Source organism: Nerophis ophidion, linkage group LG29 (genome assembly GCF_033978795.1).
Source record: "Nerophis ophidion isolate RoL-2023_Sa linkage group LG29, RoL_Noph_v1.0, whole genome shotgun sequence".
Lineage (NCBI taxonomy): Eukaryota > Metazoa > Chordata > Actinopteri > Syngnathiformes > Syngnathidae > Nerophis > Nerophis ophidion.
Window position 1 is genome coordinate 14,022,123 of NC_084639.1, and position 117,409 is coordinate 14,139,531.

The window sequence follows — 117,409 nt, forward strand, 5'->3', positions numbered from 1 at the left end:
CGACTTACTGCCAGCAATGCTATATACTGGACATTCTTTTGTAATTGCCACAAAATAACGTGTAGTATTTTGTTAATTTCTTGCCAAAAATATTTTGATTTTATATATATTTTCAAAGCAGAATATTGTCCTTAGGGCCCTCTGGCACCTCATGGGGGACCCGAAAAATCTGTGCCTCTTAAGACCTCACTGTTGGCTTTGTACGCTCATGTTATTTCTCAACTAGTCAAAGTTGATGCTAATCGACCTGATTCTTCTTTTTTTTACTGAATGTGAAAGCAAAAGTGAGTCCACAAATCGTAAAGCAGAATCGAAAATTAAATGTAAATTGGTCAAATCTTATCTATTTCCATCCCAGCATGTGTTTGTCTTCTTGTGTCGTGCAGACGTCTGTGAAAAATATCTTCCACCTGAGCGACAGGAGGGGTCAAGAGGCCACAGCACCTCTTTGTGAAAGAAGAGGAGCCACAGCCCCCACCCCCCCCCCCCCCCCACACTTTAAAGATGAAGAAAAACAGGGACAGTCCCCACACTTCATACAGGAAGACAAGAGACAACTCATCAGTGTGAAGATGATGAGGTCAAAAGTGAGAGTGAACAGAAGTGGAGCTTCAGGATGCGGACGGAGGATCCACAGCCCTCCCACATTAAGAAGGAAGACAAAAACCCACTGATTCCCCATTTTAAAAAAGAAGCAGAGCAACCACTGACACTCCATTTTAAAGAAGAAGCGGTGGATCTACTGAGCCCTCACATTAAGGACAAAGGGGAGGACCCACTGACGCCGCTCATTAAAGAGGAAGAGGAGGAACACAGCATCAGTCAGCAGGGAGAGCATCTTGAAGGACTGGAGGAGATTGATGTCATCAAGATGCCAGTGACTGGTGTCCCTGTGAAGAGTGAAGATGATGAGGTCAATGGTGAGAGTGGGGAGGGGCGGAGCCTCCAAGCAGCAGCTCAACACAACACATGACAACAGAAGCTGATGGAGACCACTGTGGAGGATCACAAGCAGACAAGCTCTTAGCTCCACTATCAGATAGTGAGGACACAACGTCACACTCTCCTGACACTGATGATGAAGACTCTAAAGATGATAAGACATGTCACACTGACAACACTCACTTCACATGTTCTCTCTGTGACATAACCTTTAAATACCATAGTTCTCTAAAAACACACACGAGAAGACACACTGGAGAAAAACCTTTTGTATGTTCAATATGTGGTAAAATTTTTGTAGAAAGTCAGCATTTAAAAGCACAAATGAGAACACACACTGGTGAAAAACATTTTATCTGTTCAATCTGTGGTAAAGATTTTGTTGTAAGTTTCAATTTGAAAGTACACGTTAGAGCACACACTGGTGAAAAACCTTTTTCCTGTTCAATCTGTGGTAAAGGTTTGGCACAAAGTCCATCCATCCATCCATTTTCTACCACTTATTCCCTTACGGGGTCGCGGGGGGCGCTGGCGCCTATCTCAGCTACAATCGGGCGGAAGGCAGGGTACACCCTGGACAAGTCGCCACCTCATCGCAGGGCCAACACAGATAGACAGACAACATTCACACTCACATTCACACACTAGGGGGCCCATTTAGTGTTGCCAATCAACCTATCCCCAGGTGCATGTCTTTGGAAGTGGGAGGAAGCCGGAGTACCCGGAGGGAACCCACGCATTCACGGGGAGAACATGCAAACTCCACACAGAAAGATCCCGAGCCTGGATTTGAACCCAGGACTGCAGGAACTTCGTATTGTGAGGCAGACGCACTAACCCCTCTGCCACCGTGAAGCCCGTTTTGCAAAAAGTCAACATTTGAAACGACACATGAGAACACACACTGGAGAAAAACCTTTCTCCTGTTCAACCTGTGGTAAAGGTTTTACAGAAAGTCAGAATTTGAGAAGACACATGAGAACACACACTGGTGAAAAATCACATTCCTGTTCAATCTGCAACAGAAGCTTTTGTCATCAATCAAACCTTGTAGCACACATGAGAACACACGCAGGAGAGAAAGTGTTGAGTTGCAGTGTGTGTGGTGAAAGATTCTCTTCTAAGTACCAGTGTAAGAAACACAAGTGTGCTGGTGAGAACAGCAGCAGCAAATGAAACTGCAGGATTTGAAATAAACTGTCAAGACTTTCATTTTGACTTTCTAACAACATCTGCACATATAACGTGTGTGACATTGTTGTTTGTGTAACAATCTTTTTAATATGCTACTACTTTTATGGATTAGATAGTTTGAAATATGAAAGTATTACATATTTGTATTTCTAATTGTTAATAATCCCATGGATTAGCACCTTTATATGATATACATATTTACTGGTTCACATCTGAAACATCTTCCGGACCACTTCAGGAAGCATATTATTATTTACTTTATACATCATTTGAACAGTTGTCTTTTATACAATTTTAAAATGTGTAATTTTATTAATCATTTGTTGGGTCTCTATAATCCATTTTATTAATATTTTTTATTACTCTCTTTTGTATTATGATGATTGTGTTGTGATTGTTTTATACTTTAACTTAATATGTATGTACTTATACCTTTATGCAATCAAAAGTGAGAGAAAATGCCTGAATTGTTTGTAGAAGGATGGTTTTGTTTATACAAACATACATTTGTGGATTAAAAGATATCCATCCATCCATTTTATACCGCTTTTCCCTTTGGGGTCACAAGGGGCGCTGGTGCCTATCTCAACTACAATTGAGCGGAAGGCGGGGTACACCCTGGACAAGTCGCCACCTCATCACAGGGCCAACACAGATAGACAACATTCACACTCACATTCACACAGTAGGGACCAGTTAGTTTTGCCAATCTACCTATTCCCAGGTGCATGTCTTTGGAGGTGGGAGGAAGCCGGAGTACCCAGAGGGAACCCACGCAGTCACGGGGAGAACATGCAAACTCCACACAGAAAGATCCCTTATTGTGTTTTAGACCTTTTTTATGTTTTTTTTTTTTCTTTTTTAACATCCCCACAATCAAAGTTTGGAATGTCAGGCAAAAGTCGATATTGTACATCATCTCACAGGGATTTACTTTGCATACATTCATAAAATAAACTGTTTATTTTTGTTTCCCTATCACAGAACAAAAAAGTGCTGTCTTGAATTGCAAAACATCTTAAAAATGATTATAAGTTGTCAATCCGGGGCTTTTTTCTTTAAATTAACTCCTTGCCTTTGGAAGAATGGAGAAATTACAGTAAAGAAGAAAAGTTAAAGAAGTAAAAAAAAAAAAAAAAAAGATTTACTGGAATTACAATATTTTGGACAAAAGTCTTTATAATTTTTTAAAATATTTTGTGTGTTTGCAGGTTGTACTTAATGAAATCTTCAAATAATAAAATACTTTAATCAGTCAATAAGTGCATCAGCGACCAAATGCCTTTTTCAAACCATTGCTGTACAAAGATGGATTTGTTTCACATTTTAATATAACAACAATTCCATAGTGGAGTATTGTGTGTGATGAAGTTGTGTTTGTAAATTAGTTTCCAGTACAACAACACTTGCTGGTAGGGATGGGCACCGTTCACTTTTAATTCCATGTTTTATGTGTTATATATGTAAATATATTGTGTTTGTATTTGGCCAACATGGTAGAATCACATGATAGGCAGGTTGTATCATGTTTTTCTGTCAGAAGAGCAACATTTTGTTTGGACAATCAATATGTAGCTGTATTTACATGTATGACAAGTTCCTGTAACCGTTGTAACAAAAGCAAAAGAGTGCATTGCCAAAGGCGTAACACATGGTATTCCTGGTCACTCTCCCATCAAAATACTAACCAGGCCTGACCGGGCTTAGATTCTCAGAGCTGACGAGATCCGGCATGCTCAGTGTAGTATGGCCGTAAACTGAGCAAATAACCTCAAAATCAGATTTTTAAATGTGACAAGCTGGTTGACAGGAACTTTCTGCAATTAGCAAGGTGCTTTTGATACAATAATCACTGCTCTTTTTCTCAGCCTTTCTAACTCTTTGGACGTTTACGCCACTGGTAGCACTGAAGTGTCTTGAGGCACGTGGGTCACTGTTGGTGATACTGCAAACCTTGCTATCAATCTCAAACCCAGTCAAAACTAAACAAAGATGTAAAAGTTGAAAGTGAGAGTAGTAAAGCTGAGCTCAGTGTGACGTGAGGGTGCATCCAACACACTTACAGCAGGAGATTAACCACAACTTTCATACAGATACACTGTCTAACCACTTAAGTTTAACGCTTTGCATCTTAACCTTCAGATGACCAGTTTAACGCTCTCCCACCTGAGCTAAAGTGGTTGTAAGGCGTCTGTTTGGCTGCTTTGGAAAACTACTCAAACTTTGCAGAAATGTAAAGAGGCTAGCGTCAGCTGCCTGAATTGGGACTTGAACCCTGGACCCTTAGATTAAAAGTGTGATACTCTGCTCTCTGAGCTACCCAGGACCTCTTTAAGCCTGATTTGCCCAACATCTAAGAGAACAGCCACATTGGCAACCTCAGATGAACGAGAATTAGTTAGCATGTTCAGTGACAAGCTGGGAACTGTCAAAGCTCAACTCACCAATTGCTTGAACACAAACCTCATTATTGACAATTAAGCCACTTTTACATCGTCATCAAGTAAATAGGTTTTGACCAAAAAAGAAGCTACTCTCCCAGAGTTGCCGACTCTGAGCTGGATTTAACTTGGATGCTCCCCACATGTTCCAGCCAAATAGCTTGGGGACACAAATTTAATGGTCAGTTGAGACAAATTTTGTTAAAGTCCAATCAACAGCAAAATGGCTGAACAAGGTAAAGAACATTGTATTCCAACAAGATGGTTTCAAAGGGTTTCAGGCAGGTTAAATTAAGTTTAATTGTATGCAATATTCCTAACATTCATTTTAGTAAAACATTCTTCAATGACATGGCCTCATTTTGGTTTATTTTTAAAATACATCTGCGGTCCCCTACAAGGTTTCTCATTGTCATCCCACCGGGCTGAGTTTTTTTCTTTCCCTGATATGGGATCTGGGGATGTCGTTGTGGCTTGTGCAACCCTTTGAGACACTTGTGATTTAGGGCTATATAAGTAAACTTTGATTGTTTGATTGGTTGATAATAAAGTGACTCAAAAATCAGTTAGTATCAGGTGGTACTAAACTTCAATAGCTCAGTTGGTAGAGCGGAGGACTGTAGTTGCTCATGCTGAAATCCTTAGGTTGTGTTTCTTTTGTTATTAAATCAACATAAACAACACAAGATACACATACAATTAGTGCACTAACCCCAAAACCGTCCCTCCCTCATTCTCACTCATTCATACATTACATTTTTGTGTGACGTCGTTCAAATAAGAATCAAAATAATGTCTTACATCCTGAGGATGTAAACTGCGTGTTGTTTTGGCGTAAGATATTTATGATATACAACCTGTCCTACAGTAAGATGTTTCTTCTTTGTTCTGATGCAATGGATTATGTGTCTCACTACGGACTAGAAAATTCTCGGTTCAACTTCTGGCCAGCGTGCTGTTGTTTGTTAAAGGGGAACATTATCACCAGACCTATGTAAGCATCAATTTATACCTTGATGTTGCAGAAAAAAGACCATATATTTTTTTAACCGATTTCCGAACTCGAAATGGGTGGATTTTGGCGAATTAAACGCCTTTCTGTTTAACCCTCTTGGAGCGATGACGTCAGTATGTGACGTTGCCTAGGTAAGAAAGCCGCCATTTTCATTTTCTCCAACACATTACAAACAACGGGTCTCAGCTCTGTTAGTTTCCGTTTTTTCGAATATTTTTTGAAACCTTGGTATGTTGTCGGAGAGTGTAACAACACTAACAGGGAGGGATTCAAGTTGCACCACTGGCCCGAAGATGCGAAAGTGGAAAGAAATCTTCCGCCAGACCCCCATTGAATGTGCCGGAGTGTCTGCACATTTTACCGGCGATGACAGACATGACACAGAGATGTATGGATAACCTGCAGATGCATTTGCAACAATAAAGTCAACAAAATCACAAAGGTGAGTTTTGTTGATGTTGTTGACTTATGTGCTAATCAGACATATTTGGTCGCGGTGTGACTGCCAGCTAATCGATGCTAACATGCTATTTAGGCTATAGCTGTATGCACATTTGAAACTATATTACGTTTCCTTCCACCCACATTTAATGTAAAAAAAACCACTTACCAATCGACGGATTTAAGTTGCTCCAGTGTCACAAGATGCGAAAGTCCTGATCGTTTGGTCCGCACATTTTACCGGCGATGGTAACGCAGCTATTCGGCCATGCTATGGCCGTATAGCTATTCGCTTAATAGCTTCAGTTTCTTCTTCAATACTTTCATACTCCAACCATCCGTTTCAATACATGCGTAATCTGTTGAATCGCTTAAGTCGCTGAAATCCGAGTCTGAATCCGAGCTAATGTCGCTATATCTTGCTGTGCCATTGTTTGTTTACATTGGCAGCACTGTAAGACGTCACAGGAAAATGGACAGTGTCTTCGAAGATAGCGAAAATAGGCACTTTAAAGCTTTTTTTCGGGATATTCCGGGACCGGTAAAATTTTGAAAAAAACTTCAAAAAATACAACAAGCCACTGGAAACTGATTTTTATTGTTTTTAACCCTTTTTGAACTTGTGATAATGTTCCCCTTTAACTGAACTGAAACAATATTCAGTGCAATTTTTTGGGGAGTTTATTTTCCTTCTTTTTTTTTTTAAATCTACAAACTGAAACATGTTTTTTTTCTCTTTATTATTGTGAGTATATATAACAGGTAATTGTATCTGTTCTTATACTCGAGGCATTCAATCAGAATAAATTGGGTGAGGAAGAAGGTGACCACAACAATGTAAATGTGACTATTTTGCATCTTAACAGTTGTTCTATAGACCACGGAGGAGTAAAACCTAAACATTTCCCCAGAACATTAAGTATTAGCACACTGATTGAGATTCTCTTCCGTGATGTCGTTCGAACAGAATGTGGCTTGAGCAGATTGTGAAATATTAAACATCCTAAAGAGCAAACACATTATCAATCAGGATGAGTAGCTACAGCCGTGATCGTATAGTGGTTAGTACTCTGTGTTATGGTCGCAGCAACCCCTGTTCAACTCCGAGTCATGGTACTTTACCGTGTAACCTGCTTTTTTTTAAGCATGGTTCATCAACACTTGAATACTTAATTATTAGCTTGCCAAGAACTTTAGAAAATTTCTGAAAAATCTGCCAAATGTTTGGAAATTCATAACTATTCTCGGTAGTAAAACATTCTTCAGAAGCATTTGGTACATTTTTTAGAGAGCCTGAAATGCTCAGTCATGGAGCGTAAGACATTCTTTTTGAGCTTCCGGGATTCAAGTACCTGTTCTGCTGACCAATACTAGGCTTTGAGACCCCTTGGAAAGGCCTCCTTCCACCCTTCAAAAGTCACCAATAGGGCAGACCTTGGTTACATTTGAATATGTAAATCTAAAAGTTATTTGAATAGCTGAAATAGCTCAGTTGGGAGGGCATCAGACTGAAGATCTGAAGGTCCCTGGTTCAATTACGGGTTTCAGCACAACTTGCTGAGTTTCTGAACCAAATCTTATTACTAATAAGCCTTCTGTGGCTTATTAGTAATAAGTGTTTTCTTACAATACTGACATGGTCTCCCTGACCTGCCAACCTTGTTGGTGGAATCCTAGTATCTGTTTTTACAAACCTTTTCTCCATTTTTAATTTGGACAACCGTTACGTGGTTTAACAGTGTGTCACTCCTTAAGCCAGGGGTGTCAAACTCAAATACAGAGTGGGCCAAAATTTAAAACCGAACAGAGCCGTAGGCCGAGGTTGAACAAATTAACCTTTTAATAGGGACCCAAACAAGTTTTGCATTGAATATTGAACAAGCAAGGCTTAAATAACTTTATAGTGACATGCAAAATCGAGTTATAAATAATCCATCCATCCATTTTCTACCGCTTATTCCCTTTTGGGGTCACGGGGGGCGCTGGCGCCTATCTCAGCTACAATCGGGCGGAAGGCGGGGTACACCCTGGACAAGTCGCCACCTCATCGCAGGGCCAACACAGATAGACAGACAACATTCACACTCACATTCACACACTAGGGCCAATTTAGTGTTGCCAATCAACCTATCCCCAGGTGCATGTCTTTGGAAGTGGGAGGAAGCCGGAGTACCCGGAGGGAACCCACGCATTCACGGGGAGAACATGCAAACTCCACACAGAAAGATCCCGAGCCTGGATTTGAACCCAGGACTGCAGGACCTTCATATTGTGAGGCAGACGCACTAACCCCTCTGCCACCGTGAAGCCCCAAATAATAATAATTAAAAAAATATCAATGGCATATCAAATAAAATTTAAATAAAAATTGAATGCCTCTTTTCGGTGGTGGGGTTGGGTTTGGTGATAGCGGGGGGGTGTATATTGTAGCGTCCCGGAAGAGTTAGTGCTGCAAGGCGTTCCGGGTATTTGTTCTGTTGTGTTTATGTTGTGTTACGGTGCGGATGTTCTCCCGAAATGTGTCATTCTTGTTTGGTCTGGGTTCACAGTGTGGCGCATATTTGTAACAGTGTTAATGTTATTTATACGGCCACCCTCAGTGTGACCAAGTATGCCTTGCATTCACTTGTGTGTGTGTGTGTGTGTGTGTGTGTGTGTGTAAGCCGCATATATTATGTGACTGGGCCGGTACGAGCGGACGTGGCGACAGGTTGTAAAGAACGCCAAAGGCAGTGCCTTTAAAGCCCACCCCAAATATTGTTGTCCGGGATGAAATTCAGGAGGGGCACTGAACTTCGGGAGTCTCCTGGGAAAATTGAGAGGGTTGGCAAGTAAGAGTGTTAGCGGTGAATGCGGTGTTACGGCGGCGGGCCAGCTCTGTTAGTTTGATATTGCCTCAAGGGCCAAGTGAAATTACACGGCGGGCCAGAGTTTGACACCCATGCCTTAAGCCAATGTTTGGTCTTTAACTGACCCTTCCATCAGGCTGTTTCAAACAGAAATTTGTTGCCTTAGGGGTATTTCTTGGACTGTATAACTTGAAACTGAGAGTAATAAATCTGGGCTCAGTGTGACGTGAGGGTGCATCTAACACACTTACAGCAAAAGATTAAGCACAACTTTTTCATACAGATACACTGTCTAACAATTATGTTTAAGGTTTTGCGGTTAAACCTTCAGATGTTCGTATTAACGCTCTCCCACCAGAGCTAAAGTGGATGTGAGGCATGTTTTTGGATTTCAGTTTTTCTAATGAAATAGAGAAAAGACAATCGCTGTTGAAAACTATTTAAATTAAATACAGGTAACAAGAACAGCTGCAGTGGGGCAAAGGGATGTCTTTTGAGAAGTGTAAGGAGGTTATTTTTAGCCACCTGAACAGGGAATTGAACTCTGGACCCTCAGATTAAAAGTCTGATACTCTGCCGACAGAGATACCCAGGCCCTTTTCGATGCTGATTTTCCCAACCTCTGAAATAACAGCCATATTGGCAAACTCAGGTGAAGGTGAATTAGTCAGCATGTTCAGTGACAAGCTGGGAACTGTCAAAGCTCAAGCTCACCAATTGCTTGAACCCAAAGCTCATTTTTACATCGTCAACAACAAAGAAGGTTTTGACCAAAAAAGAAGCTACTCTACCAAAGTTGCCAACTCTGAGCTGGATTTAACTTGGATGCTCCCCAGAATTCTGCCAGAAGCATTTTGCTTTAATTTTTAGTGGAGGTTAGCTGCAACAGGTAGAGCTGGTGAAGGCCCAGGCTGCAACAAATAGAAGGTCACTAGATTTTAAAGTCCAACATAAGCAGTCAGTAAATTCCTGTTTTGGTATTAAGCCAAATTGAAACATTGTGTTCATTTGGCGTAAGATATTTACGATATACAACATGTACTACTGTAAAACCCATCTTCACATAGGGCTAGTGGTGCTATGATAACACGTCTGACTACAGACCAGAAGATTCTAGGTTCAACTCCTGGCTAGCTTGTCTTTTTACGTTAATTAAACTGAAAAAAAATTCAGTGGCATTTCTTCGGGAGTTTTTTTGCATTTAAAATAAATATCTACTAACTGGAACATGCATTTTTTTTCTTTTTATTATTATGAATAGATGTTATATCCTTTTTTTATATTTGGGGCATTCAATCAGAATGAAGTGGGTAGGGAAAAAGGTGAAACAATACAAATCTTGCCTGAACATGCAATCCTCTTCTTTTTTTTTTATAAATGGTTGATTTATATAGGCTAGTAAGGTAAAGTGTTGTACCTGACAAGTTTCGGCTACCTTGCTTCTGCAGCCTTCATCAGAGGTGTGACGTGATGTTAGCGTGACGTTGTCTGTGACGTGTTATATGGATAGTACCATCCCACCTGAAGTGTGCGTTGGGGGTAGGGCGGGGCGCCCCCTGTCCTCTGGATGTCTACCAAACGGCCGGGGGCGGCCCTGCAGGACTGTGTCCCAGGTGTGGAATAGTTGGTATGCTCCTTCATTCCTGTTGACAGTCTTTGGGGCCCGCTTCCTGATTTCAACCGCCTCTTTGATCCACCGATGGAATTTGTTGCTTTCCATTCTAATGACCTTGGCTGCCTCCCAGTTCATTAGATGTGTTTCCCTCTTGCAGTGATCTGAAATGGCGGCGTTTAGATTTTAAGTAAATGTAGCGCGTTACTACCCACCTCTGCTTAGCAGTCTTGAAACCTGTGTTTAGTTTGAGTAGTTTTCAAAAGCAGCCAAAACACGCCTTACAACCACTTTAGCTCAGGTGGGAGAGCGTTAAACTGAAGGTTAAGACGAAAGCGTTAAGTTGTTAGACAGTGTATCTGTATGAAAGTTGTGGTTAATCTCTTGCTGTAAGTGTGTTGGATGCACCCTCACGTCACACTGAGCCCAGCTTTACTACTCTCACTTTCAAGTTATACATGTTTGTTTAGTTTTGACTGGGTTTGAGATTGATAGCAAGGTTTGCAGTATCACCAACAGTGACCCACGTGCCTCAAGGCACTTCAGTGCTACCAGTGGCGTAAACGTCCAAAGAGTTAGAACAGCTGAGAAAAAGAGCAGTGATTATTGTATCACACGCACTTTGCTAATTGCAGAAAGGTCCTGTCAACCAGATTGTCACATCTAAGAATCTGATTTTGAGGTTATTTGCTCAGTTTACGGCCATACTACATTGAGCGTGCCGGATCTGGTCAACTCTGAGAATCAGGCCTGGTTAGTATTTGGATGGGAGAGTGACCAGGAATACCATGTGCTTTACGCCTTTGGCAATGCACTTTTTGCTTTTGTTATAACGGTTACAGGAACTTGTCATACATTTCAATACAGCTACATATTGATTGTCCAAACAAATAGTTGCTCTTATGACAGAAAAATATGATACAACCTGCCTATCATGTGATTCTACCATGTTGGCATAATACAAAAACACACAATATATTTACATATATAACACATAAAACATGGAATTAAAAGTGAACAGTACCCATCCCTACCAGCAAATGTTGTTGTACTGGAAACAAATTTACAAACACAACTTCATCACACATAATACTCCACTACGGAATTGTTGTTATATTAAAATGAGAAAGAAATCCATCTTTGTACAGCAATGGTTTGAAAAAGGCATTTGGTCACTGATGCACTTATTGACGGATAAAAGTATTTTATTATTTGAAGATTTCATTAAGTACAACCTGCAAACAGACAAAATATTTTAAACAATTTGTTCAAAATATTATAATTCCAGTAAATCTTTTTTTTTTTAAATTCTTTACCATTTCTTCTTTACTGTATTTTCTCTGGAACACAAAAAAACTAACCAATAATTTGAAAGTTTCCTTTCCTCCAAACGCCAATGAGTTAATTTAAGAAAAAAAACCTTAAAATAATTTTTAAGATGTTGTTTTGCAATTCAAGACAGCACTTGTTCGTTCTGTGATAGGGAAACAAAATAAACTGTTTATTTTATGAATGAAATGAATGAATGAAATCCCTGTGAGATGATGTACAATATCGGCTTTTGCCTGACATTCCAAACTTTGATTGATATTGATATTGTTTTGGGGATATTAAAAAAGAAAAAAAAATACGTAAAAAAATGTCTAAAACACAATAAGTGATCTTTCTGTGTGGAGTTTGCATGTTCTCCCCGTGACTGCGTGGGTTCCCTCCAGGTACTCCGGCTTCCTCCCACCTCCAAAGACATGCACCTGGGGATAGGTTGATTGGCAACACTAAATGGTCCCTAGTGTGTGAATGTGAGTGTGAATGTTGTCTGTCTATCTGTGTTGGCCATTTGATGAGGCGGCGACTTGTCCAGGGTGTAAACCGCCTTACACCCGATTGTAGCTGAGATATGCACCAGCGCCCCCCCCCCCCCTCCCGTGACCCCAAAGGGAAAAGCGGTAGAAAAATGGATGGATGGATGGATATTTTTAATCCACAAATGTTTGTAAAATCAAAACCATCCTTCCACAAACAATTCAGACATTGTCCCTCACTTTTTATTGCATAAAGGTATAAGTACATACATATCAAGTTAAAGTATAAAACAATCACAAAACAATCAACATAATACAAAAGAGAGTAATAAAGATAATTAATAAAATGGATTACAGAGACCCAACAAATGATTCATAAAATCACACAATTTAAAATTGTATAAAAGACAACTGTTCAAATGATGTATAAAGTAAATAATAATATGCTTCCTGAAGTGGTCCAGAAGATGTTTCAGATGTGAACCAGTAAATATGTATATCATATAAAGGTGCTAATCCATGGGATTATTAACAATTTATAAATACTTTTATATTTCAAACTACCTAATCAATAAATGTAGAAGCATATTAAAAAGATTGTTACACAAACAACAATGTCACACATGTTATATGTGCTGATGTTGTTAGAAAGTCAAAATGAAAGTCTTGACCGTTTATTTCAAATCCTGCAGTTTCATTTGCTGCTGCTGTTCTCACCAGCACACTTGTGTTTCTTACACTGGTACTTAGAAGAGAATCTTTCACCACACACACTGCAACTCAACACTTTCTCTCCTGGGTGTCTTCTCACGTGTCTTACAAGGCTTGATCGTTCAGCAAAACTTTTGTTGCAGATTGAACAGGAATGTGATTTTTCACCAGTGTGTGTTCTCATGTGTCTTCTCAAATTCTGACTTTCTGTAAAACCTTTACCACAGGTTGAACAGGAGAAAGGTTTTTCTCCAGTGTGTGTTCTCATGTGTCTTTTCAAATGTTGACTTTGTGCAAAACCTTTACCACAGATTGAACAGATAAAAGGTTTTTCACCAGTGTGTGTTCTCATGTGTGCTTTAAAACAGCGACTTTCAACAGAACCTTTACCACAGATTGAACAGGTAAAAAGGTTTTCTCCAGTGTGAATTCTCATGTGTCTTTTCAGACTACGACGGTATTTAAAGGTTTTGTCACAGTGAGAACATGTGAAGTCAGTGTTGTCAGTGTGACATGTCTTATCATCTTTAGAGTCTTCATCATCAGTGTCAGGAGAGTGTGACGTTGTGTCCTCACTATCTGATAGTGGAGCTAAGAGCTTGTCTGCTTGTGATCCTCCACAGTGGTCTCCATCAGCTTCTGTTGTCATGTGTTGTGTTGAGCTGCTGCTTGGAGGCTCCGCCCCTCCCCTCTCCTCACTTTCACCTTTGACCTCATCACCTTCACTCTTCACAGGGACGCCAGTCACTGGGAACTCCTCCAACCATTTAGGCTGACTGATGCGGTGTTCCTCCTCTTCCTCTGTAAAGTGCGGCAGCTCTTTGTCCTCCTCTTCCTCTTTAAAGTAGGGGTTTAGTGGGTCCTCCTCTTCCTTTTTAATTTGCGGGGTCAGTGGGTCATGCTCTTCATTTTTGATGTGTAAGTTCAGTGGGTCTTCCGCTTGCCCTTTAATGTGAAGGGTCAGTTTAACACTATGGGTCTGCGGCGTCTCGTCTTCCTCTTTAATGTGGGGGGGCTGTGGCTCCTCTCCTCCCTCTTTGATGTGTTGGGAATGTGGAACCTCTTCTTCCTCATTCATGTAGGGGGATTGTGGTTCCTCCTCTTGCTCATGAGAAAGATGTTCTTCTTCGACATCTATGGGACAGGAGAAAACAAACATTCTTTAGAAAAGTCCAGCTTTGCTCAGTCACATGAGACATTTTCCTGCACTAACATATGATCTAACATTTCCCCTCACAGCAGTCAAGGTACTTCCAGATGACAAATAAAGAAGATTGTCAGGGGAATGCCTTCCCAGGCCAACGTCCAATCCACCTTATTCATATAAAATCCTCCTAAAAGTCATTCCTGCAATCCGTAATGGTAGACGCCATACGTGAAAGTGTGCTGTTCTCCTTCTGAATAAATCATACACACACACAAGAAACAATGTACCACATGCCAGCCTCCACACAATAGTACTAGTGATGAGCTCCCCCTGCTGGTGGACAATAATTAAAGTGATTTTAGATTCATCTTTAGAGACATGTCTGCTCTAAAAATAGCATGAGCATAGTCAACATCCATCCATCCATCCATTTTCTACGGCTTGTCCCATTCGGGGTCACCCATGATGGCCAAAAAAGATGCCATCTGTTTTGCTTTCATTTAGATAGTGTCGCCACAGTTACACTGGTAAGAAGTAAGGAGATTACTCACTACTCCTTCAAAAGATAGCTTGTTTACCCTATTAATAATAGTAATATGGAATTAATTTAGTGTGTTTCTAGACACTCAAATTGCGTTACAGTGAGAACAGAGGAGACATCATTCATGCAGTCCACACATTCAATGCGGTAAGCTAATTTAATTATTATAATAATATTAACTAGATGAAGCAACTCCTGAAATAATTGTGTTTGAATGCTCCAATGCTTAAGTTTAACTGAAAGGTTGACAGCATGTAGTATGAATGTATGAATAGTTTGAATTTTGGAATGGTTTGAATGTTGAAGAGTTTGAATTTCAGGAAAACCGGGATTTTTTTTTAATTCTTAAACCAACATGCTTTTTTTGTCCTGACTCCGAGGAATGTTTTGACAGTGGAACGGTTGAAATGGGTTGAACAATGTTAAAGGAGTCATAGCACTAAAGAAGGTTGGAAATAAGGTTAGAAAAAAACGGGAACTCCTGGAAATTTGTTGAATGTGGAAAAATGCTTGTTTGAATTTTCAGGATGAATTGAATGTGTTGACAGTGGAATTATTTGAAACATGTCGGAATTGTGGAAATTTGAAAGCATGCATAAGTATTTTGAATGGGGAAAATGTCCCTAAAAACTGGGAATTCCAGAAAATCCGGGAATTTCTTTTAATAAGTGTTGAAAGGGAGCACACAACTCCTGAACACACTGAATATTTTTAAGTTGGAATGGTTTGAATCAGATGAAAAATGTGGGAGTTGTGGGACTTTGATTTTTTCCCTTTCAATGGGAATTTCATGGACATTTTGGAGAATTTCGGGGAAAGCAGGAATTTTTTGGAAAATGCTAAAAAATGTGAATGTTCTGAATGAGTTGAAATGGTTGGTGTTAGAATTTTTCAAATCGGTTGAGAAATGATGAAGTCGAAACATTTTTAATGGAGAAATAGTTTTATGGAATTCCTTGTATTTCGGGAATTTTTTCAATTCAAAAAACAAATTTGTTTTCTGTCCTGATTAGGAAAGATTGTTTGACAGTGGAAGGGTTGAAGTGGGTTGAAAAAAGTTGTAATTTCAATTTCCAGAAATAGTGGAATATGTTGAAGGTTAAATGGTTTGAATCGGTTGAAAAATTTGGAAATGGTGGCATTTTGAAAAATGGCTAATTAATTTTGAATGTGGAAAAATGTCACGGAAAATGTGGAATTCGGGGACTTTTTGGAATTTGTCAAGGAAACCCCGTGATTACCGAATAGGCTGAACAGTTTGAAGTTGGAACGGTGTGAATCGGATGAAACATGTTAGAGTTGTGGAACTTTGAAAAATGTACCATTCATGAGAATTTCATGAAAATTTGTGAGTTTTGGGAAAAGCGGAATTATTTTAGAAAATGCTAAAATATGTCAATGTTCTGAATGACTGAATGGTTGGTGTTGGAATTTTTAAAATCGGTCGAGAAATGTTGAAGTAGTAACATTTTTTTGTTGAGAAAAAGTATTATGGAATTTCTGAAATTTTGGGAAAACCAGGAATATTTCCAGGGAAAAAAACAACTTTGTTTTTGTCTTCATTAAGAGGAATGATTTGCTGGTGGAACGGTTGAAGTGGGTTGAAAAGTGTGGTCGACACAAAAAAGGGTGAAAAAAGGGTTTGATAAAAGGGAATTTTGGGTATTCTTCAAAAAATGTTGAACTTGGAAAAATGATAGTTTGAATGTCCAGGATTAGTAGAATATGTTGAAGGTGGAATGATTTGAATTGTTTGAAAAAAGTGGAAATGGTGGAAGTTTGAAAAACGGCCAATTCATTTTGAATGGGAAAAATTACTAAGCACTTATTTCTTCTCATTTCAAGCTAGTTTAGCGGCTATCTTAGCTATTAGCTTGCCCGTCCTTTGTGTGTAACATGTTTAGCCTTGTTCTACTGTCCTTTAGTGATGATTATTTGCTGCAATGGAGGATGGTTGAACGAGTGATGTAAGAAGACACAGTTTGATGTTGTGACAACGAATTCCTCCGGTCGACCAACTGAACATCAAAAATACAAATTAGCGGTTAAAAATCTGGACGTTTGGGCTCTTTGTGGGTGGAATGTATGTAATTTCACAATTGTGCAATACAAATAAACTCCTATTTGTTAAACCTTTGTACAAGTTTAAAACGATCGCAGTGCTAATTTTGTTTGCTGTAAATGTGGTCGTCCATTGTATGTTAGCATTAAGCTAAAAAGCCAACCTGTATCCTGTATGGTTGTATTGTTTTCTTTTTTAAGTTTACAACAAACTGTATTGTAGATTGAACATGATTGTTAAATGTATGTTCAGGTCTTTTGCAGGCTCCTCAAACACACGGCAGAGAAAGCGTGGCTCAGATGTGTCGGAGGTACGTAGACACAGAAAACTCCCCCACCATGGTAATAAACCTCTTTGTCCTCTACATGTCACAACGACTATTACTATGAAACATGAAACAGTCCCGTCCTTGAGGCGGCCATTCGAAATAGCGCCTAAACTACAAAGCGAAAGCTGGCAAAGAAAATCCATAAACCCACAACACATCTCATCTGCTTGTGTTGTTGTGAACGGCATCATTCATATAGGATTAATGTATAAACAGGACATCAGTCATAACTTGAGAGGGTCTGTCGCTCTCTCCTTTTTTGCAAAACAGCCTCAGCAGCACACTTCCCCCTTCACAATAACAGGTCTGACTGCACTAACAAAAAAAAAAAGGTTTCAAACAAGCACTCCACACAAGCATAATGAACTTATTGATGCGTTTACACAATTATTATGCTTTGACCCAAAGTACGGGTCAAAATTGCCCAAAGATATATTGCACCAATAAATGTGAGAGATTCTGCATTTAGTTAACAAACATTGTATACATTTTTATTTGACCAAAAAAACACACACTTAAATGGTATTAAAAAAAATAAGTGTAAAGGGTAAACAAAATGGAACTAAAAACAATTAAAACATAAAACTAAATTTTATAGTTTTTTTTATATTGCCAATGTTATTCAAATTTATTTTTATCATTTTTTTATTTGTTGTGGTTTATTTGTTACTAAATCAGTTTTTTTAAACTATATTTAAAGTTGAGTTTTGGTAATAAAATAAATACTGGTGTTTTCAAATTAATGAATAATAGTGTAATTAATCGTGATTACAATATCAATCAAAATAATGGTGATTATTATTTTTGCCATGATGGTCCAGCCCTAACTGTACCCTTTTTAAACAACAGAGGGTGTAAAACACAATATATTCCACATGTTTCATTAACTCAAGTTTATCTTTAATGTATCTAAAGGATATACAGTAGATATAACTCTATGATGTGTCTTTTTCCATCCATCCATCCATTTTCTACCACTTGTCCCTTTTGAGGTCACTGGGGGGCAGAAGGCGGTGTACACCCTGGAAAATTCCATAAAAATATTTAAACTATTATATTATCCTAATTAAAAATATATCCTCCAGTTTGGGGCTACTATAAGACATATTTCCAGAGGATATGCATTTATACAGCATGTTTTAAAGAGATAGGATTTAAAAAATAACTTCTGGGTATATTATATTGATCTACTAATTCCTATTTAGGGGGCTTTGTGAGCAAAATAGAGGCATTGACTCCATTGTTGGAATTAAGATATAGTTAAGATTTTGCTAACATCTGTTTGCGACTTAGAATGCATAAAAAATAAAAACATATTATTGTCTTACATAAGGATTGTGAATGACAAAATAAATAAAAAAAATCAGAACCCCTTTAATAATATTTGTACATCCTGTGAACGGGCTGATGCTGTGGGGAAGGTAAGAAAAAAAAACATGACAGGAAAATGCAAAAATGGCTGTCAAACTGTTTAAAACCTGTTTAAAGATTGCTGGCATAAACCCAGAGAGGCATGTGTATTTTGTAAAATGATGTTAGAATTAGCTTCATTATTGGGGTTTAGGGGGCCCCGTCCCCAGCCCAGCTCTGACTTGTTCCACCACTGGTCATTGTGATTATATTCCATCCATTTCCTACCGCTTATTCCTTTTGGGGTTGTGGGGGGCGCTGGCGCCTATCTCAGCTACAATCGGGCGGAAGGCAGTGTACACCACAATACCCTTGAATCTGTGTGGGCAGAAATCAAATTCACTAACGCTAAGCCGGTACTAATAGGGACCATATACAGACCCCCTAATCAGAGTGATTTCTATGGTGCCCTCGAGGAGTGCTTAGCTGGTGTAGAAAACATGGAGATTATTATAACTGGAGATCTGAACACAGATATTCAACGCAGAGATGCGCCTGTCTTCAAATCTTACAGCAAATTCTGTAATCTGCATGCTCTTTCTCAGCTAATAACACTCCCCACACGGGTGTGTGTTTCCACCCAGTCAACCATAGATCTCATCCTCACATCGGACCGGCATAATATTAAAAATAGTGGGATCATGATCTGTGGTCTTAGCGACCACTATATAACCTTCTGCACGCGCAAAATAAGTAAACCTAAAGCCAATGGCCACATAACAGCTAAATCCAGATCCCTTAAAAAATACAATAGTGATAATTTCAACCTCAAATTAGATGAGTGGGACTGGTCCTCTGTGCTCACGAGCAACCTGGTTGAGGTTGCTTGGGATCGCTTCAAAACAGCGTTCCTAGCTATACTAAATGATATGGCTCCCATGAGAACAGTCAGGATCAAAGCCCACTCTGAACCATGGATCAATCCAGACCTATTAGCTGCCATAAAAGACAGGGACAGAAAATATTTCGAATACCAAAAGTGTAAAACCGAAGTAAATAAACAACCCAATAATAATAACATCAAATCACTCCTTTCAACGCTCAAAAAGCCATGCAATAAATTAAGAAATAAAACAAACAACCTGACTAAATCCTTAAAAAAAATGATATCAATGACAAAATAGAGGAAAACACAAATAAGCCACATGAGCTCTGGAAAATTCTCAACAACCAGCTTCCTGGATGCAGCCAGAAACTTAAAACCAGACTCACCAACATCAACATCAAGGAGGGTGACGCCCTCATTACAGACAAAATAGAGGTAGCGAGCAGACTTAACATCTTTTTCACCAACATAGCCACAACTCTCGTTAACAAGCTATCCCAACATTCTGGTCGCTTTGGTGTAGAACACATTAAAGCCTTCTACAGAAAGCTAGGAGTAGTCAACAACAATTTCAAATTAAAAATGGTCTCAGCTAACGAGGTGCTTAATAAATTGAGCGCGCTCCACCCAAACACCCTCCAGATTCCTCATGGACTCTGCCACCACCATTGCCCCAATAATCACTCATATAATAAACCTCACAATCAAACAAGGCCAAGTAACCAAGGATTTCAAGGTAGCAAGAGTAACCCCCCTTTACAAAAAAGGAAGCAAATTAGAACCTGGTAACTACCGACCTGTTTCTATTCTCAGTTCCATTTCGAAAGTAATGGAGAAAATAGTTTACGAACAGGTTGATAGATACCTTGATACTAATAAACTAATGTACAGATTCCAATCCGGCTTCAGAACTAACCACTCCACTGACACATGCCTTCTCTATCTGACCGACCACATCAAACATGAGGTGGACGCGGGCAAATACTGCGGCATGGTCATGCTGGACATTCAGAAGACCTTTGACACCGTTAACCACACTATACTGTTGGATAAGCTCCGAACAATCGGATTCGACGAAACCTCATCGAGCTGGATGCAATCTTATTTGGAGGGGAGGAAACAGGTTGTAGAGGTCAACGGCACCATGTCCCCTCCCCTCTCAGTAAGCTGTGGAGTCCCCCAAGGCAGTATACTAGGACCTTTACTGTTCCTAATATACGTAAATGACATGCCATCAGCATGCCACTGTGAATTGTTCCTGTTTGCGGATGACTCGGCCCTGCTGGTATCTGGCAAGGACAAGTCACACGTGGAACAAATCCTCAGAGCTGAACTCCTTAATATTTGCACCTGGCTCGCTGACAACAAGCTATCCATACACTTAGGTAAAACGGAATCCATCCTATTTGGGTCCCATATCAAACTTAAGAAAGTCAATGACTTCACTATAAAAGTGGGTGACATTGTTATCACCAGGAAAGATGAGATCACCTACCTAGGTTCCATTCTAGGGGCTAATCTTTCCTGTGATAAAATGGCAACCAAGGTGATCAAAAAGGTCAACCAAAGAACGAGATTCCTCTACAGAATTTCCTCTCTGGTCAACAAAAGCACCTTGAGGATTCTAGCGGGAACTCTCATTCAACCCTTCTTCGATTACGCTTGCACCTCCTGGTACCCCAGCACCTCCAAAACCCTCAAATCTAGACTCCAAACATCCCAGAATAAGCTAATCCGGTTACTTTTAGACCTCCACCCCAGATCACACCTCAATCCAACCCACTTCTCCAAAGTGGGCTGGCTCAGGGTGGAGGACAGAGTAAAACAACTTGCACTGAGCCAAGTCTATAAAATCCGCTACACCTCCTTGATACCGAAGTACATGTCAAATTACTTCCTTAACGTAAATGACCGCCATAACCACAACACCAGGGGGACCTCCACAAACCACGTTAAACCCAGATTTCGATCTAACAAAGGTCTTAACTCATTCTCTTTCTATGCCACATCAATGTGGAATGCACTCCCAACAGATATAAAAGTAAGTGCATCTCTATATTCCTTCAAAACCGCTCTAAAACAACACCTCCAAGCAACTTCAACACTTTACTAATACCCTCCTCCATTCACATCCCATCTCCCTGGATTATAAACAACTCAAATGTACTTCTAATGTATATACTTGTTCTTATGCTATCTGAACTCACTATGTTCTCTGCTGGCTGTACATATCCTACTAAATAAGACCTACACTGTTTCAATGTCCACATTTCTCTGTTGATGCAATTGTTGATGACTGAAGTTCTGATATCAACCAAAGCTCCTCATCCCACCTCCCGGATTGTAAATAATGAAAAATAATTCAATGTACATACTATGATGATTAACTTGTGTGATGACTGTATTATGCTGATAGTATATATTTGTACCATGAATTGATTAACGTGGACCCCGACTTAAACAAGTTGAAAAACTTATTCGGGTGTTACCATTTAGTGGTCAATTGTACGGAATATGTACTGAACTGTGCAATCTACTAATAAAAGTATCAATCAATCAATCAATCAAAACACCCTGGACAAGTCGCCACCTCATCGCAGTGTGATGATATTATATATTCCAAATGTCATTTTATTTTTATTAGTCAAATGTAATGTTAGTAAAGATATGAGTGTAAGAAGTCAACAAACCTGTTCTGTGTAACACCACTTGATGTTTCTTGAAAACAGCGTCCAGTAGTTGATTGTAATCCTCTTTTGTTCTAGAAAGTTCCGCCTGGTATTCTGCTATCGTTCTTTCTAACACTACAAATATTTCTTCAACGGCAGCAGTTAGTCGCTGATCCACCAACGCTCTCAACATTTGTAATGTAGACATTTTCACACAATCACAACACTTTACTCTCACACTTGATCTCTACTTAGCGATGTGTTGATAACTTCTGTGTCTTCTGTTAGCAGCTAACAAGCTAAGCTAACTAGCGAGCTAAGCTAACTAACAAGCAAAGATAGCACGAGAAGCGGCACGGTGCTTTTAGCGCATCGAGACGACTATGTCCTTAAATAAAGAATCAAAGATGTATTTTATACGACGTAAATATTTCAAACTGGAGAACAAATAATAAGACTGACTTATTGGCGTCCTGCGCGCTTCTTTCTCCGCTGAATTGCTTTCACGACAGTTAGCACACTTGACGTTACTTCTTCTTCTTCTTCTTCTTTTGTTTTTATGGCGGTTGGCAAGCAACCTTCTGGTGTGCATTACCGCCACCTACTGTAATGGAGTGTGGACCGAGGTGGATCCCTACTCTATATTCTTTTACTTAACCCAGTGTTTTTTAAATATGTGTATATTGCTTTGTATCCTATGTTTTCTGAATGCAATCCTAATATATCTCCCACTTCTAACCTAATATTTTCTTTTGCTAACTTATTTTCCAGTATTTCTCTTTCTCTATTATATTTCCTACATTGTATTAAGACATGGTCAACATTTTCTATCTGGTGGCAAAAATCACACAGCCCTGTAGTATGTTTGCCTATCAATTTCAGTGAACTATTTAGACATGTATGGCCTAATCTCATTCTAGTAATTATGTCTTCTTCTTTCCTATTTCTACCCCCTCCTCTCATTACACCTACTTTCCTCTGGACTTTGTAAAACTCTCTACCTTTTGTTTCCTTATTCCAATTATCCTGCCACTTTTTATTGTGTTCTATCTTAATTATGCTCTTCACTTCTTCTTTACTGTGCTTAATCTCCATGTTTACTTCTGTTTTAGTGGTTGCTTGTTTTGCGTATCTATCAGCTAACTCATTTCCCTCAACTCCTACATGAGCAGGAACCCAGAGAAATGTTACCACACCTCCCGCTTTATTTATTCTGTAGATTGCCTGAACTATTTCATAAACTATATCTAGTCTTGTTTCTGATGTTATGTTTTTTATGCTCGTCAATGCACTGCTGGAGTCCGAGCACACGACTACTTTCCTAGCTTTGTTTTCCTCTATCCAGTTAACTGCCATATAAATTGCTACCAATTCCCCCGTAAAAACAGATAGTTTATCACTAATTCTTTTATTCAACACTATGTTTCTCTGTGGGATAACTACAGCAGCTCCTACTTTACTATTTATAGTTTTTGATGCATCTGTGTATATCATAATATTATCAAAAAACATTTCCTCAATCCGTTGTTCTATTTGGTAACTATTTAAATGTCTATTCTTCAGTAACTGCATGTCTACCTTTGGGTTTTCATACATCCACGGTGGTATTGCAGGAATTGGTACTGTAGGGCTCACTTTAATATTGTCAATTTGTGTTTTTTACATATATCTCCTATTATCCACCCAAAACTATTCATTTTTTTCTTCCCTTTTTCTTGGCAATTTAGTAGCACTTGACAGGTTGGATGTCCTTGCTTGGATCCTTTTAAGTTTGCCCAATAAACTGCTGAGAGTTGATCTCTCCTTATGTCCAAAGGTTTTTCATTCATTTCTACTTGTAATGCTGCCACTGGAGTAGATTTAGTAGCTCCACAACATAATCTTAACGCCTGCGACTGGATCCGGTCTATTTTCTCAAGTAGAGTTTTTGAAGCAGTTCGATAAATAATGCATCCGTAGTCGATAACAGACCGAATTAAAGTGATATATATTGTTTTCAATGTCAACCTATCAGCCCCCCAATCTTTACCCCTCAAAGCCCTCATTATATTTAACATCTTTTTACTTTTCTCCACTATCTTGCTGATGTGGGTTGACCAGTTAATATTTTTATCAAACCATATTCCTAAATATTTGAATACTTGTACCTCTTCTATGTTTTCTCCATAGAGTTTTATTTGGAGCTTGTTTTGTACTTTCCTCTTCGTAAAATTTATAACTTTTGTCTTTCCAACAGAGAATCTTAAACCCCAAGCCGTCCCCCAGTCTTGAACATTATTTACCGCTTTTTGAATCTTCTTTTCTATATGATTTGTATTTCTACCTCTCTTCCACATCACTCCATCATCAGCAAACAATGCCACCTGCACTAACCCTTCCACTTCACTAAAAACTTCATTTATCATGATGGAAAATAGTACTGGACTTATTATACTCCCTTGTGGGGTCCCATTTTCCACTTCGTATTCTCTGCTATATTCATTCTCTATTTTTACTAATAATGTTCTACTTGTTAAAAAGTCTTTTATCCATCTGTACATTCTTCCTCTAATCCCAATCCTATTTAGTTTCATCAGCAACCCCTGTTTCCACAACATATCATACGCTTTCTCTATGTCAAAAAATACCGCAATTATACTTTCTTTATTTATTTGTCCCTTTCTAATTTCCTCTTCCAGCTGCACTGCTGGGTCATTTGTGCTTCTTGCTTTGCGAAAACCACTTTGGTAGTTTTTTATAATTTCTTTTGACTCTAAATAATATATTCATCTTTCATTAATCATTTTTTCCATTACTTTGCCCAAATTTGAGGTCAATGCTATCGGCCTATAATTTCCTGCCTCTTCCGGATCTTTCCCTGGCTTGCATATTGGAATTATTACAGCTGTTTTCCACTCATCTGGTAATTTTCCTTCTTCATATATCCTATTATATAATTTCAAGACCACTTCTTTGCCGATGCTACCTAAATTTTTGATCATTTGATAACTCACCAGGTCTTTCCCTGGCGTCGTATTTTTAACTTTTTTTTAAAATTCGAACCATTTCATCCAAAGAAAATGTCATATCCATAGTGTTGGTAAAACTATTATCATTGTCTTCCTTCATTTCCTCAATATTTAAACTAATTGTTTCTTCTCTCTTTTGTTTTTCTACATTTCTCAAATTATCATTACTGTGCACTTTAACAAAGGTTTTTGCTAAAAGTTCTGCTTTTTCTTTATTTCCTACCACACTCCGCATTCCATCTTTCATCACATGATTTTTATGTTCTTTTCTGACCCCTGACATTCTCTTGATCATTCCCCACACTTGGCTTAAAGGAGTAGTTCTATTTAGTGTTTCACAAAAAGTTCTCCAATGGTGTTTTCTTGTTTTTTTAATAACATACCTTACTCTAGCTTGATGTCTTTTATATTGGATCATGTCTTGGAAATTATGTGTTCTTCTCAATATTCTAAATGCTCTATTCCGTTCTTGTATTGCATCTGTACACTCTTGTGTCCACCACGGCACTATCTTCCTTCTTCTCCCTATACTATTCCTTGGTATGCTCTGTTCGGCTGCTTCTATTATGCACTTTGTAATATCTGTATTTAATTGTTCAATATCTTGATTTATATCTACTTCCTTTAAAGTTATGTCGGTAATTTCCCTAAATTTCTCCCAGTCACCATGATTATACTTCCATCTTCCTTCTATCCTAGTGCTTTCTGTCCTATGATTTATGTTTATGTGAATGAAGATTGGATAGTGATCACTTCCCATTGTGCTGTATTTATTTACTTCCCACTCCACCTTTCCTGCTAACCCTTGTGACACTAGTGTTAAGTCTATTGCTGTTTCTTTACCCGTGACGACATCTAACCTTGTTCCCGACCCATCATTCACACACACCAGTTCTTTTTCCTCCAAAAGTGCTTCCAATGTATCCCCATTCCAGTCATCCCTTTCACCCCACATTGTGCTATGTGCATTAAAGTCACCACACCAAATAATATTGCCACTCCAGTGCTCCATAATTGTTTCTAGTTGGTGAATTTCTAATTTCTTGCATGGATTATAGAAGTTTAGTACTTTGTATCTTTCTTTATTATTCCATACTTCTACTCCTACTATCTCTAGTTCTTGTTTTACTTTTAATATTGAATAATGCATATCTTCCTTAATAAATATGGCACATCCTCCTCCTTGCCCATCATTCCTATCTTTACGTATCGTTATATATCCTTTTATTATAAAGTTTAATTTTGGCTTCAGCCATGTTTCTTGAATACATATTATATGTGGTTTATTTTTCATATTATTAATATATCCCTTTAATTCCTGTCCGTTTGCTATCAAACTTCTGGCATTCCACTGAACAATTAACATGGCGTTGGATTGTGGTCACATGACTCGGTCTCGTCTACTCTCTGTAGCTCACCTTGCACCTGTTCCCAGGATAGTTCTTTTAAATTTAAAAACTTTGCTGCTGCTTTGACAATTATTTTGATTTTCTCAGTCTTGTTTCTAGCCTGTTCTGTACAATTTATTACATAAGCCAGGAATACAACTAGCTTGTCCATGGAAATTCCTGTATTTGCTGCCTCTTGTTTTTTATTTCTTGAACTATTTTCACTTCTGTCCTGTTCTGCACTTTCTTGATTTCTTATTTTAACTGCCTCTGCGTATGTAATATTTCTTTCAACTCTGATTTGCTGTACTTCTGTTGCCTGTTTTCTTATGATGTAGCCCCCATACGCTGCTGTGTGATTCCCGCCACAATTACAACACTTGACCTGTTCATTTTCTCCACATTGTCCATATTCATGCTCTCCTCCACACCTTCCACATCTCATCTTAGCATGACACACACTAGCTATGTGCCCATAGCGTTGGCACTTGAAACAACGTACTGGGGGTGGCACGTAAGCTCTAACATAGAAGCTTAAATACCCAATCATGATTCTCTCTGGTAGGACCTCCTCTGCAAATTGCACTAGCACGGATTCGCTCTCAGTCTTTTCACCGTTCCTAAATGCCATCATTCTTTTCATCATAGTGACAGTTCCTTTTATTTCTCTTTTCAGATCATCTAAATTTTCTCCTCTTGGGATTCCTGTCACGACTCCTCTTGCCCCCTTTCGTTCTCCCACTTCGATTTTTTCCTTTATTATTTTGTTGCACAGTTTTTGCAATCGCATTGCTTTGTTCTTTTGCTCTCCATTTTTGCATTTAATCAACAACCGTCCGTCCCTGAGCACCTTCGCTATCTCCACCTCTCCAATGTCCTTCTTTAATCCCTTAACCAGTGTCATCAAACTAATGTCATTCATATCTTGGTTTGATTTAAATGTATAAATTATCTTATATTCATCCACCATAACCCTTTTCCTCTTATCAACCTCTTCATCGTCTTCATGCACTCTTTTAGTACTCGACTTTCCTTCACTCCCTCCTCTCCCCTTCTTTCCTCTCTCCACTCTAGTCCTATCCATTTCCATACTATCCTCATACATCCCGTCACTATCCCCTTCCATCTCGATCCAGTCACAAAACAGCTTATGCTCAACCGCCAAAACAGATTTAGATACTCTTGCCGCCGCCAAATTCACTCCAAATGTTTGGTAGTTCCGCGTCTCTCCTTCCGGAAGCTTCTCCCGACACCGAGACCCCTCCACTTGACGTTACAAGGCAGTGGGATATATATGAGCAGTACTGCCTTGTAACGTCAACCGTGCTAACTGTCGTGAAAGCCTTTCAACGAAGAAAAAAAGCACAGGACACTGATAAGTAGGTCTTATTATTTGTTATCCAGTTTGCAATATTTGCGTCGTATTAAATACATCTTTGATTCTTTATTTAAGGACATAGTCGTCTCGATGCGCTAAAAGCACCGTGCCGCTTCTCGTGCTATCTTTGCTTGTTAGTTAGCTTAGCTCGCTAGTTAGCTTAGCTTGTTAGCTGCTAACAGAAGACACAGAAGTTATCAACACATCGCTAAGTAGAGATCAACTGTGGGAGTAAAGTGTTGTGATTGTGTGGAAATGTGCGAAAGAACAATAGCGAAGTACGAGGCAGAACTTTGTCCAACAAAAGAGGACGACGAGCGACAACATCAACTACTGGATGTTTATTATAAGAAACATCATCACATTGTGTTACACAGACCAGGTTTGTTTACTTCATACTCTCACATATTTACTAACTTAATATTTGATTATGAACACTTTTCTTCAATATATTGTGTATAAGACGTTGGGTTGTCTTGTGAGGATGATGCATTCCGTTGTCGGTGTTCTGGTGAATCTAATTACCAGTAAAGATGAGTTACATATCCCAGTCCATTTGTACAATCAATTGTTAAACTTCAATTCTAGTCTCATCACTTTAAACAGATAGTTAAAGGCCTACTGAAACCCACTACTACCGACCACGCAGTCTGATAGTTTATACATCAATGACGAAATATTAACATTGCAACACATGCCAATACGGCCTTTTTAGTTTACTAATATGCAATTTTAATTTTCCCGCGAAGTGCCCTGTTGAAAACGTCGCGGTATAATGACGTGTACGTGTGACGTCACGGACTGTTAGGAAATATGAGCGCTGCGCACACACAGAGCTTAAAGTCGCCTGCTTTATCCGCATAATTAAACAGTATTTTGGACATCTGTGTTGCTGAATATTTTGCAATTTATTCATGTAATAATGGAGACTATAAAGAAGAATGCTGTTGGTGGAAAGCGGTGGATTGCAGCTGCCGTTAGCACCAAGACGCAGCCGGTGTTTCTTTGTTTGTTGTGGAGCAGAGCGGTCAAGCGAACATGTTTTCTCTACGTCAACCAGCATGTTTTTGCATGGAGAAATTGTGATATATATCTTACCGAAGACATCCGTGGATTATTCGTCGTTCTGCAGCAGCTTTGAGCTTGGCTCCTCGGCTTCTCTCTGAGACACAGTGTGTTCACCGCAGCCATCCGACCTCGAGGTATGTCTTTACAATCTTTACTTTACAATCTTTAAAATCTCACTAAAACGCTATTAAAACAATATGCAGATAAGGGATCTTCCCGAATTATCCTAGTAAATGTGTCTAATTACATCTGAAACGCTCACACTGCCGCCGCCTGGAGCCGTCGCTTTTTTTTTTTCTTTTCTTTTTTTTTTTCTTTTCTTTTTTTTTTCTATTCCTTCACTATCAATATCCTAATTCACAAATCTTTCATCTTTGCTCAAATTAATGGGGAAATTGTCATTTTCTCGTTCCGAATAGCTCTTGCTGCCGGAAGCTCCCATTATAAACAATGTGAGGATGTGAAGAGCCCTGCAACTCGTAACGTCATCGTCGGCTACTTCCGGTACAGGCAATCCTTTTTTATCAGCACCAAAAGTTGCAAACTTTATCGTCGATGTTCTCTACTAAATCCTTTCAGCAAAAATATGGCAATATCGCAAAATGATCAAATATGACACATACAATGGACCTGCTAACCCCGTTTGAATAAGAAAATCTCATTTCAGTAGGCCTTTAATAGGACAAAGTAACCACATTCATGTCTTGTTACATGATATATGTTTGTTCTAGTTTGTAATGTTAAGGGGAAGTTCACTTTTTAAAGTGTCGTAATCATTCACTATCTCTATGTAAGACAAGCACACATGTGTTACCTATAAGACACTAGGTGAGTCATATAAAAATAAAATATTCCGTCTAAGACTGGGCCCAAGGGAGAAAAAAACCCTCATAAACATAGCACACATAAACATGTGTGTAAGAGGGAAACATCAAAGAACACAAAGGACATTAAACACATGAAAAGAGCAGAACTGATGCAACCAGATGCCCATCCAGTAGTGCCGTTTCTACATACAGCTACAAGAGTCAAACAACAACAAAAACAAAAAATAATTTATCAATAATATATTTCGCGCACACGATTCCAGTTGATTTAAGTAAAGTCCGAATGTCATTAAAACAGTTAGCGCCATCTTTTGACATTTCTTCAACTCCCGTCCTTGCACGCTACACTGCTACAACAAAGATGACGGGGAGAAGACGCTGTCGAAGGTGAGCCACGTAAATAAGACCGCCCAAAAAACGGCGCTTCCTAAAGCGATTTAGAAAAAACATAATAATATGACCCCTTTCATGCGCCTTATAATCCGGTGCACTTTTTGTATGAAAAAAACCTGACTAACTAGACTTGCTCATCGGCAGTGCGCCTTATAATCTGGTGTGCCCTATGGTCTGGAAGAGAAGGTACCTTGAAATAGATTTCTCTTCAACTTTCTCTCCTTAGTTTTGCCAAATCAAAGAAGAAAAGGAAACACACACACACACACACACACACACTGCCTTATTCACAATAGCAAAATAAAAACAAACCACTGGGGATTTGAGGGAAAATGCCACATTTGAGTCGTCCATACCAGAGAATAACTGCAACAAAGATCACAAAAAACAACATTTGGAAAATGATTTAGATCCAGATATAAATGTTTTCTCTCACATCAGTAATAATTGTTTTTGTTACACAGATGAACAATATAATAGCAACATTAAAGGGGAACATTATCACCATTTCAAAAGGGTTAAAAACTATAAGAATCAGTTCCCAGTGGTTTGTTTTATTTTTCGAAGTTTTTTCCAAAATTTTACACCTCCCTGAATATCCCTAAAAAAAGCTTTAAAGTTCTTGATTTTCGCAATTTGCGATGCGACTGTCCATTTCCCTGTGACGTCATACAGGGATGCCAATACAAACAACATGGCGGTTACCACAGCAAGATATAGCGACATTAGCTCGGATTCAGACTCGGATTTCAGCGGTTTAAGCGATTCAAAAGATTACGCATGTATTGAAACAGATGGTCGGAGTATGGAGGCAGATAGCGAAAACAAAATTGAGAAAGAAACTGAAGCTATTGACGCTATTCGGCCATAGCATGGGTGTACCTAATGAAGTGGCCCATAGCATGGCTGCCTTATTAGCATCGCCGGTAAAATGTGCAGACCAAACGATCAGGACTTTCGCATCTTGTGACACTGGAGCAACTTAAATATGTCGATTGGTAAGTGTTCGTTTCGCATTAAATGTGGGTATCTAGTTTCAAATGTACATACAGTTAGTGTAAATAGCATGTTAGCATCGATTAGCATAGCATGTTAGCATTGATTAGCTGGCAGTCATGCTGCGACCAAATATGTCTGATTAGCACATAAATCAACAACATCAAGAAAACTCACCTTTGTGATTTAGTTGACTTAATCGTTGCAAATGCATCTCCAGGTTAGCCATACACCTCTGTGCCATGTCTGTCTTAGCATCGCCGGTAAAATGTGCAGACACTCTGGTACATTCAATGGGGGTCTGGCGGCAGACACTTTCGCATCTTCGGGCCAGTGGTGCAACTTGAATCCCTCCCTGTTAGTGTTGTTACACCCTCCAACAACACACTGACGAGGCATGATGTCTCCAAGGTTCCAAAAAATAGTCGAAAAAAATGGAAAATAACAGAGCTGAGACCCGGTGTTTGTAATGTTTTGAAAATGAAAATGGCGGGTGTGTTACCTCGGTGACGTCACATTCTGACGTCATCGCTAAAAGACCGATAAACAGTAAGGCGTTTAATTCACCAAAATTCACCCATTTAGAGTTTGGAAATTGGTTAAAAAAATACATATTTTTTTTTCCTGCAACATCAAGGTATATATTGACGCTTGCATAGGTTTGGTGATAATCTTCCCCTTTAAGTGTGATAACAAATTGTTAATTATTCATTTTAATAGCTATGCAAATTACAACAACATGAAGCACTTTTTAGAACAATTCAACAATCCCTTCAAAGTGATCGCTGTCACAGAAACATGGATTGATACAGATACAAAGAGAAGATACAGAAAAGGAAGGAGAAGGAGCGCCAGGAAGCAGCTAAGGGTAGCAGACCTCTGAATGCATGGCTAAAACCAAGTACTAGCACCAGAATTCAAGAAAGACCTCAGACCTCAGAAAGTGTCACACCTGAGAGAGAGGCAGAGACCTTAGAAGCAACACCTGACAGAGAGGAGGAGGAGAGTGTAAAAGCAACACCTGAGAGAAAAGAGGCTTTAGATGCAACACTGCTACTGATTGTGCACTGATTTCACAGCATTTCATGGAAGCCCTGAGTTTACATTGAGGAGCGTATTTGGGTTTGGGTGGCCTCCATCCTACAGCCCTCTACTGGCCCCTGGTCCATATTTTTGGCCCTGTATTGCGTTTCAGTTGTTTAGTCCGAGCAATAAGTGAGAAAGACCATAAGTTACAACTTGATGGTGTTTTCATCAAGTTAAGGGAAGGACAGGTTTTCACTTTGAAGTTTTTTTCCATTTGGGTATTTATTTTTGTATTTTTTTTCAAAGTTCATGTTGCACTGTTCAATGTTCAATATTAAAGTGCTTAGGGGACGGCGTGGCGCAGTGGGAGAGTGGCCGTGCGCAACCCGAGTGTTCCTGGTTCAAATCCCACCTAGTACCAACCTCGTCACGTCCGTTGTGTCCTGAGCAAGACACTTCACCCTTGCTCCTGATGGGTGCTGGTTGGCGCCTTGCATGGCAGCTCCCTCCATCAGTGTGTGAATGTGTGTGTGAATGGGTAAATGTGGAAGTAGTGTCAAAGCGCTTTGAGTACCTTGAAGGTAGAAAAGCGCTATACAAGTACAACCCATTTATCATTTATCTTTAACAATCCATCCATCCATTTTCTACCGCTTATTCCCTTTTGGGGTCGTGGGGGGCGCTGGCACCTATCTCAGCTACAATCGGGCGGAAGGCAGGGTACACCCTGGACAAGTCGCCACCTCATCGCAGGGCCAACACAGATAGACAGACAACATTCACACTCACATTCAAACACTAGGGCCAATTTAGTGTTGCCAATCAACCTATCCCCTAAATAGCCCAATAATAAACCAGTGTTTTGTTGCTTTTCATATATTCCAAGCCTATGATAATGTGAATTAACTCATTATGACAATAATTTGTTGACACAAAAGAAATGGCAATCACTTTTACCTTCAAAGGACGCACAGCTAAGTAGTTAGCTTCCTATTAGCAAATAGCCCAATAATAAACCAGTGTTTTGTTGCTTTTCATGTCTTCCAAGCCTATGATAATGTGAATTAACTCATTATGACAATAATTTGTTGACACAAAAGAAATGGCAATCACTTTTACCTACAAAGGACGCACAGCTAAGTAGTTAGCTTCCTATTAGCAAATTTAATTTTACATTAATTTCCATATTGTGTAAAGGACCAAAAAAAAAATTCCCTGCCCTTTTCTGACTTTGAGGCCCTGCCCCTCTAGAATCGTGTGCACGTCCCTGCTCCTTTTGATTCCTTTTGTCGCTGGCACTGTAAACGGCGTTGACAATGACTGCGATTCTCTCCGCCTCTAATTGAGTAGTTAATTGGACTTGTTCACGTTGCCTCGTGCGCTGCAGCTGGCTACCTAACGTGATACGTTTGGAGTTGAAAAATCGTGGCCGACGTCAGTGTCGCCACCATATCACGTGACCCATAACATCGCGGGAGCAAGTTTTCAGGCGGCGTTCCTTGTCTATGGTTCCTTTGTAGTGTGAGACAGCGCGGTCTGCGACTGCAACCGGCTCGCCGACGCCCCTTCATAGCGGAATGGTTCCTATTGGTTATAAGTTCAGTGACGTGTGTTCCAGTCCGCACTCGACTATTTATATGATGTGAGGTCTTGTTAATAGGCCTACACCAATACAAACATAGAATGATAGTACAAATATAATAATAAAACAATGTCAACTTCCCAAAGTCATACCAAAGACTATAAAAATGGGACCCATTACCTCCCTGCTTGGCACTCAGCATTAAGGGTTGGAATTGGGGGTTAAATCACCATAAAGTATTCCCGAGCGTGGCACAGCTGCTGCCCACTGCTCCCCTCACCTCCCAGGGGGTGAGCAAGGGTGATGGGTCAAATGCAGAGAATAATTTCGCCACACCTAGTGTGTGTGTGACAATCATTGGTACTTTAACTCTAAAGTTGGGTTATGGATATTGTGTTAGTTTCCTATTTTATCCTAGTGATTTATCACTAGACCCTACTAGGCTTGTTAGCTAACACTAGTGTTAGTTTCCTATTTTACTCTACAGCAATAACAGAAGGTGTTTTGAAAATAAGATAAACAGGTCCAAAATGGACCCGGGCCGGATGAGCCAGGGTTTTTAAGAGTCCGTTGCTGGTCCGCGGCGGATGTACGTGCGGTATGTGCGGGCCCCAAGCGCACCCGCTGTGGAGGTAAGGTTTTGATCAAGGATGCGGAGCGGATCCAGCTCGGAGCCGTGGCGGATCCGTTCCTGAGGACAGGTGGACCCCCATACGGGTCCGTTTCGCGGGTCCGTTCCGGAAAGCGCGATACCTCTGCGGGGGATCCGCCGCGGAGTCTTTTTGCTGTGTGGGTTGTTTATTATATATATGTATTCTATTTTTATTATTTTGATTTTACCACCCCCTGGCGCTGTTTTGTACTGTTTTTATGATGTTTTGTAATGTTTTATATTGTTGTTGGACTTATTTTGATTATTGTTTCTAAACTGTTTGTCAATGCTGAAATTTATAAATAAACATTAAAAAAAAAGACAATGCAAAAAAAAAAACAGGCTATTGTCACATGAATGTATCTTCAAGACACTTTACAAATTTGGCTTCGGCAATTTTTTCTGCAAAACGACGATGACTTTGTACTGCAATGGTAATAGCTCGATAAAGCTCAAATCTGCGACATGGCATTCTATACAGCGGTATAGCTCGGCTGGTAGAGCAGGTGTGCCAGCAACTTGAGGGTTGCAGGTTTGATCCCTGCTTGCACCATCCTAGTCAGTGCCGTTTTACCCAGTTGCTCCCAGTGCCACCTTTTATGGCCTCAGTTTCACCTATATCATGGGTGTCAAACTCTGGCCCGCGGGACAAATCTGCCCCGCCGTGTAAGTGAATTTGGCCCTTGAGGCAATATCAATTTAGCATTAGAGCTGGCCCGCCGTTGTTATACAGCGTCGGTGCCGCTGTAACACCACATTCACCGCTAATACTCATACTTGCCAACACTCCTAATTTTTCCGGTAGACTCCCGAAGTTCAGTGGCCCACCCGAAAATCTCCCGGGGCAACCATTCTCCCGAATTTATACCGATTTCCACCTGGACAATTATATTGGGGGCGTGCATTTAAGGCACTGCCTTTAGCGTCCTCTACAACCTGTCATCACGTCCGCTTTTCCTCCATACTAACAGCGTGTCACATAATATTTGTGGCTTTTACACACACACACACACACACACACACACACACACACACACACACACACACACACACACACACACACACACACACACACACACGCACAAGTGAATGCAAAGCATACTTGGTCATTAGCCATACATGTCACACTGAGGGTGGCTGTATAAACAACTTTAGCACTGTTACAAATATGCGCCACACTGTGAACCCACACCAAACAAGAATGACAAACACATTTCGGGTGAACATCCGCACCGTAACACAACAGAACAAATACCCAGCCCCCCTTGCAGCACTAACTCTTCCGGGAAACTTCCAGCAAACTGACCAATAATTAACGTTTTATTCATGCATTTTCTCTTACCACTTCAAGGCTTGAATGTTTGGTTCATTCATTATTGTTATTTTATTTTCAAATTTATTATTAGCCTGTGGAAAAAAAATGATATTTACCTCAGAAGATTGCAAATATAAAAAAAGGCATAAAATGTTTATTTAAATCTTATTTGATATGCCATTGATATTTTTTTAATTATTAATATTATTTGAAACTGGATTTTGCATGTCACTAAAGTTATATAAGCCTTGCTTGTTCAATATTTAATGCAAAACTTGTTTGGGTCCTTATTAAAAGGTTAATTTGTTCAACCTAGTTAATTTGTTAATTTGTTAGGGACGGCGTGGCACAGTGGTAGAGTGGCCATGCGCAGCCCAAGCGTCCCTGGTTCAATCCCCACCTAGTACCAACCTCGTCACGTCCGTTGTGTCCCTAGCAAGACACTTCACCCTTGCTCCTGATGGGTGCTGGTTAGCGCCTTGCATGGCAGCTCCCTCCATCAGTGTGTGAATGTGTGTGTGAATGGGTAAATGTGGAAGTAGTGTCAAAGCGCTTTGAGTACCTTGAAAGTAGAAAAGCGCTATACAAGTACAACCCATTTATTTTATCATTTAACCTTGGCCCGCGGCTTTGTTCTGTTTAAAATGTTGGCCCACTCTGTATTTGAGTTTGACACCCCTGACCTATATGCTTAATTTAATAATAATCAGGCAACACGTATCAACTCAATGCCTCGGATCACTCCTGTTTTTATTAACAACTTCCAGAGTCAAACTCTCCCTCGCTCTCGTGACATCACACACTGAACACAGGCTACGGTGGCTTGGACATGACAAAACAGTACATGACACCACCCACACTGGTTTAAATTGAATAGATATTGGGTTTCACAATGTAAAGCGCTTTAAGTCACTTGAGAAAAGTGCTATACAAATATGATTCACTTCACTATATTGGGCAGCATAGCTCGGTTGGTAGAGCGGCCGTGCCAACAACTTGACGGTTGCGGGTTTGATCCCCGCTTCCGCCATCCTAGTCACTGCCGTTGTGTCCTTGGGCAAGACACTTTACCCACCTGCTCCCAGTGCCACCCACACTGGTTTAAATGTAACTTAGATATTGGGTTTCACTATGTAAAGCGCTTTGAGTCTCTAGAGAAAAAGCGCTATATAAATATAATTCACTTCACTTCACTATTTTAGTTACATTATTGAGTTCAAAAACCCCTGGCGCTAATTTGTACTGTTTGTGTACTTATTTTGATTATTAATATTTATCAATTGTTTTTAAATGTTGCAGTTTTGTAAATAAAGGTTTATTTAAAAAAAGGAAGGCGGCAGAACAGAGCAGTACTGCCTTGTAACGTCAAGTGTGCTAACTGTCGTGAAAACATATCGATGCAGAAAGCCGCGAGCAGGACGCTAATAAGTCAGTCGTATTATTTGCTCCCCAGTTTGAAATATTTACGTCGTATAAAATACATCTTCGATTCTTTAGTAAAGGATAAAGTCGTCTCGACTGTGCCGCTTCTCGTGCTACCTTTGCTTAAGTTAGCTTAGCTCGCTAGTTAGCTTAGCTTGTTAGCCGCGGACGTTATCAACACATCGCTAAGTAGAGATCGAGTGTAAGAGTATAGTGTTGTGATTGTGTGAAAATGTATACGTTACAAATGTTAAGAGCGTTGGTGGATCAGCGACTAACTGCTGCCGTTGAAGAAATATTTGTAGTGTTAGAAAGAACGATAGCAGAATACGAGGCGGAACTTTCCAGAACAAAGGAGGAAAACAATCGACTACTGGACGCTGTTAAGAAACATCAAGTTGTGTTACCCAGAACAGGTTTGTTGACTTCTTACTCTCACATGTTTACTAACTTTTGTATTTGATTAATAACAAGAACATGACATTGGGAATATATAATATAATCACAATGAACAGTGGTGGAACAAGTCAGAGCTACCATTTACACATTTTCCAACTGATTCAAACCATTCCACGTTCAACATATTCCACTAATCCTGGACATTCAATCTATTATTTTTACAAGTTCAAAAAAATTCCAGGAATTCCCATTTTTTCAAACCCTTTCTTAACCCTTTTTTCTGGAGATGACTCCTTCCACATTTTTCAACTGTTCCATCGTCAAACAGGAAAAAACATCATTGTTTTTCGAACTTGGAAAAATTCCCGGTTTTCATGAAATTCCAGGAATTTCATACCATTTCTCAATTAAAAATTTTACTACTTCAACATTTCTCCACCGATTTGAAAAAGTCCAACACTCACCGTTCAGAACATTCACAATTTTCCCCAAAAATCTCGCTTTTCTAGAAATTACCAAATTTCTATGAAATTCCCATTGAAATGAATGAAATCAAAGTTCAACAACACCCAAATTTTTCATCCGATTCAAACCGTTCTAACATCAAAATATTTAGCCTGTTCAGGAACTGCGTTCTCCCTTTCAACACTTGTTTAAAAATATTCCCGGATTTCCTAAAATTCCCAGTTTTTAGGGACATTTTCCCCATTCCAAAATTATAAATTTTTCTAACTTCCACAATTCCCACATTTTCCAACCCATTCAAACCATTCCACCTTCAGCACATTTCATTCATCTTGGAAATTCAAACAACCATTTTTCCACATTCAACACATTTCCAGGAATTCCTTTTATTTTACTAACTTTATTTCCAACCCTCTATACTGTGATGACTCCTTTCACATTGTTCAACCCATTTCAACTGTTCCACTGTCAAAACATTCCTCTTTGTCAGGACAAAAAAAACAAGTTGCTTTAAGAACTTGAAAAATTCCTGGTTTTCACAAAATTCAGTAATACCATTTTTCAATTAAAAAACTGTTACTACTTCAACATTTCGTGACGGATTTAAACAATTACAACACTAACCAATTCAACTTGTTCATGTTCGTCATAATCAAAAAAAAAAAATCCCGCTTTTCCCCAAATTCACAAATTTCCAGGAAGTTACCATTGATATGAACCTATTCAAACCATTCCAACATCAACATATTCCACTCATCCTGGACATTCAAACTAACATGTTCCCAAGTTTTAAACCAACTTACAGTTTTCCTGAAAATTCCAACTCATCAACATTCAAACCATTCCAACATTCAAACTATTCTTAAATTCATACTACATTCTGCCAGCATTTCAGTTCAAGTTCAGCATTGGAGCATTCACACACAATTCCTTCAGGAATTGCTTCATCTACTTATTATTATTATTATTATTATTATTAAATGTAGTTTACCACATTGAATGTGTGGACTGCATGAAGGATGCCTTCTCAGTTCTCTAACGCAATTTGAGTGTCTAGAAACGCATTAAATTAATCCAATCCATTATTACTATTATTAATAAGATAAACAAGTTATCTTTTGAAGGAGTAGTCAGTAATCTGATTACTTCATCCCGGTTTAATTGTGGTGACACTATCTAAATGAAAGCAAAACAGATGTCATCTTTTTTGGCCAAAATTTTGACTGTGCTCATGCTTATTTTAGTGTGACATGTCTCTAAAAATTAATGTGAAAATGACAGTAATTATAGTCCGCCAGCAGGGGGAGCTCATCACTAATACTACTGCGGAGGCTGGCATGTGGTACATTATTTCCTGTATGGCGTCTACCATTAAGGATTGCAGGAATTACTTTTAGGATGTTTTTATAAGAACAAAGTGGATTGGACGTTGGCCTGGGAAGGCATTCCCCTGAAGGTCTTCTTCATGTGTCAGCTGGAAGTACCCTGACGGCTGTGAGGGGAAACTGATGAGATTGTGAGATCATATGTTGGTGCAGGACAATGTCTCATGTGACTGAGCAAAGCTGGACTTTTTTAAAGAATGTTTGTTTTCTCCTGTATCGTTAGACGCCAAAGAAGAACCTCTACCTCATGAGCAGGAGGAGGAAACACAGTCCCCCCACATACACGAGGAAGAAGAAGTACTACATTCCCAACACATTAAAGAGGGAGGAGAGGAACCACAAACCCATAGTGATAAACTCACTCTTTACATTAAAGGGCAAGCAGCAGACCCACTGATCTTACACATCAAAAATGAAGAGGATGATCCACTGACGCCTCACTTTAAGGAGCAAGAGAACCCACTGACCCCTCACATTAAAAATGAAGAGGAGGACCCACTAAACCCCTACTTTAAAGAGGAAAAGGAGGACAAAGAGCCGCCGCACATTAAAGAGGAAGAGTTGGAACACCGCATCAGTCAGCCTAAATGGTTGGAGGAGTTCCCAGTGACTGGTGTCCCTGTGAAGAGTGAAGATGATGAGGTCAAAGGTGAAAGTGAGGAGTGGGGAGGGGCGGAGCCTCCAAGCAGCAGCTCAACACAACACATGACAACAGAAGCTGATGGAGACCACTGTGGAGGATCACAAGCAGACAAGCTCTTAGCTCCACTATCAGATAGTGAGGACACAACGTCACACTCTCCTGACACTGATGATGAAGACTCTAAAGATGATAAGATATGTCACACTGACAACACTCACTTCACATGTTTTCTCTGTGACAAAACCTTTAAAAACCATTGGCCTTTGAAAAGACACATGAGAACACACACTGGAGAAAAACCTTTTACCTGTTCGACCTGTGGTAAAGGTTTTACACAAAGTCAATATTTGAAAGTACACACGAGAACACACACTGGTGAAAAACCTTTTATCTGTTCAACCTGTGGTAAAGGTTTTGCACAAAGTCAGGATCTGACAAGACACAAGAGAACACACACTGGTGAAAAAATGTTTTCCTGTTCAACCTGTGGTAAAGGTTTTACACAAAGTCATAGTTTTAAAGCACACTTGAGAATACACACTGGTGAAAAACCTTTTACTTGTTCAACCTGTGGTAAAAGTTTTACAAGAAGCACAGATGTGAAAAAACACATGAGAACACACACTGGTGAAAAATCACATTCCTGTTCAATCTGCAACAAAAGCTTTTGTCAACGATCAAACCTTGTAGTACACATGAGAAGACACACTTGTGAGAAACCTTTCAAATGTTCAGTCTGCAACAAGAGCTTTTGTGACCAATCAAACCTTGTAGCACACATGAAAAGACACCCAGGAGAGAAAGTGTTTAATTGCAGTGTGTGTGGTGAAAGATTCCCTTCTAAGTACCTGTGTAAGAAACACAAGTGTGCTGGTGACAACAGCAGCAGCAAATGAAACTGCAGGATTTGAAATAAACTGTCCAGACTTTAATTTTTACTTTCTAACAACATCAGCACATATAACATTGTTGTTTGTGTAACAATCTGTTTAATATGTTTCTACATATATTATTGCTTTTTTCAGTCAAGTACGTGCATTAGTATGCCATCAAAGTTTGGAATGTCAGACAAAAGCCAATATTGTACATCATCCCAGCGCTTTTCTACCTTCAAGGTACTCAAAGCGCTTTGACACTACTTCCACATTCACACACTGATCGAGGGAGCTGCCATGCAAGGCGCTAACCAGCACCCATCAGGAGCAAGGGTGAAGTGTCTTACTCAGGACACAACGAACGTGACGAGGTTGGCACTAGGTGGGGATTGAACCAGGGACCCTCGGGTTGCGCATGGCCACTATACCACTGCACCACACCGTCCCTTTTTCAAACCATTGCTGTACAAAGATGGATTTCTCATTTTAATATAACAACAATTCCATAGTAAAGTATTGTGTGTGATGAAGTTCTGTTTGTAAATTAGTTTCCAGTACAACAACAATTGCTGCTAGGGATGGGTACTGTTCACTTTTCAACCGATATGGCACAGATTCCGGTACCCCAAAATCGATACCTGTTCTCAACGTTCCCACTATTTGGTACTTTTGTGTGTGGTGATAATATTGTTTGTGATAATAAATCTCAATTTTTATTTCAACATTTAAAATAATACTGTGATGATTACTGTTGTCCTTTTGTTACATCTTGTTTAATTATTATCATATCATTTACAAGAAAGTTTATTTACAGTTTCAAGTCCAATACACTAGATGACAGTTGTTAGAGCCATATACTCTTTCTGTCCGTCAAATTCATGACGTCACTAAAGGGGTTGGCTCAAGACCAAGTGCCAGTGTGACGTTTAGCTGGCATTGTGGCGTGGTTTACGTTCTCCCGTGGGTGCATTGAAGATGGACACAGCGTAAGGTAGAAACAATAATTTATTATACAATAAAACTAACTAAAAACATAGGCACTTGCACAAAGGCACTAGACAAAACAAAAAGAAAGCGCTAGTATGTAAACTAGGGACATAAACTAAACAGGAATAGCGTGGAAGCTAATGACGGAGATGGATGTCTTTTTATATCCTAGTCAGATTTTAAGAGAGCTAAGTGTTGAGCGTGGGTAGGGCTTGACAGTGAAATGTAGCGAGTCATAACATATTTGCTTATCTCAACTGTCATAGGAAGAGGAGGGGGGATGAGAAGAAGAGAGGAGGCTCAACTTCCATTTTAGAACTAGATCGATTTGGGGAATGCAATTGAACTGTTGTATTTAGATCGATCTCCCAAAGCCTTTTGGATTAAAGTATCAAAATGAGCAACCTCTGCCTCTGATTGATTTAAAACCAGCTTATGTGCCATCAAAAGAACCTGGAGGGGTTGACTGTCGGAAGAACTGGTCTAAACGCAACAATTGGGGGCTTCGTCCGGGATGACACGCTCAAAATTGGACTGCGCTTGCAAACTTACGGACAGACTCACTTGGCCAACATAAAAAGTAAGCAGAGCCTTTTTCGAAAATCTGCATTAGGAGTCTGTCCAAAAGTCTGTAAGTCAAACACTGTTATGTACCACAGAGGCAGAGTGCTGATTTTGATAGATTGATTGCAAGGGACATAGTAGCTATGTCTACCTGTCCAAGGACAGGTAGACAGGTGGGAGGAAAAGTCACTGGAGAAGGGGGCCAAGTCACAGGTAGTGGGGGTTCCAGAAAATAAAGATTTATACTGTGACTGAACGCAAATGTCTTTAAAAAGTCTAAGAGAGTCATTTACGTCCCCTGTGGACGACTGAGGGAGTGCATGTTCGATTTTTTTTTTTTTTTTAATCTCCACTCTGTTCTGGGGACGTCAGAGGACTGACGTCACGGGTGCAGTACCCGTGACTACCAGGCCAGCCGGGGGAGTCAATAGAAGAATAACAAAAAAGGATTACCAGACGTGTAGGGTGAGTCCCGGACGGGTTGAACGTGGCTGTGTCCAGGAAAGAGGGATGGCGGGGCTGCCGCGTCACTTTCGCAAGGTGAAGCCTTCATCCACGACTTCCGCTCTCGCTGACGCGAGCGAGCGGGGCAAGGCGGGACCTCATCGAGCCGAGAGGCGTTGAGTGAAGCCTGGAGACTTCCAGGCTCCAACATCCACTCTGGCATGTAGCGAAAAGTCCTCGTCTCCATCGCTTGGGCTATCTGCCCAGTAAGCACATGAAATGCCTCTAATTCAGCTGCCAGAGAACGTCTCTCTGCTCGGACTCTTCTGTGACGTTTAGCTGGCATCGTGGCGTGGTTTGCGTTCTCCCGTGGGTGCAGCGAAGATGGACACAGCGTAAGGTAGGAACAATAATTTATTATTGAATAAAAAAAAACTTAAAACAAAGGCACTTTCACAAAGGCACTAGACAAAACAAACAGAAAGCGCTAGTATGTAAACTAGGGACATAAACTAAACAGGAATAGCGTGGAAGCTAACAAGTAACAAAAGTATTTTTTACCACAATGCTGGAAGAGCGACGTCAACTGTTGCGTGGAACAAGCAAACAAGACTCCGAGGCCGAATGGCAAAAGAAGGCAGGCATATATAGGGAGATAAATAATCAAGGGCAGGTGCGCGTGATCAAACGAGAGACAGGTGACACCAAATGGGTATATATGACAACGGAACAAAACAGGAAGTGCCACCAGGAACTAAGGACGTCAAATACAAAACAGGCTGTGATAACAAAACAGAAACACAACCAGAATATGACATGGTCCAAGAAGTGGACCATGACAGCCAGTCTACTTAGGGAGACTGAATTGATTAACGTGGACCCCGACTTAACAAGTTGAAAAACTTATTCGGGTGTTACCATTCAGTGGTCAATTGTACGAAATTTGTACTGAACCGTGCAATCTACTAATAAAAGTTTCAATCAATCAATCAATCAAAAACCAACATTTGCTTCATCAGTCAATAAAATCAGCTGGAAACCACACATCAAGTACATACAACATAAAGTGGCGATAACTATTTCAATATTGAATAAGAAAAAAATAACTCCTAAGTCAAAAAGTCACTTCATCCTCTGTACTGCTCATTGGTGTTATTGTAACGACATGTTTATCATTTAGCCTTTGTCTTGTCTAAAAAATGACATAGTTGGCCATTTCTATGGTATTAATGAGATTGTAAAGGACTGTTTATGTGCTAAAATCTCTTTTTTGTTTAGAAGCTACATACAATATTAATATGCATTCTTTAAATCAATGTATTCTTCTGCTAGCCTTGACTTATTTGACTTTTGTCTTTAAATCAAGTTTATTCTGGGTTTTAAATGTACTGTAAACTTTACTATAGCACTATCAGTACTGTAAACATGTTAGACAATCAATCTAATGTCTTTTTTATTTGTTTTGTCTATGACTCCAAACTACGTGGTGCGTGCCAAAAAGCGATTCCAATGAATATTTTGATATTGACAAATCGTTTCTCTGCATTAATGACTGTACTTATTACCCTTCAGAGAGTTACACAGATGATAATAAAGTACATACTGTTTACTTTTTGAAGTACCCTTTCCATTTCTATTTTCAATTTGTGTTTTTATTTTATTCATTAAAGGTCAACTAATATTAAAATACATCATGAATGAAAAGGAGCAGAAATACATATAATCGTAGAAAAAAATGTCCCCCATTCACAAAATTACTTTTGTTGTTCAACTCTAAATACGATTAAAGAAATATTTATTTTTTATAACAACAAAACTTTTCATCATGATTTTATTTTTTCTAAATACAGCAATATATTCAATTTTTTTGGTTCCATTATCATTTTGTTCCATGAACTAACACCTCGGACTCAAGTGCTTCTTTCCTTTGTCACGGTTCTACATCTCAATTTATTAAAGATCTCAGTCCTTCTTAAATAATAATCACTCTCTATTTTTACTAATCTGTTTTGAATATTGATTGGTAGAATTTTTGTATTTGCTTTATACATTATTTCTATTTTAACCTTTGTATCACTTATATGTGATTTCCTTGACAAATGTTCATCAATCATAACACCCAAAAACTTGATCTCTTTTGTCCTTTGAAGCTTAACGACATATAATGAGGAGTTGACACTTTTCCTACTACTACAAAAAAAAAAAACATTCATTTAGTTTTACCAGTATTCCAGGATAATCTGTCAACATCATACCATCTATTTTGACAAATTAATTTTTAACCGCTTCTAACACACCTTCAATATTTTGTCCTGAATAAAATAGGTTTGTGTAGTACGCAAATAGAATACACTTAAACAGTTTGGAAACAGTGATATTGAGGTAAATTATACCGTATACAATTTTCTTATAAGAATGGGAAGTAGCATGTATTTGTATTTGGTCACAGAATCCTTTAGAGGATTATTCTACTACTCACAAGCGTTCCAGAGAGTGTTGACTTTCGCCCCCAGGACATTGGGGAACTTAAAAGGACAGCAGCAGTAGGATTTTAGGATAGATAATAAAGACATTAGCAACATCTGTTAGTAAGCCCCCACAGATAGGGGTAGAGGATAGGAGTCGTAGGTCACCCGACTCAAACAGGATCAGAGGAATAATGTCAAGGAAAGATTGACTGGCCAGACAGGCCGGCCCCACGGCTAGAACAACAAAGGATAATGGTCTTGGTGTAAAAGGTATTTAAGGACAGTGGTCCGAGAAGATAACCGAAGAGTAATCTGGCCCATACTCGTTCTTCTGGAGCTGCAGCTCCAATCAGTGGCTCGCTGAAACAAATAAAGCTTTTTGTTCGACGATTCCTTGTTGGCGTCTCCTTGGCTCATCACCCACCACACGGTCACTCTGTCCTGGGAGAGTGGCACGACCATCGAATGTACAACGATATCATGAGAAACAGTATTGGTCCAAAGTCCGATCCTTGTGGTACTCCACAATTTGTCAGAGTTAGTTGGTGACGAACCCCAAGATGCAGAGAAAGAGGGAGGCATTTTGCAGGAAAACATTATTTAATTTAAATACTAAGACAAAAACCAACAAAGGGTTCAAACAAAAAGTGCGCATGTGGGCGGATAACAAACAAAAAGCCTAGCGTAGAAGCTAACAGATATCAAGCAGGAAAAAAAAGTCGTACTTGTAAAATGAAAGAACAAACCGGAAGCAGGGAACAAAAAAGAGTAAGCTACAAACATCAAACGAAGATAGCTTACCGCTACGCTGCAAAGACATGACAAGGTACGACACGACAGGAGCGATAATATATGACAAGAGCGACAAGAAGCGACATCGACAAATCTATAATCTAGCACTGACTGGAAGACAAAGCAGGTACAAATAGGAGTGGGCTGATTGACACCAGGTGTGACCAGGTGCCAATCAGCCGCATTGAGGGAAAACAGCGCACGGGGAAAAAAACAGGAAACAGACAAAATAAGAGTGCTGACAGGAACTAAAAATAGGAAATACTAAACACACACAGAGGAAAAACTACAACACAACCAAACTGTCAGTGGCAAGCCTGGCACAATTGATATTATGCAAGGCAAATTTCCCATTGTTGATTTTCAGGTCACTTTTGAGCCACTCAAGATCCACTCCTCTTATTCCACATTTGTACAGTTTTTCAATAATATTTCATGGTCGAGCGCATCAAACAATTTTTGAAGATCTACAAAAAATACTAAGCATTGTTGTTTATATATTGCAGTTGAAATTTGTTCGGCAAAACCAATTATTGCTAATGCAGTTGATGGATTAGGACAGAACCCATTATTGACTATTACTTAAAATATTATATCCATTAAGCACTGTATTTAACCCAGCAGCAAGTAGTTTATCCTAGATCTTTGAGAACTGTGGAAGCAGTGATAATGCTCTGTAATTAGAGAACTCGTGTTTGTTTTCACCTTTGTAAAGTAGTATTACTTTAGCAATTTTTTTCATATGATCTGGGAACGCAAGGCCAACATATAAGGGGGAAAGGTGAGGACAATTCCCACAGCATGTTAGGGCCAACACATAGCCTCAAATAGCCCCTTTGACAATATGATTATGCATCCACTGAAATAACATTCAAAACTCAAAACCAGTGAAGTTGGCAAAATATTTAATGTTCGAACTGAGAAACATTTTTTTTTTTTGCAAATAATCATGAACTTTGAATTTAATGGCAGCAACACATTGCAAAAAAAGTTGGCACAGGAGCATTTTTACCACTGTGTTACATGGCCTTTCCTTTAGACAAAACTCAGTAAACATTTGGGAACTGAAGAGAATGGGAATTCTTTCCCATTCTTGCTTGATGTACAGCTTAAGTTGTTCAACTGCCCGGGGTCTCCGTTGTGATATTTTAGGCTTCATAATGCACCACACATTTTCAATGGGAGACAGGTCTGGACTACAGGCAGGCCAGTCTAGCACCCACACTCTTTTACTATGAAGCCACGCTGTTGTAACACGTGGCTTGGCATTGTCTTGCTGAAATAAGCAGGGGCGTCCATGATGACGTTGCTTGGACGGCAACATTTGTTGCTCCAAAACCTGGATGTACCTTTCATCAATAATGGTGCCTTCACAGATGTGTAAGTTACCCATGCCTTGGGCACTAACACCCCCCCATACCATCACAGATGCTGGCTTTTGAATTTTGTACCTATATCGATCTGGATGGTTCTTCTCCTCTTTGTTCCTGAAAACCCGACATCCACAGTTTTCAAAAACAATTTGAAATGTGTACTCGTCAGACCACAGGACACTTTTCCACTTTGCATCAGTCCATCCTAGATGAGCTTGTGCCCAGCGAAGCCAGCGGCATTTCTGGGTGTTGTTGATGACAGTTTTATAATAGTAGCGTTTTAACTTGCGGTAACACTTTAGTTTGGGGAACACATATTCACCATTAATTAGTTGCTTATTAACATGCAAAGTAGTAACATAATGGCTCTTAAAAAAGACCAATCAGTGGCAGGATTACTTTGTCTTGCTTTATCCCACATCTTTTGACGCTTAAGAAGAATCAGAATCAGGTTTATTTGGCCAACTATACTTGCAAATACATTGGAATTTGTTTTCGACAGTTGTTAACTCTCTAAACATACAACAAATCGAAGTATTCACTAAGCAAGCAAGTACTCTCGGAGCATACTTTACAGTAAAACATATACTAGCCCCCGATCAACATTATATACAAATAGGACCATGCAATATTTTGTGCAAAGTACAAATATATGCAGAAGAGAGCTAAATAGTGACAACAAATGTTGAGAAAGAATAGTGCAAAATGTCTGCCAGTTCAGGAGAAAAACAGAGATTTGTTTGCCCCTTTTCGTGTTTCTTCAAAAATGTTTGCATTAAAACTTATGTGAAAAACGAATCAATCCAATCGGGCGGAAGGCGGTGTACACCCTGGACAAGTCGCCCGATTGTAGCTGAGGTAGGCGCCAGCGCCCCCCGCGACCCCAAAAGGGAATAAGCGGTAGAAAATGGATGGATGGATGGAATCAATCCAATGAAGGTAGCTTTATCTGGATTTTTTTTTAGCTTAGTAACTAATGTGTTGCATTTTTTGTGTGCCTAGCTAGATGCCTGCATGTGTTTAATTTCTGGAAAAAATATACATAAATATAATATTCTGTATTTGAAACAATAAGGGCAGGAAGCAAGTTTGGATTTTAAGTTTTTAGTAAAACACCATTTACATCCAGAGGGTGGCGGTGATGAACTAACTCGGTTTGCACCACTGTGAATAAAAAAAAAGAAGAAGCACTGCAGCGCATGCGCGAACGGATCAAGTGACTCATACGTTAGCATTTAGCATTTAGCAGCGCTAAAAGCTCGTCGGTGTGCTCGCTACAAGACACCAAAATGTTGAAAGAGTTGGTAAAAGAGCGACTAATGGCGGCAGCTGATGAAATATTCGCGCTGTTTGAAAGCACGATAAAGTCGTACGAGGAGGAACTTTCTAGAACGAGAGAGGAGAAGGAGCGACATCGACAACAACTGGAAGCTGCTCGCAAAACTCAAATTGTGCTACACGTTGAAGGTATTTTTTACACTTTTATCATCCTCATGTAACTGCTGTGTAGCCGTCCCGCCAAGAACCCACACACAGGCTGGATTAGATGATGTGTCTTTTTACAGGTAATTGCAATGAGTGATCAGACGGACACACACACACAATATGTGGTTAGCACAAGGGTCACCAACCTTTTTTGAAACCAAGAGCTACTTTTTGGGTACTGATAAATGCGAAGGGCTACCAGTTTGATACACACTTAAATAAATTGCCAGAAATAGCCAATTTGCTCAATTTACCTTTAACTCTATGTTATTATTAATAATTAATTATGTTAATCTTTGTGGAAACACTGATCATTTTAATGATTTCTCACAAATATATATAGAAACAGACACATATCAATATGCAATACTTTATTTTTTTATATTTTCTCTAAGTGCACATTTTTCAAATTGAACATTTTCAAATGATCACTTCCAAGACAGTCTTGTGAAATCACAATATCCCATTTTAACTAGCTAGCCACTAACATTTCTTAACAAATCATGAATTACTTTGCACCATGTTTGTACAAATAATAACTCATGTAAAATAAAAAAGTCAACTCTCAAATTTTTTAAATAAATCATGTCACACGTTCAACTGGATGCCAAATCTGTTATCTGTTTCTTTGTCAGTTAGTGGGAAGCCTGGCATTGCATGCTGTTAAAGGGGAACATTATCACAATTTCAAAAGGGTTAAAAACAATAAAAATCAGTTCCCAGTGGCTTGTTGTATTTTTTGAAGTTTTTTTTCAAAATTGTACCGGTCTCGGAATATCCCTAAATAAAGCTTTAAAGTGCCTTATTTTCGCTCTCTGCGAAGACACTGGCCATTTCCCTGTGACGTCACACAGTGCTGCCAATGTAAACAAACAATGGGAATACCACAGCAAGATATAGCGACATTAGCTCGGATTCAAACTCGGATTTCAGCGACTTAAGCGATTCAACAGATTACGCATGTATTGAAACAGATGGTTGGAGTATGAAAGTATTGAAGAAGAAACTGAAGCTATTGAGCAAATTCATAGTCATAGCATGGCCGAATAGCTGCGTTAGCATCGCCGGTAAAATGTGCGGACCAAACGATCAGGAATTTTGCATCTGTTGACACGGGAGCAACTTAAATCCGTCGATTGATGAGTGTTTTTTTCGCATTAAATGTGGGTGGAAGGAAACCTAATATAGTTGCAAATGCATCTACAGGTTATCCATAAATCTCTGTACCATGTCTGCTTTAGCACCGCCGGTAAATATAATGTTAGCACTGATTAGCGTAGCATGTTAGCATCGATTAGCTGGCAGTCAACATCAACAAAATTCACCTTTGTGATTTCGTTGACTATCGTTGCAAATGCATTTGCAGGTTATCCATACATCTCTGTGCCATGTCTGCTTTAGCACCGCCGGTAAATAGCATGTTAGCATCGATTAGCGTAGCAAGTTAGCATTGATTAGCTGGCAGTCAACATCAACAAAACTCACCTTTGTGATTTCGTTGACTATCGTTGCAAATGCATCTGCAGGTCATCCATACATTTCTGTGCCATGTCTGTCATCGCCGGTCAAATGTGGAGACACTCCAGCACATTCAATGGGGGTCTGGCGGCAGACACTTTCGCATCTTCGGGCCAGTGGTGAAACTTGAATCCCTCCCCGTTAGTGTTGTTACACCCTCCGACAACACACCGTCGAGGCATGATGTCTCCAAGGTTCCAAAAAATAGTCAAAAAAACGGAAAATAACTGAGCTGAGACCCGGTGTTTGTAATGTGTTGAAAATGAAAATGGCGGGTGTGTTACCTCGGCGACGTCACATTCTGACGTCATCGCCTCCAGCGCGATAAACAGAAAGGCGTTTAATTCGCCAAAATGCACCCATTTAGAGTTCGGAAATCGGTTAAAAAAATAGACGGTCTTTTTTCTGCACCATCAAGGTATATATTGAGGCTTACATAGGTCTGGTGATAATGTTCTGGTGTGTAACTTGACACTGCAACTCTGAGTGAGTCTTGCAGATGTGTATCAGTGAGGCGTGTTCTGTGTTTGTTCTTGATGAAGTTCATGTCAGAAAAGGCTAATTCACAAAGATAAGTTGAACCAAACAGGCTTGCAACCTTCATAGCTGCCGCACATACACCACTGTACTTTTCTGTGTCAAAAAGGCACCAGAAGTTTTGTGCAGCCTGGTGGGCTTTAAATTTTAAATTGTCAGGAAAGAAGATGAAGGAATTTAAAAGGTAAAAGGTATATGTGTTTGAAAATCCTAAAATAATTTTTAAGGTTGTATTTTTTCTCAAAAAATTGTATTTCTGAAAGTTATTGGAAGCAAAGTAAAACAATAATGAATTGATTTAAACTAGTGAAGACCAAGTCTTTAAAATATTTTCTTGGATTTTGAAATTCTATTTCAGTTTTGTCTCTCTTAGAATTAAAAATGTCGAGCAAAGTGAGACCAGCTTGCTAGTAAATAAATAAAAATCAAAAAATAGAGGCAGCTCACTGGTAAGTGCTGCTATTAGAGCTATTTTTATAACAGGCCAGCGGGCGACTCATCTGGTCCTTACGGGCTACCTGGTGCCCGCGGGCACCGCGTTGGTGACCCCTGGTTTAGCACCTCCGCTGGTTTCGATGTCATTAGCAGAGTGCGGGAAGTCTGCTCAAGTACATAACATTTTCATATTTTTACAATTATGTGACTTAATACAATGGCTTTTAACAGTATACTTTTTAACGTGTGATCGTATGGTGGCTTTAACTTTCTTTTATATTTACTGGTATTACAATTAATTCAGTACAACATATTTTAACTTGTTTTTTAACCAACATCTTTTCTTTGTTATATATTTATGAAACAGAAAATAGAAAAATACAATACAAGACGTGACATGACACAAATAATTAAATGGACTTTTAGCACTCTCGAGTGGTGGGTGACTAGCAAATATAACGGACCACGTTGTTCCCATTAAAGGGGAACATTATCACAATTTCAAAAGGGTTAAAAACAATAAAAATCAGTTCCCAGTGGCTTGTTTTATTTTTCGAAGTTTTTTTCAAAATTTTACACCTTCCGGAATATCCCTAAAAAAAGCTTTAAAGTTCTTGATAGTCGCTTTTTGCGATGCGACTGTCCATTTCCCTGTGACGTCATACAGGGCTGCTAATACAAACAACATGGCGGTTAACACTGCAAGATATAGCGACATTAGCTCGGATTCAGACTCGTATTTCAGCGGCTTAAGCGATACAACAGATTACGCATATATTGAAACAGATGGTCGGCGTATGGAGGCAGATAGCGAAAACGAAATTGAAGAAGAAACTGAAGCTATTGAGCAAATAGCTATTGACGCTATTCGGCCGTAGCATGGGTGTACCTAATGAAGTGGCCCATAGCATGGCTGCCTTATTAGCATCGCCGGTAAAATGTGTGGACCAAACAATCAGGACTTTCGCATCTTGTGACGTTGGAGCAACTTAAATCTGTCGATTGGTAAGTGTTTGTTTCGCATTAAATGTGGGTATCTAGTTTCAAATGTACATACAGCTAGCGTAAATAGCAGGTTAGCATCGATCAGCGTAGCATGTTAGCATCGATTAGCTGGCAGTCATGTTGCGACCAAATATGTCTGATTAGCACATAAGTCAACAACATCAACAAAACTCACCTTTGTGATTTCGTTGACTTAATCGTTGCAAATGCATCTGCAGGTTATCCATACATCTCTGTGCCATGTCTGTCTTAGCATCGCCGGTCAAATGTGCAGACACTCAATGGGGGTCTGGCAGCAGATGTCTTGCCTGTGGTGCAACTTGAATCCCTCCCTGTTAGTGTTGTTACACCCTCCGACAACACACCGACAAGGCATGATGTCTCCAAGGTTCCAAAAAATAGTCGAAATAACGGAAAATAACAGAGCTGAGACCCGGTGTTTGTAATGTGAAAATGAAAATGGTGGCTTTATTACCTCGGTGACGTCACGTTCTGACGTAATCGCTAGAAGACCGAAAAAAAGAAAGGCGTTTAATTCGCCAAAATTCACCCAGTTAGAGTTCGGAAATCGGTAAAAAAAATACATGGTCTTTTTTCTGCAACATCAAGGTATATATTGACGCTTGCATAGGTTTGGTGATAATGTTCTCTTTAAAGGCCTACTGATATGAGATTTTCTTTTTTAACGGGGATAGCAGGTCCATTCTGTGTTTTACTTGATCATTTAAGGTTGATTTGCGACCCAAATAGCATGGATTCCGTTTTACCTAAGTGTATTGTCAGCGAGCCAGGTGCAAATTCTACAGAGTTTGGCACTAAGGATTTTTCCCACCTGTGATTTGTCCTTGCCAGATACCAGCAGGGCCGAGTCATCCGCAAACAGGAACAATTCAGAGTCGCATGCTGATGACATGTAGTTTACGTATATAAGGAACAGTAAAGGCCCTAGTATACTGCCTTGGGGGACTCCACAGCTTACTGAGAGAGGGGGAACAGGGTGCCATTCACCTCTACCACCTGTTTCCTCCCCTCCAAGTAAGATAGCATTCAGCTCGGTGAGTTTTTATCAAATCCGATTGCTCTAAGCTTATCCAACAGTATAGCGTGGTTTACGGTGTCAACGGCCTTTTGAAACTCCAGCATGACCATGCCGCAGTATTTGGCCCATGTCCTGCCCCTAATTTACAATCACCTTATATGTTGGTGTGACTGGTCTCCAGCCGTCATCATGTGGGTTGCAGGGACCATCGATGCAAGATGCATGGTAGCAGGTTTGACTCTCGTTTATTATTTCAATGAACAAGTTTTCATTCCAGTCGGTCGCGACAATTTCTAGCGCGACCTCTCTCCCTGCTCGTCTCGGCGCGCCTTTTGGTGGCCGGTGACTGCGTCTTCCGCGGGGGCTCATCTCTCTCCTGGTTGCTCTCGTCGTCTTCGTCGTCTGTGGTTTCTTCTCCTACTTCTGCCTCGATTGCTCGATGGTTTCCTGCTGGCTCCCCTTTGGACTGGACTCTCGCGGCTGTGTTGGATCCACTATGGATCGAACTTTCACAGTATCATGTTAGACCCGCTCGACATCCATTGCTTTCGTCCTCTCCAAGGTTCTCATAGTCATCATTGTCACGGACGTCCCACTGGGTGTGAGTTTTCCTTGCCCTTTTGTGGGCCTACCGAGGATGTCGTAGTGGTTTGTGTTGTGGTTTGTGCAGCCCTTTGAGACACTAGTGATTTAGGGTTATATAAGTAAACATTGATTGATTGATTAATTGATTGATAATATTGCTGATTATGCCATACAGCTTAAGAAAACTCAAAAATCCTATCTCAAAAAATTTGAATATTTCCTCAGTCCATGTAAAAAGATTTATAACAGCAAAACAAAATCAAACATTTGAAAATGTCAATTAATGGACTCAGTACTTGGTTGGGAATCCCTTTGCACGGATTACTGCATCAATGCGGGGTGGCATGTAGGCAATCAGACTGTGGCATTGCTGAGATGTTATGGATGCCCAGGATGCTTCAATAGCAGCCTTTAGCTCATTTGCATTATTGGGTCTGGTGTCTTTCAGCTTCTTCTTCACAATACCCCACACATTCTCTATGGCGTTAAGGTCAGGAGAGTTGGCAGGCCAATCGAGGACAGTAATGCCATGGTCAGTACACCAGTTACTGCTGGTTTTGGCACTGTGGGCAGGTGCCAAATCATGCTGGAAAATGAAATCATCATCTCCATAGCCCAATAGTTCTATATGTCTGGGAACGCGATCGACGTAAAATCCTTGATGTCACTCGACAAATCTTTTTTTGATAAAGTATAGGGATTTATTCCATTGCATAGTTCATTTTTTTGCTCATATTTGTTTTTTCCAGGAAGATTTAAACCTCTTTTGCAGTCAGTTTGCGCTTGGTCGACTACCACTGTTTTTTTACTTCCCAGAAGAATTCAAGTGTCGGAGCACCAACTATAGGACACGCTGGAGGGATTATATCTCACTTCTGTCCTGGGGACTCCTTTGTCTCCTCGGTGGGACTGGAAGAGGTGGCCGTGGACTGGAAAGTTTGGGCTTCTTGACTGAGGCTTCTGACTCACGATCTGGATAAGCAGAGGAAAATAAATGGCTAGAGTTCAATATTGTAGTTTTGACCACTGATGCATCAACAAATAGTAAAAAAAAAACATGTCTCACTGAAGTGTGTTTGTGTCCTACAGACGTCCAGCAGCTGACCTTACCTAACCTTAAAGAGGAAGAGGAGGAACATATGATCAGTCAGTCAGGAGAAGAGGGTTTTCTCGGGCCGCATGAGGCTGATCCCACCAAGTTGCCTCTGACTGGTGTCTCTGTGAAGACTGTAGACCATGAAGACAAACCACGAGTTGACCACCTCTTAGGTCCTCTATCAGATAGTGACGGCGTAATGTCACACTCCACTGAAGATGGAGACGAGGACTACACCCAAGAACCTTTGAGCGGCAATACAGACTTTGAGGGTGATATGAGGACTGACACAGACAGCAAACACCCTGAATGCGCTGAAAAAAAGAAAGATAAAAAACGTTTTACCTGCTCCGTTTGTGCGAAATGTTTTTGTAGGAACGCCAATCATGTTCGACACATGAGAACACACACAGGAGAAAAACCTTTCCGTTGCTCCGTTTGCAGCAACAGTTTTTCTCACAACACCACTCTGACTGCACACATGCGAACGCACACAGGAGAAAAATCATTCGATTGTTCAGTTTGCGGTGAACTGTTTTCTCACAAGAAATACCTGATACCTCACATGAGAACGCACACAGGAGAAAAACCTTACAGTTGCTCAGTTTGCGGCAAAAGTTTTTCGCAGAAATACGCGTTGACCGTTCACACGAGGACACACACAGGAGAAAAACCCTACACTTGCTCAGTTTGCTGCAAAACGTGTTCTCAGAAGGCTGCTTTGACCGCGCACATGAGAACACACACGGGAGAGAAACCTTTTATTTGTTCAGTCTGTGGTGACAAATTCTCTCGGCGATACATACTGAAATTACACATGAGAAGACACACGGGCGAAAAACCTTTCACTTGCTCAGTTTGTGGGGATATATTTTCTCGGAAGGACAGCCTGAAAATACACATGATAAAACACACAGGAGAAATACATTTTGTTTGTCCAGTTTGTCATACATTTTATCCTGATAAGCAAAGTTTGACTGCACACGTGACAACACATAACAGAGAATAAATGTTTTCCTGTCAAAATTGTGCTCTAAGATTGTCAAGTTGTTGAAGTTGTCTCTTGTGAAAAGTAGCCGTAGTAGTGAAGTGAATTATATTTATATAGCGCTTTTTTTTTTTTACTGATGACTTAAAGCGCTTTACTTAGTAAAACCCATTATCTAACTCAGTGGTTTTCAACCTTTTTTCAGTGATGTACCCCCTGTGAACATTATTTTAATTCAAGTACCCTCTAATAAGAGCAAAGCATTTTTGGTTGGAAATAAAGAGATAAAGAAGTAAAATACAGCACTATGTCATCAGTTTCTGATGTATTAAATTGTATAACAGTGCAAAATATTGCTCAATTGCAGTGGTCTTTCTTGAACTATTTGGAAAAAAAGATATACAAATAACTAAAAACTTGTTGAAAAATAAACAAGTGAATCAATTATAAATAAAGATTTCTACACATAGAAGTAATCATCAACTTAAAGTTCCCTCTTTGGAGATTGTAATAGAGATCCATCTGGATTCATGAACTTAATTCTAAACATTTCTTCAATAAAAAAGAAATCTTTAACATTAATATTTATGGAACATGTCTACAAAAAATCTAGCTGCCACTTACACATCTGTGAAGGCACCATCAATGCTGAATGGTCCATACAGGTTTTGGAGCAACATATGTTGTCATCCAAGCAACGTTATCATGGACGCCCCTGCTTATTTCACCAAAACAATGCCGAGCCACGTGTTACAACAACAGCGTGGCTTCATAGAAAAAGAGTGAGGGTACTTTCCTGGACCGCCTGCAGTCCAGACATGTCTCCCATGGAAAATGTGTGGCGCATAATGAGGCGTAAAATACGACAACAAGACCCCGGACTATTGAACAACTTAAGCTGTACATCAAGCAAGAATGGTAAAGAATTCCACTTTCAAAGCTTCAACAGTTAGTTTCCTTAGTTCCCAAACGTTTACTGAGTGTTGTTAAAAGAAAAGGTGATGTAACACAGTGGTGAACATGCCCTTTCCCAACTACTTTGGCACGTTTTGCAGCCATGAAATCCTAAGTCAATTATTATTTGCAAAAAAAAAAAGTTTAGGAGTTTGAACATCAAATATATTGTCTTTGTAGTGCATTCAATTGAATATGGGTTGAAAAGGATTTGCAAATCATTGTATTCCGTTTATCTGTACATCTAACACAATTTCCCAACTCATATGGAAACGGGGTTTGTACCTCCAGCTTTGTCCACAGCCTTCAACCAAGTTTTGATAAGTATTGTCTCACTTTTTTTATTGATTTCTTTGTTCCCTTTGAGAGAGTGATTTTCTTTTGCTAAAGCTTTTCGGTCAAGTCTTTTTGTATGAATATCATAGTGCCTCGTCTTCCTTTTTTCTTCCTTCTGCAACGCTTTTAGTTTGCAGGCTTCTCAACACTATCATACTTTCTGTTTATAGCTTCTTGACTCCTTTGCATGAGTGATTTACCTTTTTGTACATAATCATAGATTGTTGTTTTTTTGTTGTTATTAAACTCGTATAGAACTTTTGCTATTGCCTCTTTCCTCCTTATGGAGTGATTTTCTCTGTATTGCCTTATGCCCTATGATACATATCCTTTGTTTCCTCGAATATATCATAGATTTTGTAGCCACTTTGTTTGAATGACTCTGTCCAGAAGATAGCAAAGAAAACTATCTAAATAAAGTCTGAGTCAATTGTCACTCTTCTGCACCTGAGTCCTCATTTTCGCCAAGACCTGACAAGTTTTCTTGTCCAGTTTGTGCGATAGGATTGTCAAGTTGTGCAAGTGGAACGTCTCACGTGATAAATACTAGTAGTCACTTTGATATTGATAATCTGTTGTGTGTATGAGTCCAGATTCCCTCAATAGTTCCAGGTTTGTGTGCCACTAAGAACAGACGCTACATTATTTTAAATCAACTCTGAAACAAATGGGAAGTGTTGACTAAGAAGTTCAGGCAGTCTGGTTGGTTGATGACAACATGGATGGAGTTTTCCAACAAATCCAAAGTGTGTTTGGTATATTATCTGTCTTTGTGATTGCACCAACATTTGCTTCATCAGTTCAAAAAATGAGCTGGAAAATACACATCACGTACATACTACATAAAGGGGCAAAAAATATTTTAGTATTGAATAAGGCAAAATAACTGTTGGATCAAAAGACACTTTATACGTGTACATTGGTGTGTTTGAAAATATTTAATCCTGTATTGTGTCTAAAAAATGACAGTTTGCCATTTCTGTGGTACTAATGAGATTGTTAATAAATGCCATTGAGCCAATGTTTATGTGCTTAAACTCTTTCTAATTTAGAAGCTACATACAGTATTAACTGTTCTTTGTTTCTGCTCATCATAATTTATAAAGCGTTTGGATGTATTCATTAAATTAAATTATTATTCTGCTTCACTGCATTCATTTAGCTTTTATCTCTAAATCAATTTTATTTTTGGGGTTTAAACGCATGCTGTAAGTGTTAGATGAACTATAGAATTATATTGTTGCACTATAGGACATGTAAGTACTGTTAACATAAATCAAGGTTATGTCTATTTTATCAGTGCTGTCCTTGAAATGTTTGGACTAACTCAGCATGTAAAAAAGCCCAGTTCCCAAAGTGTTTCCTTTGATGTGTATTTCTGGTCTTGTTATCCTTGTCTGGATCTGAGGACGACAAAAAGCTGCTTTATTGCAAGCGAGTGTCGTTTTACAGGTCTGCAGTACCTGGAGGAGGTCTAGCCCAAAGATGTGTCATTCCCAACTTGGAGAAGCCAAATCGACCGTTTTATATTCCTCACCCTCTAGGTTTGCACTAGGCCAATAAAACCTGACGATGTAAGTAGATGTTTGTGTGTGTAAGTGCCCAAAAACAACCGCTATGTCTTAAATGTTGGGGTTGAATCAGACAACCATTCATATGCAAAACATGATGTGTTAATAGACACTTCACCTTTAACTTTTCTGGTAAACTCAAATCATTAGTTGAGTCTGCGGTGGCGCAGAGAAGACTAGAAGAAGTATTCTAATGTTATTGTTGTGTATTTGATGGTCGTGTGATGGGTGATGAGCCAAGGAGTCGCCAACGAGGAATCGTCGAACAGAAAGCTGTATTTGTTTCAGCAACTGCCGTAAATGTGATGATTTTTTGTTTGGAAAAGTCAAACAGGGCGTGGAGCTTTTTTGACCGTGTCAAATTTGACTAAAGACCCCCTAGCGTCTAAATGACGCGTTTTTGCTAACGTCATCTGTATTATCCATCCATTTTCTACCGCTTATTCTCCTCGGGGGGTGCGGGGGTTGCTGGAGCCCATCTCAGCCACGATCGGGCTGAAGGCGGAGTACACCCTGGACAAGTCGCCATCTCATGTTGTCCCACATACCATTAGACTGTACAACTCCTCTCTGGGGAGGGGGTGGGTGGGTACTAGGATGACATGGGGTACAAAACAATAGCAGTGCAATACTTGTTATGATCCGCTGCCCGGATCATATTATTATTTAGATTTTTGAGTCTTTTGGTGTTTTCTGCTTATTTGGACTCATTCGGTTCCAGTTTGTGCGCCTCTGTTTGTTTCCATGGTTGCTTGCTGTTTTCACCTGCCGCTTGCTCCTGACGCGCACCTGTGTTGTGATGACTGTCTTTATTTAAGCCTGCCTTCTCCGATCATTCTTTCTTGCTTCCTAGTTTGCTATACGCAACAAGTGACGACTTTGGTTCCCGGTTCTGTTTACGCTAGCTTCCATGCTAAAGCCCTATTTGTTTTCTAGCTCCCATGCTAGTCCTGTTAGTTTTGTCAAAGTTTGTTTTATTCCTTAATAAATACTTTTTTTCCTACCTGCATGCTGTGTCCAAAGCCCGACTGCATCCTTGGGAGAATGAAACCGGCATCACCATGCGCTCCAACGCGTCAAAATTCTTTTTCATAAGATGGTCACTACTATGTAGTTTCTCTTGTTATATTCTTATTTTACTGTTATATTTTATTCTCATTGTTGCTTTTTATTTTTATTCTTAATGTAATATTTTTCTATTTTGTTTCTATTTATACCCCCATTATTTACTTTTTAAATTGATCTCAACTCTGTACACTGCTGCTGGAATTTCAATTTTCCTGAAGGAACTCTCCTGAAGGAATCAATAAAGTACTATCTATCTATCTATCTATCTATCAATTGTTGCATTTGGACCAGATGTTCCTCCAAGGGAATTTAAGTTACTGGTCAATCCCAAGTTCTTTTGATGACACATAAACTAAGTTTAACTGAACAGAATAAGTATTTTGCAATTTATTCCAAAGCTTTGGAGGGACCAACCTATAAACAACACATTCGAATCGCGTCGCCAAGTTGATCTGAAAACATTACGGAGGTGCTGTGTTCTTCAGTATGCCAATAGCCCACACCCTCCAGAACGAATACACATGTCTATTGTTCTACTTTAGCCTGAGACAGGATGAAATAAGGAAAAGGAGTATCTCTCCTCCTCACATTCCTAAAACCAAGGTTAACTTTTAGTGTACCATTGACATGAGATTAAAAAATAGAAAGAGTACACATGGAAAACACTAGTTATTTCAAATATGACTATAGAAAGAAATAACTCTTAAATATGGATATATGTAGATATCTATCTAGGTCACTATTCATCTATCTATCTATCTGTCTATCTATATATCAATCAATCATTGCAGGGCCAGTCATCTGTGTTATTTTAGTTATTCCTGTTGGCGTTTGTCAGGAAGAAAAGTACAAATAAACCCTGTTATTTTTTATACTTTGGATCGGCGTCAGCCTGTTGTTAGCATCCCGATTTAATTTGTTAACATTATGTTATAATCCACACCAAAGGCAATTGTTTGTCTTTAGCCTCATCATTCACCAACCAAAATAAACTCAAAACAAAAGTGAAATGTGCCACCTTCACAGCCTCTTAAAGGTACAGTACACAACCCTTAACCTGGGGGTCAGCAACCCGCGGCTCTAGAGCCCTATGCGGCTCTTTAGTGCCGCCCTCGTGGCTCCCTGGACATCTTTCAGAGATGTGTAACAATGGAAAAAGATTTTTTTTAAAAAGTATATTTTTTGTTTTAATATATTTTATGTAGGAGAACAAACATGACTCAAACCTCCCTAATTGTTAAAAATCCCACTGTTCACCGATGAAGCTATTTGGCAAGCACAGTTTTGTCCTACTAATTTCAGCGATCCTTAAACTCATCGTAGTTTGTTTACATGTAAAACTTTCTCCGATGCTGCCACAGAAAGACGTGTTCTATGCCAATCTTTTTTTGTCTCATTTTGTCCACCAAATGTTTTCTACTGTGCGTGATTTCATCAAAGTGAGCTTTGTTGATGTTATTGAGTTGCTGGAGTGCTTATCAGGCATATTTGGTCAATCCATGACTGCAATCTAATCGATGCGAACATTGCGGCACATTCCGCATTTGCAGCAGTCTGCTCTCCACCACGCTTACGACACTTTAACGTAGCATCTTCAGCCCATTTACCATAATCTTAATGCTGTGGCTGTAATAGTTTATTTTAAACATGCATACAGTTACCGTGCATAGGTCTCATATTTACAATTTCACATTCCAACATGTCCAAAAAGGAGCATGAAGAAACCAAGCTTATATTAATGCATGCACTTAACTGAAACAATAACACAATACTATCTATAATGGTAGAAACATAATAACAAGATTGTGTTACACACACAATGATGTCACATGTGTTATAAGTGGGGATGTTGTTAGAAAGTCAAAGTTTACAAAGTTTTGACTGTTTATTTACACAGCTTACATTTGTGTTTCCTACACTGTTACCTATAAGCCAATATTTTATCACACACACTGCAACTCTACACTTTCTCAAATGTATGTTTTCTAATGTGTCTCAGAAGTGCTGATTGGTCGCCAAAGCATTTATTGCAGCTCGTACAGGAATATGGTTTTTCACCAGTGTGTGTTCTCATGTGTTTTTTCAAATCGCTATTTTTAATACAACCTTTACCACAGACTAAACATGAAAATGGTTTCTCACCAGTGTGTATTCGTGTGTGTACTGTCAAATGCTGCTTCAGAGAGAATCTTTTACTACAAACCAAGCACGCGAAGGGTTTGTCTCCAGTGTGAGTTCTCATGTGCACGCCAAGGTTGGTTCGGCCACAAAAGCTTTTGTTGCACTCTGAACAGATAAAAGGTTTTTCCCCAGTGTGTATTCGTGTGTGTTTTATCAAATGTTCCTTCCGGGAGAAACTTCTACTACAAACTGAGCACATGAATGGCTTTTCTCCAGTGTGTATTCTCATGTGTATTTTCAGATCACTGGGATATTTAAAGGTTTTGCCGCAGTTAGAACATTTAAAGTGTGTGTTGTCGGTGTGACATGTCTTATCAGCTTCAGAGTCTTCATCATCAGAGTCAGGTAAGTGTGACGCTGTGTCGTCACTATCTGATAGTGGAGCTAAGAGCTTATTTGCTTGTGATCCTCCACAGTGGTCTCCGTCAGCGTCTGTTGTCATGTGTTGAGTTGAGCTGCTGCTTGGAGGCTCCACCCCTCTCATTTCCTCGCTTCGACCTTTGACCTCATCATCTTCTCTCTTCTCAATCACAGCAGTCAATGGCACCTTGGTGACGTCAACATGCTCTCCCTCCTGACTGATGCTGTGTTCCTTCTCTTCTTCTTTAATGGAGTTGTGGCTCAATCGATTCTTTTTTAACTTAAGAGGCCGTGGTGCCTCATCTTCCTCATTAACGTGAGGAGACAGTGGCTCCTCCTCTTCCACTTTAATACGGGGGGCGTGGGGTTCATCCTGCTCCATACTGGCGTTCCACTCCTGCTGCTCGGGGGTGTCTGCAGGGCACAAGAGGACAAACATATTTTAGAAAGTCCATCTTTGCTCAGTCACGAGAGACATTATACTGCAGATCTCATCAGTCACCACGTTGGCATTCAAGATGTCATAACCATACCGAGCATCAGGTAATAACAGATGCAATACCGAAAGTCATGAAAAAACGCACAAAAAAACATAGCAATAAAACCTTACGTACATCCTGCTGTGTTAAAATGTGACACTGCTTGGACTATTTACTATTATTACCACTAATTGTTTCTAATGTCTGTACAGCCAACAGGGGTTGTTTTTGAATACATAAATAAATAAACTGTACTGAAACCCACTACTACCAACCACGCAGTTTGATAGTTTATATATCAATGATGAAATATTAACATTGCAACACATGCCAATACGGCCGGGTTAGCTTACTAAAGTGCAATTTTAAATTTTGGGCCGAAAAATCCTGCTGAAAACGTCTCTGTATGGATTTTAGAGGACATTTTGTGCCAGCATCGTGCCCATCTATTAAGTTGTCTGTTGTCATTGCAAAATTCCACAGTATTCTGGAAATCTGTGTTGGTTAATCTTTTGCAATGTCTTCAATGAACAATGGAGACATCAAAGAAGAAAGTTGTAGGTGGGAAGCGGTGTATTGCGGCCGGCTTTAGCAACACAAACACAGCCGGTGTTTCATTGTTTACATTCCTGAGAGATGACGGTGAAGCTTTACTATGGAACAGAGATGTCAAGCGAACACGGTTGAATTGGACCACACACACACAAAGTACATTCTGTATTCTGAAGGCGATCTATGTCGTGTGCTACTCCAGCATCAATATCAGCAGTGTCCTCCTGACTGTCACCGTCAGCGTTGGGTTCAAAGCCGTATGGCTCTATCCCTTATTGCGGTTGGGCCTGGCCAAGTGGTCCTGCCACCCCCACATTAAAAGATTACAGTTGGTACAAAATGCGGCTGCTAGACTTTCAAGAACAAGAAAGTTTGATCATATTACGCCTATACTGTATATACCTTTATATACATATATACCTACATATATACCTATACTGGCTCACCTGCACTGAATTCCTGTGCACTTTAGATGCGACTTCAAGGTTTTACTACTTACGTATAGAATACTACACGGTCTAGCTCCATCTTATCTTTCTGATTGTATTGTACCATATGTCCCAGTCACACATCTGAGTTAAAAAAAACTCCGACTTGTTAGTGATTCCCAGAGCCCCCAAAAAGTTTGCGGGCTATAGAGCGTTTTCTATTCGGGCTCCAGTACTCTGAAAGTTAGAGATGCTACCTCAGTAGAAGCATTTAAGTCCCATCTTAAAACTAATTTATGTACACTAGCCTTTAAATAGAGCCCCTTTTTAGAAAAGTTGATCTGCCGTCTTGTTTCTGATGATTTGCTACTGTAGCTGTTCAAAGTCAGGATCCGGGGTGGACCACTCATCTGCGCATCAGTTGGGGACGTCGCTGCGCCGCTGACTTGACTCTACTCAAAATGATCTCATGCTGGCCCCACTATGGACTGGACTCTCACACTATTATGTTAGATGCACTATGGACTGGACTCTCACACTATTATGATAGATCCACTATGGATTGGACTCGCACACTATGATGTTAGATCCACTATGGACTGGACCCTCACACTATTATGTTACATGCACTATGGACTAGACTCTCACAGTATTATGTTAGATCCACTATGGACTGGACTCTCACTATTATGTTAGATCCACTATGGACTTGACTCGCACACTATTATGTTAGATCCACTATGGACTGGACTATCACACTATTATGTTAGATCCACTATGGACTGGACTCGCACACTATTATTATAGATCCACTATGGACTGGACTCTCACACTATTATGTTAGATCCACCATGGACTGGACTCTCACACTATTAAGTTAGATCCACTATGGACTGGACTCTTGCACTGTTATGTTAGATCCATTATGGACTAGACCCTCAAACTATTATGTTAGATACACTATGGACTGGACTCTCACACTATTATGTCAGATCCACTATGGACAGGACTCTTGCACTGTTATGTTAGATCCACTATGGACTAGACTCTCAAACTATTATGTTAAATCCACTATAGACTGGACCCTCACACTACTATGTTAGATCCACTATGGACTGGACTCTCACACTACTATGTTAGATCCACTATGGACTGGACTCTCACACTACTATCTTAGATCCACTATGGACTGGACCCTCACACTACTATGTTAGATCCACTATGGACTGGACTCGCACACTATTATGTTAGATCCATTATGGACTGGACCGTCACACTATTATGTTAGATCCACTATGGACTGGACTCTCACACTATTATGTTAGGTCCACTATGGACTGGACTCTCACACTATTATGTTAGATCCACTATGGACTGGACTCTCACACTATTAACTAGATCCACTCGACGTCCATTGCACTGGTCACACTGTGGGTTGGGTCCCCACATCTGCGGTCCCGTCCAAGGTTTCTCGTTGTATCCCACTGGATTGAGTTTTTCCTTGCCCTGATGTGGGATCTGAGCCGAGGATGTCGCTGTGGCTTGAGCAGCCCTTTGAGACACTCGTGATTTAGGGCTATATAAGTAAAAATTGACTAGGAAGAGTATCATTATTAAAATGTGAAGTTAGTAAACATGTGAGAGTAAGGACACAAACCTGTTCGCAACACAACTTGATGATGTTTCCTGTAGTAGGCGTCCAGTAGTTGATGTTGTCGCTTGTTCTCCTGTTGTGTTGGAGAAAGTTCCTTCACGCACTCCGCCGTCGTTCTTTCACACATTTCCACGCAACCGCAACCCTTCCCACTCCCACTTGATCGCCGCGATGTGTTTATAAGTTAGCATCCCACTAGGATTACGCGCTAAACCAACGAGCAAGCTAAACTAGCATGAGAGCAGCAAAGTGCGCTTGTATTAGACTAATGTATCCGACACAAACACATTACCGAGGTTTACTCTATTTAAAAAAACATATACTTGTTAATGTACGCATTGTATAGGAACACAGAAGTATGATAAAACACGATAACGTATTCTTTGTTAAACGCCATCTTGTTTTCCGCCCGGTCTTGTTTTGCTTACGCGCAGATCTCGCGAGAGAATCTGACTATAATTGTTGCTGTATAAATGACGTCATAGGCGGGCGACTGTTGCGTGAGGCGAGTTTTTGTTTTGTTTGTTTTTTTTACGTGGTCTGGAGGACCCACTGGAGGGCAACCTTCACAATGACTTTTTCATGGTACTTGTTGTGGTTAAAGATTCATCTTCAGGTATTTTTTCTGATGTGTTTATGCCATATTGCTTTGTTTCTTCTGCCTGTCTCACTTTGCTAGATGCATCATATTCAGACAAATGTCTGGCCTTACTTAGAGTGTGTTTACTTTTTGTTACTCTTTCCGAGGTCTTAAGCAAGGCTCAAGTTGTCCGTTTTTCTCACACAGACATTTATTTTAGCCACGCCTTCTTCTCGTTAACAACGACGCCAAAATAACGCCGTCAGAACTAATAAATAAGAAAAACAGAACTTACAATGAGTCTGACATCAAATAAAAGAAAACACATTGATTTTACATACATTATCAGAAAGAATCATACCTCAGTGGCCTCACACACTCAGAGGGAATAAAGTTTATTTTCAAGCCGAGACTCAATCAACCTCTTACATTGAATGCTTGCTGTCTCATGCTGCTTACCTTATTCCGTCAAGTATTAATTGTCCCCTAAACAATGTGACCAAAACGGAACAAAAAATATGTTCCCCTCCAATTGACATGGGTTTTGTAATAAAAATCAAGTTAACATACACTTGCAGGAATTACCAAAGGAAATACATTTTTAATCACATTCTATTTAAATATGAACTTCTCTTTATACATTGTATTTATTTACTCTAACCAACTATGAAAGGATTTAACATATATACAATGTGCTTCTGTCAGCAGCTACGCTTTTCCTAACTAAGAGTTTCCCTCTTGTCTCCAACACTTTCCCCACGCATTCCTGAGCTAACATAAAAAGGTGTGTGCCTCACCAACACTCACCTGTGAACAGACGGCCTTTGTCTTTTGAAGCCTCCAGTAAATACTCAAAAAAAAATGTATTCTCTGAACAATTCTTTTGAAATAGATTATTACATTGTAGAACAACAGACACTTTACTTTTGCTTGTCCTTATGTCCATGCAAGATGATGTTACGTTTTAGACGCTTGGCTGCAATGGTTGTGTTCTCTCGGATGCAGAATTTCACACCTTTCCTGATTGTCAGCTCCCAGACCATGGTCGAGGAGCGCTGGGGAGACTTTTCCTTAAGGGGAAGATGTATTGTCGGGGGTAACGCCCTCCACTTTACCCAGAAGTGGTTCCCTACAGTTCCGCTGTTGGGTCGGAATGACGAGGCCGTCGATTCGTTGCAACTCTGTCACTTTATTTATGTTCTCCACAAAGCCAACCGGACATCAACTAAGCCTGTGTTTTTCAACCACTGTGCCTGTGTGCCGTGAGATACAGTCAGGTGTGCCGTGGGAGATTATCTAATTTCACCTATATGGGTTAAAAACATTTTTTGCAAACCAGTTATTATAGTCTGCAAATTGTGTTGTTGTTGAGTGTCGGTGCTGTCCAGAGCTCGGCAGAGTAACCGTGTAATTCTCTTCCATGTCAGTAGGTGGCAGCAGGTAGCTAATTGCTTTGTAGATGTCGGAAAACCTTTAAATAGACTCCCTTTTTGGACCAGTTGATCTGCCGTTTCTTTTCCTTTTCTCCTATGACCCACTCTCCTTTGTGGAGGGGGTCCGGTCCGATCCGGTGGCCAAGGATGACGTACTGGCTGTCCAGAATCGGGACCCAGGATGAACCGCTCGTCCAGAGTCGGGACCCAGGATGGGCAGCTTGCCTGTGTATCGGCTTGGGACATCCCTGCGCTGCTGATCCGCCTCCGCTTGGGATGGTTTCCTGCTGGCTCCGCTGTGAACGGGATTCTCGCTGCTGTGTTGGATCCGCTTTGGACTGGACTCTCGCGGCTGTGTTGGATCCATTATGGATTGAACTTTCACAGTATCATGTTGGACCCGCTCGACATCCATTGCTTTCGTCCTCTCCAAGGTTCTCATAGTCATCATTGTCACCGACGTCCCACTGGGTGTGAGTTTTCCTTGCCCATATGTGGGCCTACCGAGGATGTCGTAGTGGTTTGTGCAGCCCTTTGAGACACTAGTGATTTAGGGCTATATAAGTAAACATTGATTGATTGATTGAAACAGCGGGAGGCAGAGTACAGGTAAAAATATGTCTAATTCTTAAACCAAAAATAAACAAAAGGTGAGTGCCCCTAAGAAAAGGCAGTGAAACTTAGGGAAGGTTATGCAAAACCAAACTAAAACTGAACTGGCTACAAAGTGAACAAAAACAGGACGACAGCAAAGACTTACTGTGGCGCAAAGACGGTGTCCACTAAGTACATCAGATCATGGCATGACAATCAACAATGTCCCAGCAAAGAAGGATAAAAACAACTGAAATGTTCTTGATTGCTAAAACAAAGTATGTGTGGGAAATAGCGCTCGGAGGAAGACATGAAACTGCTGCAGGAAAATACCAACAAAATAGGAAAAGCCACCAAAATAGGAGCGCAAGACAAGAAATAAAACCCAACAGAAAGGACAACAGCAATAAACTCAAAGTAAGTCAGGGTGTGATGTGACAGGTGGTGACAGTACACCTACTTTGAGACAAGAGCTATATTGATGCATGCTTGGTTATGCTTTAAAGTCATATCCATCAATTGCGACAACGACTTTTTACTCTCAACTAAGTTTCGTTTTTTTAATGATTTCTGCTGGCGGTGTGCCTCTGCATTTTTTCAACGCAAAAAATGTGCCTCGGCTCAAAAAAGGTTAAACCACACTGCACTGCGTTACTAACGCTCCTGCACATTAACTGCTACCACTCCCTCACCTCACTTCCCCACTCACTTACTCAGTCACTCCCCTCACATACTGCCATTCTTAAAGGAGCGCACACACACGCATACGTTGCTCTCACAACACTAACCCCACTCTGGATGACAAAACACAATTACACTCCAGCATAGTAATAAACATTAACATTTCCATACAGTTTTGTATGCATCAATATAACTGAAAGGCTGCAGCATGACTAGTAGGAGTCAATATAAGGGGAATGCAATAATGTAGCTTGTAATGCAATTGCAAGAATTTATCAGTCCGTGTGTTTAGTGCACACATATAGTCGAGCTAAACAGCCATGAAAAATATTAGAATCTCCAACACTCAGGCTACAATTTATGAGGAGAAGCAATTAGCATTTTAAAGTATAATGGTAGCTGAGTGCCCTGTAATAACTCCAAACACTCACAGAAAAATACACCCAGTGCATTTTACGCCATTGTACATACAATCACCATTGTCAAGTTGTTGATTTTTTAAGCTTAGAACAGTGGTTCTTAACCTTGTTTGAGGTACCGAACCCCACCAGTTTCAAATGTGGATTCACCTAACCCTTTGGTGAAAAATAAAAGGTTTTTTTTTTTCAAATTCAAGACAACGTTCTATGTTTTTGGTAACACTTTAGTATGGGGAACATATTCTAAGTCAGTGGTTCTCAACCTTTTTTCGGTGATGTACCCCCTGTGAACATTTTTTTAATTCAAGGTACCCCTAATCAGAGCAAAGCATTTTTGGTTGAAAAAAAGAGATAAAGAAGTAAAATACAGCACTATGTCATCAGTTTATGATTTATTAAATTGTATAACAGTGCAAAATATTTCTCATTTGTAGTGGTCTTTCTTGAACTATTTGGAAAAAAAGATATAAAAATAACTAAAAACTTGTTGAAAAATGGTAAATGGGTCATACTTGTATAGCGCTTTTCTACCTTCAAGGTACTCAAAGCGCTTTGACACTACTTCCACATTCACCCATACACACACACATTCACACACTGATGGCGGGAGCTGCCATGCAAGGCCCTAACCACGAACCATCAGTCGCAAGGGTGAAGTGTCTTGCTCAAGGACACAACACGCGTGACGAGGTTGGTAGAAGGTTGGGATTGAACCAGGAACCCTCAGGTTGCTGCCATGGCCACTCTCCCAACTTCGCCACGCGAAAGTGATTCAATTATAAATAAAGATCTCTACACATAGAAGTAATCTTCAACTTAAAGTGCCCTATTTGGGGATTGTAATAGAGATCCATCTAGATTCATAAACTTAATTCTAAACATTTTTTCACAAAAAAATAAATCTTTAACATCAATATTTATGGAACATGTCCACAAAAAAATCTGGCTGTCATCACTGAATATTGCATTGTTGTATTTTTTTTCACAGTTTATGAACTTACATTCTAATTTTGTTGAAGTATTATTCAATAAATAGATTTATAAAGGATTTTTGAATTGTTGCTATTTTTAGAATATTTGAAAAAAATCTCACGTACCCCTTGGCATACCTTCAAGTACCCCCAGCGGTACGCGTACCCCCATTTGAGAACCACTGTTTTAAGTAACAAAGACTTGATTTAGAGTTAGTTGGACACTAGGGGAATATATTCTAAGTGATATAGACTTAATTTATAGATATGAGACGGTGTGGCGCGGTGGAGTAGTGGCCGTGCGCAACCCGAGGCTCCCTGGTTCAATCCCCACCTCGTACCAACCTCGTCACGTCTGTTGTGTCCTGAGCAAGACACTTCACCCTTGCTCCTGATGGATGCTGGTTAGCGCCTTGCATGGCAGCTCCCTCCATCAGTGTGTGAATGTGTGTGTGAATGGGTAAATGTGGAAGTAGTGTCAAAGCGCTTTGAGTACCTTGAAGGTAGAAAAGCGCTATACAAGTACAACCCATTTATCATTTATTTATCATTTATATGGTTAGGGTTAGGGTCACAGTTAGAGGATAAGGCCATGCCGGATAAGGCATTACTAAGAACTTAATGACTAGTTAAGAGCCAATATGTTACTAATTATCATGTTAATAAGCACCTATATTAATGGTGAATATGTTCCCCGTACTAAAGTGTTACCATGTTTTTTTTACTGGTGCACAAAATGAACCATGCATGAACATCACCTTATTCAAACAACAAAACCAACTCAGTGCATAAACTCACAACAAATTAGACACCTGCAAATCAGTCAACTGTTGCCGTATCCGTAATACGCGATAGGGAGAGGTTTGTATTTACACGATGAGTCGGGTGTGTTTTGACCTCCGCCCAACCCCTGAGGCCGACTCACCGAACCCCTAGGGTTCGATCGAACCCTGAATAAGAACCACTGGTATAGAACAATGCACTTAGTTTGAACAGATTACACACTACATTTGGTAAGTGCATTACAAACAGTACAAGTTAATTATTTTCATAAATACCTGATTTAAAGTCAAATACGGTTTATATATTTGAAATAGCATTTGTTGCCATGTTTTTGTTTGTGTGGGCACCATGAAAACATACATTTTGAACGGTTCGTTCATGACTTGCTCATCACGATGACTCTTTGGCCCCGCCCCTAAGTGACGCATGCGCGGAGGATATGCGCTTCGCAACCAAGTCCTCCTTTACTCCACACACGCTTCTAAGCCTTCGGCACATCCACTAACTACACTTTATTCACCCTCCGTGTCAGCATCAACTCCACTCGTCCCACTCAACTTTGGAGATTATGAGGCCCGCTTAGTTTGCTCGTTATATAAGTGCGCTAGTTAGTGTAAAATCAAATGTGAGTGTAATGTGTTGTGATTGTGTGAAAATGTGCGAAAGAACGATAGCAAAGTATGAGGAGGAACTTTGTCCAACAAAAGAGGAGAAGGAGCGACAACATCAACTACTTACTGGACGCTGTTTTCAAGAAACATCAAATTGTGTTACACAGAACAGGTTTGTTTACTTCTTACTCTCACATCTTCACTGACTTTATATTTGATTAATAACACTATATTATTTAATATATGTGTATAAGAAGTTGTGTTGTCTTGTAAAGATGGCCCGATCCAGGTTTTTGCACTTCCGATCCGTCACCGATATTGTTTTTGCACTTCCGATCCGATACCGATACTGGCCGATACTGGCCTATCCGAGCATGTATTAAAGTTTAAAGTTATTTAGCCTACTTGGTTGTCAGATTCATGTTGAAAAGGGTTTTAGAACTCTTGATAACAACTACCCAGAGTTTGAATAATACACCATCCATTTTCTACCGCTTATTCCCTTTCGGGGTCGCGGGGGGCGCTGGCGCCTATCTCAGCTACAATCGGGCGGAAGGCAGGGTACACCCTGGACAAGTCGCCACCTCATCGCAGGGCCAACACAGATAGACAGACAACATTCACACTCACATTCACTCACTAGGGCCAATTTAGTGTTGCCAATCAACCTATCCCCAGGTGCATGTATTTGGAGGTGGGAGGAAGCCGGAGTACCCGGAGGGAACCCACGCATTCACGAGGAGAACATGCAAACTCCACACAGAAAGATCCCGAGCCTGGATTTGAACCCAGGACTGCAGGAACTTCGTATTGTGAGGCAGACGCACTAACCCCTCTACCACCGTGAAGCCCTGAATAATACACAATGTATGGTATTCAAGGATAAACACAAAATAGAAAAAAATATACATGACAAACAGAAATGGCATCATTAAACAGTAAAAAAGTGAACTGTATAAAGTGCAAATAATGCTGTAAACATTATTTTAAAAAAAGCAAAACACACAAACAACCTGAGTGGGATAAAATGTCTATAACTCAGCACCAATACTTGCTCTCGAACAAGTGTAAACTTAAAAAAAAACAAAAAAAATCAATCTACACACTCCTTTCAATTATTTTCCCAAGTCAGGGGGGGCAAACAATTGAAGTCCAAGCATAATGGGGAGATTCTTTCTAACAAAGACGAGCACTTCAAGATGCTCAGGTGTCAGCCTGCTCCTGTGTTCATCAATGATGAGTGATAAAAAGCCTCTCACTCTCAAATCTCATTAAAATGTCTTACAACTTTACCAAGTTGTAACCTTCTGCACGCGCAAAATAAGTAAACCTAAAGCCAATGGCCACATAAAAGCTCAATCCAGATCCCTTAAAGGGGAACATTATCACGATTTCAAAAGGGTTAAAAACAATAAAAATCAGTTCCCAGTGGCTTGTTGTATTTTTTAAAGTTTTTTTCAAAATTTTACCGGTCCCAGAATATCCCTAAATAAAGCTTTAAAGTGCCTTATTTTCGCTATCTTCGAAACCACTATCCATTTCCCTGTGACGCCATACAGGGCTGCCAATACAAACAACATGGCGGTTACCACAGCAAGATATAGCGACATTAGCTCGGATTCAGACTCGGATTTCAGCGGCTTAAGCGATTCAACAGATTACGCATGTATTGAAACAGATGGTCGAAGTATGGAGGCAAATAGCGAAAACGAAATTGAAGAAGACATTGAAGCTATTGAGCGAATAGCTATTGACGCTATTCGGCCATAGCGTGGGTGTACCTAATGAAGTGGCCCATAGCATGGCTGCCTTATTAGCATCGCCGGTAAAATGTGCAGACCAAACGATCAGGACTTTCGCATCTTGTGACACTGGAGCAACTTAAATCCGTCGATTGGTAAGTGTTTGTTTCGCATTAAATGTGGGTATCTAGTTTCAAATGTACATACAGCTAGCGTAAATAGCATGTTAGCATCGATTAGCGTAGCATGTTAGCATCGATTAGCTGGCTGTCACGCCATGACCAAATATGTCTGATTAGCACATAAGTCAACAACATCAACAAAACTCACCTTTGTGATTTCATTGACTTAATCGTTGCAAATGCATTTGCAGGTTATCCATACATCTCTGTGTCATGTCTGTCTTAGCATCGCCGGTCAAATGTGAAGACACTTTGGTACATTCAATGGGGGTCTGGCGGCATATTTCTTGCCAGTGGTGCAACTTGAATCCCTCCCTGTTAGTGTTGTTACACCCTCCGACAACACACCGACGAGGCATGATGTCGCCAAGGTTCCAAAAAATAGTCGAAAAAACGGAAAATAACAGAGCTGAGACCCAGTGTTTGTAATGTGAAAATGAATATAGCGGGTGTGTTACCTCGGTGACGTCACGTTCTGACGTCATCGCTAAAAGACCGATAAACAGAAAGGCGTTTAATTTGCCAAAATTCACCCATTTAGAGTTCGGAAATCGGTTAAAAAAATACATGGTCTTTTTTCTGCAACATCAAGGTATATATTGACGCTTGCATAGGTTTGGTGATAACGTTCCCCTTTAAAAAATACTCCAGTGATAATTTCAACCTCAAATTAGATGAGTGGGACTGGTCCCCTGTGCTCACGAGCAACCTGGTTGAAGATGCTTGGGATCGCTTCAAAACAGCTTTCCTAGCGATACTAAATGATATGGCTCCCATGAGAACAGTCAGGATCAAAGCCCGCTCTGAACCATGGATCAATCCAGACCTATTAGTTGCCATAAAAGACAGGGACAGAAAAAATTTCGAATACCAAAAGTGTAAAACCGAAGTAAATAAACAACCCAATAATAATAATAACCTCAAATCATTCCTTTCAACGCTCAAAAAGCAATGCAATAAATTAAGAAATAAGACAAACAACCTGACTAAATCCTTAAAAAAAAATTATATCAATGACAAAATAGAGGAAAACACAAATAAGCCACGCGAGCTCTGGAAAATTCTCAACAACCAGCTTCCTGGATGCAGCCAGAAACTTAAAACCAGACACACCAACATCAACATCAAGGAGGGTGACGCCCTCATTACAGACAAAATGGAGGTAGCAAGCAGACTTAACACCTTTTTCACCAACATAGCCACAACTCTCGTTAACAAGCTATCCCAACATTCTGGTCGCTTTTGTGTAGAACACATGAAAGCCTTCTACAGAAAGCTAGGAGTAGTCAACAGTTTCAAATTAGAAATGGTCTCAGCTAACGAAGTGCTTAATAAATTGAGCGCGCTCCACCCAAACACCCTCCAGATTCCTCATGGACTCTGCCACCACCATTGCCCCAATAATCACTCATTTAATAAACCTCTCAATCAAACAAGGCCAAGTACCCAAGGATTTCAAGGTAGCAAGAGTAACCCCCCTTTACAAAAAAGTAAGCAAATTAGAACATGGTAACTACCGACCTGTTTCTATTCTCAGTTCCATTTCGAAAGTAATGGAGAAAATAGTTTATGAACAGGTTGATAGATACCTTGCTACTAATAAACTTATGTACAGATTCCAATCCGGCTTCAGAACTAACCACTCCACTGACACATGCCTTCTCTATCTGACCGACCACATCAAACATGAGGTGGACGCGGGCAAATACTGCGGCATGGTCATGCTGGACATTCAGAAGGCCTTTGACACCGTTAACCACACTATACTGTTGGATAAGCTCCGAGCAATCGGATTCGACGAAACCTCATCAAGCTGGATGCAATCTTACTAAAAGGGGAGGAAACATGTGGTAGAAGTGAACGGCACCATGTCCCCTCCCCTCTCAGTAAGCTGTGGAGTCCCCCAAGGCAGTATACTAGGACCTTTACTGTTCCTAATATACGTAAATGACATGCCATCAGCATGCCACTGTGAATTGTTCCTGTTTGCGGATGACTCGGCCCTGCTGGTATCTGGCAAGGACAAGTCACAGGTGGAACAAATCCTCAGTGCTGAACTCCTTAATATTTGCACCTGGCTCGCCGACAACAAGCTATCCATACACTTAGGTAAAACGGAATCCATCCTATTTGGGTCCCATAATAACCTTAAGAAAGTCAATGACTTCACTATAAAAGTGGGTGACATTGTTATCACCAGGAAAGATGAGATCACCTACCTAGGTTCCATTCTAGAGGCTAATCTTTCCTGTGATAAAATGGCAACCAAGGTGATCAAAAAGGTCAACCAAAGAACAAGATTCCTCTACAGAATCTCCTCTCTGGTCAACCAAAGCATCTTGAGGATTCTAGCGGGAACTCTCATTCAACCCTTTTTCGATTACGCTTGCACCTCCTGGTACCCCAGCACCTCCAAACCCCTCAAATCTAGACTCCAAACATCCCAGAATAAGCTAGTCCGGTTACTTTTAGACCTCCACCCCAGATCACACCTCAATCCAACCCACTTCTCCAAAGTGGGCTGGCTCAGGGTGGAGGACAGAGTAAAACAACTTGAACTGAGCCTAGTCTATAAAATCCGCTACATCTCCCTGATACCGAAGTACATGTCAAATTACTTCCTTAACGTAAATGACCGCCATAACCACAACACCAGGGGGAGCTCCACAAACCACGTTAAACCCAGATTCCGATCTAACAAAGGTCTTAACTCATTCTCTTTCTAAAATGGTAATTGGTAAATGGGTTGTACTTGTATAGCGCTTTTCTACCCACTTTTAAGGAGCCCAAAGCGCTTTGACAGTAGTTCCACATTCACCCATTCACACACATTCACACACTGAATGCGGGAGCTGCCATGCAAGGCGCTCACCAGGGCCCATCAGGAGCAAGGTTGAAGTGTCTTGCTCAAGGACACAACGGACATGACTAGGATGGTAGAAGGTGGGGTTTGAACCAGTAACCCTAAGATTGCTGGCACAGCCACTCTACCAACTTCACCACGCCGTTCCATGCCACATCAATGTGGAATGCACTCCCAACAGGTACAAAAGTAAGCGATTCTCTATATTCCTTCAAAACCGCTCTAAAACAACACCTCCAGGCAACTTCAACACTTTACTAATTCCCTCCTCCATTCACATCCCAGCTCCCCGGATTATAAACAACCTAATGTAAATAATCAAATGTACTTCTAATGTATTTACTTGTTTTTATGCTATCTGAACTCACTATGTTCTCTGCTGGCTGTACATATCCTACTAAATAAGACCTACACTGTGTCAATGTCCACATTTCTCTGTTGATGCAATTGTTGATGACTGAAGTACTGATATCAACCAAAACTCCTCATCCCACCCCCGGATTGTAAATAATGTAAATAATTCAATGTATATACTATAATGATTCATCTGTGTGATGACTGTATTATGCTGATAGTATATATTTGTACCATGAATTGATTAACGTGGACCCCGACTTAGACAAGTTGAAAAACTTATTCGGGTGTTACCATTTAGTGGCCAATTGTACGGAATATGTACTGAACTGTGCAATCTACTAATAAAAGTATCAATCAATCAATCAAAAACTCTATTACAATTCCCAAAAAGGAAAATTTAAGTTGATGATTACTTCTATGTGTAGAAATCTTAATTTATAATTGAATCACTTGTTTATTTTTCAACAAGTTTTTATTTATTTTTATATCATTTTTTCCAAATAGTTCAAGAAAGACCACTACAAATGAGCAATATTTTGCACTGTTATACAATGTAATAAATCAGAACCTGATGACAGTGCTGTATTTTACTTCTTTATCTCTTTTTTTCAACCAAAATTGCTTTGATCTGATTAGGGGGTACTTGAATTAAAAAAATGTTCACAGGGGGTACATCACTGAAAAAAAGTTGAGAACCACTGAACTACAGTTTGGTCCACACTCCGCAACAGAAGGTGGCAATAATGCGCCGTGAAGCTATATAGGCGCATGCGTGTTGCAAATACGGCACATGCGCAAACGGATCGGGCAGCTCCGTTGTACAGGCGGTGACAAGGACGTTAGCATTTAGCATTTAGCAGCGCTAAATAGTGCCAGTCTGCTCGCTACAAGACACCAAAATGTTGAAAGAGTTGGTAAAAGAGCGATTATTGGCGGCAGCTGATGAAATATTCGCGCTGTTTGAAAGAACGATAGTGTTGTACGAGGAGGAACTTTCTCGAACGAGAGAGGAGAAGGAGCGACATCGACAACAACTGGAAGCTGTTCGCAAAACTCAAATTGTGCTACACGTTGAAGGTATTTTTTTACACTTTTATCATCCTCATACTTCATCTTTAGCACGACGTTATGTCGCTAATTTACGAGAGAGGTGAAACAGCCTTTTTTTAATATCCCGATATTTTTAGGCCATATCGCGATACACGATATTTATGTCGATATTTTGCATTAGCCTTGAATTAACACTTCATACATATAATCACAGCAGTATGATGATTATATGTGTCTACTTTAAAACATTCTTGTTCATACTGCATTAATAAATGCTCATTTTAAACTTTCATGCAGAGAGAGAAATCACAACTAAGTCAATTGACCAAAACTGTATTTTATTAAAGGCCTACTGAAATGAGATTTTTTTATTTAAATGAGGATAGCAGGTCCATTCTATGTGTCATACTTAATCATTTCGCGATGTTGCCATATTTTTGCTGAAAGGATTTAGTGGAGAACATCGACGATAAAGTTCGCAACTTTTGGTGCTGATAAAAAAGCCTTGCCTGTACTGGAAGTATCAGACGATATGCGCATGATGTCACGGGTTGTGGAGCTCCTCACATCTGAACATTGTTTACAATCATGGCCACCAGCAGCGAGAGCGATTCGGACCGAGAAAGCAACGATTTCTCCATTAATTTGAGCGAAGATGAAAGATTTGTGGATGAGGAAAGTGAGAGTGAAGGACTAGAAAAATAAATTAAAAAGACTATACAGTGGGAGCGTTTCAGATGTTATTAGACAAATTTATTAGGATAATTCTGGAAAATCCCTTATCTGCCCTTTGTGTTACTAGTGTTTTAGTGAGATTATATGGTCGTACTTGTACAACCTGAAAGTCGGCCACGCACCTTTCTTCAGCACCAGTCGACGGGTGGTGGCAATGCCCATCTCTGCCGTCCGCAAGGGACCCTCTTCGAAACACGATCTTTCGAAATGATCGCTGCATAATACACTGTACTTTGTGTGTGTGGTCCAATACATTCCCGTCATCTTTCGGGAATGTAAACAATGAAACATCGGCTGTGTTTGTGTTGCTCAAGGCGGCCGTAATACACCGCTTCCCACCTACAGCTTTCTTCTTTGACGTCTCCATTATTCATTGAACAAATTGCAAAAGATTCAGCAACACAGTTGTCCATAATACTGTGGAATTATGCGATGAAAAGAGACGGCTTATAGCTGTGATCTGTGCTGGAACAAAATGTCCTCTACAATGCGTGACGTCACGCGCACGCGTCATAATACCGCAACGTTTTAGCATTACACTTCCGCGCCAAACTTAAAATTACAATTTAGTAAACTAAAAAGGCCGTATTGGCATGTGTTGCAATGTTAATATTTCATCATTGATATATAAACTATCAGACTGCGTGGTCGGTAGTAGTGGGTTTCAGTAGGCCTTTAAACAGTTATTAAGCAGTGGCACAAACATTCATGTCATTTCCAAACAGAAATTACAAGATTGTCAGAGACATTTCAAAACAAGCTATTAGTGCACTTTTGTGCACGATGTCACTAAGATGACATATCAAAACAACACTAAATTAAAGTGCACTTTTTGTACAGAACGCCACTACAATGGTTAAAAACAAATAAAGCGCGCTTCTGCATGATGTCACACAAGATATTTCAATAAGTGTCACATAAAAATGAGCTGCATATCAATTAGTGTATGTCCTACGGCAGGGGTGTCCAAAGTGCGGCCCGTTGGCCATTTGCGGCCCGCAGGTAGTTTTTTAACGGCCTTACGGCACATTTTAAAAATACGATTGAAAAACATTTTTTAACGTAAAAATTAGGAACAAACGGGTGAAATGTAACAAGAAAATGTTGCTATGTTTACTCTAATAACACAAAGCTGCCATGCAGGCTGTTTCTTTCTTTAAAAAATAATAATGAATCAAAATCAATGTCATTATGAATTATTGACCTATTCAAGGCTCCAATTACGTCATTTTGAATTTTCCACCTTGAGACATTTTTTGGGGGGAAATGTTGCATATTTTGTGTTTGCCGTATAAAAAACTCAGCTGTGTTTTTAAAGTGAGTGAATTTAAGTGAATTATATTTATATAGCGCTTTTCTCAAGTGACTCAAAGCGCTTTACATAGTGACACCCAATATCTAAGTTACATTTAAACCAGTGTGGGTGGCACTGGGAGCAGGTGGGTAAAGTGTCTTGCCCAAGGACACAACGGCAGTAACTAGGATGGCACAAGCGGGAATCGAACCTGCAACCCTCAAGTTGCTGGCACGGCCACTCTACCAACCGAGCTATGCCGCCCGGTAAAGAAGGGCCTAAAATGATTAAACAAAAAACATAAACAACAATAAAACTTATAATTGATGGATAGATCTGAAGTTGATCTCGAGATTATTGTGTTAAAAGTAAACTGTAAAAAAATGTATAGTTTATTTTTTAACACTTTAATAAGTAGGACCCTTTTGGATCCCCAATAATTTTAGTGTGATTTGTTTTTAAGTGTCATTGCTCAAAAAATAATAATGAATTAAAATCAATAGTGTTATGAATTATTGACCTTTTTAATGCTCCAATTATTATATAATCTCAAATATTCCACTTAAAAAATACGCTTCTGCTGTATAAATGTTCCAACATGTTCCCGCTTGAAGCCAAACCACCTCCAGACGATGGACCCCGTGCTGTTTTTCTTGGGAATTAATTCTTCCTCCCGTTGTTACCAGATTCACACCTTCTCTTTCTCATATTACCACTAGCAACACACCGTTAGCATCACAGCTAATGTTACCCATGCTCAGGGAGGGCGTGTGACGTTGCATGCGTGACGTATGTAAGAAGGTGCGCTTGTTTTAAGTCTCTGTGAGAAGGAGAGACAAGAAAGAGGAAGGAACGCTTGCAGTTTATTGCCAGCAGCTGAAAGCAACTGCGTGAAAACGTATACTCGAGTATCACGATATAGTCATTTTCTATATCGCACAGAGACAAACCTGCGATATATCGAGTGTGAGTGAATCGATATATCGCCCAGCCCTAGTTTGACATGTTGTCGATCTTGAGTCACAAAGAGCGTTATTTAGAGATGTGAGAGAATCATAAACAACTCAAACTTGCCAATTTAAATCGGCACTCGTTTAACTTGTTGACTTACTGACCCAGCTACTACTAGTTACGTTACAAATTGAACCAGCTACTATTCTACTAATTGTGCAACTGTTATGACCGCGTTTATATGCAAAAATTAACATCCGTTTCCGGTGTTAAGCCAACTTTCATTTGGCTGTCCTGTCTGAGCTTGAATCACAGTGGTTCGGCGAGGACTCATCCTGTGTTTAAAATTGAAAGACGCTTATCTTACCTGCACTTTTTGGGGTCACAACTCCCGCAGTCGTGCGAGTTCGTGACAGAATCTTCGAGCCGGAAAGTGACCTCGCTGCGACGCCTGTCGACGACCTTTTTGGACTGCACATTTCCTGGAGGACATGAAGGCCAGGTTTGTGCGGTTCCAACTAGGGCCGGGGGATATATCGATAGACTCGATGTATCGCATGTTTGTCTCTGTGCGATATAGAAAATGACTGTATAGTGGTATTGGAGTATAAGTTCTCACGCAGTTGCTTTTAGCTGCGGGCATTACACTACAGGCTCTTCCCACTCTTTCTTGTCTGTCATTCTCACAGACGTAAACCAAGCGCACCTTCTTACACACGTCACATGTGCAACGTCACATGCTCCCGTTAGCTTGCTAACGGTGTAATGCAGATGGTAATAAGAGAGAGAGAAAGTGCGAATCTGGTAACAAATGGAGGAAGAATTAATTTCCCAAGAAAAACAGCACAGGATCCATCGTCAGGCGGTGGTTTGGCTTCAAGCGGGAATATGTTCAACATTTATGCGGCAAAAGCGTTGCTACAAAAAGTAGCAGCACTGTTAATGTAGCATCATTTGAAAAGCCACCCACTAGAGAATAAAGAGTGCTTGAAACTCTGCATGTCAACATCACCAGCCAGTGCCACACCAACAAAATGCCGAAGCCACTATTTCCAAATCAACACCGTATGGAAAAAAAAAAGTCAACAACAGAGGGAGACAACGTCCGCAGTAACCTATTATGCACCTCATTTTTATTTGACAGTTATTGAAATATCCTGTGTGACATCATGCACAGAAGTGCACTTTATCAGTTTTTAACTATTGTAATGATGTTCTGTACAAAATCTGCACTTTAATTTAGTGTTGTTTTGATACGGTGACAAAAAAAAGTCAACAACAGAGGGAGACAACGTCCGCAGTAACCTATTATGCACCTCATTTTTATTTGACAGTTATTGAAATATCCTGTGTGACATCATGCACAGAAGTGCACTTTATCAGTTTTTAACTATTGTAATGATGTTCTGTACAAAATCTGCACTTTAATTTAGTGTTGTTTTGATACGGTGACATCATTCACAAAAGTGCACTTATAGCTTGTTTTAAAATGCCTCTGACAATCTTGCAATTTCTGTTTTGGAAATGACATGAATGTTTGTGCCACTGCTTAATAACTGTTTAATAAATACAGTTTTGTTCAATTGACTTAGATGTGTATTACCTCTGCATGAAAGTTTAAAATGAGCATATATTAATGCAGTATGAACAAGAATGTTTTCATGTAGACACATAGAATCATCATCCTGCTGTGATTATATGCATCAAGTGTTAATTCAAGGCTAAGGCCAAATATGGAGATATACAGTATATCGTGTATCGTGACATGGCCTAAAAATATTGAGATATTAATAAAACTCTGTATCGCCCAGCCCAAGGCAAGCCCGTCCCTTCTCTCTCAAGTCCGGCCGATACCAACTCCCAAGCTAGTGTCCGTTTCTCGGCTTCTTAAAGACCAAGCCTACTCCTACCCCGAGGCTTTCCAAAGCCCGGGCTTTGTTCGTGCGTGCTCCACGGCTGTCAAAGGCCCAAACGCCGACTACTCCTCCCTTTAAGATTTGCAGCGTCTTCCTGTGCTGGCGCCTCATCAGGTTGAAACGACACTTCTTGCTGCTCTGGAGCCCACAGCGCTGTCCATCCTATTGGGACTAAACACGGAATGTGTTGTTGTCAGTCCTCCTGGCCCTCTATCGCCCTTCCCTGGCTTGTAGGTTGGGGGACTCCACCGACCAACAGCTCCTTCCTTCGATAAAAAGAAAGCGCCTGGTATCCGCTTTTTGAGGAGGGGGCTACCACTAGCAGCTATGCGGGGGAGGATGCACAGCTACACTACATTGCCAAAAGTATTTGGCCACCCATCCAAATGATCAGAATTATGGTGTGGGCTACTTTTTCAGGAGCTGGGCTTGGGCCCTTAGTTCCAGTGAAAGGAACTTTGAATGCTCCAGGATACCAAAATATTTTGTTTTTGTTCTACTTATTTAATACTCGTACTTAACATGACATCTCATGGACAAAGATAAGACCTTCTGGAGGAAGGTTCTGTGGTCAGATGAAACAAAAATTGAGCTGTGTGGCCACAAAACCCAGCAATATCTTTGGAGGAGAAAAGGTGAGGCCTTTAATCCCGGGAACACTAAACCTACCGTCAAGCATGGTGGTGGCAGTATTATGCTCTAAGCCTGTTTTGCTGCCAATGAAACTGGTGTTGAAAAAACAAGGCCATGTCAGAAAACTGAACTGCACCAATTTTGTCAAGAGGAGATGTCAAAAATTCAGCCAGAAGCTTGTGAATGGCCACCAAAAATGCTTTATTGCAGTGAAACTTGCCAAGGGACATGTAACCAAATATTAACATTGCTGTATGTATACTTTTGACCCAGCAGATTTGCTCACTTTTTCAGTAATAAATTCATAAAAGAACCAAACTTCATGAATGTTTTATGTGACCAACAAGTATGTGCTCCAATCAATCTATCACAAAAAAATAAGAGTTGTAGTAATTATTGGAACCTCAAGACAGCCATGACATGATGGTCTTTCAGAGTGTATGTAAACTTTTGACCACGACTGCAGATATATTTCAGCCTAGCAACCATAACATAACTTAAAAGAACACAAACAAACTACAAACCCCGTTTCCATTTGAGTTGGGAAATTGGAATACAATGATTTGCAAATCCTTTTCAACCCATATTCAGTTGAATGCACTACAAAGACAAGATATTTGATGTTCAAACTCATAAACTTTATTTTTCTTTTGCAAGTAATAATTAACTTCAAATTGTATGGCTGCAACACGCGCCAAAGTGGTTGGGAAAGGGCATGTTCACCACTGTGTTACATCACCTTTTCTTTTAACAACACTCAATAAACGTTTGGGAACTGAGGAAACTAATTGTTGAAGCTTTGAAAGTGGAATTCTTTCCCATTCTTGTTTTATGTAGAGCTTCAGTCGTTAGATAGTCCGGAGTCTCCGCTGTCGTATTTTACGCTTCACAATGCGCCACACATTTTCGATCGGACACAGGTCTGGACTGCAAGCGGGCCAGGAAAGTACCCACACTATTTTTTTACGAATCCACGCTGTTGTAACACGTGCTGAGTGTGGCTTGGCATTGTCTTGCTGAAATAAGCAGGGGCATCCATGAAAAAGACGGCGCTTAGATGGCAGCATATGTTGTTCCAAAACCTGTATGTACTTTTCAGCATTATTGGTGCCTTCACAGATGTGTAAGTTACCCATGCTTTGGGCACTAATGCACCCCCATACCATCACAGATGCTGGCTTTTGAACTTTGGGTCGATAACAGTCTGGATGGTTATTTTCCCCTTTGGTCCGGATGACACAAAGTTAGAATATTTCCAAAAACAATTTGAAATGTAGACTTGTCAGACCACAGAACACATTTTCACTTTGCATCAGTCCATCTTAGATGATCTCAGGCCCAGAGAAGCCGGTGGCGTTTCTGGATGTTGTTTGTAAATGGCTTTCGCTTTGCATAGTAGAACTTTAACTTGCACTTACAGATGTAGTGACAAACTGTATTTAGTGACAGTGGTTTTCTGAAGTGTTCCTGAACCCATGTGGTGATATCCTTTAGAGATTGATGTCGGTTTTTGATAGAGTGCCGTCTGAGGGATCGAAGGTCACGGTCATTCAATGTTGGTTTCCAGCCATGCCGCTTACGTGGAGTGATTTCTTCAGATTCTCTGAACCTTTTGATTATATTACGGACCGTAGATGTTGAAATCCCTAAATTTCTTGCAATTGCACTTTGAGAAACGTTGTTCATAAACTGTTTGACTATTTGCTCACGCAGTTGTGGACAAAGGGGTGTACCTCGCCCCATCCTTTCTTGTGAAAGAGTGAGCGATTTTTGGGAAGCTGTTTCTATACCCAATCATGGCACCCACCTGTTCCCAGTTAGCCTGCACACCTGTGGGATGTTCCAAATAAGTGTTTGATGAGCATTCCTCAACTTTATCAGTATTTATTGCCACCTTTCCCAACTTCTTTGTCACGTTTTGCTGGCATCAAATTCTAAAGTTAATGATTATTTGCAACAACAAAAAAATGTTTATCAGTTTGAACATCAAATATGTTGTCTTTGTAGCATATTAAACTGTATGTGTTGAAAATGATTTGCAAATCATTGTATTCAGTTTATATTTACATCTAACACAATTTCCCAACTCATATTGAAACAGGGTTTGTAATGGGATCTATTGTCCTTAGTTCACGCTGAATTCTGCTCTCAAACACTATCAATATATGATGAATAAACCCGGCTGCATCACCCAATTTTTTCTTTAACAAATCAAATGTTCAAACATTTTACAAAATGATTGCTGCAGACACGAGCGTGGTTCCGACTGTACTCCACAAGATGAAAGCTACACGTGTGAGAACCATTCCTCTTGACACGCTTTCGTAGATTGCCTCATTTGTATTTCCTTAATGAACCCCTTATTTTTGCACTCCAGGAAAGCGTTTTCCTATCTCTCGATTTGATCGCTTGTAACACACAAGAAAAGCACAGCAAAGTGTAATTTTCAGCTGCAACTCTTCACATACCAACGCGTCTTCCACTTGATTTATCGCTATGTTCAAGCTTGTTTGCCCGCCATGTATATTACAAAACAGATAAAATGTCACATGCAACCCAGCAAAACTTAAGTTTTGACCAATGATGATTCAACGAACAGTCAAAAGAAAAGCAATTCCATGTTTCAGCTAAAGTTTGTTTGTGTCCTTAAGGCAGCCAGCAGCTGATTGGTCATCAAGAAGAGCGTCCTCCGAAACTACAGGATGGAATCTCCACTTTCGACCAGGATGATTTACGGCCCCCCGAAATTAAAAAGGAAGAGGAGGAACACGATATCAGTCAGTCAGGAGAAGAGTGTCTTCTTCGGCTTCATGAGGCTGATCTCACCAAGTTGCCTCTGACTGGTGTCTCTGTGAAGACTGAAGAACATAAAGACAAAACACAAGTTCACAACCTCTTTGCTCCGCTATCAGATAATGCCGACATAACATCACAATGTACAGTGGATGAAGACGAGAACAACACCCAAGAACCTTTTAGCAGCGATACAAACTGTGATGGTGATGTGTGGACTCACATTAACAAATACCCTGAATGCTCTGAAGAGAAGTCCGGTAAAAAAAGTTTTATCTGCTCATTTGGTGCCCAGAGCTTTTGTAATACCATGGATTCTGCTCCATACATGAAGACACAAACAGGACAAAAACCTTTTGGTTGCTCCGTTTGCCACAATAGTTTTTCTCAGAAGTCCACCTTGACTTTACACATGAGAACACACACAGGAGAAAAACCTTTCAGTTGCTCCGTTTGTTGCAATAGTTTTTCCCAGAAGTCCACTTTGACTGCACACATGAGAACGCACACGGGAGAAAAACCTTTCAATTGCTCAGTTTGCGGCGATACATTTTCCCAGAGGGGCTCTTTGACTGCGCACATGAGAATACACACAAGCGAGAAACCTTTTATTTGTGCAGTTTGCGGTGATAAATTTTCTCGAAGGTCCAGCCTCAAACTACACATAAGAACACACACAGGAGAAAAACCTTTCATTTGTTCAGTTTGCGGTAATACATTTTCTCGAAGGTCGAGCCTTAAATGTCACGTGAGTAAACACACAGGAGTAAAACCTTGTATCTGCTCCGTTTGCGGAAAAATATTCTCTGAGAAAAAAAATATGGTATCTCACATGAGAACACACACTGGAGAGAAACTTTTTATTTGCTCAGTTTGTGGTGATACATTTTCCCGGCAAGACAGATTGAAATTACACATGAGAAAACACACAGGAGAGAAATCTTATAGTTGTCCATTTTGTGATCAAGGTTTTTATGATGAGCAAAGTTTGACAGCACACATGTCGACACACAGTGGAGAATAAATGTTTTCCTGTCAAATTGTGTGCTATAAGATTGTCAAGTTGTGGAAGTGGAATGTCTCATGTGAAAATTAGTAGTAGTACAAGTAAAAATAATAGTTGTACATCACTTAGGTAGTGATGATCTGTTGTGTGTATGATACCAGATTCCCTCATGAGTTCCAGGCTAGTGTGCCACCAAGAACAGCAGCTACATTATTTTAAATCAACTCTGAAGCAAAGAAAAAAATGTTGATTAACAAGGTCAGACATTCTGGTTGGTTGAAGACAGAATAAATGGAGTTTTCCCTCACATCAAAAGTGTGTTTGGTAGATTACCTGTCTTTGTGATGGCTCCAAGATTTTCTTCATCAGTTAAAGGCTTACTGAAATGAGATTTTCTTATTCAAACGGGGATAGCAGGTCCATTCTATGTGTCATACTTGATCATTTCGCGATATTGACATATTTTTGCTGAAAGGATTTAGTAGAGAACCTCGACTATAAAGTTTGCAACTTTTGGTCGCTAATAAAAAAGCCTTGCATGTACCGGAAGTAGCAGACGATGTGCGCGTGACGTCACGGGTTGTGGAGTTCCTCACATTGTTTACAATCATGGCCGCAAGCAGCGAGAGCGATTCGGACCGAGAAAGTGACGATTTCCCCATTAATTTGAGCGAGGATGAACTAATCGTGGATGAGGATAGTGAGAGTGAAGGACTAGAAAAAAAAAAAAAGAGAGTGCAGTGGGAGCGATTCAATGTTATTAGACACATTTACTAGGATAATTCTGGAAAATCCCTTATCTGCTTATTGTGTTACTAGTGTTTTAGTGAAATTATATAGTCGTACCTGAAAGTCGGAGGGGTGCGACCACGGGTGTGGTAACCGCCAGTGTCTCTGAGGGAAGCCACGTTTCCAAAACGAGGCGAAGCGAAGGGGCCGGGCTGAGCTTTTTTTCCCCCTCCTCAATGGTGGAAGCATCCCACGTTCGGGGGCGGCCGGTCGGAGGGAGGCAGGAGAGTCGCAACTGCCTCTTTGACAGGTGCACGAGCAACGACGCAAGCTCCGCTTATGTCTACGATAAGAGCCGACTTATTACCACAATTTTTTCACCGAAACCTGCCGGTTGACGTGGCAGAGAACCATGTTCGCTTGACCGCTCTGTTCCATATTCAAGCTTCACTTTCGGGAATGTAAACAAGAAAACACCGGCTGTGTTTGTGTTGCTAAAGGCGGCCGCAATAGACCGCTTCCCACATACATCTTTCTTCTTTGACTCCTCCATTATTAATTGAACAAATTGCAAAAGATTCAGCAACACAGATGTCCAGAGTACTGTGTAATTATGCGATTAAAGCAGACTACTTATAGCTGGGATCGGGCTGGAACAAAATGTCCGATACAATCCGAGACGTCACACGCACGCGTCATCATACCGCGACGTTTTCTACAGGATACTTCACGCAAGTTTCAAATTGCAATTTAGTAAACTAAAAAGGCCGTATTGGCATGTGTTGCAATGTTAATATTTCATCATTGATATATAAACTATCAGACTGCGTGGTCTGTAGTAGTGGGTTTCAGTAGGCCTTTAATAAAAGGAGCTGTAAATTACACATCAAGTACATAAAACATAATATATTTCCCTATTGAATAAGGTAAAATAACTCCTAAATCAAAAAGTCACTTCATACTCTGAATTGCTCATTGGTGTTATTGTAACGACATGTGTTTCAAATTATTTAGGCCTTTATCGTGTACGTAAAAAGTCAGACATTTGTATGCCATTATTAAGATTGTTATTGATCCAATGTTGATGTTCCTCTTTCATGTTTAAAAGCCACATACAATATTAACTGTCCTTTGTTCATGCACATTAATGTTTATCAAGTGTGTTCATTAAATCAATATATTCTTCTGACACTGCATTTATTTTACTTTTATGTCGAAATCAAGCTAATTCCATGTGTATCAAATGCACCGTAAGTGTCAGATCAATTTAATCACAGCTCTTTAAGTACTGTTAACATGTTAAAAAGTAAATCTGTCTTTTTTTATTTGCTTTGTCTGTAACTCCAAACTATGTGGTGCCTGCCAAAAAGTGATTCAAATCAACATTTTGATACCGACAAATATTTTCTGTGCATCAATGACTATACTCTATTACCATTCAGAGAGTTACATGTTTGATTATAAAGTACATTCTCTACTGCAGGGGTCACCAACCTTTTTGAAACCAAGAGCTACTTCTTGGGTACTGATTAATGCAAAGGGCTACCAGTTTGATACACACTTAAATAAATTGCCAGAAATAACCAATTTGCTCAATTTACCTTTATTAAATAAATCTATATATATATATATATATATAAATGGGTATTTCTGTCCGTCATTCCGTCGTACATTTTTTTTTCCTTTTACGGAAGGTTTTTTGTAAAGAATAAATAATGAAAAAAACATTTAATTGAACGGTTTAAAAGAGGAGAAAACAGGAAAAAAATGAAAATTACATTTTGAAACATAGTTTATCTTCAATTTCGACTCTTTAAAATTCAACCGATAAAAAAGGGAAATAAACTAACAATTAGAATCTTTTTGAAAAAGTTAAAAAAATAATTTATAGGAGATCAACAGTAATTTTCCTGATTAAGATTAATTTTACAATTTTCATGACATGTTTTAAATAGGTTAAAATCCAATCTGCACTTTGCTAGAACAAATTGAAACCAAGCCAAATTTCTAACAAAGACAAATCATTCTAGATTTTTCAGAGCAAAAATTTTAAATGAAATTCAAGACATTGAAATAAGATTTACATTTTATTCTAAAGATTTTCTAGATTTGCCAGGATATTTATTTTGAATTTTAATCAAAATAAGTTTGAAAAAATATTTCACAAAATATTTCGTCGAAAAAACAGAAGCTAAAATGAAAATTTTAATTAAAATTTATTGATTATTCTCTACAACAAAAAAATAAATTTACTTGAACATTGATTTAAATTGTCAGGAAAGAAGAGGAGGGAAATTAAAAAGGTATATGTGTTTAAAAATCCTAAAATCATTTTTAAGGTTGTATTTTTTCTCTGAAATTGTCTTTCTGAAATAAATGAATGTATTTAAACAATTAAATGAATTTATTTAAACAAGTGAAGACCAAGTCTTTAAAATATTTTCTTGGATTTTCAAATTCTATTTGAGTTTTGTCCCTCTTAGAATTAAAAATGTCGAGCAAAGTGAGACCAGCTTGCTAGTAAATAAATAAAATTTTCAAAATAGAGGCATCTCACTGGTAAGTGCTGCTATTTGAGCTATTTTTAAAACAGGCCAGCGGGCGACTCATCTGGTCCTTACGGGCTACCTGGTGCCCTCGGGCGCCGCGTTGGTGACCCCTGCTCTACTGTTTACTTGTTCAAGTACCCTTTCAATTACTATTTTCCAGAAGGAAGTATGAACTTACAATATACTGTATGTCTCTTATTTACAGTTATTCAAATTATCTTTCAAATTTTCTTGTAATCAGACCATATGTTTCGGTATATTTGATGGAATCTTTACTAGACATGGTTTGACTGTCATCTGCAGTCTTCTTCAAAAGGGTCACCTGACCACTGTGACGTGTGGACTTTCAGCTGTTCTTATGCAGTAGGTGTGGCTAACCAGGCAAACCTGTCAAGTCTACCTGGTTGGCCACCCCGGGTTATTGGAGGAGAGAGTCCCAGGTATGCGAGAGCATGACTCCCGATTGAAGGTTTCCTTGGACATGAAAAATTCACCGCTAGGTGACTGCAGTCAAAACACTATACTGTTCATCGAAAACCGACACACGCCGACCAATGTCAACTCTGGACCGCCGAACATCCCACAGCACACATACTATCAGTCGTGAGAACACTCTATGAACGGGCCAACGTCGTAACAGAAGAACAAGATGGAAAAAAAGAAGAGAAACACATCAAAAATGCGCTCAAAAACTGCCAATATCCCATTTGGGCCATCAAAAAAGGAAAAGAACAAAGAAAACAACTCAAAGAAAAACCTGAAAAAAGCCAACCAGGTGGACTTGACAAGTTTGCCTTGTAGGCCACATCTATGAGAACAGCTGAAAGGCAACACGTCACAGATGTCAGGTGTCCCTTGTGAAGAAGACTGCAAATGACATTTGAAACATGTTAGGCATATTCCATCTAATATGCCCAAAAATATGATCTGATTACAAGAAAATTTGAGGATCAGTCATAGACAATTTAGAGTGAAAAGCTAATTTTATTTCCACTCGCATACAAAACATTCTAATTTGGATTGTTTCCCTGGCTTCGAGACTCTCCCAAAGGACAGTGTGGCGAAGACACAACAAACTCCATTCTTGTCTCTCATGGACACACACCTGTTATTTTTGACTTTGGACTTATCAGCTGCACGACATCAGGGCCGCGGAACAGAGACACACTGCAGACTTACACACACACACATGCATCCACAGAAAAATATGCGCCACACACACATACCCCACCCCAATCCAACACCCTCGACACAAATCCCATAGGGGTGATGAACGAATGGGCTATCCCATTGTCAGATATCTGGAGATGTATGTTGTCATATGTATATGTGCTTTGCTATGGAGTCTTTTTTACCACTCCAGACTGGGCCCCCTTACGAGCCCAGTCTAAATTGTATTTTTTTTTTTACTCATCCTTCCCCAGCGTTTACCTTTTCCCATCATTTACGGGGCGCCCTGTGGCAACCCATCAGCGTTCCTGTTCTGTAACACTGTTCACTGTTTGTTTGTCTAATCTTGAACGGGTTTGTGCTGAAAACAAAGTTTTGTTGTACTTGTGCAATGACAATGAAGACATATCCTATCCTATAGTAAGGCAATATTTATTTTTCATAACATACAACGGAACAAACAAACACGAAAATATATATTTACTTCATCATCATGATTTTGACTTTTTTTTAATACCGACATTTACATTGTTTCAGGGTGTACCCCGCCTTCCGCCCGATTGTAGCTGAGATAGGCGCCAGCGCCCCCCGCGACCCCAAAAGGGAATAAGCGGTAGAAAATGGATGGATGGATGGATTCCACGATCAAGTTTGTTCCATGAACTAACAGCTCTCATTGAAGTGTTTCTTTCCTTTGTGTCAGGTTCAAACAATGATGACATCTAATAATCAGACAAGAAGCAAAGAAACATGCAGAGACAAAGTTCAATTTAGCTCGTGAGGAGACACATGTTTTGAGCTGTACTCTACTTACAGATACAAACTACGTTCTAAAAGTCAAGCCCGCGCGCCTCCTCCATTTATTTTGAAAGCCCTGTTACATCACTGAAGCTGTCGCTGAGGGAAGGGAGTAATCTCGAAAACTCCAGTTATACACAATATATGATTATAGAATAAATTAAAATTAGGTGAAGCAGGTCCTATCGCCTTGTCTCTGCTCTGTCTGCGCCAGGGCGGTGTTTGGCCTTGTCTCTGCTCTGTCAGCAGGCCGAGTCTGGTCACAACACTGATAAAGTCGGCTGGCAATCTTTTGGACCGCCAGCTTGCACAGATACAAAAATACCACTCTAGCACAATTGACAATAATTTATAGCAACGGCCTTTAAGCATAAAATTAGTGCGATAATATATGCATAATTATTCGAACATTTAGTGACTGTTCAAAGATATCAGTCCCTCTTAAATTACAATTACTTTCTCTTTTTACAAATCTGTTTTGATTGTTGTTTGGGAGAATGTTCGTTTGTGCTTTGTGAATTACTTTTAAGATATTATACTACCAAATCATTTAAGGTCAGTAAGTTTACCTGATGGATGTTCGAATATTGGTTTGTCGGTTCTCTATATGCATTTCCACTAATGATTACTACGGCTTTCATATGCAAAAGGAAGGTTGGATTCGAATATGTTTCACTGGCACTACCCCACACTTCAATACAACATGTCAGATATAGAACAATCAGAGAGTTACAAAATGTATGCAATGTTTTTTGATTGCAATTCCTTCACCGTGTGTAAAATAGTAAAAGTAGAAGGTATTTTAATCTTCGTATCATTTATATATAATTTCCATGACAAATATTCATTAATCATAACACTCCTGTTCTTTGAATCTCAACACATTCCACATATAATAATCCACAATATTGCGGCAAATTCATTTTTTGTATGATCAGGCTGATCATATAAACCCCAAAACCAGTGAAGTTGGCACGTTGTGTAAATGGTAAATTAAAACAGAATACAATGTTTTGCAAATCCTTTTCAACCTATATTCAATTGAATAGACTACAAAGACAAGATACTCAACCTTCGAGCTGGAAAACGTTGTTTTTTTTTGCAAATATTATCTCATTTGGGATTTGATGTCTGCAACATGTTTCAAAAAAGCTGGTACAAGTGGCAAAAAAAGACTGAGAAAGTTGAGGAATGCTCATCAAACACTTATTTGGAACATCCCACAGGTGAACAGACTAATTGGGAACAGGTGGGTGCCATGATCGGGTATAAAAGCAGCTTCTATGAAATGCTCAGTCATTCACAAACAAGGGTAGGGCGATGGTCACCACTTTGTCAACAAATGCGTGAGCCAATTGTCGAACAGTTTAAGAACAGCATTTTGCAACCAGCTATCGCAACGAATTTAGGGATTTCACCATCTTCGGTACGTAATATAATCAAAGGGTTCAGAGAATCTGGAGAAATCACTGCACGTACGGAGCTAAGCCCATGCATGACCTTCAATCCCTCAAGCGATACTGCATCAAAAACCGACATCAATGTGTAAAGGATATCACCACATGGGCTCAGGAACACTTCAGAAAACCATCCATCCATCCATTTCCTACCGCTTATTCCCTTTTGGGGTCGCGGGGGGCGCTGGCGCCTATCTCAGCTACAATCGGGCATAAGGCGGGGTACACCCTGGACAAGTCGCCACCTCATCGCAGGGCCAACACAGATAGACAGACTACATTCACACTCACATTCACACACTAGGGCCAATTTAGTGTTGCCAATCAACCTATCCCCAGGTGCATGTCTTTGGAAGTGGGAGGAAGCCGGAGTACCCGGAGGGAACCCACGCATTCACGGGGAGAACATGCAAACTCCACACAGGAAGATCCCGAGGCTGGATTTGAACCCAGGACTACAGGACCTTAGTATTGTGAGGCAGACGCTCTAACCCCTCTTCCACCGTGAAGCCCCTTCAGAAAACCACTGTCAGTAAATACATTTTGTCGCTACATGTACAAGTGCAAGGAAAATATCTACTATGCAAAGCCAAAGCCATTTATCAACAACACCCGGGAACGCCGCCGGCTTCGCTGGACCCGAGCTCATTTAAGATGGAATAATGCAAAGTGGGAAAGGGTTCTGTGGTCTGACGAATCCACATTTCAAATTGTTTTTGGAAACTGTGGACGTCATGTCCTTCAGAACAAAGAGGAAAAGAACCATCCAGATTGTTATATGTCAATATGTCCAAAGTTCAAAAGCCAGCATCTGTGATGGTATGGTGGTGGGTCCCAGGCATGGGTAACTTACGCCTCTGTGAAGGCACCATTAATGCTGAAAGGTACGTACAGGTTTTGGAGCAACATATGTTGCCATGCAAGCAACGTTATCATGGACGCCATGGCGACAAGGGTTTTCTTACATGCCAGGCTGCAGTCACACTGTGACACCTGTCCTTCAGTAATAACAGTCCCCGATAACCTGGTCCAATACAAATTGTTATTTGTTTTTTTTTATTGTTTCATTTGCACTTCCTCACACGATGAACACTACATATATTTCTATATGACGCCGGATAACACTCTTGGAGCCATCTCTTTTTTGTGCTCGCTATACCGGGTTTTCCCGGTGTGACAGGTCTCCAGCCGTCATCGTGTGGGTTTCAAGGACCATCGATACATGACGCATTGTAGCAGGTTTGACCCTCGTTTATTATTTCAATAAACATGTTTTGGTTCCAGTCGGTCACGCCAATTTCTAGCGCGACTTCTTTTCCTGCTCGTCTCGGCGCGCCTTTCGGTGGACGGCGACTGCGTCTTCCGCGGGGGCTCATCTCTCTTCTGGTCGCTCTCGTCGTCTTTGTCGTCGTCGTCTGTTGCAGTTTCTCCTCCGTCTTCTGCCACGATCGTTCCTCCTTCTCCCCTTTTAAACTGCAGGAGCAGATGCCCTGACTGTGTGTGGTTTACGCACCTGACTCTGACGGCTGCAGCGTCGCTCCAAGCGTGCCCCGCCTCTCCGCTCTGCCGCCCCCTGGCCGCCATCTTTAGTAGGACCGCCGTTTGTCCTACCCTGCTGTCGGCTCGTCGGCTATTATCCGCTGACAGCCATGTTGCTGTAGGGACGGAAAGCGGAACGACACACATTGCGGAAATAACATTATTCTCAGTGCGTCGGCTAAATACAAATAAATTCCATGCTGAGGAGAATGCAAAACATTTTTAGGAAATATTTTCTTGTGGCCCAGCCTCACCCAGACTCTGCATCCAGTGGCCCCCAGGTAAAGTGAGTTTGAGACTCCTGGTTTAGAAGGTTAGTGTTGAAATACTTATCCCAGGACAAAACGAACAGATGATGATTATTTTTGTTATTAATTATTTTTGTTATTAACAACAGATGGGAACGCCTCGGGATCCCCCTGGAAGAGCTAGTCGAAATGGCTGGAGAGAGGGAAGTCTGGGCTTCCCTGCTTAGGCTGCTGCCCCCGCGACCCGACCTCGGATAAGCGGAAGATGATGGATGGATGGATTTAACAGATGATGATTATTTTAGCTATTTATTTGTATTTGTTTTGGGTCAATTTTTTGTACACTGAGGATTAGATTGCAAACTACCCGACCCCAGAAGGGACAAGCGGTAGAAAATGGATGGATGGATGTCTGAACCACACTCCTCCGAAACACAAGGTGACGCACCATTACGCTGGATGCTTTGTTTGGTGTGCGCATGCGAGTTGCACATATAGCGCATGCGCGGACTTATCGGGGGACACAGACGTTAGCATTTGTTGACAAGTCGTTAGCGTGTCAGTGTGCTCGCTACAAGACATCAACATGTTGAAAGAGTTGGTGAAAGAGCGACTAATGGCGGCAGCTGATGAAATATTCGCGCTGTTTGAAAGCACGATAACGTCGTACGAGGAGGAACTTTCTCGAACGAGAGAGGAGAAGGAGCGACATCGACAACAACTGGAAGCTGCTCGCAAAACCCAAATTGTGCCCCACGTTGGAGGTATTTTTCATCTTTTATACGACGTCATGTTGCAAAAATATATAGAACAGGTGAAACAACACAAAGAGATGGTCGGAGGAGGCACTTTAGCTTTATTTAGAGAGGTGAGAAAATCATGAACGACTCGTTCAAATGTTCTACTGATGGCTTCCGGGTTTTCCTACATTTCCCACAATGCATTGCCTTTTTTACCACGCTCATTTCAGCTAATCGTTGAACTACAATACTAACAATGTTTGTGATTGTCAACTCCCACGATCGAAACGAGAGAAGTTTTAGTAGGTTATCGCATTTGTGAGAGTGTTTCTGGACAAATGGAAGCGGCTAAAATAATTGTTTTTTTTCAATTTTATAAACTTTTATTTATAATATGCAACGTTTACAATAATCATACTTGCCAACCTTGAGACCTCCGAATTCGGAAGATAGGGGGTTTGAGGTGGGTGGAGTTTGGGGGGGCGGGGTTTGGTGGTAGTGGGGGTGTATATTGTGGCGTCCTGGAAGAGTTAGTGCTGCAAGGGGGACTCCTGGACGAGTTAGTGCTGCAATGGGGACGGCGTGGCGCAGTGGAAGAGTGGTTTTGCGCAACCCGAGGGTCCCTGGTTCAATCCCCACCTAGTACCAACCTCGTCACGTCCGTTGTGTCCTGAGCAAGACATTTCACCCTTGCTCCTGATGGGTGCTGGTTAGGGCCTTGCATGGCAGCTCCCTCCATCAGTGTGTGAATGTGTGTGTGAATGTGGAAGTAGTGTCAAAGCGCTTTGAGTACCTTGAAGGTAGTAAAGCGCTATACAAGTACAACCCATTTATCATTCAATGGGCTCTGGGTATTTGTTCTGTTGTGTTACGGTGCGGATGTTCTCCCGAAATGTGTTTGTCATTCTTGTTTGGTTTGGGTTCACGGTGTGGCGCATATTTGTAACAGTGTTAAAGTTGTTTATACGGCCACCCTCAGTGAGACCTGTCTGGCTGCTGATTAAGTATGCCTTGCATTCACTTATGTGTGTCAATGAAAGCCGCGTATATTATGTGATTGGGCTGACACGCTGTTTGTATGGGGGAAAAGTGGACGAGACGACAGGATGTAGAGCAAGCCTGGGCAAATATTTTGACTCGGGGGGCCAAATTTAGAGAAACAAATGTGTCTGGGGGCCAGTATATCTATTTTTAGAAAACCTAGTACGAAACCACACAATAATGTCTGATTAAATGCTAAAAACGTTATGACAGACCGCCTTAAAAAAACGGAATTGAATTTAAAATGTTCTACTGAAGGAGACACCCAGAAAGTACATGACAATTGTGTGGAATGTATGATATTAACTATGAAGGATTAAACACTGAATATTGACAACATATGAACGTCACACCCCCTCTCCATCCACATATTTTACAAGCAAGCGAAACGCAACAAAAATGCAAGAAACCCAGTGAAATATGAACACGAAGGGTAAAAAAAAAATATATATATACAATCTGATAACTGTGTTTCATTACTAAACTTTAGAACTTTGTTGTAAAAATCTCCTTCCCTGTCTGTCCCTGACACCCGCATTTCAGGCTCTGAAAACATTCTGTGGAAACGCTCCCCACCCACACTGCTTGGTGCCTCGTCTGTGCTGCTCTGACTTAGATTACCATAGTAACTAATTAGTTGACCAAAATAACTAACTGGATTACCATAGTAACTAGTATACCATGCAAAAGCGCAGATTCCAACCATTGAAATACTTTGTATAGTTCAAGACTTGCGGACATTAGAAAACGTCACTGCACATCATAATGGCAGCTACAGTTTCGATCCTAAAGATCTAAAACAATTATTTGGGAATGTCCGGCGGGCCAGATTAAAAAGCTTAACAGGCCGCATGTGGCCCCCAGGCCTTAATTTGCCCAGGTCTGATGTAGAGGATGCTAAAGGCAGTGCCTTTAAGGCACGACACCAATATTGTTGTACGGGTGGAACTCGGGAGAAATTCGGGAGAACGGTCGCCCCGGGACATTTTCGGAAAGGGGCACTGAAATTCGGGAGTCTCCCGGGAAAATCGGGAGGGTTGGCAAGTATGATTTACATACAATCAAGAAATAATAATAAACAAAGCAAGTACAGAAACAGTACAAAACAGCACCAGGTGGTTGTAAACTTAATAAAGTAACTATAATAGAATGCAAATTATATATATATATCCATCCATTTTCTACCGCTTGTCCCTTTTGGGGTCGCAGGGGGTTGCTGGAGGCTATCTCAGCTGCATTCGGGCGTAAGGCGGGGTACACCCTGGACAAGTCGCCACCTCATCGCAGGGCCAACCCAGATAGACAGACTACATCCACACACAGAGCCAATTTAGTGTTGCCAATCAACCTATCCCCAGGTGCAGGTTTTTGGAGGTGGCAGGAAGGCGTAGTACCCGGGGGGAACCCACGCAGTCACGGGAGAACATGCAAACTCCACACAGAAAGATCCCGAGCTATAACAAAATGTAAAGCCATAGGCTCACACAAGTTCTGTAAACAATCCACATTTGGAGCAAAGCATCATAGTTTGCACAGCTTTTTGGTTGTTCGTGACTCGAACCTGAAAATGTGGAACTTGGTTTGTATTGTAGTCCTTTCGGATTTATTTAAATGAACAGTTTGTAATAAGTCATATCTGTTATTATTATTTATGGCGTGCAATGTGGCGACCTACTCTGTTCAGCGGTCCTTAAATGCATCGTGAAAAAAACAACCGTCTAGTAATCCTCGATCACTCTGTTCTAAGAGAGCACAGCCTGTAGGTTCAATGTGCACAATCGAATATCTTAGTTACTCAGAGAGTAATGTGTTGTACAAGTTTAGATTGGCGTTTGTGTTTTATAAATGTTTTCTTAATGAGGGAAGAGCTTAACGTCTTTTGTTTTCATGTTCGCAATCAAGCTAGCGAGTTAGTGCCAGTCATTACGTGAGTTTACCAAGGGGAAGTTATCATTCACAGTTTTAACATTTTAAAAGGATAATACTAACCATCGGAAGTTTTACCGCGGTTATCATGATTCCCGTTTATCAATACATCCCTAGTGGCAGCAATTTCATTGACCTGAGTTGGAGTTTTTGTTCAATCTTTCCGTTTTCTCACTTGGTTTTCCTCAGTCGAAAATCAATCAATCAATCAATCAATGTTTACTTATATAGCCCTAAATCACTAGTGTCTCAAAGGGCTGCACAAACCACCACGACATCCTCGGTAGGCCCACATAAGGGCAAGGAAAACTCACACCCAGTGGGACATCGGTGACAATAATGACCCAGTGGGACGTCGGTGACAATGATGACTATGAGAACCTTAGAGAGGAGGAAAGCAATGGATGTCGAGCGGGTCTAACATGATACTGTGAAAGTTCAATCCACAATGGATCCAACACAGTCGCGAGAGTCCAGTCCAAAGCAGATCCAACACAGCAGCGAGAGTCCCGTTCACAGCGGAGCCAGCAGGAAACCATCCCAAGCGGAGGCGGATCAGCATCGCAGAGATGTCCCCAGCCGATACACAGGCAAGCAGTACATGGCCACCAGATCGGACCGGACCCCCTCCACAAGGGAGAGTGGGACATAGAAGAAAAAGAAAAGAAACGGCAGATCAACTGGTCTAAAAAGGGAGTCTATTTAAAGGCTAGAGTATACAAATGAGTTTTAAGGTGAGACTTAAATGCTTCTACTGAGGTGGCATCTCGAACTGTTACCGGGAGGGCATTCCAGAGTACTGGAGCCCGAACGGAAAACGCTCTATAGCCCGCAGATTTTCTGGGGGGCTTTGGGAATCACTAACAAGCCGGAGTCCTTTGAACGCAGATTTCTTGCCGGGACATATGGTGCAATACAATCGGCAAGATAGGATGGAGCTAGACCGTGTAGTATTTTATACGTAAGTAGTAAAACCTTAAAGTCACATCTTAAGTGCACAGGAAGCCAGTGCAGGTGAGCCAGTACAGGCGTAATGTGATCAAACTTTCTTGTTCTTGTCAAAAGTCTAGCAGCCGCATTTTGTACCAACTGTAATCTTTTAATGCTAGACATGGGGAGACCCGAAAATAATACGTTACAGTAGTCGAGGCGAGACGTAACAAACGCATGGATAATGATCTCAGCGTCTTTAGTGGACAGAATGGAGCGAATTTTAGCGATATTACGGAGATGAAAGAAGGCCGTTTAGAAAAGTTGGTATCAAGTTGGTAGCGCTGGAAATGACGTGAAATTGGAGCAAATATGATTGGTTTGTCCGGCCAGTCGGCAAGTCTAACGAATCAATGTGCGAATCTATTAATTTAAAAAATATTTCGCAGACTAGGAGATTAATGTTTTACTTATATTTTAAAGGGATTCCAATTAAGTTTTTATTGATAGTAGATTTTTTGCAGGGAGCCAAAACAAAAGTATTAGATTTATCTTTTTGTTCGGTATCGGAGTTTTGCATATGACGTCACATCTGTTTTTCTTCTATGCGGCTTAATTCACTCCATGGTCAAGCAGCTTAAGCATAGCATTTCAACAAGTGAGTGGGTATGAATGTATGAATGAATGAATGAATGAATGAATAATCTTTATTGTCATTGTGCATGTACAGGTACAGGTCCAACAAAATTTAGGTTGCTTCCCTGAGGTGCTTTGCATTTAAATAAAGAAGAAACCACACAATATACAGAAACAACACAATATACAGAATATGGAACATACAGTATGGCCTAAGACCACTCTAAGAGGCAATGTAAAAGAATAAGACAATAAAAAGTATAAAATGACTGGTGAAAACTAGAGTTTGATCAGAGAATGCCGTATTGCTGTTCTGTTCTTACAGTCGTTTAAATAGATACATACAAAATGGCTTTCATAGACCCCCGAAAGAAGTGGCTCATAAAGGTAATAAAGTCAGGAAAAAACAAAAATGTGTTGGAAGAAAATGCTCTTAAAAATATCACTTTCGTCATGTTGTAAAATACAATCGGACAGCGCGTCTGCAGTGATCACTTTGTAAAATGTTTATTTTTTCATTTGATCTGTTTGAGAAACTTTCTGTGATGCAATCAAGTGATAGCAGAACCAAACGTAAATAAATGACGATCAATCACATTATTTGTTGTGCAAACAAACTAACGTCATTGTGGAGGGGGGCGTGGTCGGCGCGCCACCTGCAGGAAGAACGTGTGTATGGACCGGCTTCAAAGCAGCTGACAGGTGAGTGGATTCCCCAGCTGAAGCGGGTTATCTAATCACTTATCTCCCTTATCAGGAGGGTCCGAGGCCATGAGAGGGAAGAGAGAGCACAGACAAGCGAGCAGGGGGACGCAAGCAAGACAGCCCTGATCATCAGAAAAAGCAAAATAAAAGACTTTGTTGAGCCCTGGACGGCCGGTCCCATCCTTTCGGCAACCACGAGAACCCACATGTACAAGAGACTTTCACAACTGCCTCTAACCGGGACGTAATACGTCTCTCCCGAGCCGGGGGAGGGCGCTGGAGGGTCGACCACCCGGATCACCTGTCCCACCTCCATGAGCGGGCACTCCCGCCGCACGTGACCTGCCCGCACCTTCAGTACGCCTGCCCAGGTGCCGTCTGTGGGGAACTTGGGATAGGGCAGAGGGCAAGTCGGACATGCGGTGGCGCGGAACCGACGGCGTCGCCTCCTCCCGCTGCATGCCAGGTGGTCCTCTGCTAAGGTCACTGCTGCTGCCCGAGCACAAATGGACGGTCCTCTGGGCCCAGACGCAGCGCCCGGAACCGGTGTCGGTGGTCCTCAGTGGTGCAGCCGGTCCGGTCCAGCACCGCCCTGCTTAGGTCCGGGAAGTGAACCAGGGAGGCCGCCGGTAGGCTAAGTGCTGCCGGCTGCGGCAGCAGGCGCACCCCCCACTCATTTTCTGGCCATCCGCATGCTGCCGCCGTGGCTTCCAAAATATCCAAAATGCATGACCTGGAGATGGAGCGAGACTCCGACTGTAAGAGGATGGAGGAGCTGTTGGAGGAGAATCTTGTGCTTGAGATAGTCCAGGAATCCATTGCAGGTGATGATGGTTGCATAGGAGACAACGGAGGTCTTGGCCAATCGAGTACGTTTGGGGTCGGAGCGATTGACGTAGAAAAAGCCAAACCTTTCTGAAAAGCCAGTGGCCCACTCCAGGTTGGCCATCAATCTCCAAGCCGTGTAACCCCTAACGTTCACGCCGTCCAACAAGTGGGCTTTCAACACCTGGTTGATGTCTTTCTCATCATAGTAGCTCCTGTGGATGTCCTTCAGTCTACAAGCCCACGCTCTGAGTTGCCATTTACAGTGATAATGACATGTGGATTTCCATATTCCTCCTTAATGAACTTTAATATTCTTCGGAATCCAAACGGGGAGACCTTTAGCCAGGATGAACCTGAATCTAGATAAGTGCGATCGGCAATCATTCCTGCGCCTCTGTCGGGATCATAATGCGGAAGGTTTCCATAATCAACAGGGAATGCCAGGACTCTAATGTAATGGTTCAAACCAAAATAATCATAAGTTCCCTTGATTCTTTCAATCTTCTGAGGTAATTTCCGGAAACTGAGTTTTTTGTAGACCAGCTGGTAAACTTTGCCTGCGAATGATCGTCTTCATTATACCGCTGTAGTCTCCGTTAAATATGGGATGGGCCAACCATCCGATGTAGAACTGCAGCATTCGGAGGCGGTATAGCTCGGTTGGTAGAGCAGCCGTGCCAGCAACTTGAAGGTTGCATGTTCGATCCCCGCTTCCGCCATCCTAGTCAATGCTTTTGTGTCCTTGGGCAAGACACTTTACCCACCTGCTCCTAGTGACACCCACACTGGTTTAATTGTAACTTAGATATTGGGTTTCACTATGTAAAGCGCTTTGAGTCACTTGAGGAAAAAGTGCTATATAAATATAATTCACTTCACTTCACTTTGTCTGGCAGCATCAATATCCTCCTGCTTATAAAAGTTTCTCAGCTCTGACCAGTCTGAGTTGATGGTGATGGAGATGATTCCTCCCTGTTTGGACCGGAACTTGTCATTGTAAAGGTGCCAGGCCTCAGCGTGAGCTTTTATCAAGTTATGGCCCTCAATGTAAGGCAAAATCCATCCATCCATCCATCCATCTTCTTCCGCTTATCCGAGGTCAGGTCGCGGAAGAAGCAGCCTAAGCAGGGAAGCCCAGAGTTTCCTCTCCCCAGCCACTTCGTCCAGCTCTTTACGGGCTATCCTGGGGCATTCCCAGGCCAGTCAGGAGACATAGTTCTCAACGTGTCCTGGGTCTTCCCCGTGGCCTCCTACCGGTTGTACGTGCCCTAAACACCTCCCTAGGGAGACGTTCGGGTGGCATCCTGACCAGATGCCCGAACCACCTCATCTGCCTCCTCTCGATGTGGAGGAGTAGCGGCTTTACTTTGAGCTCCCCCCGGATGGTAGAGCTTCTCACCCTATCTCTAAGGGAGAGCCCCACCACCCGGCGGAGGAAACTAATTTCGGCCGTTTGAACCTGTGATCTTGTCCTTTCGGTCATAATCCAAAGCTCATGACCATAGGTGAGGATGGGAACGTGGATCGACCGGTAAACTGAGAGCTTTGCTTTCCGGCTCAGCTCCTTCTTCACCACAACTGATCGATACAGTGCCTGCATTACTGAAGACGGTAAGGTGCCCGGTCTAAAATTGATCCCTGGTGCAGCAGCTCCATAGCCTTGGCCAATATTGTAAGGCTCATTTATGGTATTCCAAAATTTCCCTTTGTTACCCAGTCGGCTAAAAATTAGGTTAGCATAATCCCTGAATTTGATGATAATTGTTTCATTCTCCCATCCTCCAAGATCTTGCAGAGCTTGCGGAAGATCCCAGTGGTAGAGAGTGATATGAGGTTGGATGTTTGCGTCAAGCAGGGCAACTACCAGTCTAATGTAGTAGTTAAGTCCCGCTACATTTATGTGTCTGGTGGTGCCTTCAGGAAGAACTATCACCTTAAGTTGCTTCAACATGGAAACATCCTCGTCTATCTTGTGGTAACTGTCGCAAGCAATGTCCCCGTTATCATCGTTGAACAGTCGGAGGGGAGTGTGGGCAAACGTGTCCCACATGCTGAGACCTTTTCCGTCAGCTCTCCAACCTCCTTCGATCTGATATGACACTGTTACAGTACTCCAGTCTTTGCAGAAATGTCCATAAAGTGGTTTTTCGTCCTCTGGTATAGGTAAACCATTGTTCTTTATGACTTGGTATTAATAGTCGGCAGAGTACTTAAGATTTCTCGAGCGGTTTGGGTTCTGGAAGTCAACACGGTGTAACCCAAATCCAACTTTAAACCCATTAAGCCACTCAAATGAATCCATGAGAGATGTCGCTATGTATCCTTTCACCTTCACTCCATCAGGATCATAGGGTTTGAGATCCTCATTAATATAAGTCTTTGTGAAAGTCTCTTCTGCACGTACGTTCTCTGTGGTTGCTGAAAGGATGGGACCTGCCTTCCAGGGCTCAACAAAGTCTTTTATTTTGCTTTTTCTAATGATCAGGGCTGTCTCATGCTCGCTCGTCTGTGCTCTCTCTTTCCTCTCATGGCCTCGGCCCCTGCTGATAAAGGAGACAGGTGATGAGATAACCCACTTCAGCTGGGGAATCCACTCACCTGTCAGCTGCTTCGAAGCCGGTCCATACACGCACTTCCCACAGGAGGTGCGCCGACCACTCCTCCCTCCACAATCATGTTAAAGGGGAACATTATCACAATTTCTGAATGGTTAACACCAATAAAATAAGCTCCCAGTGGCTTATTTTATTTTTCAAAGTTTTTCTCAAAAGTTTACCCATCACGCAATATCCCGAAAAACGGCTTCAAAGTGCCTGATTTACACCATCGCTATATCCACCCGTCTATTGTTCTGTGACGTCACTGCGTGAAGCCATCAGAGACAAACATGGCATATAGCACAGAAAGGTATAGCATATTAGTTCGGATTCAGACTTGGATTTCAGCGCCATAAGCGATTCAACAGATTACGCATGTATTGAAACGGATGGTTGGAGTATGGAGGCAGGTACCGAATTTATATTAAAGAAGAAACCAAAGCTTTTGAGCCATATCACAACAGACAGCTGCATGGGAGGAAGCGCGCACGAAGTCGGCGATCGCCTTCTAACCAACGATTGGTATGTGTCTGTTTGGCATTAAATGTGGGTGGAGGGAAAGGCTGGATGCAAATATAGCTACAAATGAGGCATAATGATGCAATATGTACATACAGCCGTGACCAAAAATGTCTGATTAGCACATAATTAGCACATAAGTCAATAACATCAACAAAACTAACCTTTGTGATTTCGGTGACTTTGAGTGTCGCAGGATATCCACACATTCTTGCCATCTCTGTGCCATCTCTCTCGTAGCATAGCTGTCGTCGGTAAAGTGTGCGGAACAAACGGGGAACTTTGGCATCTTTTGACCACTGTTGCAACTTGAATCCGTCTCTGTTCGTGTTGTTACACCCTCCGACAACACACCGGAAAGGCATGGTGTCTCCAAGGTACCGGAAAACAGTCGAAAAAACGGATAATTAAAGTTAAAGTACCAGTGATTGTCACACACATACTAGATGTTTCGAAATTATTCTCTGCATTTGACCGATCACGCCCTGGGAGGTGAGGGGAGCAGTGGGCAGCAGCGGTACCGCGCCCGGGAAAGAGCTGATTTGACTTGGTGTTTGTAATGTGTTTTAGAAAATGGCGGGTCGCTTCACGATGTGACGTCACAGGTTAAAGGTCATTGCCCCGACAGGCGAACAATTGAAAGGCGTTTAAATCGCCAAATTCACCCTTTTAGAGTTCGGAAATCGGTTAAAAAAACATATGGTCTTTTTTCTGCAACATCAAAGTATATATTGACGCTTACATAGGTCTGGTGATAATGTTCCCCTTTAAGGGAATTTTTTGTCTAGCGCAGGGGTAGGGAACCCATGGATCTCGAGCCAGATGTGGCTCTTTTGATGACTGCATCTGGCTCTCAGATAAATCTTAGCTGACATTGCTTAACACGATAAGTAATGAATAATTCCGCTGGAAATCACAGTGTTAAAAATAACGTTCACAATATAAAACATTCTCATGCATTTTAATCCATCCATCCATTTTTGTACCGCGCCTGTTCAAGGTTGCGGGTGGCTCAGCCAATCCCAGCTGTTCTCTGGGGAACAGAAGGGTCGCATTAATGGTAAGAAGTATTTTATTTATTATTGGTTAGCTTCAGAATAACAATGTTATTAAAAAGAATAAGAGACTTATTATACTCTAAAAATGTTGGTTTTACTTAAAAATGCACTCATTTAGTTGTATTCAGTGTTGAAAAATATTATATGGCTCTCACGAAAATACATTCTCTCGGCCAAAAAGGTTCCCGACGCCTGGTCTAGCTTAAACCTGCCAAATTTTGTCGGCACGTTGTGGTGCAAGTACTTGTCCAATCCGAAAATTTGGATGTTCTAGATCAGGCCTGGGCAATTATTTTGACTTGGGGGTTAAATTTAGAGAGAAAAAAAATGTGTCTGGGGGCCGGTGTATCTGATTTTTAAGAACACTAATACAAAACTTCGCAATAATGTCTGATTGAATGCTAAAGAGCAGCACGGTGCAACAGGGGTTAGTGCGTGTGCCTCACAATACGAAGGTCCTGAGTAGTCTTGGGTTCCATCCCAGGCTCCGGATCTTTCTGTTTGGAGTTTGCATGTAGTCCCCGTGACTGCGGGGGTTCCCTCCGGGTACTCCGACTTCCTCCCACCTCCAAAGACATGCACCTGGGGATAGGTTGATTGGCAACACTAAATCAGCCCTAGTGTGTGAATGTGAGTGTGAACGTTGTCTGTCTATCTGTGTTGGCCCTGTGATGAGGTAGGAACCCCGAAGGAAATAAGTGGTAGAAATGGATGGATGGATGAATGCTAAAAACTTTATGAAGGATCGCCTTAAAAAACGGAATAGAATTTCAAGCTTTTTTACTGAATGAGACACCCAGAATGTACATGGAAAAAAAGAATGTGGGATTTATAATATTAACTATGAACGATAAAACACTGAATATTGACAAGGTATAAACGCCACACAGCCCTCTCGATTGACATATTTTACAATCACGCGAAACACAACAAAAATGCAACCAACACAGCTAAATATTTACGCAGGGGAAAAAAACACGCATTTCAGGCTAGCCTCTCTAGAAACACTCTGTGGAAACGTTTCATACCCACACTGCTTGGCACTTCGGTGACTTTGATTACCATAGTAACTAATTAGATTACCATAGTCACTAGTATATCATGCAAAACAGCAGATTCCAACCACTGAAATACTTTGTATAGTTCAAGACTTACGGTCTTTTGAAAACATCACTGCACATCATAATGACAGCTACAGTCTCCATCTTGAAGCTCTAAAACAATTATTTGGAAATGTCAGGGGGGCCAGATTGAAAAGCCTAACAGGCCTTAAAGGCCTACTGAAATGAGATTTTCTTATTTAAACGGGGATAGCAGGTCCATTCTATGTGTCATACTTCATCATTTCGCGATATTGCCATATTTTTGCTGAAAGGATTTAGTAGAGAACATAGACGATGAAGTTCGCAACTTTTGGTTGCTAATAGAAAAGCCCTGCCTTTATCGGAAGTAGCAGACGATGTGCGCGTGACGTCACGGGTTGCAGGGCTCCACACATATTCACATTGTTCATAATGGGAGCCACCAGCAGTAAAAGCAATTCGGACCGAGAAAGCGACAATTTCCCCATTAATTTGAGCGAGGATGAAAGATTTGTGAATTAGGATATTGATAGTGAAGGACTTGAAGAAAAAAGCGGCGGCAGTGTGAGCGTTTCAGATGTAATTACACACATTTACTAGGATAATTCTGGAAGATCCCTTATCTGCTTATTGTTTTAATAGTGTTTCAGTGAGATTGTAAAGACATACCTCGAGGTCGGATGGCTGCAGTGAACACGCCAGTGTCTCAGAGAGAAGCCGAGGAGCCAAGATCACAGCTGCTTTTTTTAACAGCTACTGCAGGAGGAAGTCCCATAATCTACTGATTTCTCCGGTAAGACTTAATATCACAATTTTCCCATCCAAAGACATGCTGGTTGACGTAGAGAAAACATGTTCGCTTGACCGCTCTGCTTCACAACAAACAAAGACCATCAGATGTGTCTCGGTGCTAAAGACAGCTGCAATCCACCGCTTTCCACCAACAGCATTCTTCTTTATAGTCTCCAGTATTAAATGAACAAATTGCAAAAGATTCAGCAACACAGATGTCCAAAATACTGTGTAATTACGCCATGAACAGAGACGACTTTTAGCCGTGTTTGGTGCTGCGCTAATATGTCCCCTCCAACACGTAACGTCACGCGTACGCGTCATCATTCCGCGACCATTTCAACAAGAAACCCGCGGGAAATTTTAAATTGCAATTTAGTAAACGTATTGGCATGTGTTGCAATGTTAATATTTCATCATTGATATATAAACTATCAGACTGCGTGGTCGGTAGTAGTGGGTTTCAGTAGGCCTTTAATTTGCCCAGGTCTGTTCTAGATGAACTAGGATACTCTTCTGCGTCATGAGTATTGATGTATAGCTGTCACGAAAAAAAAACAGAAACAAAGTTGTACTGTGAAAACAGCAGTCCGGTCGCTGCTCACGACGGCGTCTTCAAGTGTGAAACGGGGCCAGCGACCACTGCGGCGGTCAAGCCGGCGATGAATACACAAAAACCTACCCCATGTCTAGAGAGACAATGTCTCACACCTTGGTCTCTCTGCGGCGGAACTGGAACTCACAATCAGGATAAGCGGAAGAAAATGGATGGCTCGAATCTAATATTGTAATCATGATCGCAGATATATCAACAAACAGTCAAAAGGAAAACAAAACACATGTCGAAGCTAAGGTGTGTTTGTGTCCTACAGACGTCCAGCAGCTGAGTTGCCGTCAAGAAGAACGTCTCCCTACACCACAGGAGGGAAGCTCCAATTTGAAGCAGGAGGATCCACAGCCCCCCCAAATTAAAGAGGAAGGGGAGGAACTCTGGATCAGTCAGTCAGGAGAAGAGTGTCTTCTCGGGCCGCAGGAGGCTGATCTCACCAAGTTACCTCTGACCGGTGTCTCTGTGAAGACTGTGGGTCATGAAGACAAGCCTCAAGTTGACCACCTCTTAGCTTCTCTATCAGATAGTGACAACGTAACGTCACAATCTGCTATGGATGGAGACAAGGACTACACCCAAGAACCTTTTAGAAGCGATACAGACTCTGAGGATGATATGCGGACTCACATTGACAACGAACACCCTGAACGCTCTGAAAAGACGACCGGTAAAGAAGGTTTTACCTGCTCGTTTTGTGCTAAAACCTTTTGTAGTAAAACTAACTACGCTCGACACATAAGAACACACACAGGAGAAAAACCGTTCAATTGCTCAGTTTGTGGCAATACATTTTCCTATAAGGCCACGTGGACTGCACACATGAGAACACACACAGGAGAAACCCCTTTTAATTGCTCCGTCTGCGGTAATGCATTTTCTTACAAGGCCACCTGGACTGCACACATGAGAACACACACCGGTGAAAAACCTTTCAAATGCTCAGTTTGTGGCGATCATTTTTCTCAAAAGGGCACGTTAACTGCACACATGAGAATACATACAGGAGAGAAACCTTTCATTTGTTCAGTTTGCGGCGATAAATTTTCTCGGAGGTTCAGCCTGAAATTGCACACGAGAACACACACAGGAGAAAAACCATTCAGTTGTCCAGTTTGTGGCGATAAGTTTTCTTGGAGGTCTAGCCTGTCATTACACATTAAAAAACACAGAATAAAACCATCTTAGTTGTCCAATTTGTGATAAAGATTATTCTGATAGGCAAATTTTGACAGTACACATGTCGACACGCAATGGAGAAGAAATGTTTTCCTGTCCAGTTTGTGAAGTTGTAGCAGTGTAATGTCTCCCGTGATAAGTAATTTTAGTTCATTCCTGACATTTATGCGTCACTCTGCAGTGATGATCTTTTCTGTGTATGACACCCGATTCCCTCATGAGTTCCAGGTTAGAGTGCCACTACGAACAGCAGCTACATTATTTTAAATCAACTCTGAAGCAAATGGGAAATGTTGACTAACGAGTTCAGACATTCTGATTAAAGACAACACAGATGGAGTTTTCCCTCACATCAAAAGTGTTTGTTGTATTATCCGTCTATATGTTGGCACAAACATATGTTTCATCAGTTCTTTCTTTATTTGAAGAATATGTATCATGTTATATGTCTTACTGTTACCTTATTTGCCTTCTGGAACTGTCTCTGTTATTTCTGCCTGCCACTGACGTGTGTTTGCAGGAAGTCTAATACATTAAACGTTCAGCAAAATGTGTTTTGTTGTATTAGTTTTGTTGCTGGTCGGTTAGTTAAAAATATGAATACAAAAAGAACTGTGTACCTTTTTCTTATAGTGACATTGATTGTTATGTACTGTCTAAATCAGGGATGTCCATTACGTCGATCGCGAGCTACCGGTCGATCGTGGAGGGTGTGTCAGTCGATCGCAAACCAAGCATTAAAAAAATAAACCTAAAAATTTGGGATCATCAATCTTTACTACAACGTCGCTTTCGTCACTTGATTGACATTCACGGCACGGATCCTGAGATGACGCTGGCTGCTGCCAGATTACAATTAAGAAAACATGACCGAGAGGAGGGCGAGAAACACTTTTTATTTCAACACTCTTGCGCCGTACCTGCTGTCAAAACCCGAAAGACAAACTGCACAGTTACTGTCTTCACAATAAAAGCCCTGCTTCATCCTGCCTGCGCTAACAAAGTAAGTCTCAGAAAGCTAGCGTGCACAAGATAGCAAGCTACGAAGTTGGCCGTCAATGTATTTCTTGCAAAATGTATAAAAACGAGTATGAAAGCTAGACAGATAAGACGTCAAAAACTAACCATTTTCATGTGGTATTGGACAGAGTAGGACTTTTTTTCTCCTCCATTCGAAAATGTGGACGTTATCAGCACTACTGTCTAATTCCAAACAATGCAAGTCATCAGAATCAGGTAATACACCAACTTATATTCTTGTCTTCATGAAACAAAAGACATCTATATGTGTTAAACATGCTTGTGTTATCATTAAACACCTTTAACGTGTTAACAAAAACGTCTCTTCCATAAATAATTCAATATAAATTATATATATGAATGAGATAGATTCCTTCGACTCGGTCAATTGATATGTAGCTTGCCTGCAGAAAAAGTGTGGGCACGCCTGGTCTGAATCAACAACATTGTACTCGCATCAGTGTTCAAACAGGTGCTTAAAAACCCTGAAAATGCTTGGATTTTAATGTTGAGTTTTCAAGGTTTGAAAAATGCTTACATTTTGAGTGAAGTGCTTGGAAATGTTCATCATATTTCTTGGCAGTCTGACTCAATAGGCTAATTATTAAAATGGGAAAAAAATAAAATACGTTTCCTTAAAATGAAAGCCACACCATTGATCTGTTGGCTTTGCACGAGCCCTTACATTTGGTTGTTGTCATGCCAGAGCCGTACATACGGCTCTGTGTCACCCCCAAGAGGACAGTGTTGCATTGACCCATCATTGGGTTGTCGTTTTAATTAAACATAGATGGAAAATGACGAATGCAAACTTTGACTAAAGCATAGCCTGCTGCAATGTATGCAAAAACGAAATCCAACATGGTTCGATGTAATTTTTGCATAATTATTTTGTTTTATCTACTTAACTTGTCTGACTACCTCCGTTAAAGCAAACAAGTTACATTTTGTCGTTTTGGTTAATTGCATTAAAATGGTTAAATTATTGGACTTGTTCATACTGTGAAAGTTATGTATAATTTAACCTTTTTCACAACTTAGAGCTGAGTTATTATGAGTTAGTATGCATGTCTTGCTCTATTATTTTCGTTGACTACTCAACTTGTCAAGCTACTCCAGTGAAAGCAAAAAAAGTTAACTTTTATCTTTTTGTTAATCTTGTCATGATCCGCTACTTGGATCATGTCATGTTCTGGTTTGGTTCTGTTTGTACATCACATCTTGTTAGTATTTTGTCTTCCTTAGTTCCTGGTGGGACTTCCTGTTTTGTTCCATTGCTTAATTACGTTATTAGTGTCACCTGCCTTGTGCTTTCGATGCGCACTTGCCTCCTAATTTCTGTCCCTATTTAAGCCTGCCTTTGTTTGTCTTTCGGCCTCGCAGTCTAATTTGCTTTTGATGCAACAGGTGACGTCGCTATCCCGCATTGTGGTAAATACCTTTTGAACTTGTTAGCTTCCACGCTATTCGTTTGTTTATTTCCCTAGCTCACATGCTAGCGTCTTTTGTTCCTTCTAGCTCACATGCTAGTTCTGTTGGTTTTGTTTAGAGTGCTTTTGTGCAAGTGTTTATGTTCTTAATTTGTTCTGTAGAGTTTAATAAATCGTCATTCTTACCTTCACGCTATGTCCAATCCGCCTGCATAATTGAGAGAATGCACCTGCTTCACCACAATGCCAGCCAAGCGTCACAAATGTGTTATCATAGCAACAGTTGTAAGGCTAGATATGCTTCATGAAAAGTGACGGAGGTCTTGTGAAACAAACTAAATATTTCCTTTATTATATTATTCTTAAAATTAATGCAGTTCACCCTGTCGGATAAAACTGTTTATAGAAGCGAGCACAAAGAGAGGGTGAAACGTTGGAGCATACAGAAGCCAAGAGAGTGATGTTGGCGTGATGTGGAACTTGAAGCCAAGCTAGGTCAACATAAATTGAGTGCTTAACCCAATAAACCATAAAAAAACGTCCCCGGCCAGCTGGACCAAACGCACAACTGTCCATCGAGTGAGTCACATTTTAATATCGATCATGATGGAAGACAAAAGGACTTAAAAACGCTTGCAACAGGAGGAATACATTGCATAGAACATTTATAACACAATGGTCTAGAGAGGCAGAAAACAAGTACAAAACATATAAGAACCAGTTGCAGTTTTTATGGATTTATCAAAAGCATTTGACACAAACAATCATAACATCTTACGCAAATTAGAATGAAATGGCATCAGAGGACTGGTCTTGAACAGGATAAGAAGCTACTACTACAGGAAGCAAACACACAACTACAGCGCTAAATATATCTTATGGTGTTCACCAGGGATCAATACTGGGACCAAAATTGATCAATCTTTATACAAACGACATTTGTAAAGTTACAAAGGACCTAAAGTTAGTACAATTGCAGATGACCAGACAGCGTTTTGTCCAGGAGAGAACACACAGAAAATAATACGAATAATAACAGAAGAAATGAACAAATTATAAAGATGAGTTGACAAAAACAGACTATCTTTGAATCTCAGTAAAACTAAAATAATGCTATTTGGTAACAGTAGAAGAAAAAGCCAAATACAAATAGATGGAGTAGATATTGAAAAAGTAAAAGAAAATACACTTTTGGGTTTAATAATAAATGATAAAAATGAATTGGAACAAAGTAGCAAGAAACACATAAATAATGATTCAAGCAAAACATGTTTTAAAACACAAACAATTCAATGATCTCTACTGCTCAGTAGTGTTATCATATCTGAGTTATTGTGCAAAAATATGGGGAAATAACTACAAATGTACGCTTCATTCACTAACGGTGTTAGAAAAAAGATCAATTAGAATAGTGGATGTAGAGAACATAGTAGAGAACATAAAAACGCTTTATTTATTGAATCAAAAATATTAAAATTCAATGACTTAATGCATTAAAGACGCTGAGATCATTATCCATGCGTTTGTTACGTCTCGCCTCGATTACTGTAACGTATTATTTTCGGGTCTCCCCATGTCTAGCATTAAAAGATTACAGTTGGTACAAAATGCGGCTGCTAGACTTTTGCCAAGAACAAGAAAGTTTGATCACATTACGCCTGTACTGGCTCACCTGCACTGGCTTTCTGTGCACTTAAGATGTGACTTTAAGGTTTTACTACTTACGTATAAAATACTACACGGTCTAGCTCCAGCCTATCTTGCCGATTGTATTGTACCATATGTCCAGGCAAGAAATCTGCGTTCAAAGGACTCCGGCTTGTTAGTGATTCCCAAAGCCCAAAAAAAGTCTGCGGGCTATAGAGCGTTTTCCGTTCGGGCTCCAGTACTCTGGAATGCCCTCCCGGTAACAGTTCGAGATGCCACCTCAGTAGAAGCATTTAAGTCTCACCTTAAAACTCATTTGTATACTCTAGCCTTTAAATAGACTCCCTTTTTAGACCAGTTGATCTGCCGTTTCTTTTCTTTTTCTTCTATGTCCCACTCTCCCTTGTGGAGGGGGTCCGGTCCGATCCGGTGGCCATGTACTGCTTGCCTGTGTATCGGCTGGGGACATCTCTGCGCTGCTGATCCGCCTCCGCTTGGGATGGTTTCCTGCTGGCTCCGCTGTGAACGGGACTCTCGCTGCTGTGTTGGATCCGCTTTGGACTGGACTCTCGCGACTGTGTTGGATCCATTGTGGATTGAACTTTCACAGTATCATGTTAGACCCGCTCGACATCCATTGCTTTCCTCCTCTCTAAGGTTCTCATAGTCATCATTGTCACCGACGTCCCACTGGGTCATTATTGTCACCGATGTCCCACTGGGTGTGAGTTTTCCTTGCCCTTATGTGGGCCTACCGAGGATGTCGTGGTGGTTTGTGCAGCCCTTTGAGACACTAGTGATTTAGGGCTATATAAGTAAACATTGATTGATTGATTGATTGATTGATATATATATATATATATATATATATATATATATATATATATATATACACGACTGGCCCCAAATGCAGAGACAACGTATATATATATATATATATATATATATATATATATATATAGTCGTGCTGTTTAATTGGCATCTGGATTTACCACACCTGTGAGGTGGGATGTATTATCTTGGCAAAGAGAAAGTGCTCACTCTCACAGATTTAGACAGATGTGTGAACAATATCTGACAGCAATGTTTTTTTGTACATATAGTAAAAGTTTTAAATCTTTGTGTTCGACTCATGAACAATGGGAGCCTAAACAAAAGTGTTGTGTTCATCTTTTGGTTCCGCATCGGAGCTTTGCATATGACGTCACATCTTAAGTCACACGATGGTCAACCAGCTTGAGCGTAGCATTAAAACGAGTGAGTGTAGGGTTTGATCAGTTCTGTTCTTCGGTGTAACAGTCGTTCAAATAGAAAGATACGAAATAGCTTATAGAGTCCCGAAAGAAGTGGCCCCAAAAGGTAATAAAGTCAGGAAAAAGCTGAAGTGTGTTGAATCAATCAATCAATGTTTATTTATATAGCCCTAAATCCCAAGAGTCTCAAAGGGCTGCACAAGCCACAACGACATTCAGATCCCACAACAGGGCAAGAAAAAACTCAACCCAGTGAGATGACAATGAGAAACCTTGGAGAGGACCGCAGATGAGGGTTCCATTCCCCCATCCAAGGAGAGACATGTGCAATGGACGTCGAGTGGGTCTAGCATAATACCGTGAAAGTCCAGTCCATAGTGGATCTAACATAATAGTGTTGAAGTAAATTGCTCTTAAAAATATCACTTTCATCATCTTGTAGAACAGTGGTTCTTGACCTTTTTTCAGTGGTGTACCCCCTGTGAAAATTTTTTTAATTCAAGTACCCCCTAATCAGAGCAAAGCATTTTTGGATGAAAAAAAAGAGATAAAGAAGTAAAATACAACACTATGTCATCCGTTTTTGATTTATTAAATTGTATAACCGTGCAAAATATTGCTCATTTGTAGTGGTCTTTCTTGTACTGTTTGGAAAAAAAGATATAAAAATAACTAAAAACTTGTTGAAAAATAAACAAGTGATTCAATTACAAATAAAGATTTCTTAACATAGAAGTAATCATCAACTTAAAGTGCCTTTTTGGGGATTGTAATAGAGATCCATCTGGATTCATGAACTTAATTCTAAACATTTCTTCACGAAAAATTAAATCTTTAACATCAATATTTATGGAACATGTCCACAAAAGAATATTGCTGTCAACACTGAATATTGCATTGTTGCATTTATTTTCACAGTTCATGAACTTGCATTCATATTTTGTTGAAGTATTATTCAATAAATATATTTATTGTCACGACTATGGACTATGGGGTTTGTTTTCCCAGAAGGCAAAGGAAAGTTGGCACGGGCAAGACGTGAATGTAAGTACATAATTTATTTGAACACTAACAAACAACAAAAGAAGGAAGCAAACAAAAGAAGGAAGCAAACAAAAGGCGCGCACAATGGCGGTACAAAAAACTTGACTATGAACCAAAACTATGAACATAAAACAAAACACTTGCACAATGGCATGAATAACAAAAAACTTACTTGGAAAAGGACAAGGGGCATGGATCATTGGCATGGAAGGCATAGAAGGTGGTAGACGGTGAGAAGGAGGTGATGTTGCCAGGACGAAGAACAGAAACAGACAGGCTTAAATAATAATGTGGTGATTAGTGAAAACAGGTGTGAGACATGGGGACAGGTGAAAAATAATTGGTAGTCATGGTGACAAAACAAACCAGGAAGTGCAAAAACAGGAACTGAGTGGCCAAAAACAAACAGAATCACACAGACATGACATTTATAAAGGATTTTTGAATTGTTGCTATTTTTAGAATGTTTTTGAAAAATCTCACGTACCCTTTGGCATACCTTCAAGTACCCCCATTTGAGAACCACTATTGTAGAATACAATTGGACCGCGTGTGTCTTCAGTGATCACTTTGTAAAATG

The 117,409-nt window shown here is 40.5% G+C and overlaps 5 protein-coding genes and 1 non-coding gene across 9 annotated transcripts; 4 read left to right on the forward strand and 2 right to left on the reverse strand.

The window, feature by feature from the left end:
* The first annotated feature begins 7,510 nt into the window (after positions 1 to 7,510).
* Positions 7,511 to 7,583, forward strand: trnaf-gaa (transfer RNA phenylalanine (anticodon GAA)). Its single transcript has one exon. It is a non-coding gene; the product is annotated as a tRNA-Phe (tRNA).
* Positions 7,584 to 12,517: 4,934 nt separating this feature from the next.
* On the reverse strand, positions 12,518 to 22,527 carry LOC133545933 (oocyte zinc finger protein XlCOF8.4-like). Its single transcript, XM_061891673.1, has 2 exons — positions 22,453 to 22,527; positions 12,518 to 14,141 (listed from the first exon to the last, which is right to left on the reverse strand). The coding sequence occupies exon 2, from the start codon at positions 14,083 to 14,085 to the stop codon at positions 12,991 to 12,993; it is 1,095 nt and encodes a 364-aa protein (XP_061747657.1). The 5' UTR covers positions 14,086 to 14,141; positions 22,453 to 22,527; the 3' UTR covers positions 12,518 to 12,990.
* A 14,465-nt stretch (positions 22,528 to 36,992) lies between these two features.
* Positions 36,993 to 41,546, forward strand: LOC133545926 (zinc finger protein 25-like). The gene is made up of 2 exons (XM_061891658.1): positions 36,993 to 37,461; positions 39,518 to 41,546. The coding sequence occupies exons 1-2, from the start codon at positions 37,278 to 37,280 to the stop codon at positions 40,831 to 40,833; spliced, it is 1,500 nt and encodes a 499-aa protein (XP_061747642.1). The 5' UTR covers positions 36,993 to 37,277; the 3' UTR covers positions 40,834 to 41,546.
* A 1,282-nt stretch (positions 41,547 to 42,828) lies between these two features.
* LOC133545931 (gastrula zinc finger protein XlCGF8.2DB-like) lies at positions 42,829 to 58,147 on the forward strand. Of its 2 annotated transcripts, none has more exons than XM_061891670.1 (2): positions 42,829 to 43,207; positions 55,134 to 58,147. In XM_061891670.1, exon 2 carries the CDS (start codon positions 55,184 to 55,186, stop codon positions 56,147 to 56,149), a length of 966 nt encoding a protein of 321 aa, XP_061747654.1. In that variant the 5' UTR covers positions 42,829 to 43,207; positions 55,134 to 55,183; the 3' UTR covers positions 56,150 to 58,147. The 2 variants fall into 2 exon arrangements, with proteins under 2 accessions (XP_061747654.1, XP_061747653.1); XM_061891669.1 differs by lacking the exon at positions 42,829 to 43,207 and adding an exon at positions 48,607 to 48,907 and having other exon boundaries at positions 55,134 to 58,143.
* Positions 58,148 to 61,923: 3,776 nt separating this feature from the next.
* LOC133545932 (zinc finger protein 37-like) lies at positions 61,924 to 66,161 on the reverse strand. Its single transcript, XM_061891672.1, has 2 exons — positions 65,715 to 66,161; positions 61,924 to 63,012 (listed from the first exon to the last, which is right to left on the reverse strand). The coding sequence occupies exons 1-2, from the start codon at positions 65,836 to 65,838 to the stop codon at positions 62,018 to 62,020; spliced, it is 1,119 nt and encodes a 372-aa protein (XP_061747656.1). The 5' UTR covers positions 65,839 to 66,161; the 3' UTR covers positions 61,924 to 62,017.
* Positions 66,162 to 66,183: 22 nt separating this feature from the next.
* On the forward strand, positions 66,184 to 89,223 carry LOC133545929 (oocyte zinc finger protein XlCOF6.1-like). 3 transcript variants are annotated; one of them, XM_061891666.1, is made up of 3 exons: positions 66,184 to 66,327; positions 71,839 to 71,955; positions 86,158 to 89,223. In XM_061891666.1, exons 2-3 carry the CDS (start codon positions 71,853 to 71,855, stop codon positions 87,321 to 87,323), a joined length of 1,269 nt encoding a protein of 422 aa, XP_061747650.1. In that variant the 5' UTR covers positions 66,184 to 66,327; positions 71,839 to 71,852; the 3' UTR covers positions 87,324 to 89,223. The 3 variants fall into 3 exon arrangements, with proteins under 3 accessions (XP_061747650.1, XP_061747651.1, XP_061747649.1); XM_061891667.1 differs by lacking the exon at positions 71,839 to 71,955 and having other exon boundaries at positions 66,193 to 66,327; XM_061891665.1 differs by lacking the exons at positions 66,184 to 66,327; positions 71,839 to 71,955 and adding an exon at positions 77,717 to 78,004.
* The last annotated feature ends 28,186 nt before the right edge of the window (positions 89,224 to 117,409 follow it).

Bases quoted from the DNA above. Each gene is read 5' to 3' on its own strand.
- LOC133545931 (XM_061891669.1), top strand. From the start codon at position 48,730: ATGTTGAAAGAGTTGGTAAAAGAGCGACTAATGGCGGCAGCTGATGAA. The intron at 48,908-55,133 runs GTATTTTTTACA...TGTGTCCTACAG, and splicing joins AATTGTGCTACACGTTGAAG to ACGTCCAGCAGCTGACCTTA.
- LOC133545929 (XM_061891665.1), top strand. From the start codon at position 77,827: ATGTTGAAAGAGTTGGTAAAAGAGCGATTATTGGCGGCAGCTGATGAA. The intron at 78,005-86,157 runs GTATTTTTTTAC...TGTGTCCTTAAG, and splicing joins AATTGTGCTACACGTTGAAG to GCAGCCAGCAGCTGATTGGT.
- LOC133545933 (XM_061891673.1), bottom strand. From the start codon at position 14,085: ATGAATGAGGAAGAAGAGGTTCCACATTCCCAACACATCAAAGAGGGA.
- LOC133545926 (XM_061891658.1), top strand. From the start codon at position 37,278: ATGTATACGTTACAAATGTTAAGAGCGTTGGTGGATCAGCGACTAACT. The intron at 37,462-39,517 runs GTTTGTTGACTT...CTGTATCGTTAG, and splicing joins AGTTGTGTTACCCAGAACAG to ACGCCAAAGAAGAACCTCTA.
- LOC133545932 (XM_061891672.1), bottom strand. From the start codon at position 65,838: ATGTGTGAAAGAACGACGGCGGAGTGCGTGAAGGAACTTTCTCCAACA. The intron at 63,013-65,714 runs GTTTGTGTCCTT...TGTGCCCTGCAG, and splicing joins TCAAGTTGTGTTGCGAACAG to ACACCCCCGAGCAGCAGGAG.